Below are 144,179 nucleotides of genomic sequence, written 5' to 3'. Positions count from 1 at the left end.
AGATTCATGATCCTCTTCACTGAAAAGGAAGTTGCAGCACTTCAAAGGAGAAGTTGGTGGCTCTACTACCAACTGCCTGTTTCTTAACTGAGACTTCAACAAGCCCTACTTGTGGAAAATTTTCGCTGAAGAAAATAATGTGATGTTGCAGGCCAGAAGTTGTTGTGTAGCTCATAACCCAAGTACTTCATCATGTAATCCATATCATGGGCTGTTTCACATCTGGGTGTGGGTAACTTCAGAAGTCTACTGATAGCAATGAATTCATTCACACTAACAGTCAGTTTTCGCAGCAGCACCAGTGACCACAGTGTTTTATGCAAGCATAATGTCATCTTCTTTTCTGCTATCTTATGAAAACAACACCCAGTTGTTTTCTTCTTTCCAAAATAGTAAAAATGTGTCTATATTTTGCAGATTTAATGCAAAACCTGGAGCAATAACTCTAATTCTAAACTTTTTCTGTAAGCTGAAAGAAAACTGAATATTCAAGTGATCAACAAAGGAAATACATATTTGATACTGTGGGTGGAACAGATGGGGCAACCCGCATGTTTCTTCAATTTCTGTCTTAAAAATCTGCTGGAGTTTTGCATTTAGTATTACTTGGTTTCTGCAGACCTCTATTTCCTCTTCCTTTTTTTTTAAATATGGAAACTTAAAAGGAAAAAAAGACATGAAATATAAAATTATTCCATATTATTAATTTATTATTTCAGCCATTCTTGGTCTAGCCACCAGTCGGTAGGAGGTATTGCCTTATCTGACACATTAAGTGATGAGAATGTTGATTTACTGAGGGCACTCTAAAAAAAATACTTCTATCTATATTTTCCAGTTAGAAGACATGAACTACTCTTTGTTTAATACTGAAAAATAATTGCTACACATACAATAACTTCTTTTAACAAACATTTTTTATCCAATGCATAGACAAGATCTGTATTCATTTTAATCTGCATGCATTTTCAAATGTGCAAACCACATCTGTTCAGAAAATCTGTAAAGCAGGTTTTTAAAGATGCCTTTGTTTTTCCTTTTTGTAAAGATTTGTTTTAATTGTATAGGTTGGTGCACCATGAAAAAGTGACAGCTTTTTAATTTGCAAACAACTGTGATTTTTATTAATGATGTGTAGGTCATATTGACTTTTTTTTCACACCTTCCATTTTCTGTTCAGGGGACTGAAGAAACCCACCCACTGCACCAAAGCCACAGCCTACATATTTTTCACAGCCATTTAAAAAGGAACATAGCATACTGGAACTGCGTTTTTGCTTAACAGGCAGCAGCATGCCAATTTAGAGCTCACTTAGTAAAATATAGTAGAAGATATATCTAAGAATACACCTCTCAAAACTATCGAATTCAGGGATGCTAGAGAACAAAAACCCACCCAAGAAATACGTAATTAGAGAAGTATATAATGGATACTGTACTGGCCATTGACTTTTACTGGTGGGTTTTCCCCATCTATTTTCTTCTAAATGGTATTCCCCATCTATTTCCTTCTGAATGGTATTCCCCTATAGTCACAAGCAGAATTGATGACCCAAAGCTTTCTAATCGTACTCCTGAAATCTCTGGAGCAATTTTTGAGTAGTGCACTGTAATTAGTTTGGCAAAAAAGACAACTGCTGGCAAGCACCAAAATGCATTAAATAAGGTAAGAGCATTCAAAATTCTTTTTCACAGTGTTTGTGGTGGTGGTTTTTTTTTTTGTATCAAAGTCTGAGTTGCTACCATCTTTTACCAGAAAGTACCAAGTACAAAAAATGTTTGAGATCTACAAAATACGAGCTTTTGTACTACACTGAATGTCTGTTATTTTCATGAACTTTTAAAAGGATGCTAATGCTACTTTAGGTAAAATGAATAAAAAACCTAATCCAAATGAAACCGTAAGTAAGAAAAACTTCTTACTTGTAAACTTAAAGACTGAACATTCCACTTTGTCCTCATAAACAGCAATAATAGAGCAAACAGTAATAATAAAATAAAACAAAGTCTTGAAGCGAATAATGTGTATGTCAGTCAGGAACCAAGGTCTAGCTTCCTATATAACACTGTGAAATGAACATTGATGCATTTTATCACTCTGTATGCATGTAACTCGTTCAGAGTCTTCCAGGTTAAAAGGTTTTGCTTTGCAAAGATACTTAACTCAGTCCTAAGTTGAAGAAGTCAGAATCCCAAAGTACCATATGCTGCTGCTCTTTCACTCTGTGCTTTGTCACCTCTTCACAGTATCAGCCCAGAGAAAATAGTTACAGAATTCTAAATGCTCGGGTCAAAATTATATTAAACGGCAATATTTTCTTCAGTTTGGGTATCTACTAATGCACTTTTTGCTGTTTGTATGATTTTTTTAAAATCTAGACTGGGATACATGCTCTTATTGTAATGATAAAGTTGAACAGTTGTACCTTAAACTTACAGAAGGATATGGGGAGTTTACAGTAATAAGTAAACCCCACTGAATTCATTCCAGTTTGAATCAGCATCCCAGATATATGTTCTTGCAAATCTGTGAATTATAACACAGAATTGCATTACAATAAATTGCTCACTGATCTTCATTCACATATGGTTTTGCAGGCTTAAGCTTGGCACCTTGGGGTTGAGAACTGAAAATCTCAATTTCGTTTTCAGATAGGAGGCTAAATCTTTTCTCTCCCACAGCTACTGGAACTATACAGCCTTCCCATGGGACATCATGGCAACAGGAGAGCTAGATTTCTAAGTGCAATAATCTGAACTATTAATAGATCAGTTGCAGGACAAAGGGCCTGACTTTGGTCTTTGGCTGTAGGCTTCAGTGATATTTAGCTTTCTACTGACTTTGCAGATGGAAGTTTGAAAATACAAGTTTTAGGTGCTTTGGGAAAAATACAAATATCTTGGGTTTGCATGTCTAAATTCTGCTTAAGCCCCATTCTCAAAAAAACCCACAAAGAGTAAAGTGATTATTTTGATATCTTCAACAAGAGTCAAAACCTGCTGCATTTTTTATTCTGCATAAATACATCTATCTTGCTTGATCTCAATACACAATGACTTTTTTCTGAATGTCAACATTTTTCTTTCAAACTAACTTCAGAAATTCAACAGAATCCTCTTCTTAGCATCTGTAATTTCAGTATTTTTGTAATTTGTGCACATATATTTATTATTTGCCAATACTGAAAAGCAAGACAGTACCTCTGCCCTGAAGACTTTGCAAAGGGAAACTGTCCACTGTTGGAAAATACAGCATTGTCTGTCAGTGGATACAGGTGATCACGCACAGCCCAAGCTCTAAATGAAAGTAATTATGATTAACATTATTCTCAAACATCAGTGCAAAATATTGGAAGCAGGTGTGTGCAAAAAAAAGTAAACACTGCATTGCTGTTTCATCTAATGCACTTAGTTTATGTAAGTCTGTTGCTCAGAAATGTTACCTACTTTGAGCAAAGAAGACTAATTTGTTTTGTTACACATAGAACATGGAAATGAACAGACAAATCATAAAGCAGTCTCTCTGGTTTGAGAAATCTGTTTAAAAATGGATCATCATTGAAAAAAACACCCAGTTCATCATTGCCACAGTCTTTAGAAAGTAAACTTCAGGACTTCGTGCTCAAGTCCTTTTGGTTTTTTTTTAACTTGGTAGTACTTGTAAAAAAACCCTACAGCATTCAGTTCCTAAGACACTGTTTTATATTTGCAAGCTAAAACTATTCTTTGAATTTCTGCAGCCTGGGAGGCAATGACTAATACATTATTCTTTTGCCACACTTGATCTTGTGAAATGTGTCATGGAACTTTCAATTATTTCCAGTTAGTATATATCTGGTATATCTACTACATATCAACACCAAAATACCCCCCTGCTAAGAAAATAAACTTCATATGTGATTCCAATGTGTTGTTTACAAGAGGCAGAGAGAAACACAATTTTTAGAAGTAATTTACACAAAGGCTGGACTGACACGTTCCTTTGAATCACCTTGAATCATTTCAAGTATGGAATATATCCAGTTTGAAGATTATGCACTTTTCTCCTTGTTCTTGTGTGGGGAGCATTGGGCAGAGACTTTTCTGTCAGATTTATTTATTCAGCTAATGATATCTGGGATATTTTTCAGGTAATGCAAACACAAACTTTTATCAGGAAAATCACTCACTTGGGTACTTAGTTTTGGTCTTTTTGTGATGAAGAAAAAATGTTTTAGTCATGTGACTGACATAAGCCATGAGGGTTATGTCAATCTATAAGCAGACAAATGCCAAATGAAAAAGACTGCACCTATTTTTTTCCTTTTTTTTTCCTTTTCTTTAAGTTCATACGGCAAGCATTACTGTAATGCAGTCTGAAATCATAGAGCCATAGACTGATTTGAGTTGGGAGGGACCTTAAAGATCATCTGGCTTCAACCCTCTGTCATGGACAGGGACGTCTTCCACTAGAACAGGTTGCTCAAAGACTCATCCAGCCTGGCCTTGAACACTGCATGGGGCAGCCACAGCTTCTCTGGGCAACCTGTGCCAGTGCCTCCCCACCCTCACAGTAAAGAACTTCTTCCTAGTATCTAATCTAATCTATTTTAAGTTATTGTACTCAGAAGATTCACTTAACTAAGGTGCTCAAGCCTAGCAAAGCACATACCCCTCATGTAATTTAAGCTGACATTCCCTTGCTTTACAGCATGATGAAGCCTCAGGCTTCCTTAACTTGCTTCAGTGCCTATCTGACATCATAGCATGGTTTTCATCTAGTAATTCTTGAGAAAGGAAATACAAATTGCTATTTAGGAGCTTTCTGTTACAAGGAATCAGTTCTAAAGAGAGCAAGCATAGAATTTGCAAATTTAATTTGTAATTCGGGTACAGTTCACATATTTTGCAGTGTCATTTTGTTGCACACTACTTTGCTCCTCAAGAAGGATTAGGTCTAGGTTGCAAGTTTAAAGCTTTAAATTTTTAACCATTCTGCTCTGTAGTTCTCTGAAGGGTTGTGAAATGGCTACCCAGTCCATAAAGTTGCTGAGAAAGGCAAATGTGGGTAACAAAGAAAGAACCTAATCTTAAAAATTTTGCAACTGTAATGATTATTAAATGCTACTCATACTGAATTATTTTAATTAGAGGAACATGGGAAATAGTTTGTTATATTTCAAGTGGACTAGCTGTTCAACCACCAATAATTCTTTAACGGCCAGTGTGAAACAAGAATGCATTCTGAGACAAACCCATCCATCAGGCAGTTGTTCAAACAATGAGATTTTACAAAGCTGTCCATCAGTTTTATGTGACTTCAAAATTTCAGGATGTTGCAAATTACTTATCACTGTTAATTCAAATTCCTTTGGGATGAGCATATTTGTAGTTATTTCCCCCCAGTCTTAGCATCACTGGTGTTGCTCAGAGACAACATATTCTTACGAGTGAAATGCCAGAAAGACAAACACTTTTCCATTTTCTGGCTAATTTTCAAGGTAAACACCCTCCAAAATGCTCAGACTTCAGTGGTCTTTTTTCTACCACAGCACATCTTTCCTACTTTTTGCTGTTCTCAGTATTTCGTTTTTAATAGCATTGGGTATGCTTAATTCTGCATAGTACTTAATTTCAAAAGGTTTAGCATTTATTCTCTCACTAGGTTTCCAGCCTGCCCAGAGCCCCTCGCTAAGCCGTACATCGGCTGCGGTGCCCACAGGGAAGCAGGGTCGCTTCTGCCCAGCTCAGCGGCGAGGTTTCGCTCCCACAGGCGTATACCCGCTCCAACACCGCCCCTCCCAGGCGGCCACTGCGGCAGGTCCGAGGGTAGCGGGCTCAGCGCTAACCAAAGTCACATGCCTCTTCAACATCCCCCCCCCCCGCCGTCCAGCATTGGTCTCACCCGCCCGCCCCACGCCAGACCAGCACGCCCATAGCCGTAGACACGGGAGCAGCATTCGCTCCTCCTGCCACTGACGCGCATGCGCTAGAGGCTGAGCCCCGCCGCGCCTCGGCATAACAGCTGCTGAGCAGAGGGGAGGAAGGAAGCGCGGGCATGTAGAAACGTTATTTCCGGCGTGATGACGCACATGCCGAGGGTGCTCGGCGGCTGGCGACGCGGAAGCAGGCGCGAAGCTGCCGCGGCTCCGAGCGGGCTCGCCGCTCCGTCCTCCAGCGCTGTGTTGGCGATGAGCGTGCCGTGCGCGCCCGCAGCCGCTGCAACCGGGGAGGTGCTCCCTGAGCGGGGGCCTCTTCCTCAGCAAGCCCCGGCATGAGCGGCGAGCGGCGGGCGGGTGGTGGCGCGCTGTCTGCCCCACACGGCCCCGGCGACCGGTGTCGGGGCGGACGGAGGGTAGCGGAAAGGTGAGCGAGGCTTCAGCTGCCCTGCTCGATGTGGCGGTGCGGTTTGTGGTTTGCTGTGCAAGGTCTGGCTTGTCCTTCTCGAGGGAGCGGGGCCGGGAGTGAAGAGGAAGGACTACAAATCTCTTTCGAGCTTTTCTCTGTGGGACAGCTTGGTACCTAGCAGGGCTCTAGCAAGAAAGGACAGTGAGGAATGGGAAGGAGAGGTTTGTGGCAGGTCGGAGGCTTTTAACGGTACCATGTTCTAGGGTTTTAAGGTGTATATAGTGGGTATTAAGAGTATCAGTGCTGAGGTGACCATATTTATATAGTGGCTTGCCAAAGAGATGAGTTTGGAAATAGCCTGGGTGCTGTGTTATTTTACCAGACTAGTCTGGATTTTTGTTCCCGGTTTTGAATAATTTAAGTATTCTCTGAGTTCTCAGGATATATAATATTCTGAAAGCATGTACCCTTGTTCTTTATCAGAGGTACTCTTCATATATTTCTTCAATCTTCAAAGCCAGGATAATTTTCAAGGGTGGATGACAGAACCAACCGGCCTTCCTGTGGATGCAGAACAAACACTGAAAAGAGTGAGTGTTGCCACACAGCTGATGAAGTGTGAAAGGGAAGTGAGTGTTCCTGTTCCTTCTGATGAGCTTGATTCAACAAAAGCAGCTGCTTACCATGAAGAGCAATCTCCATCGGAGTTGAGAAAGGGCTATGTATACAGAAACACTGAGAGACCTGAGAAGACAGAAATCATTAAATCCCTTGTGACAGATCATGATGCATTTAGAAACTGTGAACTGTATCTACCTATGTCTAGTAATTGCTCAGCAGTGGAGTCATCTGAGGACAGGTGAGGGTTATTTTTAATGTATGTATATCAGCAGCTTTTCTGTAGAAAGGAAGGGGTGCTTTCAGTTCATGAAAGTGAATTTCTTGGCAAAATTTCATGTATGTTAGAGGGTTAGTGAAACAGGTCTGAATATAAGATCTTGAACTATGAAGGCCACCTTATTTTTATAGTTTATTAATTTTCTTTTGCCAGTTAAGGGTATTTAGGGCAAATATGTAAAACTGTGTTTTGCCCATAGACCTTTTCCTTCTGTCTAGCTTAGTTGTGCTTGCTGTCATCTCAGACTATTAGGTAGGTGTTTGTGGTTTTTTTTGGTGGTGCAATGGTTTTTATTTTTTTAATTTTGTGCATGTATGTTTTCCTTTAATTACTCTTTTCTGTCTGCTTTATTTTCACTCTATTGTTAAATATTAATGTAAAGATTAAAGGAAAAGGCTTAAGTTTCCACGTTCTTGCTTCCACAGTTTTACCTAACTGTATTCTTTGCTAGAACAATATTAAGATGCACTTTCAATTCTGAAATGAGAGTGTCTGGGCAGGTGGATTGTACCTTGATTTCAAAACTTAGTTAAATTACAGTACTTTGTCACGCTGGATGTTGATCTGTCAGGTTCTGGATCTACAGGTTCTCTTTTGTAAGCTCCCAGAAAGAAGATGAGGTAATACTGCGGAGGAGCATGCCACTGCTTGCTCTACACCAAGCTTATTTCTCAAGTAACCTCATTAGTTTATTGAGTTGAGCACTTTTTCTCTTTGTGCCTTATAACCTAATGTATTTGAGGATGTATCCTTAAGTAAGGCTTCCCCCTGCCCTGCCACCTCCTGTGAGATCTCTTGTAGAAGCAGGTTTGTTCATGGTCGGAGAGGACCTTGTTGCTTTATATTTTAAATACTTAGCTTATAGATAAACTAGGCTAGAGATTGCTGCTGTCAAATACTGAGGAGTTTGGGTTTATTTCAGTGTTTTCAAAGTTATTAATCATTCCTGAAATTCTTCACAAACTTTAATCAGCCTTAATCTCTGCTGAGAAATGAGATTACACATGCAAATTAGGGTTTGTCCAGTGGCACACTGTAACAAGGATAAGGACTTGGGATAAGTAGTGCTATGATTTTACTTCTCAGCATGTAGTACTCTTTTTATGAAGTCCTGTGCTTAATATCTACTGCATCTGTTGTTTCTCATTTGATTAAATATTATGCAGTATTGTTATGAGTCAGATTTCAAGCAGCTACTTGAGCATCCAGGAAGCCTGGTTTGACAGGTAAAGGTTTGAAACTTGAGTAAAAACTAGTCTCATATGACTGCACAGTACATTAAATTTTCCTGATATTAATCTATATTTGTCTTCATACTTCTCAAGGGAAATGTATGCAAATGGGTTAGAAATGTTATCTTTTTTTTTTAAGTAAGCTGGTTTGGATGAGAAGAAATACAGAGCCATGATTTACTGATGTAGTCTTTGAAGTTTAATGGGAGTAATTAATTACCAGCTGGCTGCATTAAAGCCTTTCTTGCACTCATAACTGCTTATCCTGTCTTAGTTATTTGGTAGAGGTGATTGTATGACATGCCACTCAGAATCATGTTTAAAGGAATCTGCAGTTTATTATTTGTTTTTTAACATTCCATGAACCTCCATTCTCAACAGTAATGTTCACATCCTGTCTTTGAGATCATTTTCTTGATAATGCTAGGCTTTGCATAGAAATGATATCCTTTTATGCCATCGTTTCCTCTCTCATGGTCATAACTTGACTTAAGAATCTCTGTGTATAGGCTTAGATGGAGACATTTGACTCTTAAGACAGCAAAAAAGCACATCTTATTCAAGGAGGAAATATTTGTCTGGATTTCAGTAAGCCTATAGGCTGCAGTTTGGATTGTGAGAATTTTTGATGTCTGTGAGTTTGTAATGTTCAAACCATCTGCAGATAACTGGCTACTTTTCACTGTGATATTCTGTCATGTATTGTGCTTGTTACTAGGGAGGTTGCTCAGCGTCGGTGGAGCATAGCTACAAAGCTCTGGTAATTAATGTGTTTAGTTGTGCACGTAGGTTGTAGTATTTGTATACTCAGCAAATAGGATCTTGACTTGTGTCTTTCGTGAATTTATCTGTAAGATTTACAGATACAAAGGGACTTCAGTACTCTGTCGCCTCATTACACTCAGCAAGAAATTCAGGCAGTGATTTGTTACCAATGTAGTTGTCATATATGAGGGAGGTGAATAAATGGAAACTAAACCGAGTTGAAAAAAATGGAGAAAGAAGTATTTTGCTGGTGGTTGAAAATGGGGGGAAAGGTAGGTGGCTAAGATTTGTGCTATTACATGAAGCATGTGTTGATGCTTTTGCAGTGAGGAGGACATGTATCGTGATGCAAAAGAAATAGAGAGAGAGAGAGAATTACTTTGTGGGACAAGCTCTTCAGGTATGTTCAAACTTCTTGTTTCAAATACAGTATTACAATTCTGTATGCTAATTTATAGCACTAATTTGTGATGATTTGACACCCCTGTTCCCAAGGACTTTTGTGTACAGATGTCTCTGTGTGCACTAGAAGTTACTTATCATGACTGAATACATTGTGCAGTTTATTTCATGAAAGGTTTTATGTAAAACTAGTTGCTCTTAGTATATTTTCCCCATAATTATTTTACAAGAGTATGTAAATCTTTTGGAAAGCAGTAATATAGCCTACGTTAAGAGTGTTGTGTTTGAAAATTACTGATTTATAGTCGTTATAGCAGCATCTGTTGGTGGGATCCCTTGATAAACCTTAGTGCTGTATGTTTTGGAATGAAAGCTGAAGGGATTCCAAGAGAAAACTGTTACTTCCTCTTTCTACCGTTGTTTCTGGCTTCTTCAGAAAGATCTGTTACCTTTCTGCCTTGACAAATATTTTTCTGATTGCTAAGAAAATGATGAGTACTTAACTAATTTCTACTATTTGCCAATTAATATTTTGTTAAGAGAGGAAGATAGGAACAAAATTATTTTTCTTCACTTGTCATTTTCAGAGCAAGCTTTTTTATTTTTTCCCCCCTCTCGGCTACTATTAATTACTTAGTGCTACCAGTCTCCTGTGGCACCAATGTTAAAGTGAGAGTGCATTTAGAAATTAAGTTGTTCTGTTTCATAGTTCTCTTCCTAATGTTACTTACTCTATTTCGACAGAATATAAACTAAGTGTTGCACCTGAAATGGACATCATGGAGTATTGCAGACAAGAATGGAGAGGAAATACACCAGTAGCAAAAAGGATGAGAAAGGTATCAGTTTGCTTTTTGTTGAATTTTCCTGGGGCCTTTTGCTTTCGTTTGTGTGTTTAGTAGCTGATTTCCTATAGGAGCAACCTTTAAAACAGGCAATGCAATAGCAATGTTTTCCAGTGTCTGTTCTTACAAATGGCTGACAACTGGAAGATGGTTTTGTTCATATTGGTTCAAAATGTGTTTTTTAATAAGGCCACTTGTTGATAGCATAGGGTTTTGACTAATACTCTTTTTCATTACTGGTTTCAATTGAAATTCTAGATTTGGTTTATTACCATAAAATGATAATTTTGTGGGCTGTTGAAATGGCAGAGCAGATCACCGAACTTTTTGTCAGAAGGCAAGTAACTGCAGTTGGTGGATTCATGATTTTTAATATGGGGAACTTTAATGAATAGGCTCAGTTTTTCTTCATTTTTTCTTGGATTCTTTCTTTTTTTGTAGGCTTTGTGCTAGTTTTCTTAAATTAGTCTTGAACTAGAATGGTAAAAAAATAAAGCATAGGGTTGGTTGGCTTCTTTGGTTTGGTTTGTTTTTTTAACACAGTTTTAAAGTTTAATGGTATGCAAGTAAACCTAAAAGTACTTTCCATAAATTGAAATATCCCTGTGTCACCTTCAAGAAATTAGTAAGAGAAATACAAATGCATAGCTGAATTTCACAAGTTACATTTCAGCACTAATGCTTCTGCTGAAAGTGTACGTAATAGGAAAAGCAGGGAGGGGACAAGTGTGCTGAGTCATGTGTTAAGATATTTCAGAGTAAACAAAAATTTTCCCTGAGGCAGAAACAAACTACATGTGACATATATTGAGTAAGTAGAGACCCCACTTGGGAGTATTGTGTGCAGTTCTGGTGTCCTCAACATAAAAAAGGACATGGAACTGTTGGAACAAATCCAGACGAGGGCCACGAGGATGATCAGGGGACTGGAGCACCTCACATACGAAGATAGGCTGAGAAAGTTGGGGCTGTTCAGCCTGGAGAAGAGAAGGCTGCGTGGAGACCTCATAGCAGCCTTCCAGTATCTGAAGGGGGTCTATAAGGATGCTGGGGAGAGACTCTTTATTAGGGACTGTAGTGAAAGGACAAGCGGTAATGGGTTCAAACTTAAACAGGGGAAGTTTGGATATAAGGAGGAAGTTCTTTCCTGTGAGGGTGATGAGGCACTGGAATGGGTTGCCCAGGGAAGCTCTGAATGCTCCATCCCTGGCGCTGTTCAAGGCCAGGCTGGGCAGAGCCTTGGGTGACATGGTTAAGTGTGAAGTGTCCCTGCCCATGGCAGGGGGGTTGGAACTTGATGATCTTAAGGTCCTTTCCAACCCTAACTATTCTATGATTACAGAATCTACTAGGTTGGAGAAAACATTTAAGATCATCAAATCCAACCATTACCCCAGGACTGCCAAGACCACCACAAAAGCATATCAGTGGGAGCCTCATCTACACTGTTTTTGAGCACTTCAAGGGATGGTGATTCCACCACTTCCCTGGGCAGACTGTTCCAATGCCTGATAAACTATGCAGTAATTTTTCTTAATATCCAATCTAAACTCCCATGGCACAGCTTGAGGCCATTACCACTTGGCCTAGCACTTGTTGTTGGGAGAAGAGACAGACCCCCACCTCACTACAACCTCCTTTCAGGTAGTTGTAGAGAGTGATAGGTCTTTCCTGAGCCTTGTCCTCTCCAGACTAAAAGAGCCCCAGTTCCCACAGCTGTTCCTCACAGGACTTGTGCTCCAGATCCTTCACCACCTTTGCTGTCTTTTTCTGGACCCTCTCCAGCACCTCAATGTCTCTCTTGTAGTGAGGTGCCCAGAACTGGACACAGTATTTGAGGTGCAGCCTCGCTAGTGCTGAGTACAGAGGGATGATTGCTTCACTTTTGAATTTTCAAAATGGGTAGTGGGTCAAACTATTTTTTTCCCTAATAGCATTAGCATTTGGATACTAATATTACTGTATCTTTTATGATACCAGTGCAAGACTCTAAATGTTTTATTAATGCTTTTATGTTATTTGGATTTTGGTTTTTTTTTTTTTTTTTTTCCCTAGGGATATGAAGCAGTTGCTCAGAAGTTTGCATCTATAAGGAGAGTACGAGGTGATAACTACTGTGCTTTCAGAGCAACTCTTTTCCAGGCACTAAGCCAAGCTACCCAGTTACCAAGGTGGCTGCAGAGTGAGAATTTTGCTATGGTACGTGTCAAGCTCTGATCTCTGACAGTAAAGGAATGTTGGTTCTAACCTGTTCTGTGATTTTGTGATCTTGTTTCTTTGTTATGCTGTATATGCTCACTTCATAATAACCTGTAAACTGCAAAGTGGTAATGTTGAATTTTATTTGTTTACAGTGATTTTTCCAACTTGGAATTGAGTCTAGGTCCAGTTTGTAGCGTATAAATGTAACTATAGTGCTGACTGTAATGTAACTTCTTTGCCTTCCTCTTGCTGCCTTGTTCTTCTTACTGCATGTAATATGGCGGTAAGGTATTTTCCACAATACAGCTGGCAGTAACAAAAGTACAGACAACTTATTCCAACCATGTTTGGAAAAACAACAAGTTTTCAAATTTATTGCATGTGGGCCATATTGGGTGCCAAATTTACTTGGGTGCCATATATGGTTTCTCTAGGAAGTAGATTAACAAATTGGATGTTGTAGGCTTTCCAGAATCTGTGTATTACCTGTTTCTTAAATGTTACTTAAAATAAGTGGAAGAACAGCTCCAACCTGATTTGAGGAACAGATCTTACAGAGCACTGATGGATAAGCAAAGTGAGGTGTCTTCCTAAAAGTAGAAGAATATTCCAGAAATTGTCTTGTGGCAACAAAGTCTATTTGATGATATTGCTGAACATGGAAACATATAAGAAGCTTCCTATACAAAAGTGGCCCCCTTCAGGGGAGTAAGGTTCCAGTTGTCCAGACTGCTGCTGGAAGCGTAAATGATGAATGTCTGATGCAGACTCTGTGTAGGCTAGCTGTCCAGGGTTAATAAATGAGGATAAACTGGGCATGTAGCTGCCAGGATGTCCTTCAAGATAAGTGTAAAAACTTTTAATTGAGCAGGTGTAGCATGTGAGCGTAAAGGAGGCAGTTCAAAGGCTAAAGTATGATCTGTCAATCAACTAATGCCCAGGTTGTATTCTTCTTTACAATAAGACCTGTCCCATAGTGTTTTAATTATGTTCCCTGAAAAGAAAACACAGTTTGTGTGTTCTGGGCAAAGCAGTTTACACTCCACTGAGAGTTCTAGATTATCTGGTGGATATCATCACATCTTTAACCTTCTCTTCTCCTGGTTTAGGGACACTTTCAAACATGGTCAGTGTCATCTGCTGCTGGAGTTTTGTTTTAATTAAAAATAAAGCAATAGACCAGTATTTGGCTGTTATCCAGAAAGTGTTATATAGAGCCAGCTGTGTTTAAATTATGGCCGTCTTATTGTGACATGTGTTTAGAAGAACAGATGGTTTAGGGATCTTTTTAAGGTGCAAAATGTAAAAAAAATAGAATCAATAAAAGTATGCAATTGGTGGCTTTTACTTTCAAGACTCTAGACTTATGCTGCCTTCTCTCGACTTCCAGCTTCCTGAAAATCTGATGAGCAAGTATGACTGGATCAAGCAATGGCAGCTAAAGCAGAAACTGAGCAGGAGGATGGGAGAAATAAGCGATGAAATTAAAGACTATTTAATACTTCTAAGGAAAAAGGTTGGGAATTTTTTTGTTTATTATTGGTCACTTGTAAATAGGAAAAATTACTAAGTTTTTTGAATGTCGTGAATTTAGCATAATAGAGCTTTCAGTAGTGAAAGTCACTTCATGTATACTGCAAAAAAAAAAAAAGATACTTTATCATTTCCTTAAGGAAAGAATATATAGATCTGTGTGAGTTTTCTGGTCTTTCACTGCTTGCATTAGGCTGCTGCTGGAATTAATCTGTAAGCAGCTGTGCATAAAGCTTTTAGTTAAACAGGTTTCAATGAAGGCATAAATGTAATAGAGTACCATTTTTTTGCCTCAGTTTCTTGTATTTATTTGAAGGAACAATGTATACTATGGGTAATGCTGTTGCTGCCTTGAACAGACTGTGAACAAAACCAACAGCATAATGTTGAAGTAGTTTCAAAGGAGTAGGTTTTGTTCTATGTTCATGTGGTTTTTGTTCTCGGGTAATGGAAAATGATTGTGCCCTTTCAGTGTTCATGCTGTATTACCTAGCCACCTCTTTCAAACCCTTCAAACTTGAACCTATGTAAAAACTCTTCAGTTGTTCCTATCTTAATATGTATGCATATTCTCTTTTGTGAAAGGCTTTTAAGAATGTTTAAAGGCAGTTTGAGGGCTGCTATGAAATACTGCGTTCTGAGTAAATGGAATGTAAAGAATATGATGGATGTAGAATTTATGATACAGGAAGTAAAAAAGGTTATTAACTTAGTGGTTATTGTCCCATGACAGTGTTGGTTTTTCTGCCTTGCAACAATTTCCAGCATCCTCTTCTTTTGTTTTGCTTAGGCTGGCTTTGCTTGAATTAATCTTTATCTCAACTTGACCATGATAGGACTACAACTGTGGCAGTATTCTTGGTGGTATTTAAAAACGCACAAAGTCTTTTATGAGTTAAATTCAGAGTGCCTGCTCTGAACATCTGACAATTCACAAGCAGCTTTTTGCAGTTCTTGCACAGTGATTGCTGTTGATAGATGTTGTGTATTATTTTTGTATAGTGGAAGAATATCAGTGAAATCAAGGGTCCTATTGAGAAACAAGAAGCTTGTGATAAATTGTTTAAAAATGAAGAGGAGGAATACAGTCTTTATGAAGCACTGAAATTTTTGATGCTCAACACTGCCATTGAATTATACAATGATGATAAAAATGGAAGGAGAGTTCCTGTCTTCTCATGGTTACTGTTTGCACGGGATACATCTAGCAACCCTTGTCAGTTAATGCATAATCACTTGAATCATATCGGTCACAGTGGAGGCCTCGAACAAGTAAGGAAAAATTGCTCTTACACTATTATTTTCCTGCTTTGGAGATTTTAGTTTCAAGTAGATTAATAAATCACTAAACTTTCATTGGTCTGGCAAAACTTAATATTGTACTGTGTGGTCTTTTATTGGAAAAACATAGTACATGCCACAGTATGTAAAGGCCTTCCTTTTAAACACTGATTTTTGTCTCGCAACTGACACTTAGGTAGCATCCTTTGGACGTACGCTATTCTATTAATAGTAACATAGTCTCAATCATTAGCTTTTTAAAAAATATTATGATAAAAGCTAATACTCAAATTATGAAGAGAAGATGGTGTGTAGTACATGAACTTGGTGAATTCTGATAAATTAATCGCAGTTACTGCCTTATAGATTGCAGAAATGGTATGCATGTTACAAAAAAAGCCCCAAACCAAAATGTTGTGGTTAATGAGCTGAATAGCCAGAAAGATTTTAGAAACATCTGTTTTAAAAAGATCCTATTGAGGATGTTTCAAGTGTGGTACTGAAGTTAAATCCACTACTTAATTGCAGACACTAGAAATGTGGAAGTACTATGTTTTGTTTCTGTTTACTGGCTTAAAAGTCTGATGACTGTAGTATAGATGACACAGGCTACTGTTACTGTTAAATAAGTAACCAATTCTTGGTTGACTTTTTTGCTGCCACGTTTAATCAATAAGTAATGTTGTCTGTGTGTTTGTGCTGACTAGATTTATTTCAGCACTACTCTTTTTAAAGTATTTGTAATGGGATACAGTTGCCACTATAGTAAACAAGATAGACTGTTTTCCAGCTTCTTTTTCTGAATTCCTTCTAATATCAACAGGCTTTATAAGGACTTTCCATCTGCTCTTTATTTGGCTGGAGAATTCAGAGTAGCCTATAAGAGGGAAAGGATCATTGCCTGAAACTTGTTCTTGTTTGGTTTAGTGAATTAACAGGATGAATAGTGATGTGAGAGAATGTCTTTCCGCCTCTTTGGGGCAGTAGGGAAGTGGGATTCTCTGTGTGAAGCAGCTTTTCTTTAGGACTAATATCCTACTACGCCATTGGGTCTGAAGAGCTTCGTATTAAAGGTATGGTGTCTTACAGGTATATGATCAAGATACTGAACTAGAGCTACACTCTTCATTTTTTTTTTTCCTGATGGATGTTGGATGGATAGATCTGATGGGTATTAGTTTACTATTTCTATGAGAAAAATCTTCTAAAGGATATGTGCAATTTTACACATCGTATTTCTGCTTTTTTCCAATGTAGGTGGAAATGTTTCTCCTTGCTTATGCTCTGCAGTATACCATCCAAGTGTATCGGCTGTATAAATATAGTACTGATGAATTCATCACACTTTATCCCAATGACCCAGAGAAGGACTGGCCTGTGGTGACTCTCATAACTGAAGATGATAGACATTATAATATTCCGGTCAGAATGTGCCAAGAGACTATGCTATAAACACGTGATTTCTGGCAGATGCTGCTTGCTGAGTTTTCCAGTTCCATTTTGAAACGGGATGATGGTGAAATCTACATTATTAAATCCACAACAACTTTAAATCTGTGTTTTGAAAGTTGACATCTAAAAGAAAATATCTAATAGATACTAGCTTAGAGTAAAAATTTTGCAGGTATGGCTTTTGTTGCCCATAAAAATAGGATATTCTGCAACCCTTTTTTTGAAGGGCTTGCTCTGAATAGGAATGCAAACGCCATAGATTACCTTGATTTAAAAAGCTAGGTGAGGCTCTATGGTCAGGCATAAGCTGACTGCCTGCTCCCGGACTAATGAGATAATGATGAATTGAAATTTCTGGAAAAGAAAGCTGGCAGTGTCCTGATTGTAATGCTGCTTAGAAGCAATCTGTACAGATCTTGGGTCATGGGAAGCAATGTAATTCTTTTGCAGTTGGAATTTAATGCCTGCCATAGTTTATGCTATAAGAGAGATGTTACTGAAAGTTTCCTAATGCTTTGGGGTTTTTCCTGCCATGGGTATCTCTTACTTAGGAGCCAGTTGTCTGGTACACTGAAAATTCAGAGCTCTTCCCTTTCAACCCATTGAGAGGATCATAGCAAACAGAGGTGATGATAAGGGAGTATAAAAGTTGCTTGTTAGCAGGTCACAGATTCAAACACTACACAGAATTCCCTCTTCAGGTACAATAGCTGGTAGGAGATAAGCAAGTGCCTGCTAACTTCTATGTCTCTTCATATTACTGTTCATGTAATGTTAGTCCTCACTGGTAGCTGCTGTGGGGGAATTAGAATCCTTGTTTATCTGGAGAGTGTAGCAGAAGGAAGTCAACTTCTGGTGCACTTTCTCCACTCTTGGGAGGAGTATATGGGAGGTTCTGTTTCTGCTTAGAATTGTTATCTTCTGAATTGAATAGTGAATATATCAGATTCTGGGAGTGCCAACATACCTAAAAAACACAGCAAAAACCTGTCACCTTTTAGCTTAAAGTGATTTTTAGCTTAATCACTCTGCAGGTGATTCCTGCAATAAGAGAGTGGAAGTTGATTTATATGAAAGGCTGCTCTTAGAAGGCCTTATTTAAAAGGGATAAGATGATAAAAACTACATATCATTTATGTATTTTGGAGGAAATGACATGCAAACTTCCTGGCATGTAAACCTTCAAATTCTCCCATTTTGTTTTACTTAAAATTAATTTAACTTTTGTTCTGAAAGATAGTTACACAATGGAAATGTGTATTCATTATGTTCTAAAGTGTGTTTTAGACTCGCCTTACTGTGAGGTCTGTTGTGTGTTTGGCGTTATATTTACCATATTGTCTTTGCCTTGCAGAACAGTTAGTTTGATCTGTTACTGAAAATTTCTGGGAGCTACAAGGGAATAAAAGTAAACCAATTTACGTGGCAGTGTTTTGTTTCTCAGTTTATGGCTGTTTTCTCTCTAGCTTTGTATTTTTTAGTTTTAACTTTGAAATCGTTGTGCAAGTCAGTTATTTCTTAAAAGCTGCAAAACATAGTAACCTGTGCAAAACAATAAATTGCTGTTTATGGGTTCTTGCAAGGCTGGGAGGAGAGCAACAAAGTTGTGTGGTAATATGTAGAAACAGTTGGCTGAGGGTGGGGTGGTATGCTGAGCTGGTGACACAGCAGGCATAGTAGCAGAGCGTAGACAGGAGTGTTGGGTTCAGAACTGTAACTTCCTTCAGACAGCCGAGTCCAAGCTTGACCAGATCTTGGCCAAATTTACTTTTGTGTGGCTGTGGCAACTCCCTTGTCACAAACTCGTCAAGGAGGATGAAGAGCAAGGTGGAAACTTGTATCTTGCCAGAATGGCAGATATGGGTATATATCCTGTTTTAGGTTTGAGAGGGAGCTCTTGCACTGTGGATTGAGTACAGGGCTCAATTCTTGTGTTGCTAATATCTAATATCAGTTGTTGCATAGCCCCTGCATCTTCTTCTCTTCTGGATGTACTTGCCATTTGTACATTCAAGTCAGGATGTACCTAGCAGGCAGGATAGCCTCTATTCATGACTTCTATTTAAGTTGATGGAACGGCAAAAAAGCACCCCGAGATGTACTAACCAGCTGCTGTCTCCAGGGGATTGTTTGTGCAATTTGCCCGTTTTTGGAATTGTGTGGTTTGGGGTTCTTCACCAGGTATGTGATGGGATCTGTTTCATTTGGGCTCTTGCCGTAGCCAGCAGCTGCAAGAGGCTGTGGTAGGCAGGCAGCCTCTGCACACACTCACTCACCAGGGTCAAGCTTTCAGTCTGATGAAAACCCAGTAATTTTTTTTGATTGCCGAAACCTCAACCCCCTTATTTGAGAGAAATTATATTATTATGCAGACTGAATGTGGTCGGTCTGTCCGTGTGTCCCTGGCGCTTGCCTTTCTAGACTGAGAGAATTCTGCAAGTGTTGGGAGCTTGCGTGGACACTGCCCGTGTTAGACCTGTGTGCCCCCGGCCATCTTTAATTGGTGGGGGGAGAAAAGGTAGAAAAGGGGGAGAGAGAGAAAAAGTAGGGGGAGGAAAACAGGCACCCTTCTCGGGAGCGGTGCCGCATCCCCGCACCGCTCCGTTCCACCGGCGGCCCGTCCCGGACGCGGGCCGGCAGGTGTCGCTGCAGGCGAAGGGAGGGCCCGGCCGCTGCCCGGCTGCCCCGTCGGGTACGGCACGGCCGGGGCAGCGCAGCCCCCGCACCTCACCGCCGTGTGGTGGCGCTGGTGAGGCGCCTGCGAGTCTTCACAGGCCCTGCAAGTGGAAGTGCAGCTGAGGCCTGTGAGTGAAGCCAGCAGTGTTTCTGGGAGCGCTTACTGCCTGACACAAACGCGAGGCTGTGGTGTGTCAAGGGTAGTGTGTGCGCTGAGAAACAGCGGGGTTAGGCCCTCAGGTTCTCCAGGAGCAAACAGAGTAACTTAAAATCATGGAATTATAGACTGGTTTGGGTTGGGAGGGACCTTAAAGCTCATCCAGTTGCAGCACCCTTGCCATGGGCAGGGACACCTTCCACTAGACCAGGTTGCTCAAAGCCCCATCTGACCTGGCCTTAAACACTGCCAGGGATGTGAAAGCCACAGCTTCTTTGAGCAACCTGTGCCAGTGCCTCATCACCCTCACAGTAAAGAACTTCTTCCTAATATCTAATACTAAATCTCCCATCTGTCAGTTTAAAGCCAATCCCCCTTTTCCTGCCACTAACTGTCCTTGTAAAAGGTCACTCTCCAGATTTCTTGTAGGCCCTAAAGTACTGGAAGCTGCCCTAAGATCTCACCTGAGCTGCCTTCTCTCCAGGCTGAACAAGCCCAACTTTTTCAGCCTGTCTCTATAGCAGTGATGCTCCAGCCCTCTGATCATCCTCATGGCCCTCCTCTGGACTTGCAGCACGAATGCACTTGCATTTTGGAGGATTGTGTTCCTTTTTTCAGCATGCCGGCAAGCAGGAGTTAACAGCAGTTTCTGTTCTCTCACCTGAACGTGTCTTGAATTTACGTTGTTGAGAAGGGGAGAAGAATCAGTACTAATATTTCTCCTCTGGGATCATCATTTATCCACTTGGTTAATAGGGTTGAAACGAAAGAGGGAAGGAGACCCCCAAACTTGTGGAAATTAGCAGTTTATTTCCCTTGTATTAAATAGCACAGTGGCAGCCTGTGATGTGTCATGCTGTGTGCCTCAGAATCTCATCTGTTATTCAGGCCCCCTAAGGTCATCCCCAGAAAACACCCAGCTGGGATGCCACCGGCCTCCTGCCCCTCCTGCAGGTATTACCACAGGGGGCTGGCATATACTGCTTATATACTAGCTTTTAGTATCTAATATTAATGTTACTTTTAGACTATGGAGTGGTTTCATCGTGTTCATTTACTGATGAGTCCTCTGTAGAGCTCTCTTCTTTCAGATGTGCTGGGTTCTATTCTGCCAAACCATGCTAGAAAAAAAAAAAACCTCTTTTAAATAAACAAAATGATTGTTTTAAAGGTTCTAGGTGATTGGGAAAAAAATATTTAAGAAGTTAATTTGGAGCAATACTAAGGGCTGTTTAAAGTGAATCTGTGAAGGCTTCCACAGTCACCTAGTTTGTAAGATATCCAGATGAAAGGTCCAGGTGTTACTACATCCCTTCATCACCTCATCCCATGAATGCTTCAATCCGGTGTGTCTGCCTTCCCGGTTAGAAGATGGAAAACAGCAACATGGAAAAATCAAATAAAGTGATGGTGTGAAATTTCCTTTGAAGTACTAGTATAAAAAGCGTAAGAGCTGCGGTTGTGACAGTGATCCTGTTGCTCTACAGAGGCTACCTTGTCACTGTGGGGCTTGCCACTGACACAGCTGGCTCTTCAAAGAATGTTGCACTGAATGATGTGTGAATTAGCTACCAGCTTGTGGTAGGTAGGCTTGGCATGAACAGCCTATTTTGGCGGTAGGTTTGGAAGCACTGGCTCCAGATGCTCCTCTGCTCATGAGACACAGGAAGATGTGTACCTTTTAAGTCACCTAGACAAAGGAGACTTGCTTTTCAGAGCTGCAGAACAGCCGCATTAATTACTGCTTGACTTACCTCTGGGTAGTATCTTCCTCCACAACCACTCATAGACATTGGTTTTCCTCCCAGTGGGTCTCTGTGCCATGTCTCAGGGACTGGGAGCGTGTTCACGGTTGTCTGACACCTCGCTTAGCAGTGCCATTACAGACAAGCCCTGCCAAAGGATGACGGCAGTGCTTCTGCTCTCTTTGAGCCATACCTTTGTTAGTTGCAGGATTTTTTCGCCTGTCTGTGGTAAAGGAGCTGTTTTCTGGTCCTTGGAACAGAGCAGATAGGCCCCTAGCAGCAGTCATGTTCTCCCACACCTTTTTCCCACCTTCTGTCATTGATTATTAGGCACAAAAGCAAATGCTGTGCAATACTGCCTGTGAGTGGGAGGGTCTCTGTGGTTGAGCACTCTCTTGTCTGAGGTCTATGTGTGCCCTTTGGGGAAATAAACTGGTTTATATTTCAGTATACCTCATTGAAGGAAGAGCTAATTGTCCTCTTTACTGATGGAGGAATAGTCAGAAGAGGGTCTGCTCATTGGAGGGAGGGAAAAAGGGAGGAAGGAAAGGAGACTTTCAAGACTACAAGCAAAGAATGTGAATAATGTGATTTGCCATCATAGTGCATGTCTTGCATTTAACTGCTTGCAGTCTGACCCTTTATTGTTTAGGGAGAGAGAAACAAAGCCTTTGCGGCCCCTGAAAGAGAAGGCTTAGTTTGAGAAAGTCAGACTCTCCTCATGCGACTCTGGCCGTTCTCAGTTTCCTCAAATGAAACACCATGGCAGTAATCCTCATGCAGGCCCTGGCCTTCCAACCTGTTGGCCCACTTGCCCTCATGGCAGGCACCCAAGAACAGCAGGCACAGAGTCAGATCTTTTCCTGAGCCCTATCTGACACCCCCCAGTTCTTTTTCCCTGTTTTCCACAGCATGGCCTCCCACCAGGCCAGCGACCTGGGCAGAGGGAGCCAGACAAGGTCAGGCCACACTCTGTGCAAGTGGCCATGGGGAGGCAGCGGTGAGTGCCACCAGCGAACGAGTGTGCGCCTGCGAGCAGCTAAGGGAGTTACTGTTTGCTGACATCCTAATAATATTCTCGGCCTTCTCGGCATTCCTGGTCTCCAGCAGGAATGTGATGAGACACGAGCGGATATTTTCTCCAGCTGTGCCTGGAGAGCGCTTACGGGGAGCTGGACATGGCAACAGTCACAGCCAGTTCAGGGGTCTCTGAAGGCCCTGTCCAAGTGGACAGCCCCACAGAGGGCCAGGAGAAACAGATCTGCTGTTCCCAGCCCCATCACGGGGTACACCCTGTGGAGGCCAGGGGACTACCAGCCCTGTGCTGCATGGGGCATGTAGGCACAGATGGCAGGGGAATGAGAGGGTACACAGGGAGCCCCAAGAAGAGGAAACAAGGTGAGGTGGGTAGGACTTAAAGGGCTCACAAGGTACATGGGACCTTAGGGCAGGCCAAGCTTTAGGGGTACATGATGCTGGAGATTGCAGGCTACTTAAAAATACAAAATAGTCTGTGAGACAGTCATTTTATGGGCTGGAGAAGCTGTACTCTCTGAGGCCATCAACTGGATCTCTGCAGTGGTCCAGCGTGAGGAGAGGTGAGGCAGCAGAGTCTGGGGGATGTCAGTCACAGGTATGAGCAAAGCCCTACCATCATACCTTTCTAGGTCCTTTTTAAAAGCAGTGGCTGCTCAAGTGTTTCAGGAGAGATGTGTAAGGCTGTGGTCCCATATTCAGCCTTCTTGCTGAGTCTGAGTGGTTCATATTCAGTCATGAGTGAGTACCCAGGTTAAAGAATGTTCTCAGCTTCATAAGAACAGCTTTGGTGGCTTGCCAGATGGATGGATGAAGCATCTTCTCATGACATTTGAGTTTGCCCTGGCCTGATGAAAATAACAATCTCCTTTTAAATACCAAGTGTCTATTTAACAGGAATGCTAAAACTTTTAGAGTTGGTGTGGAAAAAGTATTCTGACCATGGTATTCTGATATCAACAACACTTGGAGGCATTGTAGAAATAGCGCACTTGTCTTGCATCATTTTATGGATACCCTTGGATTTCATTAACTTCAAGTTATGACGGTTGGCAGCATCATGCTCATAATTCAAACCCAATTTGCCTATTGGATTGATTTCTCACCAGGAGGTATATTTTGCTTGTCCTAAATGAGGACTTTAGATCACGTCAGATTATCAGAATTAATAAAACAGAAACAATCAGAATCGTTAATCATATGCAAATTGTTAGAACTTTACTTAAAGTAATTAGAGTATGAAAGCTATTGGACAATATTGGAGCACAGATCCCCACCAAAGAAAGCATAGATCATTCTTTTTAACAATGCAAAAACATACATCCCTGTAAATACATAAACAGCACTCAATTTTAATGCAACATGTACTTTTATACTTTTGACCTTACCAGTAATTTTAAAAATGTACAAAGTTTTAACCTTCATTGTTTTTTTTAGAGTTTAAAGAAAACACATGTTAAAAGCAAAGCAAAATGGCCTTTAAAAAACAAACCAGTAGCTTTAGCATGTGTACAAATTACAGAAAGCAACATTTATTTTGAAAGAAATCAATTGGAATTCTACAAGTATGACAGAAAATGATGCATGAGGTAACATTTCATTTAAAATCTAGGATCCCTGTACTGTAGTCCCAAATGGTGCTCTGGCTTGACACCTACAGTCCTTGCAAAATTGACTTGTTTAAGTAGTTGAGGATAGCTATTAGGCACACTGCTTTGCATAAGGATAGCTTTATCCTGAAAGAAAGAAACTGAATCTGACACTGAAAGATATTCTGAAAGAAATGAAAACCAAATGATACCTCTCAGGTGAAATATGCATTTGCCTGGTTTTCAGATTTGCCTTCAAATTACAGAAATTAATTGGAAAAAAGTGGGCCTTTTTCTCTCCAGAAAGGTATTTAGGGAATTTACTTTAATCCCAATGCAACTGCAGCATGCCTTAAAGTGTAGCCAGCTACTGCTCTTGCTTCTTTCAGTGTTGTAAGCCTGCTGAGAACATGACAAGATATTGTCCTGCAGAATATGCCATGGTCAGAGGACCAGGTCAGGAAAAGACAAGCCCCGCCCCAATGTCCCTTCCACGCTTTCCCAAGCAAGAGTTATCAGACTTTGGGCTGCCCTTTTTTAGGATGCTGCATCCAGACACTAGTCCCTGCTCTCAATTTTAAAAGTATTTTCATGAAACTAAAAGCAAGTCAATTTTAGAGAACCCAAAGGCACAATTAGAACATGCAAATATTAATTCTGTATTTTTAGGCATTACTGTGGTGCTGTTCCCTGTAGTATCCAAGCGTCTCACCACCATTAGCAAATTCTATTTTAGCACCTCTTGCTAAAAGAACAGAATTCACTAATATACATTGTAGTATAACTCTACAAATGTTGCTATCTGACCTCACATGACGTGGTCAAAGCTAACTTGAACCTTGGTTCAGAAACTCTATCTCCTTTGAGATGACTGAGACTTTCTGGAGGTTGCCTCTATGCAATTTAGTTCTCCTCCATGATGATTTCCTCCTGTGAAGACAAACAATCCAAATAGTCCTCATTTTCTACTCTGCCCTTCAGTTTTTGCTCAATCTTTGTGGTTTCTAGAGTGACCTTGTGGCTGGCCCTGCTTAAGTATGCAAAGGTGGAAAGAGCAGGGTATGTGAAGCTTGCTTCTCCATTGCAAAAGGCATGACAAAGTTTGCCGTCTTTTGTGCTTCTAGCACTATAAAGTTCGTCTTTACCTAGTAACTAGTATCTAGTAACACTGCCCAATAACCTTTAAAGGCCAGTGAACCTTTCAGTGAAGATGATCAATATAGGGGTTACAGTTCTCTCTAAGCACTGGTATGGTTCCAGCAGGGTAATGCAGTGTGGGGGAATTGCAAAAGACACTTCAACTCCTTCATTTGTGCCTCTCTTTCTCTCTCTACATATACATACTCACTGCTCCACGCTCACTTTCTCACATGTGCTCCTCCTCAGGGACTCCCAAAAACTTTCTGTCCAATACAGATGAAGCAAGGCTTGAGGCTGTGCTGCCCAAGCATCATTAAACACATTTCAGCCATTCCACTATGCAGAATTGAGTTCTTGGCCTCCAGTTTGGATTTCTGTGGCCTGTGGTAGCAACATACTCTGCCAGCATTGCAGAACAAATAACAAAAGCAGCACAGAGGGCTCCAAACACTGCCTGTAATCCCAACTTCAAGTCCACCAGCAATGGGCAACATCTATTTCCCCCCCTCCTACCAACAGCCAGCTCTGAGAAGGATCACTGCCACTAGCTCATGCCCAGAGGAGGAATGACAAGCCATCACACCACACATTTCTAAAGGAGCTCTGTGCTTTCTGCCTCAAACCACTCTCTCTTTCAGCAGATGAACTCTGGGGTTGTCCAGCTATGCCTGTCTCTTACCACAAACGCTCCACAGGTTCCTGGCTTCCAGAAACAAAGGTGGAGGCAGCAACACCGACAGCTTATTTAAAATAACAAAGCAGTGACAGCAGTGTTCTGAAACATCAAAACCTGAGATGATCTAAGCTTGACTGCCTTTGTGATGGTGGTAGGGTTTCTGCCCAGTTTAACAACACAGGTTAAATTTTGCATCTTGTGCGTTTCCTTTTGAAAAATATACAAGATATTGCAGGTAGATTTTTATTAAACCTAAAGTAAGTGAAGTGCACTTTGAACTATGTTAGAGAGTGATTAGATTCATTTTTAAAAGCTTACTGATGGTCATAAGTAAGGGTATGTCATGAACAAAAATGCATATGTACCTTCAGCTTCTTTGGAGGTTTTGTTTTTGCAATTTTGTGGTGCTTGCAAATTCTGCAGAGAGAATAACGTGATCTAAGTAGCCATAAACTTATAGCCTGTAGCCTTGCAACTGTTTCATTATAGCTCAGGAAGGATTTTTTGTTTATAGTAATAGGACAAATAAAAGCAAAGTTACATTAGTGCTGCTTCACAGAGCAAAATACAAAGTTGAGCAATGCATGTCAGTTCCAGGCTCTGCTGTTTTCTGCATGTGTATATGTACTTTACTTTCCAGTAGGCATTATTCTCATTAAAAGTTAATGCAATTGAAATGATTTTTTTTTTACAGTTTGCTTTTTTTTTTTTTTTCCTTTGCTCTTTGTTGCGTGTTTGTGGAAATATGGATAAAACTGTTGTTCCAATTTTAAAATACATCCTTTCCTAAGAGGGGAATTATATGCTCTCATTTGTAGATAGGCCAAGCTGTTTTATTACATAAATGCAAGTCTTTACTTTGCATTACATTGATTATAAAGGGAGCTATCAGAAAGGGTAGATCTTTTTTTAATGCTGAATGATGCACATGGAGATGGGAGGAAGCAGGTAATAGATGCAATTGCTTGCTAGTTCCAGGTGGTTTTGCTTAGAGAGTTAATTGGAAAAGTGCAGTAGTACAGTGTTCACATATTTCATCTGCAGATACTATAGCTTATTTTTGCTTTGCCCTCCTTGTGGGTTCCCAGAGGGTGGGAGGGTACTCTACAGCTGGCTCTGCAATAAGAAAGGTTTGTCATCAGCAAAAGAATCTGCGCAGCTCAGATTTTTGCTCAGATATCTGCATTGTTGAGCCCTAGTAGGCACTGTCTCTCAACCCTAACTGCAAGCCTAAAAAAGGCAAGCATACTTTAAGGCCCTTAAGAGGAAGGGACCTCTCTAGGTTCTTGATTGAATCAGAGAACAATTTAGGTCACAAGGGGACTGCAGGCAGTCATCTATACCCAAAGCAGGGCCACCTTAGACAATGGATCAGGCTGCTCATGCCCAGCTGAATCTGAAACTTAATGGATTGTCCCTGTTAATCAGGCTCTCCAGCTCATTAAGCTATACATTTAGTTGTGAAATACATGAAGTCTTGTGTTGCTCAGTGCTTCAAACTGTTCTGTGCTGCTCTGGGGATGCAGTACTAACTTTGCTGGAAAAGCCTGCGTTGTGGTCTTATGGATCCTTGGAAAGTCACAAAGTGGCTGGAGTTAAGTAATGAACTTTAACTATTTTCATTCTTATTTTTAAATAGCCTCCCAGCAATTCCTGCTACTTCGCGACTCTCCTTTTCACCTTAGCAAAAAGATGAGCAAAAACCAGTCCATCAAATAAGAGTTTTGTTGTAAGCTACTTTTTAATCACAGCACTACTCGACATTCAGTCAGCATGACAATTATGTTTTCCTTTTCAAAATGCCAATAGACAAAGTAAGCCTAGCAGGAGCCTTCTGAAGAAAATAAGGAAACATCTGAAGATGCTGAACTAGGAATGACAGAAGATAAGGATGAGGTAAGACTAATAAATTGATCTGAGCACTGACAGGCTTGGTAATACTAAGGAAAACTATCTCCTCAGGGATACAAAGACAAAAGAACACCTAAAATTATAAACCAGTTCTCCTGTTTTACTGAGATAGAGTGGGTATCTTGATGATGAAATGCTGACTGAAGCTCACTATCTAAAAGTACAATTAACTTGCATAAGCTGCAGCCAAATGCCCTTCTGTGCAAGTATGCACTCCAAGCCAAGCTTAAAGCTTGATTTCTCTGTCCCCAAATTTTGTCTTTGGCTTTTTTGTTAAGAAGGTGCCAATTACTGAGGAGTCTGGCAATGGTTTTGCTGAGGAGTGCATCTATGCACTGACAACTGAACTTGGCTCTCCAAAGCATACCTATGCAAGCTGTCCAAACTGAAGCAGGGAGCCAGGGCTCCCCTGCACCCCCCGGCTGCTCTGCACTGCTGCTACAGGTCAGGGCCATGCTGGAACCAAGTTTCCTGCTAAGCTGACAGTTCTGCCTCCTTTCAGGACACTGTCAGGCTGCAGCTAAACATAGTGTGTTGCAGGGTGCAGAATAAATGTGGAGCTCCTCTTCCCACTGGGGATCTTCCACAAGCCCTCCCCAGGCTGCTCTGCACTGCACCCCCTCTCCACAGGAGCTTACTCCCTTAAAAAAATACAGTATTCTGCACTTGAATTCTAGTAAAAAGCAAACATGAACAAGGGAAGGGAATCTTAACATTTTATGGTTAAGCTGGTATTTGGGAAATGACAGTTTCATACCAAAACTGAGATAATTTTGTCTTGCGTTTAAGTGATATTTATGTGACATTTTTCCAATGCAGCTCTGCCAGTTACTCAGAAACACAAGCTACGTAGTGCCTCTTTTCTGCATGTTATAAAACCTGCATGCCAATTTATTTCTGCTTGAATAATCTTCTAAGATGTTTCATACTCTTCTCTCTGATGGCTCCTCCACTCAGAAACCAAAATACTTAGAGGTGGTATCTCATGGATGCACAGCTCTTCACCCTTCAGTCCCTCTCCAGGGCAGCTGAAAGGTGAGGAACACCTCTGCCCTCTGGTTCACACCTCTCCACGCCATGCTCTGTGATATACAACACCCATAAGCTCTGCAACATGTCCTTTTTCTCTCCCATTCCAGCTTACTGATATAAACCATGCTTTAGCTACTGGTATAAAGGTCTTCTGAAAGGGTGTTTTATTTAGGCCTTTATGTAGCTTTAAATTGCAAATTTTCTTAGAAATGGCTTAGTATTAGTCCCACATTAAGAGAATGTTTAGATCTGAATCCTTGAGCCAATGAACCATATAAATGCTGTAATTAAAATGCCCATGTAACACCCTCATATACACCTCCCTATACACATGAATGGCTTTCCAATACACTAATGGCTATTGAAACTATACCCAGGTAACACCCATCTGTACTCAAATCTGTGCTGATCACAGCACAACCACAAAACCTCAGTGAGAGACGGAGCTGGTACTGCCACCTTGCCATCCCCTTCACTGTCTTGCATTTCACCAGTGATGCTGGCAGTGGGGCTGGGATGCTGGAGCCACAGGATGCCCTGTTCCTGTTGCCACTTTGCAGTCCAACACCAAACTATGCCCAGCAACTCTGGCGCCTGGACCTGAAAGCATTTTTTCTCCCTTCTGTTTAAGCACAAGGCACCATCCCACAAAAGAAGGCACTCTGGCCTTCAGAAGGTTTCTGTTCATGGCCTGCCCTGAATCAGCTGCATTCATCAGCTTGCCCTCTGTCTTGAGCTGCTCCCTCTCTGGCTGCAGATTCGGCAGAACACCGAGCAAGAGCCAGAAATAAATCTCTCCTGCTCAAAGGAAATATTTAGTAGCAAAATGAGTAGAAGACAAGAAACTTCTCTATTACTCACCCGATCCTCTCACTCAGGGTGGCTCTATCTAACAAGCAGGCAACTGAGTGCTCCTGCCTGGAATGGCTGTGGCAGGGGATGCCTGGGAACCTGCTGGTGTGCCCAAATGGCCTCAAACACTGGCTGGGAAATGCAGAGCTTTTTCTATCAAGTCCACTGCTTGGTAAGCATGAGAGGTCTGCTTAGGGAAGTGAGGGGGGAATAAACCCCAGTGTTTCCTCTTAATTCTGCAAAAGGAAAACTCAAGACAAGTTAACACAATTTTATGTACATATTAAAAGCCAAGGAACATTAATCCACAGTTTATGAGCGTTCTTAAGAGAGTTCTGCTCTTATTTCCAGCTGTGTGAGCTGTTCTGAAATTTAAGGTGTAGGATGCAGATCAGCTTTGTTCCTCTTTTTATTGTACCTTCAATTGTGCAATTCAGTAATTCTCAAGAAAGTCTGGAAAGGCCGAGTCTTCATGTGAGTTCACTGAGATGACTGAGCTCTGACTCTTCAACACAGAAACTTAATAGGTTTCTATTGTAAAATATTTATCATAGAGATAGCCATTTCATAAGCAGTAACACAAGAGAGTCATTTTATTAGAACTCAGAAGAGTCCTTTTGGGAAAGAAGAGGTACAGGACAGCGCGCACACCAGCAGCTGCCTGACGGAGTTCCTAGAACCAGTGACAGCCTGACTGGAGCTTCTAGCCGAGTTATCAGCTGCCCTTTCCCAGCCAGTAACTCATCAGAGTGGCTGTTTAACCAGCCAAGCTGAATTTGCCACAGACTGAGAGCTGGAGCACTGAGGTTTCAGGTGGTCACTGCAGCTCCTGGCAACAGTACCCCAAAGCAGAGCCAGGGGCAGCAGGGGACACGATCACCCTGCCTGCCCATGCAGTGGGCATCCAGCCCAGCCTAGCACAAGGGGCTGCTTTGGACTTGCTCATCATGGAAATGTCAGCATGTTCTGTTAATCCAGCAGAGCAATGTAAAGAAATAAATGACCTGCAGGAAGCAGAAAAAGATGCAATGCACGCATGCTTATGTCACTGCTGGAGTTCTTGCCCAAATCCTACCACTCCTGTGCTCATTCAGTATCTTGCAAAATAAAAGACTATTAAGGGTTAACCATACAACTGAAAATGTATCTTTTGCAATACCATTAGTTTAGCCCTGTATGACCAATACTTCAGTTTGTTGTATTTGTTCATCTTCTATCTAAAGCAAAAATTTCACGTAATTTGCTTTCTGAAGTTTTACTTTTTGGTGTAATTATTACCTTGAAACTACATCAGTAATGCTCAAAATTCTTCAAAAATACTGCCATTTGAATTTTAGTCAAGAAATATTACACAAAAATAGTTTCTTGCTTTATCTCTACAGCTCCTGAAAAAAACTGCATCTTGTGGACTTGGGTACAAACATACCGGAGAAATCAAAACCACTTGAATAGAGAAGACTCAAATGGCCACTGTGTCTGTAACAGTCTATATACACATTATATACATAGGACTGTTTGAGAGAGCCTGTGTTCATGAATGTGTATAGTATACATACTGCACAAAGTTAATTTGTCTGAGTCATATTTTTTAATCTTTTTTTTTTTAAATCATTGTCAGAAACAAGAACAAACTTGTGGTGGCACAGAAAACATGTGGCTACTGGATTTACTCTTACCCTCCTAGTGTCACTGCTCATTAACTGTGAACTGATTTTGCAAATCTGTCATTCAACATACTAATTTCTACTTGTTTTCCTTATTGCATTTGTACATGTAACAAACCGGTACAAATGTTTACAATAAAATGTAAAGTTCATTGTTACAATGCCTGTCATGATGGCTGTAACTGGATGGCCGTTAAGTAGCCAACTCTGTGGCTTTTTTAGAGATGTTTTTAGCTGAACTTCGAAAAATAGGAAATGTATTGTAGCTTAAAATAAATGTACATAATATACAATATATATATTTATACACATGTGTATGTCCACATACACATATATTGATATAACATTTAAAGTAATGTTTAGTTTTGATCCGTTCTCTGAGTTCTGGGACTACCTGGCAAATAAATCTAGAAATGGAATTTGTCCACAATTAAATAATAATTTTCACAACTTAGAAAAATATATTTTTACTAAATAAGGTTTAAATTAACTGATTTATGGATATAGCCTGGAGGATAACAATTTCCAGACTGTGGCATGATTAAATCTGAAAGAACCCGAGCTACTACAAACCAGAAACGAGCGCTGCCCCGCAGCCAAACGCAGAAGTACACAGAAATATAAGCTGCTGCTGCAGCCATTATCCGTGGCACCCAAACCCTCTCTGGTCTGGTCACATTTTATATACGTTTCACTTCTACCTGATACAAGTCACCCACCCAACTTCATGCTCTGTGATTTAAGGCCCACTTCAACCACAACCGCACAGCGCCTGCCGTCTTCCCCAAGTACAGCACTTGCTGACTGATATGAGCAGCTTCCCACTTTCACAACTCTTGCCTTGAGAACTAACATGATCACAGTCCCTAATTAATGACCTGTAGGACCATCAGTACTTGAGCTTCACCATACAGATTCTGATCTACTGCATAGTTAAACAGATAATAGCAAAGCATACATAGATGTGTGTGTGTAAAGTAGATGTACATAAACACAGTGTGAGTACGTGTACATCTCTATATAAAAATTTTCATGGAGCTATGTGTAGTCACGTGACATACCATGGTATCCTGCAAACGCTATCTGATCTTTCTTTTTAAATATATAGGCACCAGAAATAAGTAGAGCAAATCAACCTTTCAACATTAAAGTTAAATCAGTGGACAAGAACTTTGGTAAAGCTTGTCAACATTTATTTCTTTTTAATTCAAATACAGTCAAAGTCTATCAGTTGCCATCACCCTCTTCACAAGAGGAAAGTGCATGTCTTTTTTTCTAAAGAAAATTATATGTAAAGGGGGGCTTAATGATTCAAGAAAATTCTGAATTAAATGTCTACCTTTGTCAAAAGACTACTACCTTTCTGATGGAACGAAAGCTAAATAGAGTTATTGTCCTGTGTGCATTTTATTTATTGTATGCATATACATATATATAAATATATATATATGTATGTCTCTGTTTATGTACCTGTGTGTGTATATACACATCCACACACTTTTAACATGAGAAAAGAAACCCGGTTTTCTCCACTTTGTATGTGGAGACTTACATGTTCCTCCCTGTCTTGTACCCTGTGCAGTATAAGCTCTAGTGATGAAGCCAAACAAAAAGATATAGTTTACCATAGTATATTAGTTTATGTAGCAAAGTCATTTTCAAGCAAGTAAAATAAAGCTCTGTATTCCAAACTTCTTTTCCTTTGCATTTCTCATAAAGAAAAGGAAGGAAAAGCAAAGAGGGGAGGGAGCAGGATTCTGGCAGTAGCACTGAGCCAGTGGCATGTGTGTGTGTGCGAGCGTGCAAGCGCATGCACGCACACGCACACATGCATAGAAAGCAGGGCTTTGGTTGACAAATGCAGATTGTCCAGAGAAGATGGGTGCATAAGGAAGACTCTACAGTGATGCAATTGTATCTTTTATGGTTGCATGGAGTGAGAAAAGAGATTCAATTGGAAAAAAAGAGAAAAAGCAAAGACCTCTTTTTAGGTCCCTCATCAGTGACAGCATACTCAGTATGCTAGAGAATTTATCTGAAACCTTTTAAATCAAGGCCTCTTTATTACAAAAATAAAAACAAACAAACAAAAAGTATGAGAGACGACAAGATGCTGAAGTGTCACTCCAATCGTCCCTGCAGAGAACAATTGCATCCCATTTATTATTCATTCTCTTCTCTCATTTCTACGATGTCTGTCATTTCCTCTGTGTGAGGCATGTCGGTCATTGCAGAGTCTTCACCTTCTGTAGCTGTTTCATTCTCATTCCGCTTCTTTTTCTGGATTGAAACAAGCATTCAGAAACCTATCAGTAAGTTGTGCATGAACACAGTCCTATGGACTTTAGGCACTGGGAGAAGTGAGGTGGTAATAATGATTTTTTTTTTTATAGTATGTTATTAAAAGCTAGAATATTTGTGTCATAGTTGTGGCTTGTCACTAATAACTTGGCTAACTTAGAAGGTTTCCATAAACTTTTGGGGCTCAGCTTTCTCCTTTCTAACATAAATGCAGTAACAGAGGCATTTCTTATGCTAAATGACAGCCAAAACAGGCTTCAGCCTGACTAGAGGGAAGACAGCATCTGGAATCTTTTACATCACAGACTTTTTATTAAAATTAAAATAAAACAAAATAAAACAAAATAAAAACATGAGAGAAGATAAGCTGCGCTAGGGGGGAGACAGAGGTGCCAACCTGTTTTCTCAAATGTCGAAACTTCAGGAATTTTACAAGATGTGAGCACTCTGGCTTTTCTTGGTATTGCTGATCCACTGTGATCCCCACCCTACCAAGGCCAAGGAATATTAGAGTATTTTTGGCTAGCAGGAGCAGGAGGGCATTCAAAAGTCCTATGATTCATCCAGGATGTCCTGGATTAGTCAAGCTAAGAAGCATTCAGCTCCACTACAAAACAAGTTGAAGCATCTGTTCCTTATTACCCGTTTCTCAGCAGGCTGACTAGTTTTACAGAAAACACTTGTATAGCTGACAAAAATTCCCCCCCAGGTATAATTGATTCAGCTGAGTTGGGCATATCAGAGATTCAAAATTTCAGAGCTGTCTACACAGCACTTGATTTGCAGCTCTGAAACACTGCCCACTTATTACCACTGCAGGTGAAAACAAGTTGTATACAGGTACCAGTTTGCTCTGCCACTGTCATGCTGGTTGTTGAGACAATACTGTCAACTACATACTAATTCTGTTAAGGGATTAAATCAGGTTGGTACAGTTATTATTACTACTACCTGCACTCATCACCGCAAAAAATTAAGCATCATGTCCCTGGCCAGAAATACACTATGAGCTACTACCGAATCAAGAGACGAGGAGGTTGTTGTGCAACCATAGGCCAAGAACAGCCATTTCAGTGTCTACAGGTTTTACTTTTTGGTTCTCAGGAAGAGCACGACAGACTAATCATGACAGAGATCAACTACTTCTATTTTCTTATGAACTGTGTACACTTTGTACACATTAACAGGGTGCAGGCCCACTCTTAATGGCCTGCACACTGTTAATGCATATCAAAACTGGGTTTAGTTTGTTCCAACACAAAGCTTTTAGATATTCCATCTTCTGTACATTTTTGCTAAGAACAGAACCAATGGGCATCTTAACTTAGCCCTTAGTATGAAGTCTAATTAAAAAAAGAAAAAAAGTAAATGCATAGGTTATATTTTCTGCTCCCAGCCACGGAGTCCTTCTGCACTATGGAATGCTGTATACACCATGCCATTTCTGCTTGGAGCTGGACCTGGTACCCTACTGGGCTTAACCATGACAGTTCTTTTTGGCGCCCAACGTGGGGCACGAAGGGTTGAGATAACAATAGATCTGACCAGAGTGTGTCTAATCATATTTGTGATAAGCATTTATTGGTTTGGATTAATAGTCACTCATCACAATGCTGATTTATTGGCTCTCCAAGTTGTTGCTCTTGATCTTGGAGTTTCAGCATGTCGTACCTTACTTACATCCAGTATTTGCTGTTCTAGTGTTTATCTGTTGGGGGACTTGGGCTAAGGTTCTTGTTTCACTGTACTTTATGGTAATGACATAATACAATAGACTCATTGATCATGAAACTGATCTGACTTGCATTCCCAGTGTGGTTGCCACCTCTACACTTTGGGAGGTATATAATAGAAGTGTTTAGCAATTACACATCTTTTTTCCCCTCCTCGGGTGGTCAGCCTATGAGGGAGACATTCTCACACACCCTAGTGAAAAGTACAGCAGCTACTCAAACTCTGACTACAACAGATAATGCAGCTATGCCAACTCTAAGCACAGCAGCTACAACAACCCCAGCTCCAAGCACAGCAGCTACACCAACCCCAGTGACAAGTACAGCAGCGCCATTTGAGAGTTCTGAAGGTTTTGAATGGCCTTTGGGTACCCTTGGGACCTGCCTGCTGATTGTGATGGGGATCAGCATGTTGGCACACACACAGAGTGTGTTTTACCCATGACCATTTTGTCTGATCTCGAAAGTTAAGCAGAGTTGGGTTTGAGTCTTGTCTAGGATTAGACGACGATATAGGAGGACCAGGAGATTTTCCCAAAGGCTGAACACTCCTGAGTGGCAGGGTGTGTGGGACAGTATGGGCAAGTATCTAGTCCACTGGGCCCCTCCAGTGCTTTAGAATCATCGGAGATGGAAGGCAGCTGTATGGAGTCCCCAGCAAGTTGCAGAAACTGCTGAAGGGAAGGGTGAATTTTTTTGAGCCTGGTGGTCCCATGACACTTCAGGCCATCAGGGCAGAGATGCAACATACAGATGGACTCATGATTGAGGGGTGGACTTAGCAATGGACACTATTGCCCATGTTATTAACGAGTGTGAAACTTGTTCTGCAATTAAGCAAGCCAAACAGTTAAAGCCTCTTTGGTATGGAGGACAATGGCTGAAGTACAAATATGGGGAGGCCTGGCAGATTGACTACATCACATTCTCTCTTCTGCTCTGAAAGACTGTTACAAGAGATGGAGCCCAACATCATGGATGGGATGGACTCAGCAGCTTTACAGGGATTGGTCCGTGCACTGCGGAATGATCTCTCTCTCTCTCTCTTTCTCTGTGTGGATGTATATATATGTAATATATATAAGATTGATGGTATATTGAAAATGTGGGATCTGAGCATGACATGAATGGCATGGAATAAGGGGTGGATACTTTCCTGGGTTTAGCAGTAGCAGTCATTTTTCTCCTTCTTAGTAGCTGGTGCAGTGCTGTGTTTTTGACTTTCAGCCTGGGAGCAGCGCTGACAACACCATTGTTTTAGTTGCTGCTCAGTAATGTTTATTCTGACCAAGGACTTTCTGAGTCTCATGCTCTGCCAGGGAGGAGAGGAAGCCGGGAGCAAGCAGAGACAGGACACCTGACCCAAACTAACCAAAGAGGTATTCCATACCACAGCACGTCATGCCCAATATATAAACTGGGGGCAGTTACCCGGAAGGGTTAGATCACTGCTCGGTTGGGCTGGGTATCGGTCAGCGGGTGGTGAGCAGTTGTATTCTCTTCCCTCGTTACTTCCCTTATCATCATTATTATTGGTGGTAGCAGTCTCTCCTCTCCGGGGAGGAGAGTAAGAGAGCGGCTGTGTGGTTCTGAGTTATGGCTGGGCTTAAACCACGACACCTACACAGTGCCTTGAACACATAACTGGAAAGACAGAACATGCAGGTAGTGTGATATACCCCGTCACCCATCTGACATTTATCCTGTGTTTTCCTTCATTTAATGAAATATTCCTTGAAACCCATGTACCACTACTGCTTTGTACATACAGAATCATAGTGTGTGAAATAAGTAAAAGTATGCCTATGAGAAAATCCCACTTATTTCAGTATTTGTAAGCTCCTACCCTCTACTGCTGAAGGAGTGTATCTGGTTTTAAGCCACCTGTTTAGATGGCAAAAAAACCCTAAGCAACTGTACTTTTTGTCCATTTCCAGCAGTGCTGGTTTTATAAAGAAATAAAAGTATACATATAGATATATATACACACACATAGAATCATGGAATCAACTAGATTGAAGAAGACCTTTAAGATCATCAAGCCCAATCCTTACCCCAGGACTACCAAGTCCACCACTAAACCATACATGCATATACAGATACCTATGATAAGCTTGGATGAGTAGTTCCTACATCTACATAAAAATGCTATGTTGTATTGCAGTAGCTGATCTACAGCACAAAATAAGTGGTGGTAAGGACATATTGTCCATGATACCCACTAGGAGCAGGAGGTTAACTTCAGGACAGCATGTGCCATGGCCTCATCCTATGGCCTAAATGACCACTAGCAGCTGGAGGAAACCTTTCAGTTTCATTTCAACCCAAAGAGTTCCTAAGTTGCACATTCTTGAGAAAGCACCAGGAAGCAAACCAAGTTCAGTAAGTGGGGATGGTGGGGAGCTACATTTCAAAAGTGAACTCTTAATCTGAACTAAAATCCACTATATTCATCAACTGCTTTCACTCTATCCTGCAGAGTCTTATTCTTACCTGTTTCCGATAGACGTAACAGGCTGCTATTGCAACCATGGTCGATTCTCCGACAAAACCAGCTAGAAGGGATCCTACTCCAAGAGTGGCTCCATGAACTCTGTGGGTGCCATAAAAAGAAAGTAGGCATGGTTATGTGAGAATGCATGATTTGTCATTATATTTTCCCATATAGAACCAATTTGTTGTTAGAAATATTTCTTTCATAGACATAACAAACAGGCAAAGAGAATAAATGGTATTTTAAAGTTCTTTTTTGTTTCTTAATGGCTTCACTGTTAGTAAAGGAGCCATATTCTGAATCAAATTATGGACTAAGAATTTGACGTCTTGTACAGAGTGCTGTAGAACAGATTATTTAACTTATAAACAAGATATTCTTCCATTAGCTTTATTAACAGTGCACTTAATAGCTAGGAAATAAATTCCCCTTAGGACACGATTCTGCCTCTTTGACATCTGTGTATTTTTTCAAAAGGGACATCACTATTGTGCCTGCCTAGAGCAGTCACACTTGTGAATTTGTAAATGTTTCTTTTCCAGATATTGACATTATTTAGGCTTTATATTATAGTTAGTATTGGGGGAAAATGTTCTGAGCTATGCAAATTCAGTTATCAAGTGACAGGGAACAGGAATGAAGAGGAAAGCAAGCCTATCAGCTCTGTGTAAAATAATGATTTACCCCAAGTAAGGCAGCACAATGAGACTAGCGATGAGGACGATAATCCGCAGCACTGAGCTGGGTGCCAGCACAAATGTCTTCTTCAGAGTCATCAGCCAACCCGTCAAGTGTGCTCTGACAGTCACTGTTTGTAAACAGGGGAAGGAGAAGGAATGGGAAGAAAGGAAGCAGAAGTAGTAAAAAGTCAGTCATTTCACATGAAGCTTTTTCATGCAAAGAGCACTGTTCAGAAATAACCATGGTGAAACTTGTCTGGTAACTTTGCACGCTGGGAAACCCTACTAGAAATGAAGATCTTGTATCCAAATTGCTTCAGGATCCTGAGTTTTGAAAATGAAAAAAAAAAAAAAAAAAAGGAGTTACAGACAGCAATCGTTCCTAAGAGCTGCTCTCTTCAACCAATGTATTAGATGGTCTATTCTGTTTTCTTCACTAAAAAAATCTATCCCCTTTCCTAAAGAGAAATCATACCAAGGAAAATTTTCTATCTAATTCCTATGTGGTACAGGGTATAACAGCTAGGCACACAAAAAAGGTATCTATCTGTAGTCTATGGGGCAGAGTCTAGTTGGAGGCCTGTATCTAGTGGAGTGCCTCAAGGGTCGGTACTGGGACCAGTATTATTTAATATATTCATCAACGATTTAGATGAGGGAATTGAGTGTACTATCAGCAAGTCTGCTGATGACACTAAGCTGGGAGGGGTGGCCGACACGCCAGAAGGCTGTGCTGCCATCCAGAGAGACCTGGACAGGCTGGAGAGTTGGGCGGGGAATAACTTGATGAGATATAACAAGGGAAAGTGTAGAGTCCTGCATCTGGGCAGGAACAACCCCAGGTTCCAGTATAGATTGGGGAACGACCTGTTAGAGAGCAGTGTAGGGGAGAGGGACCTGGGGGTCCTAGTGGACGACAGGGTGACCATGAGCCGACACTGTGCCCTTGTGGCCAAGAAGGCCAATGGCATCCTGGGTTGTATTAGAAGGGGGGTGGTTAGTAGGTCGAGAGAGGTCCTCCTTCCCCTCTACTCAGCCCTGGTGAGACCTCATCTGGAATATTGTGTCCAGTTCTGGGCCCCTCAGTTTAAGAAGGACAGGGACCTGCTGGAGAGAGTCCAGCGCAGGGCAACTAAGATGATTAAGGGAGTGGAGCATCTCCCTTATGAGGAAAGACTGAGGGAGCTGGGTCTCTATAGTTTGGAGAAGAGGAGACTGAGGGGTGACCTTATTAGTGTATATAAATATATAAAGGGGGAGTGTCACGAGGATGGAGCCAGGCTCTTCTCAGTGGCAAACAATGATAGGACAAGGGGAAATGGGTACAAACTGGAACACAAGAGGTTCCACTTAAACTTGAGAAGAAACTTCTTCTCAGTGAGGGTGACGGAACACTGGAACAGGCTGGCCAGGGAGGTTGTGGAGTCTCCTTCTCTGGAGACATTCAAAACCCGCCTGGACACGTTCCTGTGTAACCTTATCTAGGTGTTCCAGCTCCGGCAGGGGGATTGGACTAGATGATCTTTTGAGGTCCCTTCCAATCTCTAACATACTGTGACACATGTACTTATGTTTGTAGTTGACCTTATTACAAAAATGTCTTGTCATATAAGCAGAAAATACTACATGATTTAGCATTTAATTATGGAAGTTAGAATTTCTGAGGAGGAAAATTTTGATTACTGCTGTCAGGCTTGCCTCTCTCTTGACTTCGGGCATTAACTTTTATTCTATGTTGTTTATGCTCTGATGATATCTGAAAAAGTCACTGAGTCTGGCAGCTGACGGGAGACTAATGGAGGTGATGATACTGGGGAGGTGGTCCTAGATGCTATTCCAAATAGTTAATTTCAGTCTTGGCATACGTGTCGCTACTGCCATTCATGTGTGTGTTCTTGGTCAGCTACAACAGACAGAATTTAGACTTCACTTTGACAGTCAGAAATCTGCCTAATGACAGAATGCTCTTAGTGCAACATTTATCTGGACTATGAATGTAAAAGGTCTTGGTCTCCTGGTTTCAATAAAAATGGTGTTACTTATGCTAGGTATGCATTTAGCCACTCTTGTTAAGTACAGCCATGCCAGAATCTATGACCATGCCTCGCATCTGGTTTGATTTTGAGGTTACAGAGTTCTTATTTTCTTGTATTTTACCTGGAATTGGAAAGAAGGAGAAGATGCGCAAAGGAACAACACACAGCTCTGCAAAAGCGAAGTCAACTCCGATTATGTCAACTAAAATCTTCTCTGACACGTTTGGTGTCCAAAACATCACAAAACAGAGCTAGGAAGAACAAAACGAAGCAATGTTTATATTTCAGAAGGGAAGCACAAAAAAGATAGGCCTTCCTGGTTTAAAACATTTGTTTACTGGTGTTTAGATAAATGATGATAAATACACATATTTATAATTAGCTTGCATTCAAATACACAGTATACAAGTGTACGTAAGATGGCACGTTAAATTTCAGAAGCAATTCCTACTCTTCATGTTCTCACATACCAAGACTGATGCATATAGAAAGAGTTTTTATGGTGCATGCAAACGGTTGTACTTGAATGGTCTGACTGTTACAAAAACAGTAAGAAACTTGATTTTTATAGTACTTGCCCTGGTTAAGACATCCGTATTCCAAAACAGACTAGCAAATGTAACTAAAGATTTGAAGTACCCCAAGACTGAGAGATCCATCCTAAATCTAAGACTAGGGGTTTAAATGCACTGCTGATACTAGTATTGTTGGCATGTTACATACCTGATTAGCAAGGCAAAGGTGTCCTGCAGACACAGTGTGCTCAGGCCACAAATCCACTAAGTGTTGTTATTTTTATTAAAGAGTGTGCTGTTCAGTCCATATATGAAAGGAAAACATCCATAACAACCCCACAATAAATGGTACAGCAGTAGAATATGTTAATATTTGGTCAGTTCTGACACAGGGCTCCAGTCAGAACTGAGGGGGGGCTCCTGGCAGCTGGCAGGTCCAGCTCCACTTCAAGGCACTCACTGAAGAACAGTGCTGACAGCCCCTGCAAGGTTTTTCCTGTCAGAAGGGGTACCTGACCTCCTTTCAAGTATAACTTTTGTTATTTAACATGGTTTTGAAGTTAAAAAGGTATTTTTTCCCTGTTATGCTCCCAGTAGAGCAGATGTTAGGGAAGTGCGCTGACTGAATAGGGCAAAACTAGGAACCTTAAATGTTCTGGCACTCCTCTTGCCAGGTTACAAACTGATGTAATAGGTGAAGTACGTGCAATGGCTGTAAAATATTAAGACTCTATAACCACTCTCTTATAATTTAGCTTACAAGCTAGTATTGTAGTATCTAGCTTTTCTCTTTTTATCTAGTTGTCACATTCCTGCATGTTCAGACAACTTTTAAAGCTAGCCTTTGAAGTCCTACCACCTCCAAGACAGCTGGGATTGCTCTCTCATTCTTTGTGCACCAGATAGTCCTTTCTGTTTAGCCTACAAGCACCCAGATGCACAAGTTTCCCAAGGCTTGTGACCAAGTGGCCCATGGAAGGTCTCATGTCCTGACCACCTGTGCAGTCAGAACAAGACATGTCACCTTCCCACAAAAAGATTCATCTTCAGTTTCCTTCTCTGCTTCTTACAATAGAAGACTTTTTTTTTTTTTTTCACAACTGAATGTTTCACTTGACTAATTTGATGCTGTCTTGCAGTATATCTCCATCACCTATACAGGGAATAGTAAGTGGAAGAAGGTAAGAGCAGAAGACAAATGAACTGTGCATGGATTCTTTTCTGCTTTAGCCAACACTTCTCTCTCCCTACCAAATTACTTGTACAGGGTACAATGGAAGCAGAGGGGACAATCTAGAACAGGGGTTGTCCAGTTCAGAATCCAGTTACTAAAAAGTAACCGTACAGCAACAAAGCAGGGCATATTTTGTCAAATCACTCTTTTAAGTCCAATAAAGAAAATAAGACACAAAGACGTCCACTCTTCAATTACAATTTGCTGCTTTCATAAAAGCAAAGACCTTTATGCTGCTTACCCTGCACAGCGCCATTAGCATCCTACTGGGCAGTACAGTTAGGGCTGCTGCGAGAGTCCATGTATCTATGCTAACAGTGGAGTCTGCCCACTACTAGCAAAGGCAAACAGAGCAGTCTTTTCCTTCTGGCAGAGTATTCTAATATGGTTAGACAGACAAGCAAGCAAATAAATGACCAAAAGCATTGTTCTCAACCTTGTTCTCTTTGAAGTTAGTTTGTGGCCTTAATAAGAACAGAGTCAATCTCCATCCAGCTGCTATGGGAGGAAAGTCTATTTGCAAATCAGGGGTAATGACTTATACCCAGGTGGTATGCAGTCATTCCTCCTCAGCTGCTGCAAATTTCAGTCTTCCCCACTCCCCACCCCCCTGATCAGTAGAGTCAGTGCTGATAAATGGCTTCAAGAAGCACTTCTTATACAGTAGCTGGTGGGGAATGATAACTAAATACTAAGCTGAAGAGTCAGCAGTTTGAGGAGGTGAGGTATGGCAGCCGAAGAACCTTCTATTTCTGTCTCAGCATGTTTCCATCTTTTTTTGGTTGCAGTGTTGATAATCAGTTTCATTTTGCGAAGAGATTCCTCTCTGTCATCTTATGAGCAGATGATATTCTCATTGTCCGCAGGGAGCAAAGCTTCCAGAAAAGAAATGAATGCTTTGCATCATGCAAGCCCTATGCAGTTTAATTTTTAGAGCATTTACAACTTGGGACATTTCTCTATTATTTCAAAGACAAATTCAAACTGTAGTGTGTGTGGGAAAAATAAGTTCTACTTCAGGAAAACAGTGCCACTAATGATGCAGAGGAGGGAAAGATATTTTGGCTGCTGACTTTATTATAGATAAAGCATACTGGAAATAGGATGAAGTCTTAGCTTTTTTTTGTTGCTGAGTGGTCTCTATAGTGTTTGTGAAGGTGAAAACTGGTAAGAAAGGAGACCAGAGCAGATGATATCAGATGAAATGATACAAGTAGTATGGTGAAACAGAGAGTGTGGCATGCAGAATTAGAGATGCAATCTACTGGATCTTACTTGGAGTATGTGGTGCTAATTTCAAGATTTTTAGGAAACATTTCCCCACAGTATGTCTCCTATCTCTAGTTAAACACTGTTTCCCCCTCCCCCTTACATCTTTCTGCATGTCTGCATGATTAAAAATAGAATAAATAGGCTTGGGTAAGGTTACAGTTCTACCCTCATTTAATCTAATCAAGAGGTGAAGATTAAACAGTAAAAGCTTCCATACAGACTAGCAACACGTGTGCATAATGGTACTGCAGCTTCAGGTTGCTATTGCAGATGGCTGCAATGGCTTTGCACACTAATGAAGATTGTACTTGGCAGCTCTGCTGAGACGTTTTAATGCTTTGGGGGTAAGCATCTTGCTTGTGAAACTGTAGCAAGAGTTGATTTGATTTTCTGCTGTCTTAGGGTAGAAGTGCAGCACGATATTGAAGGATAAATTTGCTAAAGCCTTTGATCATTTAACCAGAATTTTAAGTGAACAATGTTGACTGCTTTAAAAATACAGGAAAAAGTTAAGATCTAAACACGACAGTGGAATGATACAGAGAATATACAGGCCTGAGTAAAGACAGTAATATTATGGTGGTGTTATCTCTGTGTAAATAACAGTATACTAAAGCATTTCTGGAAGTGTTTTAGTTATTTGAACTGATCTGAAGGGCTGTGCTATTTGGTAGTATGTCTCCATATGATCTATGTAGTACAATTTGAAAGACTTCAAAGAATCATAGAAAGGACCTTGAAGACCATCCAGTTCCAACCCTTCTGTCACAGGCAGGGACACCTTCGACTAGGCCAGGTTGCTTCAATCTGGCCTTGAACACTGCCAGGGATGGGGCAGCCACAGCTTCTCTGGGTGACCTGTGCCAGTGTCTCACCACCCTCACAGTGAAGAACCTCCTCCTAATGTCTAATACAAATGTCCCTCTGTCAGCTTACAGCCGTTCCCCCTTGTCCTGTCACTACTTGACTAAATATGTCAGTAATTTAGGGCACCATAAGACAATCAGCACAGCTGTGCCAGAGCAGATCAAAGCCCCTGTCTCCCTGATAAAGCTTGCTGTGCGTTGCCTCAGGGAAGGGTACAAGGAGCAGGGAAAATGCAGAGTAAGAGATTCCCTTCCTGGGCTGTATGGTCTGAGCTGCTGGCAGTTACAGCTTCAGGAGTTCAGTAACTGTGGTGCGCCTTCATCTGATGCAGCATTACACTGTGCATGCAACAGGTATTATAGGGCTTTTTAAATGCAGTTCTGCACTAAAAAAAAGTCAAAGAGCATAGATGCTCTCTATAAGTAGATGTGCTTACTTTCATGTGGGACCTTGCTATTCTTACTAGCAAATCCAGTGTCTAGGCATATTAAAAGGTTACATATCAAGAACTTCTACTATCGACAAGCCTGAGAGAATGCACAAATCTTTGTTTCAGTAGGGAAAGCACACTTCAGGCATTTGCCTTTCACAAATGATTGCAATTAAAGACTGTTCATAAGTTTTTGTTTCAGTTGCTGCATGTGTGAGTTTGAATGCTAGTAGTTCTTGAAAACTAACAGTCTTTTCATAGGCTCCTAGAAACTATTTCCATTTATTCTGGTTGCTGACAGGGATTACTAAACCTCAGAGACCCACTACATAATGCACTACAATACATTATGCTAACAAAGGCTATCGTCATGTGTATAGTAATCTGCAGGGTGCTAGACTGATTTTTCAGCATTTGTGGAAAGCTGCCTGTCTTTTGGGACATTCATTGATAAATATAAGGCACAAAAGAGTATTCCAGTGAGCTATGAATAGCAGTACAGCATTTCTAGACTTCAGTGCAGTCTCTGGTTAGAAGCAGCAATGCCCGATGACAAATGACAAAGATGTGATATGGCTCTATGTTCCTCAGAAAGAAGCTACAGAATCCAAAATAGATTACACATACACCAGCCTGGAATGAGACTGAAATAACAATATTTTACCATGGGGAAGCATCGTGTTAACCTGTTAAACCTGTTCCTGTGATGAAATGCAGTTTATATTTCTTTTCCTGCAAAACAACTCTCAGCGGATGTTTTCTACTATTTGTTGAGCTTGCGACGTTTGCAGAAATATGGCTGTCCAAGAGAGATGTTCTACTTGCAGGATATTCTTCTGTGTATCTGTTAAGGATTCCATCTTAACTAATTTAACATATGCTGTATTCGTCATCTCTCTATTCCTACTTATGCTACATAATGCCCAGTGAGGGCAGAGAAAATCTACAGCTTCTTACCCATCTTAGCTTTGAACTACACCATAGATCTTTGTGATAGTATCAGCTAAGCATATCACTTCTATGGAAGAATACTAGCCATATGATTTTGCCCTTTGATGTGTGCAATAAACAATTCCAGTTTTCAGGAGTTCTTGATATACAGCTTTTAAGAAAAAAAATACAAATCTGCCCAAATGGAGGTGTTGAAGATTCCCACAGGCTGATGCTCTGTTGGGATATATCACAATGACTGTGCTCACATGCCCTGTAATTCTGAAGTGGGCAGAAGGTGGGTCCTTTCCTTGTGTGGGTAATACAAGGTTTTCAAGACTAGACTGGCCGAAGCCCCAGGGGACCTGCCCTGACCTCACAGCTGACTTTGCTCAGAACCAGAGGCTGGACCTCATGAACAAACAAGGCCCTTCTAGCCTGACAATCCTGTGATCTTATGAAGCAAAAAGCCCTGGATCTGTGTGCAGAAAAAATGTTAGATGGCAGTTGCATTTGAAAGTGGTTTATCATAATGCTGATGACTTGAATCGCCAGGACATTCTCTTATAGCAGTTATCCCTCAGGCACACACAAGTCAGTATAGATTTCTGTGAACTTTGTGTACTGCAAAGGTGCTGTAAAGCTAGAAACAGCAGTCATAAAATCTGTCAAGCAGCAGGGGGAGCAAAAGAAACCAGAGCCTGCCTGTGGGGAAAACTCCAAACTTCTCATCTCCCGAAATAACTGGTTTCTACAGACCCAAGTCTCCTACGACCTCCCCCAGCTTTCCTTACAGTTCAGTGATGGAACTTAAGATTCTTCAGAAATAAAGCTAGGTCCACCACTTGCACAATAATATGCTCACTCTCTGCTAGCATTAACATGATGCCACATCTGCTTTCCTCTGAGCTGACAATACTTAGGTAGTATTTTCCGGGCTGGGTTTGGTCACTAAATTAAGGTAGTCCTTATATCTCCTCATTGAATTATGTTGCTTTATTTTTTACAGAAAGCAGGATATTTTACTAGGTGCAGCTTCACATTTAAAAAGCTCAAATAAGCCCATGCTGGCAGATTTCTAGGCTCTCTCTGAAAACTGCAGACTTCACAACTTAGTCATTTTCTTCTGTCCTGAGTTTTCTCCATCTCTTGCTGCTTCCTACTGTGATTAGGGTTTGAGCAGAAACATGTTGCAGTGAGAGTTTTTGACCCTTCCTTTTCTGCTTCCTCCAGCCACTAAGGCAGAATAGACTCTTTGTGTAAAACCTGAACAATCACGAAGGAGACATTAGTCTCCACCTCACTGGAGCAAACAGAAAAGCTTTGTTCTGGGACAAAGGCTCAGTGCAGTACCATGGATGGGACAAGGCCCTCGTGAGGATTTTATAAAGTTCTAAGGCCCAGAATCTTCCTGTGCAGGCAGCAATGCTTCCACTCGCATCTGAAGTAATTCTTACTGAAGCAAGAGCTAAACTTGATCGTGAAATGGTAAAAAGCTTTCTGAGTGACTGTCTGCCAGTATGTCATTTTCCAATTGTTATTCGTGTGCCGGCAGCCTGAAGATAAAAAAAAACAATCTGGGAGTTCAGAGACAGGCAAAATCAAAGCAGTGAAAACAAATTCATTCACTGGATGAGTGGTATTACTCTAAGAGCATCTTGGCATCTATATAGGGTATGACAGTGAAGTCAAAAGAAAGTGGATTTAGTCCCGAAAGTTTATGCTGTATTTAAAATGTGAATATCCTAGATAGGACTTATGCAATCTCCTAAATACAGTGACACTGTAAGAAGTAATTGATGAAATAAGAGTGGGGGGTATGGGGGAAGTCTGTCCCTCTTTATTTATTGCCTTTTTTTTGTATGCTCATGAGAGATAATGACACTGAACTCAGTCATCCAGGGAATTCTGGATACTGGCACTGCTGGCAGCTGGGCTTGTATCCTCTGAAAGGGATCAGCTTCTTGTTGTGACATTCCTCCTGTGGATTTTGCTGCCTCTCAGTCCTATTGTCCCATGACTCTAATGAAGCCCAGCTGTAACCTTTGATAATAAAGCCATGCAGAAATGTAAAATAAAGACAGCCAACAGAAGACAAAAAAAAAAAAAAGAAAAAATGAACCTTGAACACAGATCCAGTGGCCTTTGCAATGGTTTAAAATTTTGGCTGCTTTTTGATCTGTGACAGGTCACAGGCATATATAGTGGCAGCAAAACATTGTTCCTACGCCCATTTCCCTTCATTTACCTTTTAACTTGTGAGGAAAAGCTACATGAAAGGCTAAATAATGTTATATAGTACTTCAGTTCCGAAGAAAATGTAGTTTGTATTGTTTCTTAAACCCAACTGGTAGCCATGTCTATGCTCTTTGTTATAAAGAGATATTCCTGAGAGCAAACAACAAATACCCAGAATGGAGATATATGATGCAGTAGCTACTCCGAGTCTGAGGCTCTTCAGCACTACACAGGGGCAATTTGTTACTCTCACAAGCAGAAAAGGAGATATCTGGGGAAAATCTCCTGTTGAGGACAGCTGTAAACATGACCTTGGATAGGGAAGGATGAACTGCAAAAGATACTATAAAGTACAACTGCTTTAAATTTGGTGGAAGGGGAGGCGAGGATAGGCAGTATTAATTTACAATCTAATATGGTGTGATGCATTGAAAAATATCAGTTATTATTCAAACTCTAAAGTCACAGTCCATAGTCAAGAGTTCCTACAAAAACCCAAACAAAACACAAAAATCATATAACCTTGGTCAGCTTTAGAAAATAACAGAGGCTTGCCCTGGTTAATGTAACACAAACCACTTTAAGAAAGCTGGCTCTTAAGTAATCTTCGATTTCTAAATTCTAGTGCAGTGGCTGGTTAACTGATGTGCTAGAACTGCAGACCTGCAAAACTCTAGCTTATGTCCTTGGCTGTGTTTGTTAAAACACAAGCATCTCAGAACCCAAAAAGCATTACTGCTGTCAGAAGTCACGTCACCTTTCTGACCCAGAACTGAAATTCTTGATTTCTACAGAGTAACTTAGCCTGTGCAGTGTTAAACTGTGAGCACACGAGCACTGATAGACTCACAGATTTCATTGTTTACATGAAAGAAATCATCATGATGAATCCTGTTTTCCTTGGTATGGCTAAGCTATTTCTTCTAGTAAGGTAGAAATGCTATAGTAGCCAAATCCTCCAGATAGAAGAGATTAATGAGGTTTATAACTGGGTGTCGTACAGCATTCTCCTTTTGCAGGAAATACGTAGAGTATCTGAAAGGCCAAGGCAGTTGAAGTACAGCTCGTCCTTTTCAGACCCTGATGCTATGCCCTTGACCATCAGTCACAAATTTAAGGACAAAATGAGGCTTTGTTAACTTCAGTCCATTTGGAACTACTTGTTCAGCTGCTGGACTCTCCTGCACTGTCACTGCACAAAGATTACATCTTTGGCTCTCTCTTCAGTATTAAATAATTCTGTATTTCACCCCACCACCTCCAATACCGAACTTGAACTTGATGGGCCATCCTCTGAATGTCTGCTGTCAGTCATCTATATAAAAGTTGAGATGGGCAAGTGGGAAACTTTCAGTATTGCATAGTTAGGTGTAAAGCAGAGGTACAAATGCCTAAATTAAGGACCTCAAAAATCACCACTTTGTTCTGAAAATGCTTTCTTTAGCTTGTGAACTAAGAATTAGCTCATGATTAGCATTAGCAGCCTGAAATGTATATAGCTATCATTGATATATACGTGGTAATAACTGGGTAGCAACTGTCTCTCAATGCAGAATAAAACTGTGGCATCAGTCACAAGGAAATAGAAACAGTATTTTTTCTTGCTCTCCTTTCCAGCACCTGAATCACTTGAAATCATGGGGATGAGGTGACATATACTTGGCTAAAGGCCTTTTAAGTGAGAGTGAAGGAGGAAGAGCAGATTAAAAGCCTTGATAAGTCTCTTGCCTCGGTCAGAACTTGCACATCACTTTGCTGTACTCCAGGTTGATCTTTACCAAACTTACGTTTGTACACAGAAACATTCTCATTCTGTTTGCTCGAGTTTATGAAGGTGAGGGCATAAATACCTGTATTCCTGTGTTTCCTTGGTACCTGACATCTGATATTGATTAACAGTTGTAGTGGTAACTGACCTTATTTTCTTTAGGAAAGGGTTAAAAAAAGAATGACAGTTTTTCTGAAAGTATGTTCATGTGTACTGCTTGTGGCAAATTCTATTTTAAAACACTTCTTTGCACACCCTCTGGCTACAGTGAAGCTGCCTAAATTATCTAAAAATAAAAGCTCATGTCCTGTCAGGCCCTGAATGCAATTTACTGTCTCTCAGGCTTGAAATAAGACCCTTCAGGTGTTTTTGTCTCCAATGATGGAAACGAAAGCGAAGCGCATGATGCTTCTGTAGGTATCACAACTCATTAAGTGCATTCACAGCAGCTGAATGTCAGCCTGCATGGGACTCCAGACACCAACCAAGCTGACACCACCACAGTGAGAGCTGCACACTGCAGGGAATTGCTGTGCAGTTATTTCATGGACACTAGTACCTATGGGCACTACTCTTCTGCCTTCAGAAGGTTTCACCAGTAAAACAAGAACATGTTCCGTGGCATTATTCAATATGCAAGCCTAATTGATACTACCCTGACACAAGTGCAGGATACTTAGAAGTCACTCTTACTGCAGAGGTGCAAAGAATTCTTTAACTTCTCTTCTTTACCAGCAGTTAATGTCTTACTGTTTAGCAGGACAGCATAGCTGAAAATTCAAATACATCAGTGGCTTATGTATGCATGAGCTTTACTCAGGTTATCACAGTATCACAGTAGGTTAGAGATTGGAAGGGACCTCAAAAGATCATCTAGTCCAATCCCCCTGCCGGAGCAGGAACACCTAGATAAGGTTACACAGGTTGGGGGTTGTGTTGGGGTTTTGGGGTGTTGTGTTGGGGTTTTTTGGTTTGTGTTTGTGTTTTGTTTTTGTTTTTGTTTGTGGGGTGGTTTGGTTTTTTTTTTTTTGGTTTTTTTTGGGTTGTTTTTTGGGGTGTTTTTTTTGTTGTGGTGTTTGGGTTGTTTTTTTGGGGGTGGTTTGTGGGTTGGGGTGGGGGGGGGTTTTTTTGGTGTTGGCCTTCTTGGCCACAAGGGCACAGTGTCGGCTCATGGTCACCCTGTCGTCCACCAGGACCCCCAGGTCCCTCTCCCCTACACTGCTCTCTAACAGGTCGTTCCCCAGCCTATACTGGAACCTGGGGTTGTTCCTGCCCAGATGCAGGACTCTACACTTTCCCTTGTTATATTTCATCAAGTTATTCCCCGCCCAGCTCTCCAGCCTGTCCAGGTCCTCTGGATGGCAGCACAGCCTTCTGGCGTGTCGGCCACCCCTCCCAGCTTAGTGTCATCAGCAAACTTGCTGATAGTACACTCAATTCCCTCATCTAAATCGTTAATGAATATATTAAATAATACTGGTCCCAGTACCGACCCTTGAGGCACTCCACTAGATACAGGCCTCCAACTAGACTCCGCCCCATAGACTACAACTCTCTGGCTTCTCTCCTTCAGCCAGTTCACAGTCCACCTCACTACCCGACATCCAGCCACACTTCCTCAATTTAGCCGCAAGGATGCTGTGGGAGACCGTGTCAAACGCTTTGCTGAAGTCGAGGTAGACCACATCCACCGCTCTACCATCATCCATCCACCGCGTTATTTCCTCATAAAAGGCTACAAGATTGGTCAAGCACGACTTCCCCTTGGTGAAGCCATGTTGACTGCCCCTCATAACCCTCTTATCCTTGATATGCCTTAAGATGGCACCAAGGATAAGTGTTCCATCACTTTCCCAGGAACGGAGGTGAGGCTAACCGGTCTATAGTTACCCGGGTCCTCCTTCTTGCCCTTTTTGAAGACAGGAGTGACATTTGCTTTCCTCCAGTCCTCAGGCACCTCTCCCGTTTCCCAAGACTTGGTAAAGATGATGGAGAGCGGTCTAGCAATGACCTCAGCCAGTTCCCTCAGCATGTTACTTTATCATCTGGAAAATGAACTTACTGGTAAATGCAGAAAGTGATATGAAATGCCATATTTATTAAACTAGAGACTGAAAATTTGAGAGCAAATGGGCCTATTGAAAACCGGATAGTCTTTGGTGCTCCTCATGGGAAAAATCAGCTGCCAGCCTGATGGCTGGAAAATAAGATTTGCTGAGAGCTCAGCTGGAAATTAAACAACCATTGAGAATAAAATATTTGCATAGCATCAGGGAATATGTCAATACAGCAATGCTACTGCAATAATATACTGAGTTAGTATGAATATTCTGTCTTCATTCATGCAGGCTTCAATTTTATCTGCCAATGCCTATGTTTCACTGGCTGAAGCCTTGCTGATCAAGAGGGCAGAAGTCACCTCGTGGTATCCACTTGGCAGTTCCTAGCTTGGCATAACTAAATCCAAAGCAGAGTACAAAACCTTAGGTCTCTGGAATTGCTTTTTAAATAGACAAGGCTTCTCAGCCTGAATAACACACAGCTGCTTCTCTTCCACAGCAACTGGCTCTAGCTCTCACAGAATTAAGGAATAAGTAGAAAGTAGCAACTACTGAGTCCTGAATTCTGTACTTCAATTCTTTCATATAGGGATTTTTCCCTGTTACACTGGCTCCCTTGTTCTTGATCAGTGTTTTCTTCTTATCTCCTATGTGCTTGATGATTAATTATAGAATACAACCAAGCAGATGACTGGAGATCAGGTAAGTGACGGGATGGCTTGCAGCAAATTGTCATCAGATGGAACCAAGAGTTTTCTCTTCTTCAGGCTGAAACTGAATTATTGCATTACAAGGACCCAGCAAAAGAAACTCTGCAACTGCCGTTTTAAGACTGTGATGGGGTCCCTCTACTGAATCTTGCAAATTCAGTAAAATAGCTTGTGGTACCCAGCAGTCTGTCCCATTTTTTTGCCAATGGTTGAGGGAAAATAAGATGCACAGGCAAATGTTAAATGCTGAAGCTTAAAACTTTTGACTGTTACAATAAAAAAATCCCACTTATCTATAATTACACTCTGCATATCACTATATACTTATCAGATACATATCCATAGATACACAGACTACACATTAATATGTAAGATGGATATAACTATCAACTGATGGTAGCTTATGCTGCTGTGCTACAAGAGATGAGCACTAGAGCTGATGCAATGCGTGCATGCTGCTCTTCCGAAGGGGCTGTTAACTTCCATCAAATAAAAGAAACAAGACAGTTTGCCAATAGTTATTCCTTAAACTACAGATGCTCACCAGCAGGAGCCTGAAATCAGTACATGTTTTTTCCCCTGACCCAAGAATAAGTAGAGATACAAATCTAAGTATTGCATTCTGTTTACAAAAAAATGTAATGTTTTCTTACAGAATATAAAAAATGGCCTAACATACAACACAGAAAGTAATGTTTTAAGTATTAGAAACATTTTAAAGCTATCATTAGATTCCTCAATTATTGACAAACCTGACTGTAAAGCAGGTGACATTTTGACATGTATTGACACTCACGTATTCAACAGTGGAGCCCAAACACATGACCCAGTAAACTGACCAGCTGTTTGCTCCTGAGTACACTAAATGTAAGCTTTCACTGAGATTTAAGTCTCATGTAGGTTACCTGGCATTTGAATTTGGTTACCACAACACAGCTGATGCATATGGATTTGTTCAGCTTAAATTCCTAAGCCTTCACTTTAGTTGTAACTTCATGGCATTTTTTTTTCTTAAAAAATCCCAAAACAATGAACGTACTGGTTTGTCTGTGGTTTGTAACAAGTAACTCTGAAACCTGTAAGCTTTGCATAAACTACACACACATACTGGTGTAAACATGAAAAGCTTTTTCTCCGCTCTTTCAGTCTCCTTTTGGAATAGAATGGAATGAAAAATTACAGGGCAAACTCAAACATCTGGGTTTAGTTTCTTAAGCAGAGCCCGCTAATTAAATGTAAGATAGTATTCTACACAATTAGCTTCTCCCCTGATCAGTTTGCTTATTCATGAAAACTGATACTTTCCCTGTTCGTCTGTAACTATGTGTCCTTTTAAAAAAAACCCAAAAAGCAGCACTGAAATTCCTTTTATGATAGCACTGATGCTACAATACTTAATGCTGGAAAGAGCTTTGAGCTGTTTCTAATAAACAGATGTTAAAATGGAGGAGTACTGTGCAGCTCTCCTGTTGCACATTAACTTGGTGACAGACGGATGAACATGGCATGGTGTGCACAGCATGTCACCCTTGGCACCTTGAGCCTGTATAATTGGTAAGGGAAAGCCTGTTGCGATGCATGAGCACTCAAGAATATGAAGATATAAAAGACCATGTGTCTTGACATGTGACCTGTTAACTTCAGTTAACAGGAACGATGCAGCTAATGAGAGCTGGCGTTTGGAAATGTATCGCTAAAAGCACCTTGGTCTGTCCCAGCCCAGGCAGCTTGAAGAGGAAGCTGAACCAAATAGCGTAACTACTGCTGCAAGCGCTGATTGCTCCTTTCCTGATATAAACCAATAAGTAAGTACAGACTATTCAGGGTAATTTTTCATGATGGTGAGCTAGGGAGCTTCCACAGTGGTGTCTGAGGAATTGCTTTGTCTGATCAGCACCTTGTATGCTCATGCAACGATCCTGCTTCAGCCACACAGAGCTGGCCATGCTTTTACCCCAAATAACAGCAACTTAAACAAGGGTGCTTGCAGCTCTTGCTAAGTAAGACATCACCTGCCTTCCAAGCTGACTCCAAGACATGAACAGATGCCGCCACTGCCAGTCTCCTCAGAGAATAAAATGTCCCACATCCCCTAGTGCTGCTTTCAACTCAGGGCACACAACCTCATCAGCTTGTGCAGGGTTTGCACACAGATGTGTTCATGAGGGCACTGGCTGTGACCTGCACATGGAGCGTGCAGCAGCAGCTGTAAGTGAAGGAGCTTGCGCCCTCCCAAGGGAGCCCCCTCTGTCCAGCACTTTCATAGAGCAGGCACCAGCATAAAATCAGTCTGGAAAACCTTGCAGCTAAGAGGGAGATGACCAAACACAAATCACGTGGCTACCAGCAGCTGGCATTAGCCAGGGAAAAGCATTCTAACTGACTGCAACTTCTGTGTCATCACACAAGACTTAAGGAAGAGCTCAACTGGGAAGTGGAGACAATTAGAAAAAAGAGGAAAGCAAGCAAGAGACAGGTAATTTGGCAACTGCTGTGCTCTGCAGGCTGCCTTGCAAAACCCCGGAAGCCTGCACTGTGGTGTGTCTGAGCTCAGAGACACTACCCACTATTCTAAGAAAAACCCTCACTGAAGCACAGCCTATTTGCTGTTACTCCTGCTGAACAAGGCAAGGTTCCCTTGAGCAGCTCACTCCTCACACACCCTGCCCCTCTACACGCTGTTCACAAATGAGGGAATGCTCACCCCTGACAGAGCAAACCTTTGCTGCAATGGATAAATGCAATAATTTAGCACCCAGACAAATTATTTTGGGATTTCTGCACTGTATGGAGGCTGACACATCCCACAGACAAAGGGATGTGTGCTATAAATGCACCAGTTTTCTGTCTCGGGAGTCTGTGTCTTCACTTAGTGCAGTGATCTCAGGGTTGAACTGTAGGGTCATCCAAAGAGATCTACCACTGAACCAAAATGTTTAGTTCTTGACAGCCTTAGTTGGCAATGGCAGCAAGACTGGTGTCTGGAGCAGTATCTCTACTTATATATAGGAAGGAGCATTTTTTCCTCAACTGCCTAATGGCAATGAACTAACAATGGCAAGCAGCATTACGCACACTTCTTCAGCTGACAGTAAATAACCAAGCATGCCCAATTTTCTAAACTCAGGACCAGTTCCTTAGTTGTTTGGGTAAAATTCTTCAGCTGAGTCCCTCCTCTCTGCTATACAAATTTTACATTCAGTTACATAGCCACAAAACAGGGCTGTTGGAAGGAGTCACCACTTACAATGAAAACCACATCAATATGACTAATCACATCAGCTCTCTTACATATTGGGAGTCTAATGGCTTCCTTTTATAGCCTTTAAATAAACCAGCTTCTCTACATGTCTTTCACTAAGGAATAGAACTTATTCCCATTTTTTGAAGAAGCAGCTTTAATACCCACCTGATGCTTCAAAGCCATGAGGCAGAACTTACAATCACAGTTAGCAGAACACATTTGCATGCTGCCCAGTTAGTCTGGGAAAGCTCAAGTGCAGTTTTTCAGATCCCATAAAGACTAAAAAAAAACCTCCAAAGTTATATTTCTTAATAGAACTATGCCTTTTTTTTTTTTGTGTACTCTGACCCACTATCAACAAGGGTGAAAAAGTGCTTCTGCTGTAATAGGTTTATTGTACTTGTACAGGCATGACTGGTCTGTGGAAGGAGGTAGGACATTTCTTTTTACAACTCTATGAAACAGCATGTCTTCAATGACTGGGAGGTTTTTTCCCAGGGGTTTATACTGTGAGGGTACTTTCCTGCATGGTTGCTGCTCATACTAAATGTGCCACTCATTCCAGTGGTTAATAGACTATCTTTCCATCTTCTGGAATCCTTCTACAGATCATCTACTGGAGGATGGATTCACATGACTAAGTATCTGACTTGTTTTGATCTCTTGGTCAGCCTGAGAACCTGTTTCACACTTTCCCATTGATCCCAAAGAGCAAGATGTTACCACATGTGATGCCACTAGTCCAACTGCCACTCACTGCAGTAGAACCCCTCAAGAAAACCTCAGCAATCACCAATGGCCATGGGAGCTCAGCTACAGTAGCTATCTGACCTGGCTGTGACACGCAAATTGGAAGTCCAGTTCCTTAGAGCTGGTGGTACACGGTAATTTGAGTCATAGCGATGTCTACTGAGCTTGTGCACTGAAGCAGTTCCAGGCTCAGGCCCTTGAACCAACCTGAATCTTTAGAGCTCGTGTATTTTCCTGCTCTGTCTGTTGACAAGCAATCCTAAGAATCTGCCACTAGTAGGCAAAAATAGAAACAGGACAGGAAAAGCTATGGACCTCAAAAGTGTTTCTGGAATTTCAGTGCGGACAAATCTCTCATGATGAGCTTATGAAAGAGCTACCCTTGAAAGTACCATGGAGAGCTTCTGGGAAAAAAATCCTGCAGTCACAAAGCCCACTGCAGTAATTAAAAATTACTGTGTAGAGCACGGTGATGGTAATGTGAGAAGCTCATGATCTATCAGAACTGGAGTAAGCTGGTAAATGCCCAAAACAGTGAAGAAAAGAGTCAGTTCAGAGAAGGCTTTGAGATTGGAGTACTATTCTCAGCACAATTTATAAAGCAGAAAGCTTTCCCCTTCATGGGTCTGTAACAACACTGACAGATTTCGAGAGGCTCCAGCTGTAGAGAACATAACCTTGGCCTGGCACAGCACACAAGAGAAAACCTCAGGGCATGTGATGGTAGATTACATGAGAGCTGTGTCTCTCCAGTCAATGGCCAATTCAGTGGAGGCATATGTCTCCCTTCGTTACATGCTGTAGGAAATACAAATTAGCGCCAGAGCTGCTGGTCTCTGAGCCACATGAAAAGAGCTCAAGCTTAAGTCTAGGAAATTAATAGCCAGAAGAGATGCCACACTGGGTCATGCAGTTCTGCCTTTGATGGTGGCCAGTTGTAGCTGTTTAAGGAAAAAGAATAGGAAATAAAGACCGGAAGAAATATCCTAATTTAGATATGAATAGACCGAGTTGCTTCATTTTCACTGTGAAATAAGACAGAGTACAGCATCCCAGGTTGTGACACGGGGGTGGGGATGGTTAAAAATACTTCAGGCTGGTGAACTGTAAGGTTTCCTTTGATGTAAATTAGTTTCCCTCTATGCACAGGCCATATGCAACTCAGTCCAGAAGACTCTATGCAAAAATGGAGGGTAGAGAGAAATTCTGTCAGCCCTTCATTACTCCACAGTAAATTTGTGAATGTGGGGAGGAGAGAGTTACAAAGCATCAAGCATCCCTATACTCTGTGGATGTACACAGCACTGGGGATAAACAGAAAACCTGTGTGGGGTATGAATTTTTTTTTTCATTTTTATTATATATTTATTCTCTTTATTTATGTTAGATTCAATTTTAGGACTCTCAGCAGTTGTATCCTAAAACAATTGCAGCATTTCCCACTTTTCTACCCTGAGGAAGGACTTTTTCTCCAAGAAACTTATTTTCTAGGTTCTCCTTGGCTTTTGTCCTGCTAGTGCAGGTACTGAGGGGATAAGCTGGGATAGCCCTGAGTGCACTGCCAGCCCTGACTGTCCTGCCTGCCCTCTGGAGCTCCCCCCACCTTGCCCAAGTCAGCCCTCTGAGGCCGTAAGTCCTGCCCAGCAGTGATATCAAGGCATGCCAAGCGAGGCAGCAGGGAACCACTATTCTCAGTGGATGAAGGATGCCCAGGGACAGGCTGCCATCCCACCACACATGTGACAAACGCAGTTTTTCATTTTCCTGATGCACTGGTTATCAGATTTTTTGATCATTTTAAAAAAAGAAAGAGAAGAAAAGCAGGTCTCCAATATCACCTTGTGTGGAGGCTGACTTGAAATGAAAAGTAATAAGAATCAAATAAAGTAACTCTAGCCCTTATGATATCCATCCTGAGCTAATGATAGCTTATTTTCTTGATACTCCAGTACTGTGACCACACTCCCTCCTCCAGATAAGATCAACAGAGTTTCATAAGAAATGACAACTCACCTTTCTTGAACTGCTATTGCTGTTAGCATTAGGGAGAGGAGATAATTTTCTGTTTGAGATGAAAGGCAGAGAGTTGAACGAAGGTTTCTTACCGTTAAGGACAATGCCATGCAAACAAAAGTGAACTTCTTGATATGTGTTGCTGTGACAGTACTGTTGGTGTTCACCAATTTATTGCTGGGGTTATTCTAGGGTAAGAGAAAGAGATAATGAGCATTAGCTTGGCTCCAGACTGCTGTGAGGCTGATGGCACCAGGGCCATGTGCTGGACCTGTCTGTGCCTGTGCATGCCTGCCTTTGTTTGCTTTTTAACCTAGAGCTTTCTGAGTACTTTGTACCACTAAGGCATATTTTCTGCTTAAGCTGACAGCAACTGCTCCTATAGTCACAGAGGGCTGAGTAATGTCCCTACTTTTCTAAGGAATAAGTCCTATTTAACAAATTCAGCTTTGAAAAAGGGTAGTAGCTCTTTCTGAGGAAACTCCACATGATTTTCTTTTTTACCTTAAAGTTTGTAACATGCTTTCCCAGGAAAAATAGGATTTCATTCCCTTTTACCAGAGAGCAGTATCAAACCCATACACCAATGAAAGCACCCTTACTGATTCAATTAGGCAAGCAGGTAATACAAACAAAGCTCCTGGAACAGCTGGCTCCATTAATGCCATTTAATGAACAGAACATAGCTAGGACTATTAGGTGTTCCACCTTGAACATGGGCTCTGTACTCACATGGCAGTGTTTTATTTAAAACAACAAAAGCCGTCTTCCAAATGCCTAATATTGCAAATGAAGCTGAAGATTTAAAATTGCCCTCAGGGAACACACATAAAAACAAACTAAATGGTCTGTGAAAGGAGAGGATGGGGTATCAAAAGCAGGGCACCATTAGGATCCCTGTAGTAATAATCTGCATTCTCCCTGGAGCTGTTTGAGATACACAAGTATGTGCCCAAGCTGATAAAACCTGTACCATGAGATGCAGTACAACATTTATTCATCCTTGACGCAGCTCAGGTAGAACAGCAGTATCTGTCACATGATCAGCCTCCTTTACTGAAATTACTTGTAAGAGAAAGAGGAGCTCATGCCAACACATCTTGGGAGTGGACAAACCAAACGTGAGCTCTGTGAAGGGTATGCCATTTCACGCACATTCTAGAAGCTGATGGAATTGTGCAATTTAAAGCTTTTGTGGTGACCACAATCCTGTCACCCAAAGGGGTTGCGAAGAAAAGGGGGTCTTGTTCATTCCTAACCTGCTGCTGCTAACTCTGCTCTTGCTCTGATCCACCCATTGCTCCAACTCTTGACCACATACTCTTTGTTCCTCTCTCTTGCACACTGTTTAGCACTTGGATCAAAACACTATGCAGATTATGGCGCAAAAAGAGTATCCATTCCCATCTATTAAATGTTTGTAAGTCCTCTCTCAGCAAGTGGTGTTGCTCTGAATCAGACAGCATGGTCTATTAAGAGTAATGGCATTATCACCATGTAAAACAGCAATCAGAGCACAGAAATAGGATATTCCTGTTTTCTTTTAGAAAATCAATATTAAGCCTTAACGTGAGTGTACCTGCTAAGCCATGAGGTTGCTCTGGATACAGAGTCTCACAAAAGGCTGAAACAGGACCCTGAAACTCTCTTATGAATGTGAACAGAGGTAACGATTTTCCTGTGAAGATTAAGAATCTGACTTCGCCAGTAGAGCCACTGAAGAGGGGCATGCTATCAGTCTGTTGAGGCAATGCAGTGTGCTTCCAATGGCCATCAGCCTTGCCAGCTTTCTGAGTAACTGACGAAAGAAAATGGGAGTTTGATGCATGCAAACTGTTTCAACACCTGAAAGTCACAGTAAAGAAGGCTTTACAGAGCCTGGAAATAAAAAGTGCTTCTACCTGGACTCTTCTGAGAAAGCCTCAGCTTAAGGAAATAAAGGTTTTGAAAGGCATGGTGACATGAGAATGACGTGTGACCGAGGGTAAAGCAATTCTCACAGCGATCTAAAAAACCCACTGTGGTTTCTGGTTTGGTATTTATTGTCTGAAAGGTACGGTGGAGGCATTTGCACACATGGCTGCCAGAATGAGATACCCTTTATACTGCTGCTACCTCACTTAGCACATTTTTATGCCAATTTGCTCTTAAAACATATAATCCCCATCGTGTATTTTTTTGGCAGTTAGATAAACGGTATCTACTTGTGCCTCACTCCAGCTTTTCCTTCCTCACGTTTGTTCCACAAGAGCACGATGAGAAGCCTTTTAACTGAAATAAACAGACAAATCACGGTCTAGTCCTGACACCACTAAAGCTGTCAGCACATCTTCCACCAGCTAAATGAAACCTGAATTTAGGAGTCTTAATTGCTGTTAATTTTACTTGGGAATAGTGCATTTGATTGTGGCTCATAACGGATGAGGTTAGCAGCCCCTGTGTTTCCTGTCACAAACCACTTTTATCTTGCAATTCATTGGTTTTGAATCTGCAGTTCCTTTTCAGCAACATGACCTGGCTGCATGTTGTATTTTATCTCATAGGTCAATTTAGCTGTACACAAGCAGACTAAGAAGCAATGACTGATTTGATTTTCCTTTGGTTTACTTTTAAATTCTTGGAAATATGGTGGATGATTTCAAACAGGGCTTGTTTCAGCTAAGTACATCTGGAGCACCCAAACGTTTTCTTCATCAGTATTTGGAGCTAGAAAGTTCAGTTACTAATTGGTAAATAAAGGGAAGGAGAGGATTTGGCATTTGAATTAAGTGTCACGGGACATGACTGCTCCTTGCACAACATACGGGCTTGTGAATGCCAGTTCTAAAGCAGAGCAAAAAAAGACCCTAAACAAAATTCATTTTGATTATGTATTTACTTTGTGCTCAGTTCCAGGAGCAATCCCTGTATCCTCACATAATTACATGATCAGTACTACTAAAATAATGCTTGTTACCTGTGTTACTGTCAAGTCTATGAAACAACCTTTGCTAAATGTTAACATAACCGAATTAACCTAAACCCACTTGAGAGATACCACAGAATCGGGAGCAGAGATGAGAGCTTGCTTACTTACTGATGGGCACTTTGTGATAAGTCACTTCATTAGCTAATCAGCTACATCATAGTATGCAAGTGAGGACTTTTTTTAATCCTTAAAAACACAGCACCTATGTAGTCAAAAGATAGTTTCAATACCTTCTAACACAGAGCTAAGGTTAAAATCATACGTCAGACAAGAGCTTGAAGCCACCTAAACCAATATTTTAACTAGGCTTTTTAAACCTTATCAGTGGGACAAGGAACAATAGGTATCAAAAGCAAAAGTAAAGAGAAACCAGACAAGACAATAGATGTCCATTAACACAGCCCTGGTTAATCTTTGGTTGGTTTATTTTTTGAATAATCTGTTACACTTTGCTATGGAGCCATGAACTAACTTTCTTAATATTTGTTTGGCAGAAATCCCTCTGACATCACTGAAGACACCCTTAGATAAAAATGTTGTAACATGGAAAGAGGAGGACCACGCATGCAAAACCACACAAGAGGTATTTATTACACCCCTAGCATAGGCACTCACCTTGTCAAAAGCAGGGTATACTGCTCTGATCTCTGTCAGCCAGCCGTAAGGCATGTGTCCCACAGGATACGTAGCTGTTAGGATTGCCACCGCCTTTGAAAAGAGACAGGGCAACATGAACACCCAGTCTTTGACAGAACAATTAAACTAACACAGGTTGCCACTTCCTACCAAGATCATCACCAAATTGACCTTGATACAGTGAGAAACCATGCAGATGACTGGAAGCTCTTTGTTTCAGGAAGACTGTCCCAGTGGCCACATTTGGCCTGGTATTTGAAGCTTATGAACACTTTTGTGCCATGAAGCTACGGTACTCAGCTTTGTCGTTTCACCATCACTCTGATACTTTGGGATTACAGGTAAGTTGAATTGGTATGTGCCCCTCAGCCGGCTAAATACACCTCTCTCACTGCACCCGAGTTATTTTACCTACAGATGTCAGAGTAGCAGAATGCCTTACATTGCTTCGGAAGCTTCGGAGGCTTTGGATCAAACGTCTTAATTTTAATTTATATATATTCAACTTGGCTATTTATAAGTAAAACCAGGTTTAAGACAGACAGACTACAGAACAGTAGGCCTCGGTGACTGTCTCTGGACATCAAACTGCTCTAGGGCAAGAGACAAAAAAAACTACCCTCTCCTCATTTTGGTGCTCATCAACAAGAACAAAACAAAAATCATTCCAGATGTCCATTTTTATCATGAGAAACATTGTCTGCAATTTCAAACAAGTCCCTTTTTTGCTTTCACAGCTACAGACCAAGAGGTACATCAAAGACACACCCCACACCAATCCCCATATTAGGTGTTTAGGGAGCTCTTCCTGCATATGTTTTTACACATGTAAAAAGCATTACACTTTATAGAATCACAGAATCATAGAATAGTTAGGGTTGGAAAGGACCTTAAGATCATCAAGTTCCAACCCCTCTGCCATGGGCAGGGACACCTCACTCTAAACCATATCACCCAAGGCTTCATCTAACATGGCCTTGAACACTGCCAGGGACGGAGCATTCACAACCTCCCTGGGCAGCCCATTCCAGTGCCTCACCACCCTAACAGTAAAGAACTGCTTCCTTATATCCAATCTAAACTTTCTCTATTTAAGTTTTAACCCATTACCCCTTGTCCTATCACTACAGCCCCTAGTGAAGAGTCCCTCTCCAGTATCCTTGTAGGCCCCCTTTGAATACTGGAAGGATTCCTAAATTCTGTCTCCACAGCTGTTTATTTGCAGGTGCTGGCAACTTCTGAGCGAGTGAAACACACAGTATCAGGTATGACAAGTTAGCAGTGCTGACAGAATGTTTGTTAGGCATCAGCTGTTTGAATTTTCCTTTCCATTTAGTATCTTACAGCTTTGTCTTTCCTGTAGAAAACCTGACAGCAAAGGTCCTCCCACTTCTTACGAGAATAGGTCAGCTCACGGTGATCATTGGTGAAGGCTCTGCACTACAGTCAGAAGCCTGGCTCCCATCATCTGCAGGAGACTATTGGAGTGATCTGAAATTCCTCAAGAGAAGCAGGGTGCATTTCATATCCCAGCCAGGAGAGGTATTTTTTTCAGTGTGCTTCAAGACTGTTTCAAGCTTCAAGGATAGAGAGCACTAAAAAGAAATGTACTTAAGACAATTTTTTGCTTGCCGGCATGGCTGGGAAGAGAAATGCCAAGGTAACTCCATGTAACTGATCGTTTGCAGTAACGGAGAGCACTTTTCTTACCTCTGTGGCTGCAGAACTGCCACCTAGGTCCCGGGAAACAAAAAGGTTGACAATGGGCCTACTTATTCGCTGAGTTGCCAAAATTAATGCCAAAGGCCACCAGAAACTCAGCATCTTCCTTATTGTAGCCTCTCCCTGCAACACATAGGAAAAAATAAATAAGCAGAAGTGGGTTTGAAAAAAATCATGCAGAACTGAACCAAAAGCACAGAGAAAGGATTTTTGCTTTCACTACCCATTGTCAGTTTGGTACATTCATTTCAACAGTTTTCATGATGAGCCTAAAATATTTTCACTCATGTTAGTAATACTGATTCAAAAGAAGCTGTGCCATGGATCTGAATAAATAATGCATAAGGTCCCTATCTGCATAATTTGTTCTGGCTACCAGAGAAAGATGTGAAAACCAATATGACATTTGAGGAAAAAGAGGAATTTTGAGACTTTCTTCCCTCTGAAATAAGGGAAGTTCATGCTGTACTGTTAATGCTGTACTGGCTTACAGCTCAGTATAGAGATGTTCAGCAGGCAGCATGTCCATACCATGGGAAGCATTGCCTCATGTGCACTGTCTGGGACAGTTTTCACCATGTCTCTCTAAGTGAAAATGTTTTTACTATGCAGGATGGAGAGAGGAGGCCCTTCAGGCACAGTGGTTTTAATACAGTATTATAACACAAAGCACAAGTTTTAGATTATTCAAAAAAGTGCAAAGTACTGAGACATACCCCCATTTCAGGCCCACTTCTGTCAGGAATGACGTTATGTATGTTCCTGTAGTATCCGAGGCATAACGTGGTACATCGGACAAGTGCTCCCATGTATAAGGACAAGATGGGGATCAAGAGAGGCTCCCTGCACTCCAAGTGACTGTGAAGCAAAATGGCTACAAAAACAACCTGCAGGGCAAACAAATAAATGATTAGTAATCTGTCTGTGTGTTTCTCTAGGGCCAGCATTACCTCTTGTCTGACTCCCAGATACTCCAGTATCTATCTGGCTTTGAGCTTATGGCATTTGAAACTTTAGTCAGGACCCCCCTGCATTTGGTCATACAATTAGAAGAACAATAGTTAACATCATACGGAAGCTCTATTAAACCCTACTTGAAGGTATGGGTAGGTGTCAGACTAGGAGCCATAAATAGGTTAGCATGAAAGTCTGGCAAGGTCTATCAGGAACCATGTGGCTGTCACGCTTCCCAGGAGAATGTGCTATTCTGAAATACACTGAGGCTGGAGACATGCTTCTAGTGTCAGCTTGTAAGCATTACTGGTTTTTTTTGCAGGGTGTGGGGCAGTGGAAATTAAAAAGTTGGCTATTTTAAAGTATTCATTACAGCATTTAGAAGAAAGAAGTCTTACGTCACACTACGTTTCTACTTTTTTGAGTGAGATTTCAGTATTTCATCATTCTCTTTGCAGCTACCTGAGCACACTGATGTAAATGAAATGGAAACTTTTGATCTAATGAACAGCTCATAATTCAGTCTCCTAAGATTAAATTTCCAGTCCAAAAAACGTAAAGGAATTAATATGACATTATTCTCTTCATTAAGTACAGAGCTGATGGTGTGCCTGTTGAATTCCAGATGTCTCTGGATTGGGGGCACAACTGGAAAGCCAACTGTGTTTGGTGAACAGCAGAATCAAGGACAACCCTGCTGTGACATGCTGGCATGCCAGTGAGTTACAAGTACAAAACATTCTTCAGAAGCAGGTTCTCTCTCCTTCATTGCTAAAGCTCAAGAAATACTTAAGAAAAATCACACCGTGCAAGTGTTTATTATTTCAGCAGCAAAGGCAGCCACAAAAAGTGTGCATGTAGTGAGCCAAAGAGAACTAGCTACTGCCTGCGCATCTATTGCTTGTGTAAGGACAGCATGTAGGTGTAGGGAGTTCTGGGGTATGGAGAGTCGCAACTTCTTGTCTTCTGGATTTGCTCTTGCTCTGTGCAACATTTCGTTAAGCAAAGATGACAGGTGTCTTATTCTGCACAGTCCTGGCACCCCACTCACCAGCCACTGTTGAAAGGGCATGTATGCCATGGCTAAAGTAAGAATTGGTTTCTGTTTTTAGCTGTATATGACCTGACATGCATCTAGGGTCAGCAAACTTTGCATGGTCACATCAGAACAAGAGCATATCCTGAGGGCTAAGGTCATGTGCAGTAATTAGTATTGTCTTCACGGATTTAGTCCAGTATTGTAGAGGGGCAGACATGCAAAACATGGAACAGCAGCTGACTGAATGGTTCAACCTGGTTTATGGTTTGCTCATATTTAGTGGGAGGAAAATGCTATGGAAAATTGAACTAAGTGCTGTTGACTTCGTGTTTCCTTTGATGCTGTACTGTTATTAGCCTCTTTCTTACCCAGTCATTACACCATTAAGCTGGTAATGGGATAGTACAGCAACTGTTTTACAGGTGCTGGGACTCTCCATTTAGTAATATTTTTATATATGCTTTAAAAAGAGGGTGGTGTATTGGTTCTCAACTGCTTCAACACTGCCCAGCAGCAATGTGTATGAATGTTGTTTTTAAGTGTATCTAGTACAAAGCAACAAGATAATTAATACCTCTCCTACAAATAAAAGCTAAAGCAACATTTGGTGTTCTCTGCATCACCCAGGATCTATCAGCACAGTCTCTTCTGCTGCAGTTCTGAGCCTTCACCTTTTGGACCATTAGCAAGAACAGGGCCATAGTGGCACTTGGAAGATGGCTTACACTACTGTATTTCACTGGATCAGACAGCATGGGCAAAACTGACAAGCAAACTGGAGAATCAAGCCTTCATTCACCTCCCTATCTACAAGCCCCACTCAGGACTTCAGTGCAACTGTGTGATGCATGTCACACATGAGAATGCATAACATGTTTCTGCCATTCTGAAACATGGTTGTGGAGGTGCTGTAAGACATAGCCCTAGCCCAAAGGATCCTGGTTCCCATCTCCTGACATCGGATTGGGACTGAGCTGATCCAGTCAAGTGAGACCAGCCTAAACCACAGCTGTCAGTAAACAGCCTCCACATGATGAGCAAGCAGTCAGAGAACAAACCACAAGATTACTTCCTCTGGCTTGTTGTTCACGATAGAGAAAGAAGGCAGTCTCTGTGCAAGGGAGTCTGTAGTCGGTAATGCAACAGAAACAGTGACTGCTAAGTGGAGTCATTACCTGAGCTATGACATCTGAGATGGAGGCACATCCCACCAGGAAACTGTACTTGTGTTTCAGCAGAATCCCAGCATGGGTCCATGCCTAAAAAAACACAGAGGAGAGTTTGGGAAATGATATGATATTTGTGAATGATTTCAGGTCCCAGAATACTGTTTTCTGGTTGTTACATTGTACACAAAGGAGTTATATATTTTCTACCAGCGGTATTTGCTGTGAACCTGGGCAAATGTTAGGCTAGTAATACAGAGAAAGCACTGCTGCATTCACTTCCTTATAGCCAGGGCTGACAGGGAGAACAGGAGTAACTTTATAGACTTCATAGAGATTTCTCAGCAGATCTAATAAGAAACTGCTCCTTATTCATAAAACGGGTGCTGCCCAGGATGGCTTATCATAATAAATAACTGAAGGGAAAAAATATTATCATTCACCAGCTGGATGCACCTCTGAAGTGTAATCCTCATTGGCCCACTGAGTTATACTGAGTCCTGTGTGTCTGTATATATATATATATATATATATATATATATATGAAGAAAAAACTTAATGATCCAACTTCTTATGGTCAGAGACTGTTTCAAGCAGACAAAATGGTCGAGGTGTGCTGTGAGAAGGCTGTCCTTTACCAGTTTTACACAGAAGTAGAGGCATTAAAGACACTTGCTGTATTTCTATGTTGTGCAGGCCACAAGTAGTAAGCCTGGTGATCTAGAAAGCAGCGGCCCACCCCACATGTGGGTGCTCTTTCTCAAGCATTCAAGATAGACCGGACTTAGCTGTGCTTGTAAATATGATGATAAGAAATACATTTCCAACAAGTGCGCTTTGAGAAAATACTGAGCTTATTCCCTGTGAGCTCTGCAAGTGCTTTCCAGCATGCACATACAGTAACTCTAACAGGACAACTGAGGTTTTTACTTTTGTTATGAGCTCTGTATGCCCAACCAGATGCTTCTTCCAGGTAGCAGGGGACAATGTGTCCGGGTATATCCAGAGCTACTGCTTGCAAAGGGCACACCTTCCTTCTGCCCACCTGCAGCTTCCCACCAGGTAACAGACTTCATGAACCAAGGTCACCAAAGGAAAAATAACCTGAATATTAAAATTCAGCTCTGTATCAGGCACTTACCATGGCATCCATAAAAGGGAAGGCAGCAAGATAAAGGAAGGCTCTCCGAGTTTTACTTCCCACCGATTCATCCACATGGTGCAGCTTATTAATAATGTAATACCCCAAATCACTATATGCTGTAGAGACACAAGAAGAGAAATGAATAATAAAGGTTACATATGGGCTCTGGGTGAGCTACTCAGAAGTACCTGAAAGGCTGTGATGCCTAGGACATGCATCTACTCAGTAAACAGCTGCAGGGGCTTCAGGGTGTTACAGTCTCACCAGCTGCTGTTTATGACTAAGGAGTACTCTCATGGTTCTTTTTCAAGTAACCTTTGGCAGAAGAGTGGTAACAAATGGCTGTGTTGGGACCCGGGCATATTAAGTGCCACATCTGTTTGCTAAAGGAACACACTGGTACTCCAGAAAATCTACTGGCCTTTCATTAACTCAAGGCTCTTTGTTAGAAAAGCTGTTTTCACTAGACATTGTGTATTTCATGGGATGTAGTAACTTATAAATACCAACATTATCTATTGGCACTGCATTCATATGACGTTACCTGTAAACCTGCCCAAAGCTGTAAAAGAATACTATGAATTGTAAAAGGACGCAAAAATCACACTCATTAAGCCTCTCTCTTACTCTGCCTAATGACCACCTCTGCTGGGACCTGTCAGGGCACTGCACCCTTCACTGTACAGTCTCTGGGCAGCCCTGACCAGCCTTAGTTTCCTTCCTTATCTACAGCCCACATCTCAGAAGCCACAGTCAGAAGAGGGAACCACTGGAAGTCAGGGGGTTGCCACTTCCGACTGCCAGTATGTTATTTCAGTGTTCTGTTTCAACCCAAGACAAGAATTTTTACTGTTGGGCAACACATCTCTTGCCAGGTCTCTCTTCCCAAGGCATTGGGTTAGACAGTGCAGATGCAAGGATTCACCACACAGCTCTCTGAAGAACTCCTCATACCTCTATTGGTACCCATGTTATCCAGCTGTTTTATTGACCCCGGAGTCCTCACAGTGACCAGGAATAATGAAGAGCTAGCTATGACTGCAGTCTCTGAACTATGGGAACTTATATGCACAGTTAAAAATAATCCAAATAAGTTTTTAATCTTTTATAAACTATATTCTAGATCTGCATATGGTTACCTAATTTCCTCTATACACTTGCAACAGCTATTGAAAGAGTGATTAGTTTTATAAAGTCAACATTCCAACACAAGTAATGCCAGAATTACCTGTGAATAGGGAACCTTATTTCAATTCTCTCCCACTAGTGTCTTTTCTAATGATTTCAAATATTGACATCTATCTGATTTTACATCTATAACAATTCTATTATCATTGTGCAGACCTTCATACATGGTATTTCAGGAAAGTTATCATTTTCATGCATGCAGGTCACATGATCAGATTGACAAATACTAACATTAGTTGCCCAATTCAATATTTTTAGCCTAGAACTCTCTCTTGTAACTCACAAACAGGTGTTTGGAAGCAATTAAAGAGGAGTTTAAATCCTCATTGTTTTGTGATGGCGTGTGATTGTGATTAGCAATATGGCAGGTAAATGGTTAACAGGACTGAAAAGAGTTTTTCATTCCAAACAAGACAGTGTAAACAAGGTAGTAAAATAGAAGGAGGTGGTTTGACAGCATTTGGAACAGGCATGAGCCTCATTCCAGATATCCAGGACCGCCCAAAAGATGCTAAAATGTTAAAAAATCCACCTTTCCCTATGCTGGTCCCTATCTACATGTCTTTTATCCGAACTATGACTGCTAGACTCGCAGTCTCCCAATCACCCAGAAATCTCCAAGTTGCTTAGCCATACTCCTGAAGCACTCCAAGCCTTGTTTCCTTCCAAATGGGGTTGGGGAAGAACTCTAAACCAGGACTCCAACCTTTCCTCAGTTCAAGGAGGCCAGTTTAGTTCTCAAAGTGTTGATGTGCTTGTTACAGTCCAGCCACACATCAAGAACAGCCCCTTTTTATTTTTTGCATGGATAACCATACACTGATTTTTGCTCAGTATTTTGAAAACTCTCATTATTGTGTGGTAACTCCCTGTGTAAAGCTGCTTTTCTGGCACGGCAGTACATGAATGTTTCAGAATTGACTTATTTGAATGAAGACGTTTGGAAGGCTGCTGTGAGGGTCAGACTCATCCATCTAATTCTCAGGTTCTATTGAAGTTGCTTCATACTTCTCCTGCACAAAAGCTTAAAAACTGCTGCAGGAAACAGAATCAGAAGGGTCAGAGGCTGAACTACTCTCACTTCTAGGAACAGGCAGTTCACCAGAGGGTTGTAGTTTATTGGCAGAGCGCTCTCAAGGGACTTGTACCACCACAGCCCACAGCACCACAAGAGATATCAGCACTGTGCTCTGTAAGAATCATAGAATCCTAAATGGTTTTGGTTGGAAGGCACCTTAAAGACCATCCAGTTCCAACCCCCTGCTACAGGCAGGGACACCTTCCACTAGACCAGGTTCCTCAAGGCCCCGTCTAACCTGGCCTTGAACATTGCCAGGGATGGAGAATTCACAACTTCCTTGGACAGCCTGTTCCAGTGCCTCACCTGCTTTAAGATTCTTTTTTCGCTCTCCCATCCAGAGAAGAAAACCCAAACAACTCCCCCCAAAACTCTTAACTGTACTTTTTAATGTGATTTGGTTTTAAAATTGTATTGGGAAAGCTTAATAGCTAGTTTTAAAATGGCCAGCTGTTCCACATGGCAGTGAAAGCACATGATCACTTTTGCTGATGTCCAGAAATATTTCTATCCTCAGAAAGAAGGACTCAGCAAATGAGATTTACTGACAAATATACAGGCATGCATCTCAGAGCTGTGAATAAAGCAATTGTTGATGCAATTAGAATTTAACCTTGGCCAACCTCACAAACTTATTATGAAGTACAAAATTAATAACACAGACAACAGAGCTGAAGAGTATTGCATGAATCTAAAGCAGATGGCTCTTCCCATTCCTTGCATAATTTCAACCAAAATAGAGTAGTCCAACCCCAAGACAAGCTGCCTGTTTGCAGTTTTCTAATACCTTATGTATTTTGATGTGTCTATGGCTTAGTTTTGCTACAGAATCTAAGCAGGAATTCCTGGTTTTGACTTTTCCAGTTGAGTTTTAAGACAAAGAAGCTTAAGAAAAGACACTGAGAACTGCACAGCTAATTGGATCACCTCTTCTCTACACTGATTTCTCTAACAAGGCAATTACTACCATAAATGTCAGACATTCTCAAAACAACTGAACATACTCTTAATGATGCCAGCAGTCTCAACAAATAGCTGTACCATGGTCATTTTGGAGTTGTCTACTACCCAGCATGTTACACTTACATCATAAAGAAAACAAAAAGAAACCTTCATAGGAAGTGATACCATTTACTTCCAGACAGTTACATATGTCAATATTAGCTTTGCTGGAGGGAAAAAAACAAATCCAAAAATGTTTTGGGGTTAAAGTGTGTTCTCTTTAGATGCATTCCATTTCATATTGCACTGCCAGTTAAAAAATGAACTGGGAGACTTGATATATGAAATCTATTCTGCTGTTGGTAAGAAGGATGGCTCACATGGCCAAAACTGGTGCTGGTCAGGGGTTTGTTCAGCTGAGTGATCTGGACAGACAGATACATGCTATTTATAAAAATATACAAAAAAAAAAATTGAATGGCAAATCTTCATTTGGAGATAGCAGAGGGTACAAAAGATTCCTTTGTCTTTGATTAGCATTGTGATTTATTTTTTTGCTTACAGTAATAAATAAACTAAAAAAAACCCCCAACAAACCAAACCAGATTAGGAGCATCTTAGGGCAGTCTGATTACTGCAACCATCTTTTCCTGTGCTCAGCTCTAGTTCCAAAATGGCATTGTTGATTTTCACAAATCTATCTATAACTGTTGGTCTCTGAAATAGCTTTAGGAAGGCTAACATCCCATAAGTCTCAAAATTAGCCTGTTATAACTCAAACTCAATTACTGCTATCCTAAAATCCACAAATGCTTTGATCATAGGTCTTTCTTCCTTTTTCCTCTGCCCTGAATACCTTGCTGATATGAAACTACCTCTGCTGTGGCAGAAGGGGTAGGGACAGCTGGGGAAGCACATTGCTGCTTTAGCAATGGCCATCTGAAGATGCTGAAATAGGACACATTTTCAATTAATGACATTTTATCATCTTTTAGAACAAAGAAAAAATGCAAGCTTGAATTATATTCTGCTTTGTGTTCCTGTGCTATCATCCTTTTCAGAGCAAAATGTTTAGTACAGGCCATTGCAGTGGGCATACCAGAACAAGACTGACTGGAAAAAAAACCCTCAGGTTATCATAAACCACTCTGTTATTACAGTAGTGTCACTCTGAAAGTGGTGGGATTACACCTATAACTTGTTATGCAGATCTTTCATGTAATGCAGTGACCATGCACGTAGGAAGTTCAATCAGCTGATTTGCTAGCAGTTGCTCAAGATTTCTCCTGTGCAGCCTGTTCAGACAGTGGCCCATGCCCACTAGTCTGTCAGTAATAAACTTGGCACAAAACAAATCACTCACATGTCTCAACCATCCATCCTGCTATAGGTTTGCCTGGTTACTAAAGTTTTTAATCAGTAGTAGTAGGCTCCAGTTAAGGATGTTTATTTAAGCAAAGAGGATTTTTCCTCAAAGTCACTTCTGCCTTGTCATTTCCAGAACCTCAGAGAGCTGTGGAAAGTAATATTAATATGCAAAAGGAAAGAATGTTTTTCAGTATACTATTTCTCAGTAAACTAGTGAAAGGCTGAACAACGCTGTTTTATTGCCAAAAAATGTGCATGTCTTTCATGACACTAGTGTTAGAAGGACACAGTATGGGGGGCTTACCAGCAACACCATGAATTGTATCATGTTAAGGTCCTTTCCAACCCTAACTATTCTATGATTCTATGATTCTATGTTAGCATAATGGTACATAAATGATTTCTTTCCTCTGTCAAGCTGGCAATTTAGTAAGATGTCACAAATATTCACAGACAGGCTTAGAGTCTTGAATCCCTTCTCTTACAGCCAAATATTCCCACCAAAAGCCAATCTCTGAAATAACAAGATGATTTAGATCCTGGCTACATAGCGAAGTTCCCACCAGGAAACCCTCACTGGTGGTGGTAGCTGCCCTCAAAGTAGCACAAGGGAAGGCAGGCAGCATACTATCTTCTACTTCCAGATCACAACTGAAACAGCAGATTCAGAAGTACTGTCTTGACAAAGTTCTGCAACAGCATTTTAAGTGGGATGAGAATATGGTTTCAAAACCCTTTGGTCAAGGTCAACTTGTTTCTTGGTTCTTCCTGCCACCTGTACAGAGGAGTGACAGGAACTGTTGGTGAGGACTTTGTGGATATTCATGGGAATGTGGTGTGGTGATGACTGAGGGACCCAGAGCTGTGAGTTGGAGTGGTTTGGCTCAGGCAGTCACTCCCACAGGGGACTGTGTTAGCTGCGGTGGGGAAGCAGTAGTGGGGAGCTGGTGCTGAAGCAATTAAGCATGAGTCAAGTGGGAGAAATGGTCTGTTTTGATATTGTAACTATGCAGAGGCTGCTGTTTGTGAGGAGTTGTGTGCGCAGACTGCAAATAGTCTCTATCACAGTTGGAAATGTGGTGATTCATTGTGGTCACTGTGTTTCTACCACGACTTGTTTTCTTCCTTCCAAATTTCAGTACTCCTTATTTCATTGGGCTTTTTGTTCTGTGTTTCTTCCTGGGCTTCAGCAGTCCATAGCAGACAGTCATGTCATCTTCCTTAGCCCCATAGACATGGCATGTGGAAGAAATTCAGTCCCCTGAGCATTATTTGTTTCTCTTTTTTATCTGCTGAGCATCAGTAACCTGTATTTGGGTCTTCTATAGACAGCCTGTGATAGGCTTGCATGTCCTAGGAGGCTGCTTGTCTGTCACTGCACTCCTCTTCCTCCTGCTAGGCAGATTGTGTATCTGTGGGTCAGAGAAGAATAATCAGGACTTGAAACAGGTTCAGAGAAAACTTGGAACATAAAACTTGGCAACATCACCCAGGCAATTGGTGCTGGAATCTGACTAACTCCATTCTCTCGGGCGCTCTGCCAGTCTCTGCTGTGGCCTTTGCATATTTTCAGGCATAGACAAGTTAAAATACTAAAAAAAGTTTTGCAGTCTGCCACCATAAGCAGCTGAAAGACTGCGAAGCCCTTTATTCAGGACCTTGAAGCATGGTAAGCACAGCCTTCTTTTTTCTATCTTTCCCCAGTATGTGCAGAGAGGGCATTTCAGAGGTTCTGAACTCAGCAGAGCTCTACTTCCCAGAAAAGGCAAGAAACTTATCTGGCATGCTTTCCAATGGTTGCCCCAAACACCTCCCTTCAGTAAGAAATCTCACACAGAAAATCCAGCTATGTCTTTCCCCTGGAAACTGAATAGCTGTTCTTTAAATTTTCTTAACATCTATCATAGCTTAAAATAAAATATTGGATGACTACAAACTACTTCTTTATCCAGCTGGCAAAGCCAAAATCTTTGACCAGCACTGACAGGAAAACAAGTGAGCAACTAGAAGAGCAGCTCTGGGGGCTGAAGAAACATTCTAAGCAAAGAAATATGAAAGCCAAATGTACAAATGGCCCAAAGTTTGTATTACTGCCTCAGTAATGCTGCCTCAGCTGTAAACATACTGAGGAATTGACCGATTGATACCAGTGAATTAAATTAATTCAAATGCATGAATTCAACTTATAAAATTAGCAACAGCTTATCCCTGGCCATGGGTAGTGAGCAGTTACTGTAAGCTTTTATTATGACTGTAACATAAAGATTAACAGCACAGGGCTGCTGTAGCACTGGTGGAATAGAAGACATGATGGTCAAACAAACTGGAGTGCTTGGGAGGCATATAAAGCTGGTGAATATAACTGGCAGCCTTTTAAAGGGTAAGAGCAGGAGGCATTTGTATTTACCAGATAGGTCTTGTACCTACTTGGGCAGGAACTGAAATAGTCTATCCTGCTCTTGAGATATTAACAGACTGTGTAATAAATGTGTCTCACTTACAAACCACTCTGTAATTTCACAGCAACTCCAGCTATCACCATCATACTCGCATTTCCCAACTATCTGCAATGGAATGACCCCCTACTGCTAGTCAACAAACTCAACTCTCCTGCCTGTCAACCAACACATGCTTCCATAGGCTGTTGCATTACCTCCTTCCTCCCTTCCCTTAGAGCTCCCAGCTTTTAGTATTTTACCTGTTGAATGCAATACACTCTTTGCTTCTTTCTCCAGTTTCCTGTTCCTCCTTGTTGAGGTCCAGAGGTTTTGGCTCTGTAGAATGAGCCAGAAGGTGCAGAGAATCTGGTGCAGTTCTTGGAGAGAATGAAGTCTTCCAAGTCACATAGCTTTGTATTGCTGTGATTGATGCTTGGTTGATATCTCATTTCTCCAGGCTCTCAGAAACTGGCAAATCCTGTGGCCATCTTACTTTTTATGTTCAGTTTGTATCTGCTTGTGTATTTTCTTTCTTCCAGAGTACACTCAGGGAGCTGGTCTCAGTTTCGTGTAAAGTGCTTTTAGTAATGATTCCTCTTACAGATCAACTATTCAACAGAAGTGGGTGAGGACTAGCACTAGTACTGGGTTATACTGATATTTTAATGAGGATGCTGGCACCTACTTGCTTAGAGTTTTGTACTGTGAGATATATAGTAAAGGGATAGGTACAGAGGCAGTACACAAACAATACCAATGAGTTCTGACAAACAGACCTACCAACACAACCTAAACCCATTCAGGATGATACTGGTAGAGTAAGACTAAGCTATCAGCTTCATGCAACCTGTCAACCTTGCCAAAGTTTTGCTCACACTCCTGACTGAAAGAGAGCAGCAGCATGCTTTGCTGCCAGGCAGGAGAGCCCTGGAGGTGGAATCTGCCACTTAACCTGTTTAAAAGTAATAAAAATTGTGTGGATGGGTGTGATACCAGCCCAAGAGATTTAATCTCTTTTGCATCTCCTGTTGCCCTTACAAATGAAATCTTAAACCTACAGATTAATCAGTTTGAAAAACAGGCAAAAGAAGCAAATTAAGACATTAATTAGATGTGAAGTGACCTTACCTATTAAGGTATGAAATACAGCAGCTACAGCGCCAGCCACAACCATGCACAAAACTGCTTTGATCCTGTCTCTCTTGCTGTTCACAAACACCAGACCTACATTTTTGAAGTCACTCATCGGACCCGTGAAGAACTTCATCAGGGAGTATGCCAGCCCATAGCTGGCCAGCATCTCCACAGCATCTTCCTTGACAGCAGCGATGCCCCGATTCAAGGCCTGTTGAAACACAGAAAGAGCAAATAATGTAGCACATGTGGAAGTGAACCCAAACCAATCTTCAGCAGCTGATTTCTGAAGGACCAAGCAAGTTTAGCTCTCATCATTTTCATCCTGAGTTGGACCTTAGTTCTCTGGGTTCAGCAGCAGTAGCTTGTGACTTGTGACACAGGCAACTTCATAGAATCATAGAATAGTTAGGGTTGGAAACAGTAAATTCAAGTCAAGTAGACTTGAAGATAAGGTAAATATCTATTTGTGAAGTATATGATGGAACTCCTGCTATACCAGAAGTCAGTGTCTTTCCTTTTTACAGTAATTTTATGACCTGCTAATAATCATGGATAGTACAAGACCATTTAAATTCCATTTTGAGGCCTCAGCCCTAAAGCAAACAAAGCACAGTTCCTTGCAGGCCATCCTTACAGGTAAAAACTCTGACAGTATTATATGCTAAAATTTCAGCTCAATTCATTTTTTTCAGTGTAATGACCTTTTCATTATATCCCATGTAATTTTGGATTGCTGGTATTATCCTGTGACGTTTATTATGAAACTAGGCCAAATATGTATGTGCCTAATTGTTCTCCTTTCATGAATTTCACAATGTTCTGATCCTATATTCATTTATACCTCCTTGTACCATATTTGAAAAGAAATACAGCCAGCACATATATTTCAAGACATTCAGGTTCAACTAACCTACTAATTCATTCTAGGTCTGTATGTAGGAAATGTCTGCCAATGAATCATTGAGAATTAGATGGATTATTTTTATAACTAAACTGAACCATAGAAAAAAATGTGTAACATTGCTTTAAATTCCAGCTTGCACCAAAACGATTCTAAAATACAGAGTAAAAATGACAGAATGATAAATTTTATCTTCAGTGTGACAGCATCAATCATCTGGTACACCCAGCAAACTGTTAAAACAAGACTAGGTTCAAAAAGCATGAAGGATGAAATACGACTTGTTGGATTTAGTTCCTATGGGTTATAGCTGATGCATGCTGACAGGGCCATGGCACTGAGGCCAACCTGGAACATCTCACCAACCCACCCTCCAAACTTCAGTCAATCCACTTACACAGCAGTTCTAATACTGCTTTTTCTGAATGAACAAACCAGGCAGAGTATCATCAGGTAATCATAATGAAGTTTTTCTCCTTCATAAGCATAGTCTTTTTGCTGCAGCCTTCTGACTTTTTTTTCCCGTTCCAAAGACCATATAGGCAAGCAACTACCACTGACTTCAAAAGAAACCTCATCCCCGTAGCAAAAATGAGCATTTTTTTCTACTGTTCTTTTCCACTTTCTGTGAGGAGTGCTTAATTTTTCCAACTAAAACTGCACTGTCGGCACAAGAAAAAGCTGTAGAAAATATCAGTTTCTCCATCCTTGGTATCTGCAAAATCTTTCTCTTGCAATGTGCTTGGACTTGAACACCTGAGGCTCCAAATGTTTTCATATGTGTCCCTCCAGCTCCCTTCCTGAAAATACTATATATTAGATATGGAATATCTGCAGTTGATACATGAACCTTTTCTGGGCTATAGATAATTCCATCTATTGCACTGATAAGAGTTAAAATTATATTTAATCTGCAGATGTGATGATCTTAAGGTCCTTTCCAACCCTAAGCATTCTATGATTCTATGCCAAAACCACTAAAGTGTGCATAAAACTGTACGCAGTTCGTGAAAAAGACTGTAGCCTTTGAAATTAATAGTCAAGTTTAGCTGTCTTTTGCCATGATGCTTGTGATGATGTTGTAATCCATATCAAGGTGTATACAGAGTTGTAATCTTTTCATTTATATTTCCTATAGATGCTGAATCTCCCTTCTGCTGTCACCAGTGATAGGCAAATAGCCTTAGATTACACCATACAGAGGGCTTCTTGATCATGGCTTTCACCTCCTCTTTTGTCAACAGTGAAGTGTTTCTGGCAGCTCCACTTTAGAGAGGAACAGCTAACCAATTTCAGGTACTCTGGTTTAAAAGCCTTCTGTCACATGTAAACAGCTGAATTATTTCCAGCACAGTTTCACAAGCACAAGCGCTTCCTTCCTGCTTCAGACAGCTACAGAATACCAAAGTATGTGGAGGATGGTAACCCAGCTTTTGACAAGGTCCCTGGGATAAACATGGCTTTAAGAAATCACATTCTGTCAAGAAGCACTGTGATCCCTTTGCAGAGAGACAAATCTTTACCAAGCACAGTACCCAGGCCAGTGAAAATAGCTCTGTGTGACTTGGGGTATCTAAGTTTTTCCTCCTCAGGAGGACAGGCAGAAAGACCTGAGCAGCTCTCCTTCTCTCCCTCTCTGGTTTTACAGGATGAACTCTGATCGCTTTTGTACGAAGAAATGACAGCCAAGTAGATACTTCTGAGTAATCTTCCCCAGAGACACACTGTGTACCAGGTAAGGCAGACTGGCAAATTCCAAAAGGGACTTTTGTAAGAGGTATGTTACCATTAATTTATACTCCTGTGGAATGGCTGACATGATGAAATACTCTAGAGGCTAGCCCTGAAAAGTAATCCTTCCAAATGCTTTTTTGGAAAGATTCTTAGGAAATGAATTGTTAGTAAGGCTGCGTACAGATGATTTAGCTTCTGCAGCTTTCTTTTTCCTTTTTTTCAGTTTAAGATGACAACACAGAAGGTTCTTCATCCTCATCTTCCAAACACTATATAAGAATTTTAGTAGCTTTTCTACTCATGTACCTTAGAATATTTTCACTACTGAAGCTGCTGATGTCATATCTGATATCCTTAAATCCACAAGAAATCCCAAATACTTCATAAAGCATCTTTGAAGTGCAGTATGGAAGACACAGGCACTTCATCTTTCATGGCATGTCAGCCGTGAAGTTGGTAATCTAATCTCCTGTTAAGTTTAATTTCCTTTTAGATTTCCAATTAAATCTCTCACAAAGTAAGAAGAATATAAACCAGGGCAAGGTCTCAATTTTTTTATCGGACACTATTTTGTACAGTTTTGGGTGAACAAAAATCAATAACAAAATTTCATCAGTAGCATCCATATTCCACGTTAGTTTCATACACAACAGAACGTATCTCTAGAAAGATTTGTATAGCTTGTCAATAAAATCACACAGAACTAGGTAGGAATAAAAACAACTATTTAATACAAGAAGTTAGCTTGATCATACGTATTTCAGATGTCATCCTGCTTTCAGATAGCTTATTCAGATCAAACTTGAAGGGAAAACTAAGAAATCCAGATGCTGAAAAAAAAAAGACTGTTTGTGATGGTGCCTTCTCCTAAGATTTTAATGAACAGCTAACCTAATAGATGAAAATGACACAGTAAATTGCTATTCATCAAACGTGATTAAAACAAAGCCACTGACATTGGTGACTCCTCTTTTAGAAATAACAAAAAAACCCACAAAGTAATTCCAAGCTCAGCACAATCCGGTAGGTACATGAAAAGGTTAGTTGAAATAAGTGTTATTCCTAAAACACTTCTCAAGAAGGCAAACACCAGGATCTACAGCAGGTATTATGCAGTGTCGTTTGTAACACATCATGTTATCACTAGAAAGATAAAATCTTTACTAGGGGACCTGGTAATAACCTCTTCAGCCTTTTTTAAAAATGAATAATTGTGTGCTGTCCCTAATGTTCACTAAAATCAGAGAGAACTAGCATTTATATAAACTCCCATCAAAAAGATTCAAGTCAGAAGAATACCAAATAATGCACCTAATGACATTTCAAGCCAGTAACCATGGCTTTACAATTGAGTACTGCAGCTGGCTTTATCCTCTTAGAAGGAACATATGAGACCTCTATCAAATTCCTAGGACATGCATAATGGATGAATCCAACAAACTCCTGTATGCAAAGGCAGTGATTCAAAAAGCAACAATTGTGAGAAAAATGTTGAGTCTAGCTTGTCCTATTTGCCTGAGCTTTCAGCACTATTCACTAATGTTGGCAGAAAAGGTTTGGTTCCAGTCTACAGCTACACACCTCTGCTGCCAAAAATTCAAAGTCTGTCCATTAAGTCAAAGCCTGTTGGTTCTACAAGTCTGACCATTTCTCACATGATCCTCTCAGAGACTACTGGATGACTGATACCATATTTTTTATCGGATTAGACATATAAAGGCATTAAAAAGAAAATCCACTGAGAAAGCCATATGTATTGTATATGTTTTCTTCTGCTTTTACAAAAGTTTTATTACCTACATACTGCATAAAATTTAAACAGTCTATATCTAACTAGAAGGGAACACTTTCTACTTCATTTGATGTATTGACTATGCAGTCAATACTTGACCAGTGCATGTGTTCCAAATAAGAGCAAGTAAAATCCAAGAACTGTAATTCTTGCCAGTCCTCAGTTTTGCTTATCATGGAAAAGCAGACTGTGACCTAGTGAAAGCTGGCCCGTTCCTATGGTTTCTTTAAAGCTGGGATTCTGCCTAAGATGTTTTCAAGTCAGTTTTAGCTAGTTACCTACCTAAGCATGACAGCAAAAACTCACTCGGTTTGGAACTATGTTTGGTTCAGTGAACATCTGTAACATGTTTTCCCTCCTTTTACCTGCCCTCTCCTAAGAAAATGGAAGAGCTGAAGTGTTCAGTTAAAAAGCAACCTGATGTAGGGGACAGTCTTCCTCCTGTGTCAAATAATCTCTCTCCCAACAACTGTTAGCTGAGTTTTCATTTACTAAATTCTGTCACAGTGAAATCTTTGGTATCGGAGGCACCGGCTGGCTTCTGCCTCCCCTGTCACTGCTGCAGGAATTGTGATGCCAGAAGGACACCTGACAGACCCGATGCTCTGTACGCATGGCATAACCAGACCACTGTGTCCATGCAACCTGGGTGATATCACATCTGCATCTCTGCTTCTGGATCCATTTCTTGTAAAGGCAAGAGCCCCTGGTAGGCAATTTAAGGGAAACAGCTAGTGCTCTGACACAGGAGCGTGTAAGACTTCCATGGCCATAGGCACAGGAGTGGGAGGAAATGGGATAAAAATAGCACACCACATTTATTCTGGCTCAAGAAGATTGCACATACATAGCATATGAGGAGATAGCCCTGAAGGGTTGGAGGGAGTCTGACCTTGTAGCTTGAAAATTACTAGTTTTTTTCCTTTTGTTTTTGGATTTTGTTTTGTTTTGCAACGCTTTTACCCTCATTCAGTATCTCTAATTTTGGTTCAGCATCTGTTGTAGATCATGTGTCAGATGACTGAAATGCCATCTGAGGTCAATTCCTGTTAGCTCACTATTAAAATACTTTACTTCCTCCCTGCTCCCATACTAAAGCTGGCAGTCAGCCTTGTCCACAGTGCTGCAAGTGCTAACACTGCTTCAACCCACTGAAATAATCTCAGTCCCCAGCAAGAGACCGTGTCCCAAAAACATGGTCTGAAGGAAGAAGAGATGCCCATCCTGAGAGAGGGAAACCTAGAGAACCCAGTGGTACATGGCCTGTCTTTGGAGAGGCCATTCTTGGAAGAGCATTAGGACTGCCCTGAAAGTAAGAGCTGAAATTCTTATGTCTCTTGCTTCCTTGCCATTCAAAAGAAACTGCAAATGCATGTGTCATGGTTTTGTCTTAAAAAAGAGTCAGTGCACCAAAATTTCAATTATATTTACCCTGCATGCTTAAGTAATGAGAATATGGCCTAGAAGAAAGTCCATATAACCTGTGAAACAAAAAACAAGGAGTGAAAACTTGAGTGCAACCAATAGCATTTCTTTTTGCCCATTCACCTTCCTGAGCAGCAGTGGAAAGCAAGAATAAACATTTTTGCAAGATTCCTACTGTTACTTGAAATACCTATTACTGTGAGCATGACCAGGATCTCGGTTTTACGAGTTGACACTATCCACTCATCATCCAATATCAAAGCTGTATGAAAGTGTGCCATGGGAGAAGTATAAATAAAGACTCTAAACTCAAAATAACATCATTTCAGAGCACTCGCAGCTTTCACTTGACCTGGGTTATATCAGGGAACAGCACTTTTTAACAGGCACAGCCAGGAGGCACAGGAATAACTAGGGCAGCAGTTACAACAGTGAAAATCAGTGAAAACGTAAATCTTTCCCATTGCAAGAACTAAGGCAGAGGAGAATGTGTTGGGGTGCTGGAAGAGTACCTGTTGCATGCTACCCTAGGGCACCTACTGCCTTTGTGTAGAGTCATGAACGACTGGCACAACAAGGCAGAGAATAATATAAAAAACACACGAGACTGCAGAAGATAATGGTGCAGGACCATGGGAGAGAAAACAGCTGCAGTAAAGCCAAAACGTGCCTCATTTAAAACTACACTTAACAAAGTGCCAGAATATTTATGACAGGGAGAGATCGTGGAGGGGTGAATCAGTTGCTGCAGATGGTTGCCTCCCCAAAGGACGTGGAAAACACTGATCCTGAAGCCAATAGAGCTATGAGCCATGACGGCGGGAAGCCCTTCAGGACAAATTCCCTGGGTAGTGCTTATTGAACAGGATGTCTGATACCTGTATGAAAGAGGCCAAAACCACTGCCATTTCCACTGATGGCTGTGGAGAAATCCATCCCCTAAGGCAAGAACATAACCACTAATTTTTCTGGGCCTTTTTTAGGCAAGCAGTGCTTGTAGGGGCACAGAACAGAAGCAAAATGAGCATGTCAGAGATACTGCCCTGCAGTATGACTTTCTCGCTATCCTCTAGCTGATGCTGATCAATCATCCAAAATATACTGAAGTGAAACTCACAGGGGCATACTTTGGTCTCAAAGCAGCATGCAAGTGTTACATTCAGGTTTTCCCAAAACTCACCCACAAAGGTGAAAAGCATTTGTGATTACATTACATAAGTACGATAAACTCCAGGCTGAGGTTATTTGTCTTCAGATCTTCCTCACGTGGAGGTCAGTGATTCATTTGCTCTCAAAAGCTATTTCTGTTTCTAAGTCTATGAGTATAGACAAATAAAATTGAGACATAAATTGAGACACATAAAACTAGGGGAAGGTCAACTCCCTGTCTCTTCAAAATGCTCGGTGGAATAGCTATCATTTCTTCACCAAATTCCATTTTGATTACTTTTGACTGCTAGAAAACACTGGGGAGGACACAAATTCATATCATATGTAGCTACACACAAAGAATATTTGCCTTAATCAGAAGTGATAGAGTATCTGCATCAACGCTCCTTATTTTCTCACAGAGAAAGGCTCTGTTCTCTTCCTCAGATTATCTCCCCAAAGTAAAAAGTAAACTGATTTACTACCAGCTGCATATTTCATAAAAATCCCATTTTCTCATGTTTATAAATTAAATCTCGGTAAGGACTGTTCTAAGACTTGTTTGCATGCACACAGCAAATTTAATCTACACAGGTCCCATACCTGTCAAGTCTCTCACAATTCTGGCATATTGCCTTTTTATTAGCATTATCTCAGTTTTTGGTGAAATACTCCATGTGGCTCTCTCCTCCTGAAATGGAGATTGCCACTTTCTCCATGATCACACCTTCTCACTAGGCTCCAAACACACAGATAGGTTTGGGTTGGAAGGGGCCCTTGGAAGCCAGTTTAGAGCTGCTGCCCCAGGTTGAACATCTGGGAGACATTCTGCAGGAGACCCCATATCTTCCCAGGGCAACCACTCTGAAGGCCACCCTCATGCTGAACCTTAACATGTAACCAGAAATGGCATCTGAAGATCCACGGCTGTCTCCTTTGCATATCAAAACACATTCACAGGCCAGCAAAGTTAATGCCACTAGCATTTGCCTGAATCTCCATGTCCCATGTTTGTTTCTCCTTTCCTGAAGGATCTTTTGCCTCACTGCTTTGTACCACTTCCCCTTGCTGCTCTGAAGACTTGCTCTGTACCTCTTCTTCCCACTCTCATCAAGGATCTTGTCCTCTACAATAACTGAACTATATTTTCACTTCATGGCAAGAAATGATTTAGCTATGCTTGCCTTTCAATTTTCACCCATCCTGTTCTGCTGTTTTGGGCTTTCATATATATATCTTACAGCACTTTTCAGTAATGTAGATGTTCTATTTGTTTCTTGTGCACATGAAACTAGGCTTTTGCTTTCTCATTTTTTTCATGTATTATTAAGCAGTATTTTTTCACATAAGGTCACCTGACATTCCCAATTACAATACCCTGTATTTAGTGTAAGTCCCTTTTTAAGCCCTTAAGAAAAAATCAGCCTAGGCAAAGACCTAAATTAGCAAGAAAACAAAACCAAACACAAAACCCCACGCAAATACTGCAAAAATACTTTTGCCAAATGCAAAGATAGGGGAAACCAATGAGGTTTGTCCATGGCTTTAGATTTCATACCCACTTTCCTTAAACTTTTGATGTTAAACAAATCCTAACGCATTCAGCATTTGGTGAAAACTCCTAAAATTTGGCAGAGGCTGCTGAACATGTCTTTAAAAATGGACCAAAATTTGGCCAGCCATCTGCAAAATATGATTTGCTGGGATTCAGTAGAACTAGTTAAAGCTACTTTGCCTGCATAGAAATCTTGTCTATATTTCAGCTGTAACAAGTCTACTCCTGAGCATTAAAATTAGTGAAGGTCAAGCACCACACAACAGAGACGGTCAAGTCCTTCAGGTACCAGGAGACAAGGAAACACTACTTACATTATTTGCTCAAAGCAAAAGGGAAAGTACTTCCCTTTCCATGGACTGAAGTTGCTGTACCCTACGAAGACTTCCTTCTCTCAGGAATTATGAAGTGGGTTATTCTCCTATCTTGGCTTTTGTAGAAAAGATCTGTAAAATTTACTTTCATCGCAGCTCTCTCACTTCTATACACTTTCAGCTCTTACTTAGTGATTAAGATCCCATGTCCTCCCACTCGGAAGACAAATAATTGTCATTTCCTCTCTATTTCCTTTTCATGTGGTATTTAAATGATGCAATAATTACACCCTGCAAACTCTGTCAGAGCCAGCAATCAAATTTAAGGCTGTCAATACTGCAGCAAAATATTTTAGTATCATCACAGGTAGTATTGTATGTACCCCTTCATGGTTGCTCTAGAGAATACCCTCCTGCTGCTATCATTTAGGGTTACTAATTCTGCCACAGCCAGAACTGGTAGTCAGATAGGAGAGGTGTGTTACTTCAATGGAGTATGGCCATGCAAATAGGTATTGGGGTTTGGAAGCCTCCCAGTATGGATGTCCTGTGAGGGGAAGCTTCTGTTAGATCAGCAGCTGACCCCTTTGGGAAATAAACCCTTGAGACACCTAGTTCAGTGGTAGATGTCCATGCTGTTTGATTGCAGAAAATCATGAAGTTCAGCCTCAGTGACAATGTGCAGGATGGGACAAAAATGGTTTCATAAAATGGGGCTGTAAGGGAAGTAGTGAAAATGTCAGAATGGTGGGGGGGGGGCTATATTTTGTGGTCTGCCTCTTGCTTCCTCCCTCTGTCCCCCAGTGTAGTTCAGACTCATAGGTAGCCAGCAGCAGACACAAGTAAGAGTAGCTGGCAAACTGCAACCCCTCTCTTATAAGTGGGGCTCCTCTGAGTCATTCAGAGAAATCTGGAAGTGTCATCACATGTCTGCTAGGCAAAATATATAAAGTGACTGAGACTCTGTCACTTAATGAACATCACTTGTACATGATGGAAAGTTAAAGCAAACTGAAGCTAGTGTCTGCAGGTTCCGTTCATTAAGCTTGGGTAAATGTTCTCTCTCACTGCAGACAAGAGAGATAAAAAGCCTGCTGGGCAAATGCACAAAATTCTTGACTTGCCATATGGCTGGGCTTAGGAAGAAGAAAGGCAAATAACTGCAGGTTGGTCTTTCATCTTCCTCACTACTGCACTGTGTCAAAAATAAAAGAACAACTTATAAAGTGCATGCCAAAGCTACCATTACAAAAATACACAGAACCATGAAATAAGGTTTCTGTACCTGACTTAAGTGGGAACTTGCCCAGCTGTCCCTGAACATGTAGTACCGCCCTACCTTTATGTGTACTTACTGCACTATGCAATTATCTGCTGTCCATTACCTTACTCGTAAAGCATTTACCTCCCCATGTGGCCCAGCACTGACTTCTTATTTATGTTGTAGGGCTTTGCCCAATGCCAGCAGAGCACAACATATTTGAGGTCTGTGATTTTCATCAGCTGTTGTGTCAGGAGCAGGGAGCATGGATGGTTATGGTCTGTCATTAAGCAGCTGTTTCCTCCAGCATGCTGCCGGCTAGGCAAAGCACAGTTTGGGCTACACAAAGCAGAGTTTGTTAGGTATGAGTGCCTGAGACTGCAAGTGTAGAGCTGCCAGATTAGCTCATGTCCTAATTGCTTAGAAGCAACAAATAGAGGGCACCCAGATCACCAGCCTAAATACAAACTTAGTGTTTCCGCTGCTGGAAACACCCATCATAAACAAGCCCATAACATCGGTAATATGGTTTAGAGTGAGGTGTCCCTGCCCATGGCAGGGGGGTTGGAACTTGATGATCTTAAGGTCCTTTCCAACCCTAACTATTCTATGATTCTTGCCTTCTATCCTTATTCTGTGTGCCAATTTTATTAGGACGAGGTTAAAGTTATTCAGTTGAATTGGAAGCAAACTGTGGATAGTGATAGTGATTTCCTTTCTCTAGGGCTGGTGAATTTATTGCAAAACACACTTTGAAGCACCTCCAGTTACTACAGCACTTTCCACTACTCCCGTACCTGCAGAAAGCAATGGTCTCAAAATTACTAAACCAGTAATTTTTGTCTCTGGAATTTAGCTGTTTAAAATAAATGGGAAATGGGTGATAAAGACAAGGGAGTGGAGGAAGACAGAAAAAAATAAGTAGACTTGCTCCAAAGTGATTTTTTTTCTCTCGAAAATCTAACCTTCTATGCCCCCAGCTTGAGTTTTGAGAAACCTGAACTTCTCTCCTGGTTCTTGCAGGTGGTGTGATAAGATTGGCTAAAGTTTCTTGTTAAAAATAGCTCGACCAGCTCTCTCAGTATCCAATGACATGAAGTCAGCAAGTGAACTCACAGTGAAATTATTGCCCATGTTTTTTTCCAGGTGGTGGGTGTATGAGGCACAGCAACTGAAAAGTTTCTCTTGAAATCACACACTCTTTTTGAAACAAGGGGAAGCACAGTTATATTTCTACACAAGCAAGGCTGAAAATACCCCCCTCTGACCTAGAAGAGCACGAGGCCATGGGAGAACCTGATTACTGTTGCTTATGTGATCTCATGGCAGCTGGCAGCTGTTGCTGTTATAATAAATGGCTTTCCTTGATAATGGAAATACAGATAAAATACAAATTAATCTGAAATGCAATCAAGATAGATATGCTCTATTCTTACTAGCTTCAACAAAAAGGGGAGAACTGGAACAGAACTGGAAAATGTACCAATGCTTCAAGCTTTTCTTCTGTACCTGTTGGCAACACATAAGTTACAGAGAGAGACAAAAAGGCATTATTTCTGAATATACTGGGACATACAAACTCTTGAGCCAGGGGTTCACTGGAGCAGTTTTCTGGAACTTCTAAATACCTGGCAACAGTCAAGCCTGGTGTAACTTCAGCAAGTCCTTGGCTAATGCTTCTACTCAGAATTCCTTAAGCAGTACCCAGGCAGCTGTCTCCTCAGAGAAGAAGAGACTTAGAATCACCAGTGGAGTTGTAGCAAGCCTTGTAACTTATTTCTATGCATCTGGCAGGAATGAGTCTTAATCAGAAGTGCAGTCACAAGTGATTTTGTGAGCCAATTATGTGGAATAATTTGATGCCTAATCTAGTTTCAGAGATGTCTACCCTTAGGTTCACAAAATTCAAATTCAAAAGATATATATATATATATATATATTTAAATCTTTTCTAGCTGAAGAGGTGATCAGACACACAGTGTCTGATCCTCTACTGAGGAACTGTAAAAGGTGTCACAGTAATCCTTAAATGTCTTCAGCGGGTTAACAGCATCTCTAAAGACACCTTCAGCAACAGAGCACTCATCATCATAAGACACTTAATTTGTAAGCTCAATGCTCTCATCCTTATGCCTATATCAAATTTAACTCCAAGCTTAAAATTATCTTTACTGACATCCTTTCTCATTCATGCACTCCTTATGACCTGATGCAATGATCCCTTCTTATCAAAAGTGATTATTTCAATAACAATGGACATTTTTTACTAACCTTCTCCCTCTAACTCCTCAACTTGAATTGCATGGTTGAAGCATATCAACTGTCTCATGACGGTCTTTTTTTCTTGTCTTTTTCAGCCTTGTACCTTGTATTGTATTTTGTTCTCTGGCATTGAAGATTTCAGCAACGGATAAATTGTAATCTGTTGTTCTTTTAGAGGGACAAGTGTGGTGAAGAATTCACTGGGTAAGACAAGCTTAGAGCTCATACAACAGTATCAAAGCAAGCTAGCTCAATTTTTCAATCCCCTTACTTGAAACCTATTAGCTCATTTTCATTTATTTTATAAAAGCAGAAGACCCTGATTTGTTAAGTTCAGTAAAAACACCAAGGGGTTCTCAGAAGCTTAACTGAAACAGATGAAACATCACAGTGCAACAGGTAATTCTGCCTAGTAGGTTCTCTGAGTCACTGATTTTAAATAATGGATTTCCTTACTCCTGGATTTCAAAAGTGGCAAGAAATGCAGTGTGATAGACTTATCTACCATTCTTTCACAGTGGTACTCTACCTTGTGCAGAGGTTTCACTGTGAGAACAGCCTCCTGTCACAGTTCCTCTACCTCCAGATCAGTCTTGTTCTGTTTTCTGAATCATTAATACCCCGTTTCCACTGAGGAGATGCAATCTCTTTTCTGTCTTCCCCATAGATGGGTTGTTTTTTTTTGGTTCCCTGGCTGACAGGCAGGGGAACACACAGGATTTAAAACATTAATTCAGCACAGCTAAAATTTATCTCTGAGCTGCTTTAATGTGAAATACAAAATTGGCTCCAGATGGGCATCCTGCCAAGATTCTTACCAAGGAGGAGAGAGTCAAGTGTCACACTACTGCCAGTGTTGAGCTGACTTGCTTTGATAGCATATTATGGCCTATAAGCTTGTCTTACCTGTGAATTCTTTATTACACTTCTCTATCGAAAAGAACAACAGATTACAGTTTATCCTTTGCTGAAATCTTCAATGCCAGAGACAAAATACCACACAAGGTATGAGACTGAGAAAGGCAGGAGAAAAAAAGACTCATTTGCAGAGCCCTGGATGCACATATAACAAAAGGATCTGTGGACAAGTGCTGCTATGTGGACAAGTAACCATAGCAGCCTTCCAGTATCTAAAGGGGGCCTATAAGGATACTGGAGAGGGACTCTTCATTAGGGACTGTAGCGATAGGACAAGGGGTAACAGGCTAAAACTTAAACAGGGAAAGTTTAGATTGAATGCAAGGAGGAATTTCTTTACTGTAAGGATGGTGAGGCACTGGAATGGGTTGCTCAAAGAAGCTGTGAATGCTCCATCCCTTGTGGTGTTCAAGGCCGGGCTGGACAGAGCCTTGGGTAACATGGTTTAGTGTGAGGTGTCCCTGCCCATGGCACGGCGGTTGAAACTTGATGATCTTACGGTCCTTTCCAACCCTAACTATTCTATGATTCTATGATTCTAAGGTGATGGACTCTGTAACTAGCTGTATTTTCCCTTAACAAAACTTGCTGGGGGTCCAAAACCACAAACATGGTATTTTTCTATCATAATCTACCCAAACTGCTTGCCTTCTGTCTGACCATACTGACGACTCTGGTATGGTGCAGCAATAAAGCAGGAAACAAAGGACACAATTCAGCTCAGCTTTGGTTTCTGAAACTGTGGGTGTAAATAGCTTATGCTGTATTTGGAGTCCTCAGAAAAAGTGTAGCACAAGCAACTCTAATGGCTTCATCCTTAGGGTTTAGCAACAGGGTTTAAAACCTTTTTTGTGAACATATCCTATCCTCATTCATCTGTTTATTTAGAAACACTGGTTTTCTACTGAAAATAATATCCTCTGCTCATCATCACATTTCCATGGACTCCAGTATTGGTAAAACCCCAGCCCTTAGAGGCTGGTGGGCTTTCTTTGTTCAGGTTTCCAGGGCAGTCAGAGAAAAACATTAAGTGCTCCCAAACCAGACCACCAGCTTGAAATGCAATGTGCATACCATCTTGGGGTAAATATAGTGCTGAAGCTCATGTAGCGATGGCACGTAATATTAGAATACAAAATCTCAGATGCATGCATGAAGCCAACAGCACACAGTGATCCTGACAGAACTCTCCTTTTTTACTTGCATGGTAGAAAATCTGAAGTGAGGATATCCACAGCAACTGTCGAATACTTCTGGGAAGTATGTGCCAGAAAGGCACAAAGACTACTGAGTCTCCAGGTGCAGGTCAGGAAAAAGTTAGTCTATGCTGGTCTTGATGAATAAATTCTTTCCAACATCAGGAAAATGAGGTCCTGGGACATGCCTTGTAGAGCACAGCGAAAGTCTGAAGTATTCTGAGGCGGCCAACACTGGTTGATGTCTTAAAACAAAAGCTGGAAGATATGCTTGCAAAGAAACTGAACATTTCTTTGAGATAACGCTGTGTGATAGTTTTAATTGCTACTCCCTCTGGCCATGTTCCCGCTGATAATCTGTTTGTTCTGAGGAAGGTACATTAAGAACATTGCTTATACTAGTCACAGGTCTCAAAGGAAAATGTATAACTGGAGCTAAAACTAGGCTGTATTCTGTTGGAATGCAAGAAGTGCTCTAGCTCAGGAACTGTGATCTAAGAGCTGTAGGGGTATTGTGGGATGGTCCTCCAATGCATTGTCATATGGCAATGGTGATTCTAAAGAGACAGCTTACTAGAACTGTACTAGAACTGTAAAAGCATAGGTCTCTATTCCAGGTACTTAAGACATTAATGATGCTGCACAGCATGTACCTTTTTTAAGCTACCTATTTGAAACTCTTTGTCTCGAAGAGTCAAAACTATGGCTGTGATAAGAGTAAAGTCAAAGCAGGTGTCATGACAACTCTCTTGAATAGTATAACCTGAAGGTTAAATGATCTGAAAAGGTCCCCCAAATTTACTGCAGGCAGAAAATTCCCCAAATTGGTTACTCTACCCTGATGACAGCGTACAGCAGGACTCAACCCGCAGAGCTCTGGAGCCAATCACAAGGGAAATACACCTCTATACCTATTGCTAATGGGTAAAATACAAGACCAAATGAATTTGTCCCTTGAGGGTTGATCTAACAGCAACAGATTCAGCTTTCTTTATGTCATCATGCACTTGACCACAGAGCGGTAGATGGTGTTATAGAAAACAGCTTCTCACTGCACTGCTGCCCACTCTCAGATGCTTTAGACCTTTTCCATGCTTTCCTCCTCTCACCCTCTCCATCCTTGGCTGCACCTCTGGCAGCTCAGGCACGGGACAGGGATGTACCCTCTCTCTTGCTTGCTGGCCGAACCAGACCATGGTGGGCTCCCACTGCTCTTAGGTCTCATCACAGATAGCTGAACTAGCTTTAAAAGAGCTGCAAATTGCCTCTTGCCCTGGCATACAGTATGATCAGACTGCCTTAAACATAGGAGAAGGGCTGTATTTTCATAAACTTCAAAACAGAGGAAATCTATCTCTTTATGCATATTCCATCGTCTGTAAGGCAACTTACTATTCTTCTTGTGTTTTTGGAAGTCCTGACTTTATGCTTCAACTTCATTTTAGTGTTTGATATTGGAGAAAATCCTTTGTTGAGTCTACAGTGGAGGAGGACTATTGCTGTCATTGCTGTCTGCAGATTTAAGCTACCAGGGGTGACTGATTTGTCAAGTCCAGGCAAGAGTGCCAAAATCTTATAGTAAGAACTGAGCTGAAATAATTCTGTAACTCAATTAACAATTTCTTAAACAAATACAGCTAAAATCTGGGTGAAGGATTTAATTTCTTTTATTAGCTATATGACTTATTTCACTCTGAACAAAAGAGAACCACTCAATTACACATTCAAATGCTGTAAATTCCTTTTTGCAGCCAGTAACAAAGCTGCTGTTGTTGATCAGAAAGGCTTAACGAAAATAAGGTATTTATTTTTATTACAGTGCTGTTGTGATGTCTTCTCCCAGCAGACTATCTTGATTCCTTTTAATAAAGATGCCTTCGAGGAAGCAGATGCTTGTCACAATGGTATCTAACGGACTAAGCCTTTTTACCCTGAAACTGGGTGGGGATTTATGACCAAAGAGCCTTGAATTAAAGGCATTGTAAAATTAAAAGGCAATTCTACTCTGAAGCTCTGTTGCATGCTTATCTTGAAACCCACATAGCATATGACAAAGAGTAATATTTGAACCTCCTTCAGTCATGGTATTTATCTGAGCTCCAATTTGGGGATCAACTCCTGAGTCTCCCGTTTGGGCTAGCACAACTGTGTTCCCCACCACTCTCAGGCTTCTTGAGAAAGATCTACAGCACCAATGGATGTGCAGTAGAGGTAAACCCCAAATTTTTCTGCTAAATACCAAATGGACTGGTACACTCTTCATGTTTGTGCAATGAGATTGGCAATGCAAACACAGACGAGACTATGTGGAATGAGATGGGGCTCCCACCAGTAGTATGATAATAACCTGAAGCATAAGCTTCTTTTTTCAAACTCATGTTTCATCAATGGCAAGTAAATGTACTTAAAATGCTAATTTACGTAAGGTGTAGGACCTGGTCCAGTAGTCTCTGAACTCGGTGCTACTCAAAAACTATATTTTTGCCTTGAGAAGTAACTTTCCTTGAGTATTTTTGCTCTCCCAGATGTCTTCCCAGAAGACATGGAAGGATGTAATGACTGTTGAGACCTCCCCCTCTCATCTTGTCCGGCCTCACAAACTTAAGCAGATGAAAGTATATCAGCAATGGAATAAGGAACACTACAGCTCTACATGAAGTGGTGATGCTAAGTTTGGCTTTGTTGAATTTAATACTGCTTTTAACGTTCCAAAGGTAATATATTTTAAAGATTGATATTGACCATGCTACCTGTGATCACGACAAAAGTGACATCTTCTTTTGCATGATTTGGACATGTTTCTTTTATAGCTGTTATATGAAACAGTCTTGAAGTTTCAGTTACATAGTAGCCTTTGCTTTCTGTCCTAAATTACTATGTTGGATGTTTAAGGGCTGTTCATGAAGTCTTCCAGACATGTTTACATTTCAGAGCAATGTTTATCTGGCGTACTTCACAGTTTACTGTGTACTATGATAAAATAATTGTATAAATGCCATTTATTTATTTCAATTTTAAAATGCTGGTTCAGATTGGGGTTACCATTCTTCTGCGGAGATCGGAAGAACCACAGTGTCTTAAAGCACCCACGAACTCAAGAAGGCTTTGTACCACGTCTGTACGCTGTGAAGCAAGCCATGGTGCCACAGCTACAGCACGGGGCTGTGCAGTGGCTGGTGACCGAGCCAGTGTCCGTATGGCTCTGGAAGCCTTCCACAAGGGGCTTTCCAACTTTCTGATTCCACGCTGGTTTGTCTGCCTACAGCAGATTTATAAGCTGCAAAGCAAGCCTACACTAGACCTAGACAAAAACACCTTCATCATATTGGCACTAAAGGGCATTTCAATAATTTGTCTTTAACTAGAAGACATTTTTCTCCTTCCTGCTCCTAAAGAGCTTGATGTTAACATCATACATTTGTTTGTTACTTATTTCAGTGCCAGCATTATGTCATGCCACAGAAGATTATGATTTCCCATCAGGACAAATTAGTTTGGAATAAATAGATGTTAAAAGAGGAAAGTGAAATCTAGGTCAGTGCAAGAATGGATATTCTGTTCTGAAGCCATACATACAATCTACATCCTTATGCTTCATGACTTAACATTTTTGCATATTTGGACTAAGATTTACTGATTCGGTAACAAGTCAGCAAGTTCTCTGGGATGCTCAGCTATGTGAATTCATCACGCTTACCAAGCTCACCTGCTCACCAGGAAACCTGTGACACGAAAACGATTTGTTAGCAGGGAGCCAGCAAACCCTATGGAAACATGCAGACAGTTATGCCTGTGCTGGTAAATGTGAAACAGAGGGAAAGGACAGGCTTGGAAGATGCAGTGAGAAAAGATTTATTAAGTTTAGAGAAAGAGGCTTGAAGACTTCAGGCCATAAAACACTTGCAAGTATGGCTCTGGCAGACACTCAGTATCTTTCCATTTTCCATTGCAGCAGACATATCTACCTCTGCATCTCCATCAACAGCAGTAACTACAAGGGAGACCGTGAAGTCAACTGAGGGAAGCAACGCTGCATGCCTATCGCAAATGCTCTTTTGACAAGCCTGTTTGGCTGTACACACACATTTATTTTGGAGGCAACAGCGGATCTCATGGTGGAACAGTACCAAGTCAGTGGGAAGCAGGACTGCTGGTTTCAGCTCACAGAAAATCCCACTCCACTGTGGATGCCTTTGCACAGGTCTGTGGGAGTACTGCTGGCGCTGGTACTCCAGTGCATTCTGAGCATGTTACATACTTTGCCCACATCAAGTAAACAACCAAGCTTGCATATTGCAGCAGTGAAAACAAAAAAAAAGGGAGGAAACCTGCCAGCAGTGCTTACATGGGAGAAAAAGTAGTGATGAAAACTTCAGAAAATGCCAACAAAGTAGAACATTCTCCTCCTCTTATCATCACTTGAAATGGTTCATGTTATAATAAATTCAAAAATCAAAAGAATATCTCACCACTGTATTTTCTGGCAAATACAGCGATGTTGAACACAGGCAAAGCTGAGGACTGAAGCTGTACTCCATGAGATTCCTGCAGGGTCCAGACAACAACAGCTAGACAGGCTACGCTTCAAACCTTCGAAAGAACCAGTGCATGAAATTGCAGGGGATTTAATTAATTTGTCATGCTGGCGTTTGTACAATCTGATTAGGTAACAGCATCAGATATAGTATCACATAGGAGAGGATTCATCAGACTGAATAATTACATGGATTAGAAGAGGACCTCTGAAATGCTTACAGGGCTGGCTCAAAGAGAAATGCAATCAGCAGTGCTGAAAGGAGAAGCAACTGCCTCAAAGGAATTCACTGGTGGGGCTCCTAAAGATGAAGCTGATATTCTTTAGCACTTTCATTAATTTTTATTCATCACACGGCAAAGAGTATCAATATGCAGATTACATATGCTAAGGATGCAAATCTAGTAAGCACCACCAGCACAAGATGACTTTGAAACTTGTGTAATAAAAACGGGATGAAAAAAGTATAAAAGGCTAAGCCAAATACTGGGGACTAATAACAAGAATTTCCACTGTGAGCCAGGAACCCAACAGCTAGACTGAGTGTACACACATGCTGCCAAATGGCTGACCGGCAGGGCGATGCAGCCATGGAAAAGGCAAATGCAACTGGAGAATGGGTCTGGTGAGGCATTTCTGGTAGAGACTGAGGATTATTTTTGCTGGTTTAAGGCCTTGTTAAGATACCAGCAGGAATAGCTCTGCTCCGGATCAAGGAGGCTTTCAGAGCGTTCCCAGTTCAGTGCGAGGTAACTAAGCTGATCCGAGGGTACAGGGAAACCTGATCAAGTGAGAGGAAACCAGAAGAGCTTATTTTCCATAGCAAAGGGAAGGCTAAGAGGCTGCTCTGTTTCAACATAACCATGACGGAAAAAACAGGGAAGAAGAGCCATTTGATTCAGAAGACGATGCTGGCATTAGAACAAATGGGTATAAACAGGACTCGGATACATTTTAGCTGTAGTTTAGAAGGTGTCTCTCTAACTACTGAAAACAGAAAACTCTTTTTCCTTTAGGGGTGACTAGGGCAAAAAGATATGTGGCACAATCCCTTTTGGCAATATATAACTTGTGCACTTAAAGGCAAGGAAACAGGACCTGGAAAACCAAAGGAGTGGGTGCCTGTGTCTTGTTTTTCAATTATTTCTACAGGCACTATTGTTGTTTCAATCTCTCATCCCATTTCACCTCTTCTTTCAGTAGAACATGCAGCATGAGCACAAGAAAGCATCCCCAAAAGCCCGCTTTCAAGCAAGGGGGCTTTGAGTCCTTTTACAGAGGATGCTCCCAAGGACAACTTCAGCAGAAGGCTCAGGCTTAGATGTTCCAAGTCCCATCCCAGTGGTGTTTTCCCCTCCTTCTCCAGCTGTTTTCTAGCACAAAACAGCTGGGCCAGTCTCTGAGGCAGCATGTTTCAGTGCTACTAAGAGCCCAGTATGTGTGTGCAACAGCTCTACTACATAGGGGGAGGCTGTTGGCTTCTGTTTTATTTTGAAAGTCCTGCCTTGTGCTGTGCGTTACCCTGCACTATGGTTACAGCTTCCTCTTTGTCTCCCTGTTTCCTCTTTCTTTCCAGCCACTAACGGGGAAAATTTATAGCCTTTCAAAAAAAAGCCTGTAAGAGAGGGATGGGTCACAATCACATTGCCCCTACCTCCCTGTGCTCCTGACCACCACTGCCCCAGCTCCTCTTTCCCTGCACACTGCATTCACGTTGCACCAACTTGCCAGCACTGTTCAACACCATTACACTTGCAGGTATCACCTCTTTTTCTTTTCTTTAATCATTCTGGCTTCAGCATTTATTAGCCTTGCCTCAAGTTATCTCCTTTAGCATCAGGTAAACCAATATTTTATCAGCATTGCTTTTTACTTGACTACATGTACAAACAGAATAGATGAATATATATTAAAAGATATAAAAGAGATAACTGCATGTGCACTGCAAGCTAAGATAATGAGAAATTTGATTAAGGATTTTTGTTGTACTTTTTAGAAGTAAACATCATGAGGACTCTCTATTCAATAAGGTGTTCAGGCTTGGAAGGGTGTATGCAGGCTGTGAAGCTTATTTTAGTAAAAGTGGGACAGGTTCTGTGTCCTTATTCCCCTTCCAATACATTCACCTGCTCTAAAGTATTACTTTTAGAAAATGTATATACTGGCACAAACTTAGTCAAAATGCCTAGCAATAAAAGTGGCTGCATTTGTTTTCTGGAGCAGCTGCAGAAGCTTCAGAGGTGAATCCCAAGCATCCTCTCTTGACTTCAGAAATCCTTTCCAACAAGCTTCTATATGAAGAATGCAACAGGGGAAAGCTTCAGGGAGGATTCTTCACTGCCTTCTACTTTCTATAGGTATTTACATCTGGATAAACTGAAAAGAAGAAAGCTTTCCTCCTGAGGTTATAAGATGGAGGAGAACTGAAATGGAAAAGGAAATAAATCTTTCTGTTTTGACTTGTGAGTAATAACTGCTGAAGCCAACCTTTCCGCACAAAATGCTCCGTCGGTTTATGTGGCCAGGATGTTTTGCCACCAAAATCTAGGTGGAGTCAATTGAAATCTGCCCTGTGGGTTTTGTGGTACGTTAATATGTTTTCTAAATTTAATATACTCCAAGGCAGAAGGCCTTCAGAATTCCTGAAGATAGCAACTCCTGTATTTTTTCCTTTTTCTTTCTTGCCAAATAGACCCAGATGGAAAGGTTTCTTACAGTTTTCTCTTTCTTTCTACCACAGGCCAGTCAATGAACCAAAGTTTATTCACTTTGTCCCTCTGGGAGTGGCATTCATCTGCATGTCCAAGAGAGCAAATGACTGCTAAAGTGAGGATAAACATCCTGTAAATGTCTGGAGGAAGAAGGAGCAAACTTGGACATTTTTTGAGTAATTAAAAACTGAATCTATCTCCTCCATTTTTTCAATGCTTTGAAGAAATACGATGAGCGGTGAGCAGTTCACTGGGGAATCATGAACTTTATTCCTCTGCATTCATTGCTGAAAAACTAATCAGCAGATGAATAGTTCAAAGAATGGCACTAAAAAGTGACAACAGGAAAGGCAGAGCTATGATTTGTCTGGCAGTGTGCTTCCTGATGACTAAGTACTCACAGCACACGAGTGGAAAAATCTGATACTACACATGAAGGCCAGAGGCCATAGTCCAAAAAAACAATCTTCTATAACAAGTAAAAGGTCATCAAGACTAAGATTTCATTTAGCCTATGAAGAGTGTCTTCAGTTTTTCAAGGGCACGAGGGCAGGCATGACTTCAAATGCCAGACCTGAAATTCTGATACAGCCAATTTGGCGGAGGATGAATGAAAACCTACCATTCTACTCCCTAAAGCCTAAATAGCTTTAAAAGGTATCTGATAGAAAGAAGAGAGCATTCACTTCTAAGTGAAGACAATACACTGATCTAAGCAGTCACATGGGTTCTGCAGAAAGAAAATGCTTCCCCCTCTGGCTAAAAAAGTTGAGTGCTGCTTGTCTTCTGTTCAGAGGTGGCACTGTAACGCCAAGAGACAAAGGGTTAACGAAAAGAGATTAAATAAAACAATCCACCTGCATTTAAGTAAAAGCTCACAACAGAATTACATTATGGATTTTAACAACACTTCCAAAGGCCTAATATGGGAGCCAAACCAAACAGTGGGCCTTAAACCACTGCTATGAAGTTTTGTTTAGCTAAGGCTGAAACTCAATTGAACAATTTGAACAGATATGAAATGGAAAAGAAGGCGGTTTGCTCCCTTCCCTAGTGACTAGTCATACCTTTACAGGCCTTTCTTAGAGGTTAACCTCTCAAACCTCTCTCCCTTATTTGCCAAAGAAGAGTCAGGATACAAGCTATTCCCTAGAAAGCTAGCAACATTTTTTCAGGATGGTCAACAGAAAATAATGCACATACACCATGTAACTCTAAGGAACTGGAAGCCAGACCACAGCCTTACTTACAGATGCCACAGTGTTTTCTTCTCATCTCCTTGCTCCTCAAGGACCAGACCTATGAGGGTAGGGAGTGCCTCCTCTGTATTTGAACAGTGCTTAGCATCACTGCACGTATTTGTTTTTAAATGAGGACAAAATGATAATTGAAAATACTGTTCCTAGTCTTTTCTGATGATGGAAAGGAGACAAAATAAACAAAGATCTGAAATGTACTGACTGCAATTTGGACCTGTGGCAGTGATAATCCTATAATCAGAGATGTATCTGAATATTTTCATGTGTATGGGAAGTCCTTTTCAAATTGGTAGGTCCAGTCCCAGTCATGACTTTTTCAGCATTTACTATTTCTCTCACCTTGAAATAGGAACAGAAAGCCCTCAGATTAAAAAAAATCAATCAAACAAACAAACTGGGGTGCTACAGCTTTGAAAGGTATCTCCACCTGCTGTTTCAAAAAAGCCTATCATCTGTCACTTGTGTACTGTCCTATGCTATGGTGAAGTATAACAGATAACCTGATGCTCCCTGAAGGCAGCAATGAACAATTGAGCTCCTTTTATTTCTCCAACACTGAATGGCCAAAACAAAGCACAAATAGTTGCTATGTTTGAAGTTTCAAACTATCCTTTTATGCACTCATCACCGTTCTTCTGCGCAGCTCTGGTAAGAAAGCTGGAGGCAGAGAAAGGGGAAATACAGTGTTTGGTGTTTTTACTGACAAGCTCAGCCATGCATGGAAGAAATGGTTTTGCCAAGTTTTCTTACACTCACTCTTTCAAATCCAGTAAATTCTTTCAACCAGCATTACCTATACACTTGCCATATCTGAGTTAAAAGTAAAAAAACAAAACATACCAGTTCTAGTGCTTTAGAAGCACTGAAGCAAGAAGAAAAAAAATCAGTGTCTGATACAAAAATATCTGTTGATTAGCTTAAAAATATTGAAGTTTGTATTTTTTTAATCCTTTGAAATGCATGCTTTCAATTTTTAATTCTGGAATGCTGTCAACTTTGGAAAGATGAACTGTTGGTAAAATCTCAAAATTTAAGAATTAGCACTTTAGGAAATTCCAAATATAATAAAGTTTGATTACAGTGAATGCCCAAGCAATTTTTTTACTGTTTACTTTGTTGTCAACAAGCCTAAGTATGACATATCCCTGTAGTTATTAATCAAATTATTTCACCATATTACTCCCCTGAAGGGCTGAATTCCAGTGCTAGAATACTTTCTTATTGTCCAGAGGCATTTCACTTCTGTATTTGCATTTAACTGAACTGGCTTACTTGTCCTAAGACAAGTCCTCTCCTTCAATCTACACATCAAATGAAAAAGAGGCATGTGCTCCAATGCTGTTATTAACTCCATTAACTTGATGGTGTCTGGATGGAAATCTGGCTTAGTGTGTCCTAAGCTGACTCTTTCGATGTGTTTCTTAGCAATGTGCTCAGCTGGGATTTCCTAGTAAGAAAAGACTTACTTATTTGTTTCCTGCTTATAACTTAGACGCTTGTTAGAGGCTGATCATTAATAACTAATTTGGCAGTATCATTACTTTCTGCTGCTGGCTCACTATGTGATTCAGCTACCTTACCAGCAGAAGCCAAACCCAAGCATGTGATGTTAGTTCTCTTCAGTGAGACAGGTAAAATGCAGAGGTTGAAGGGGAGCAGCTTTGGGAAGTGGCAGCTATCCAAACAGCTACCACTGCTGCCTATTTCAGACTTCTTTAAAACTAGTGCCTTGGCAGAAGGTAATGCCCTGAGCAATCCCTCCAAAGCTATTGTACTGTGCTCCATGAGGTATTGTGCAGCCTACATCTGTATGGTAGATATAAATTTCCCTCCTGAAAGGAATAAATCTTTCACAAGTAAGGGAATGAGGAGATACAGTTTCTAAATGAATGATTCAGTGTTGGAGGGTGCCGTCTTGATTTGCTGGAGTTGCTACGATACCACAGCAGCAATGCCAACTTATCATAGCCCTTAACGTTCTCCAGAGCAAGCCGAAAAGGCTCTGATGGGAGAAATTATGTATTTTTAAACAAGACGTGTATTTACCACAAAACAACTTTCAATCTCTCACCTTTCCCTATAGGCTTGAAATTAGCCTTTTTTTTTTTTTCCACTGCAGGTTCTGGGGGAGTGAAGGGCATAAACAGGAAGGCAGCTTACACTGAGAAAGATGGCAGGATGCCCCAAAATGGTAATTTAAAAAACTCTCTCGCTGCGCCTGCCAAAGCTTGGGTTTGGGCCCTTTTTTTTTTTTTTGGACAAAAAAAGAAAAATATTGTCAACAACTTTCTGCTGCATTGAAAGCATATGTGGCTTTGCTGATTCATGTTTCGCTAGGAAAAGTAAGAAAGCGTACCGCACATTATCCTTTGTGGGAAAGCACAGCAAAGCTATATAAAAATGAAGTCGGACTTTCTTCTGGGAATCCTTGTGCTTAGAAGTTTAACTGCAGTAATACCAAATCTGTCTTTCAGGAGCATAAAAACGAAGAATTATACAAGCTGACACCTTGAAGTCCTGCAGAAAGGGCTTCTGCAGAAAACTAACAGTACAAAACAGGGATGGGCACTAACTGAATACCAGACCACTGAACTAACAAAAATGGCTAGCGAGGCTGTGAGTGAGGTTATAGGCAGGGAGAATGAAATTAAGTACCAGCATGTAAATGTGGATGCAGCAAACTGGAGGAAATATGGAACTGAACTGCTATTGTTGCTGAAGGAAATTTGTTTCCTATTGCAGAAGAGCCTGTGACTTTCCGGGGAAGATGAAAGCTCTGGAAGAGGAAAGCCTTATGTCACATCCTTCCCATGGGCTGGAGTCTTTCAGAGAAAGTGAAACAACAAAATTAATTTAATGAATAAACAATGCCAGCAAATTATTTCATAAAGATCATAGTGACAGAAAGATGACAGCCTCTAGGTAAAGCACACATCTCTGTTGCAAAACCAACTCGGGTTTCGGCAAAGAGCTATACTGCAAGCTGCTCCTCCTTTCTTTTGAAGTTCCCCTTAGTCCTCTTGCATTCAGAAAATAGAGAGTACTACAAAAGTGGGAGGTCAGAAAGGACTGCTATTAAAAAGTCTTCTGCTCCTACACCATGTCCCTACCAAGTCACAAAGTACAAATAAAGCAAGTGGGATGAAAAACAAATAGGAAAATTGCTTGTACAGAAGAGACTTCATCAGGGAATGGACACCCAGCCTCTACTACCAAAAGGAACTGACATTATCTTGAGCTTAGCTTTTGTTTTACTTTATTTTTAAAGAAAAGAAAGTTTTCTTTCTGAATTCATGACTGAAGTGGCATAAGAACCGTCTCTGGGTGGCTCTTCACCAAACTTGAGTACCTTCTTGCTTAGGTGCTCCCTTTTCCCTGCTGAAGACCGGTAAGTGGTGTCCGCTTTTAAAGAGGTTGTGCTCCTTGACTCACAGGTCCATCATATTTTGCTTTCAGTACATATCGAGAACTGGCTCAGGTTGCTTTTGTGGGAGGATAATGCTTTACTGTATGCTTTTTTCCTTAAATAAAATATATTCTGAAATTGCCATTAAATCTCTCTTTTTCACATCACAATTAAAAAGTCTCACTAAGTTACAGTAGTGGTCTCAGAAGGACATATATGAGCTTATTTATATAGATGACTTCTCAAAAAGTAATTAATGGTACCTGCTGCTTTCTGGTTGTTCTGTAAGACCATCTATGCTGATTTCCATTAAGAGATATTCACTATGCTGACCAATACTGACTAATTACATAAAAATACCTATGAAGTTAATACTATTACTATTAATGTCCACATAGGATTAGTTTCTTTAATACTATGTGACCTTCCTGAGCCCTAATCTTACTGTATTTTCTTCAAAATAAGAGACTTTTACCATTTTATTGCTGTTTCCTACAGGTGACTGACTGATCAAAAATACCCAGTTAAAGTCTACAAAATGACCCAACTATAACATACCACTGCCAGTACACTGAACACATATACTTCAAAAGATACAGCTTTAATCTAAATAAATGGAATCTGCCAGTGACTTGTCATTTTGGAGTTTGCTTTTAAAGCTGAATAGGCAGGTGTTTCATCCTTGGGCTGAACGAGGATATTCTCTGTAAGTCCTGTTACTTCTCAGTCTTTCCCCCTTGGTATCGTAACTTCTAAAGAAACTGCTGAGACTTCCTATTCTTTTGCTGCTTGATAGTAGCAGGAAAATAGGGAGGTTAAAAGAGCCATAATACTTGAAAGGGGAATCAAAGGACACTTAACAGGACTTGAAAGGAAGTACCAGCAGTGTCAGGAGGAAAGCACACTCTCTGAACGAGCACACTGCTTCCCTATGGCATCTCCAGCCTTTGATTAGGCTTAACCCCGTGGAGCCTCCTGGAAGGAGCCTAAGGGATAATTAGAAAAATGGCATGAAAGAATGAGAGTCTTCCCAGCTGGTCTTTATCCTTTGCTTTCCTTCTGAGGGGAACAGAAAATAGCAAAAGGAAGGAACACCAGTCAGGTAGTAATGGAACTACATTTGTTATGGTGGTTATTCTGTTGGATTTGTGTCACAGTCCCAAGTACTGAGCTCCATGAAAGAAGGCCACAGTATTAAATAAGGGTCGTTCCCCTAAGAAGCCGTCCATTGGAGTATGTGTGAAAGGCTGCAGGAAGAAAGCAACTCTCAGGCAAGGCTGTGCTGTTGCTACACGTTTTCAAACACAGTTCAGGGGGAAACAGCATGAATAATTCACTCAGGAGATTTGCTGGACTGAAGTGGGAGAAAAGATGGATTTCCTTCCCTTGCTGCAAGTATTCACAAACTGTACCTTGCTTTAGTTTCCCTTGTTGATAATTCTCACTGCTCTCCTCTGACACTGGATTAATTATGAGCTTGGCACGATGTCTGAGAAGCAGACAGTGCAGTGACACAGCAAAAATAAACAAATAAAACAAAATAAAATAAAATAATAAAATCAGGAACAAAAATTGATCTGCTTGCACCAGCAGCTGAAATAGTAATGATAACAGAAGAAAACAACAGCACCTTCCATATAAGCCACACAGACTGTGGAGTATATACTTAAAGGTAGCTCTACCTACAAATAGTTACTGCTGCAATTTATTACATTACACCTTGCTCAACAGGAACATCCTTGGACAACAGCAGAGGGAAGAATCAATCTTCCTTGGTCTGGCATTTCAGCTGCATAACTAAGCCTTGTTACTGGGTACATGACAAAGAAGGAGAGAAAATAAGTGACAACAGCTGTCCTAGAGGAAAGAGCTGCACCTTTCAGCCAAGCATTTTAAACCACTTCTGTACTCAATGCTGTATGAAAGGCACAGAATAAGATGCTAGTGGTGGTTGTCACAAATAAAAGCTTTAGCATGATGTGGCCCCATGTCCCTCATCTGAATCCTGAATATCCCAAGGGTAAGGATGATATAACCAAAATGGGCCCCATGTGCAAAAGAAGACCTCTGTGTATAAGGAATGTTCCCACCAGAAAGTGACATCTGCTTCTCTTAAATTTAATTTAAATGCTATTTTAATAGGAAGACATTGTAGCTTTTTCACTGCTGAGAAGAACACAAGTCTCAAATACAGGACCTCAGATAATACAGATGTAATAGACGAGAGATGTGCCTATTTGTAGGGATGTGCACATTCAGTTGGCAGTGGGAAGAAGCAGGCTACTAAACCCAAAAATCTGCAAGTGACAATATCTTGCTGAAGGATGAGCTGTTTAACAATGATAAAACATGTCCCAGAGTTTTTAAAGACGTTGGCTGAAATGCTGAAAGTGGGTCCTGTTTCTTGTACAGCCCTGGACTTGTGTGACCTTGTCATATGACCTTGTATGGCAGTGTCTTTGCAATGTGCATTGAGAATTAGAATATGCAGAAACCACATAGTGGAAAACGCAGCAATAGCATAGAAATAAAGAACACCTCGTGATGATCTTTACTGTGTGGATCTGGATATCTGATTTCTGTGTGCAAAAGCTGCGATTTTCAGAGAATGATGGGAGGGAGGCTTTGCACTGTGGCAGGAAGAATAAGGCGCCTTCACGAGGAAAGACAACTGAGTGCAGTTTACAAAAAAAAAAGGTATGTGCAAGCCTCTGCATAATACAAGTGTAATGAAATTGGAGTTCATAAAATCTGAATCATAAATTATTTACATATATTACAGAATAAAAGCAAATGAATGCTAAGCAGTATGAGAGATTTTACACAAATAGGATGATCCTCCTTATGTCAATATGTGAGCCCGAATGTCCAGTCCAGTATCATTGCCAAAGACATACACAAACTCCCCACTGGACAAGCTAGTCCACAATCATCCCTCAGCATCAGCTTCTAATAAATGTTAGCAACTGTGAGAAGGAGCTGCTAGACTAGTGGACAACTGAGTGGGCACAACTAGAGGGACACTGGCTGCTCTGGTGTTAATAACACACATTTACTCCTCATTCATACCATTTGAAATACTACTAACATACCTCAGAGGATATTTATCAGTATCTGAGGTGTGCTTTGAGATAAGAGTCCTATGCACAAAATGTGTACCTAAGTTTAAGGAAAGTAATCTGTCTTCTGTGAAGGCATTTAAAAGAAGAAAATCTATGTATGTAATGCTGGTCAAAACAATTGTGACAAGAAAAATCACAAGCCCAGATCATTCAGCATTTACAGGGTTAAGTTTTTTGGTAAAAATTACATTAAGTCACACTCACATCTGAAACCTTCAGATATTTTCTGAGGTGCTAAATCAAGTCATTTCTATTATACACATATAGGAATGAATAAACTGACATCAAACAAATTGCACTAATTGATCTTGGTTTTTAATGTATACTTGAGTTGACGCTCCAGTTGGTGGTTTTCCTCAGTGCAATTAGGAGACAGAGGCTTTTTGCCAAAAACCCTCCAGAGAATGCAGCACCAAGCTGCTATGGGCTCACAGCATCAGGCACCCTAAATCCCTCAGCTGATTCTATGCTGGAGCATTTATTACCTTCCCAACCTTTTCTTTACTGCTGTGCTGTGGAACCCAGGTATGGTGGGTTGTTCTCCTTCCGCAGGCAGGAGCACCACGCTCATTTTGGTCTCTCCTGAGAAGCTGGCTACTCACTTCATGGGTGTTTCATTGCAGAACAGCAATAACCATCCCACCAAGTTGTCCACCATTACTTTTGCTCATCTCCCCCTTTAGCTCCCAGTGTAAACCTTAAACCATTTCCCATGGGAAGAGCAGAGGACACACATGCTAAAAACACTGCATGCGTAAGTAGTCCAGAAAGTTCAAGACAAGGAACTACCTGATCAGAAAACACTTAAAAATAAGCCAGGTCCCAAAGGAAGAAGAGACACACAATCCACTACATTGGAAAAGACCTTTAAGATCATCAAGCCCATCTCACAATCTCTGTGTCCCCAAAGCAAGGTTTTTACCAATGGATTATGTATTTCTGTGTATCCTACAGGGACAGCATGTGACAAGAAATCTCACAGTGAATTAAGTGTCATGTCTTGCTCAGCAGCTTCTCTGGCAAACCACAATACTGTATATGAACAACCACCGCTCTTTTACCTAAAATACAGGTTATATCCCTCAGCACCAGTTATGGAGATGCTGGACGCTGCCAGGCCATGTGGCCACAGACAGAGCCTCTACCATGTCAGCCTCCCTGTCACTCTTCCTCCTCTAACCCAGCCTTAAGTCAACACTTAAACACTTCTTTGTCTTCAATCAGTATTGGACCAGGTCCTCCATCAGCAAGTGAACTTGTTTGTTTTCTTTTGGAGAGGCTTTGCATTTGCAGAAAAACTGACTGCAATAAAACTAAATTTAGGTGGAAAAAATAACCATCTCATGGTCCATCAGGCTGCGGGCTACAGGGAGATGCCTCCTCCACCACAGAAGAGGGAAGAGAGGTTGGCCTTCTGCACCTTTCAGCCCACGTGAGAGGTGGCCAAGCACAACAAATCAGGCTGTGCGGAGGAGGAAAAGAAGGGCCAGAGATGAACCACCATAACGGGGACGCTGTAATCAGTTTTGGTCCAAATCAAGTCATGGAGGGGGGTGATGGTGCTGTTAAAGAGCAAGACTGGAAAAACATGTTGGAGAGCTATGCTCTGAAGAATTTGAACTAATTTTCTCCTAAACTGAGTGGACATGTAGTTTACCTATTCACATTGCCTCATGCTCCTATGATGATACTTCATTAAAACTTTTTTTTTAATCTTTTTGAAGTATTTTCATTAATAGAGATGTCAGAATGTTTCAGGCTCTCCAAGGGAAGTTTATGACTTATTATGCAACTTTAATAGTTTAAATGCCAACGTAACAATCCAGGAATGGAAGAAGTATGTTCCAGGAATGCTGCAGTGAGTTAGCAATCATGTTCTGCTTGTAATTGCTGATTATCGCCATGAATTCTACCCAGACTAGGAGAGCAAATGTTTTTTAACTGAGGAAAAGAAACTTGGGAATAGTATTAACTTAACAAAAGTCAAATCAACAGTGGCCTTACCCTACTTCCAACAAGGTTTTGACTCTCTTTATCAATTATATAAATAATTTCAGAGGTTCAGCATGTGGAGCAGGAGAGCCAGGCCAGGGCAAGAGCCACGTACCACTGTACACGTAAATAGGGGATCCCGTTACCAGGCACTTCCATTGCAATGTCAACACAAATACTGTCGTTAGGGGAAGGAGAACAGCCAGCAAGGCTGGAGAGGCAAGGCAGCTGGACAGAAGACAAGGTAGCAGAGCCATGTGTGACCTGAGCAGTTTGTGCATATGCCAGAAAATATTTGAATGATGCATGGGACATGCTGCAAAACAGCATATGTTCATTTGGATGTGATTTTCCTACTGACTGCCCCATTCACTCTCATTTCTCCTTTGACAACATTTGTTTTGAGAAAAGAATTTGTGGTTTGGAGGGATAATAAATACAGCATTGGCATAGACTTGAATGAGCAGATGCTGGGTTTCTTGCATAGCAGGCTGAGAGGTCAGATGCACAGTCATCAGGCAGTACCAATAAGAAAGCCTGAGAAAACAGGTACAAATAGAAAAGAAAATGTTAAGAGGAGTCCAAGATAACAGATGGTTACAATAAACAGAAATACCAAAAGTTATTTCTAAAACAGAATAAACAAAAGAAGGAGACTAACAAGAGAGAGGGTATGCAGTAAAGAGCAGTCAACTGCAATATAGACGAAAAGAAAGAAAATAGGAAGAAGAAAGCAAAGGTTTAAAGTTTTGCCAGGGAGTAGTCACTGTAGATGATGAAATTAATTTCACTGAAATGGAACAGATTCAATAGTGAATTCAAGAGATTACTAATGATCTGAAGACATCAAACAAGTCAACTTTTGCAGACGAGCAGTTCACAGCACTGGCACGCCAGCAGCTTGTTGATACCCAGGGGCCATCAGGAAAATGGAAGGGAGGTAGGTGAAGGTGCTAAGGGAAGGTGACCAGAAGCCCCAGTGAGTAGGAAGTACAGTAGGAAAAGCTGCATGGAAACAGGAAAGATGACTTTAGTAAAACTCATTCCGGAGCATGTTGGACAAAATATGCAATTTGGGATCCCGGGTTGTGACATAAGAATGCGCTCACCTGATACTGCATCCATAAACTACAGTTGGTGCCTTTTGCTATCCTACCTCTGAGCCTCATTCAACCACACTTGATTGGTACCAAGTGCCTTCAAGCCTGACCATGAAATAATCTGTTGAGGCATGCACAAAGCTGCTTTGAAGTCAGTGGAGCACCACAAGCATATGCTCATATGCATCGTGCCAGCACCAGACTGACACTGACCAGTACAGTTTTACTTGCAGACTGCTTGTGAGACACTGCTCAAGTACATGGTGCATTTTATCTTTCAATTTTTAAATTCCTATATGGCAAACCTAAATCATTTGTGAAGATTATGGTTATTACATTCTATGAAGAAAGTTGTGGACTTGATTCTCCTTTTAGAAGTATTTATAATGCTTGAGAGTTAAAGTGAGAAATGTCATGGAATTTATCATAATTATGGCAATAGTAGGAGGTTCTAGCTGAATATTGTTCTATGATTGCGAGTGATTCTCCTCACTTGAATGGAGATGCCCAGTGGTATTAAATCTGTGGTGGCTTTGAGGCAGGAATAAAAACACCTCACAAATGAGAAAGCTTCCAGATTCTTGGAGCTCAAATGCTTATGTTTGTGCTGAATGACCAAGTTTTCAGAGCCCAATATGTAAAATTGCATAACCTTGCCTGACCGACACTAATTCAGCTGTAGGCTGTCCAAAGAGACAAAAGACGAACCACAATCTTATGAAAATCAGCTTAAGCCAAGATGGAATAGGAATTAAGGTAAAATAGAGTAAATAGTACAGGTAACATCTTTATCTCCTGAAAGAAAGTTTCATACAAGAGAGATCGTCCTTAAGTGATGTTAACACTGCCTAAGTCATGACATGCTAATAATTTGTTAATTGTTGAGAATGTCTTGTTATTTGAACATGTAGGTTTACCTGTTAACAAATACTAACTTAAAATCTGACTCTGAAGTATCAGCCATCACTGATAACAGCACGTGAAAGAGAGAACAAATGAACAAGCTTTCAAGTTTGGATCTGCTTGCTGCTACCTCAGAGCTCCTCTGTGTCCAGTCAACTTTAGTGTCTCAACATTTTTTACTAGATGGTGATCAGACTCATGAGGTGTCCAGAGTTTTATGCTCACTAGATAACAGAGTTTGGATGTGGACCTGTATATCTTTCCTTTGGTCTGGGGTAACTTTAAGGGAGAGCCTTCTTCCCTCTCCCCAGTAGCCCTGAGACGTACTTCTTTCACACGAATCCTGACTGTTAACATAGAATAAAGTAGAAATTTATGGTCCAAATGTCCAGTCAGAGCTATCCCTACTCCATACGTCTGCCTCTACATGCACACACATGCACAACCATCCTTATTTGCTGAAGCACTAGACTTTCCATTTTCTACATATTTGCCAGTTTGTGGTTTGTAAGTGCGGGAGCAGATGTGGCTGAGATATAGCACAAAGATTTTGCAATTTATGGTTGCATAAGAAATAAACAGAATTAGACAAAAGAAAACTGCTGTTTGCATTTCCCAGCTTTGGAAATTTTTCCTTTTGATCATTGTTTGCCAGGGGATTTGGGGGCATTTGAAGTATTTGGGAACCTTCACTGACATAGCTCTGCCTTCTGCATCATTTCTTCTCTTGAAAATAGCTGGAAAGATAAGTTCTTCCTGATAACCAAGGGTCAGGTTTAGTGACCTTCTGTGGACACCCTTGCGACATCACTGCTTGCAACTGCAGCCAGATGTGGACTGAGGAGATCATTAAGATAGCAGAAGGAGAGACTGGGCTTACAAACAAATGGAGCCTGCTGTACGAAAAAGGTGCTTACATAGAGCTCATAATCTCTGAAATGCAGCTCACCAGTTGCACTGTCCCCAGACAGCCTCAAGTGAGAAATCCTTTCTCCAGTACACAGGGGCCAGCACTCCTGCTTGCCCTCAGGAAAGCACAGCAACAGCAATGCTGCAATGCCGTGTTTATCTGTCACAGTTGGCCTCAGCAACCTTTCTTATCGGTGTAGTGGGTAAAGGGGGAAGGGAGGTATTTTGACTTCAAATATTACTTTATGCTGTATCTCTTTAGTCTGAATGAACCCCTCAGCAGTACCACCAGGTGCTGCATGATGTCTTCAGAGCTACCTCACTGTACCCGATTTGGTATGCCAGGTCTGTAGTGACCTCCACATTGGGATGCACAGCTCCCAGGCTCCACGGGAGGCTCCGTGACCCCTGCCACCAGAGGACAGTCAGGACCAAGTGCCTGCTACTGAGCTGCTGCATCCACAGCAGGAGATCTGTTTTCAAGGTGGTACATCTTCTCAGTTCCCTTTGTTTCTTTGGCTCAAAAACATCGACTTGAATTTTGGCAAAGGGCAATTCTTACTGTTTCAGTGAAGAGCAGGAGGCTGGTGGTCACAAGCCGTTAAATGAAACTTGAAGACAAAAAGGAGGAAGCAAGATTCAACTCCTTGGACACATTCCAAATATGTTATTTATATTTTGCCTTTTAAAGTCCACTTCTGCTGTTAGATACAGCTCATTTTGCATGCAGCAGCCAGAAATACAAAATGGCCTGGAGTTCAAAGCATGAAAAAATCAATGCACAGTTTTCATTTCATCACACATACATGATTGGCTGTATTTGCTTCCTCTTAACAGTATGCAGCCTAAGGATCTTATTTACAAACTAATCCACATTTATTTTTAGGTTAGCTAAGTATTCATTGAACAGGAAGGAGGAAATTGAGCAAAGTAGCAAGTGATTTGCATCACACAACTCCAGGTATTAGACAGGACAGGTGAAATGGTGACAGTCAGTAACAGAGAAGGAAAATCTGGAAGCAGACTTCTTAATTGCGACAGATGTTCAGCAGTGAACTGTACTTGTCATGGTATTTGTTTACAGCACTCCTGTCCCTAACTCTTATTTCCACAGATGATGACCTAACAAATAGTCCAATTAAAAATAGTTTTAACCTGAGTTCTGAATTGGTTAGCTGCACACTTACACTGAAGTTGCCAGAGATAGCTTTGGGACCCAGGTGAGAGCGTCAGTAATGTAAACACCCCTCGGTGATGGTTGGGAAAGTGAAGGGAAGAAGCTTAGGTGCCATTTGAGTAAGAAGTCCTGAGATATGGTGAGGGGGGGGGGTGGTGGTGGTTTTTGTGGGGGGAAGGGAATTTCCTTTAGGATTGTGAGGTTCTCTGAGGCAGGTATTTTATGCATTTTTCATCTTCAAAGATACTGGCTGCAGAGCTATGAATTACCCCAGTGCTGACATCTAAGCTGAGACTCCAACAGCATCACTGAGACCAGCAGTACCCCAGAGTAAAGGAAGCAGTGAACAGGTAGCTATCAGGTACCAGTGTAACATTAGGTCAGCTTGATAATAGGGAATTCATTACATCTTTCCAGAGAAGCATGACTCAGATACATGTGATCAAGAGCATCTGCATAGAAATTGGAGGCAGATGTTTGCTAGCAGGCAAAGTGTGAACTTTAGAAGCAATGAGCTACATTCAAAAGGTGGGTCTTTAGGTTTCTGGAGGAAACAATCTTTTTTTGACTACTGCTGCAAGAGCAAATGAGGAATTACAGTTACAGTGCCATACGAACTAGAAGGGGAAGTTTTTCCTTTTTTCCTTTTTTTTTTTTTTTGCTGACTATGCCTGTACAGATGTGCAGGTTATATCATCTCATCACCTGCAACTTTATTTTTCTGATTTTTTTTTAGGAAACACAATACAGCAAATGATGCTGCTTGCTCCCCACGGCTGTTGTATAGCTTTCCCAATTTTAAGCTGCTTGTTTGCTACCTGTTACGGAACTGGGCTAGCCTAATGCTGTTTTCTGCTCCTGCTATTAGTTTTATAAATATAATTGAGACAATACAATACTGAAAAATTGGTTCTTTACCCATCTTCCAAAAAGGAATGAAATGTAGCTTCAGAGCAGCCTGTTTCATGGTCCAAACTAGCCTTCCTCCTTTGTTTAACTATGTTAAGAACGGGTATAGTCAGCTGTATGTTTTTTTGATTTTCTCTAGGTAACATAAACATCTATCTGCATAGAAAATTGTGGAAAATAGAACTATTCACATAGGGTAGTTCTCAATTTGGAGTTTCAAACAGAAACAATGCACCTGCGTGAATCGCTGCCTTGAATTTAATCTTCATGGAATTAATGTTATGAGGGATCAGCTTTATTCCCAGAAAACATCTTACACTTACGTATAGTGAGAATCAGTTTTTGGCTTGTTCAGGTCTGAGCTTGTTATTCCCAGCAAATGCTGTCCAGATCCTCCAGTAGGCAAAAATTACTTCCAATGGAGGCACTGCAGACCACACTCCTTCAGTACCCACTGAAGGCAGAGGCAGTGGTTTCTTCATCTCTTCAGGGATCTCTTGTGCATCTTACTATAATGATACTAATGATTTCTTCACAGAAGTACCTTTCAGTTACAAATAAAGACCAGGCTATTGGAGAAGTAAAAGAAAGGAACATGCTTTGCCTCATTTTGTTAGTTTCATTAAAATCTGTGAGCTTCGGTTACTGCCTTCTACAATGGACATCCTTCAGCATCCTTAGGATTATCTGGTAATAATTCTTAAGTAAAGATGCTTTTTCACTCAGTGCTGCTGTGTCTTTTTCTGTCAGTGATGACTGCCAGCTACCTTCATTGCTGGCTTCTTGGTCTATGGCAAACAAGCCCTAGTGATACAGCTGGTACAAAACAAAGGCAATAACACAGTAACAGGTGTTTCAAATACTAACTTCTCTATTCTTTTCTCTCCTTCCCTTCTGAAATACCTAATATGCAATAAGCACTCCATAGTGATTTCAGCTCTACATTACTGGAAGCAGAAGATGAATCAGGTTATATGAATCTGCAGATACCGCTCACTTTTATAACTGCACTAACTTCTGACAGAAGCTGTGGAACTGTTAGAGGCTTTGATGTTACAAGAGAAATTGCAAAGGCACAGGTGGTGTTTTTCTGTGTAGGTGAAAAACTAGTGAACCTTCGTCCTAAATGCACATTGGTCTGATGGGTTAACAGACTGCTGTTTGGAGCCTTGCATTTGCTCCTCTCTCCTGATCTTTTCTCATTGTCTGAATAAAGGGAGATTTGCTTATTGGCATATCCCAGGCTCTTGAGTTTTATTCTTTTTACATAATAAGTTCTTTGTCTGAAAAGCAAAGCAGTGTGATGACTATAGCTTTTGTTCCAAGGTCTGGGCTGACTTTTGGGCCGTTAAGACTCCTTCCAATTGTAAGATCTTGTTCCCTCAGGCTTTTTGTGTACTGGGTGATAAAAGAGTTGGAAAGCAAATTTATTGCCTCTTTTTCTTAAAGGCTTTCCTTTTCATCCTAGACAGTGGTAATGGGACCTTTACTGCTGATGCTATTGGGTTTCTCCTGAGTGTTGTGTTCTTCGGTGTCATTAGCAAGATAAGTTATCCTTTCCTAAATCTCCTCCTCCTGCTCACTTTCAAGGGTCATATTTTTGCATGGCTTCAATGTTAATGTGGAGAAAGTTCCCACTGATCACATGGAAACTCTACAGGCTGTCTTGGATTAGAAGTGCACTTACTGGTCATGGATCTTCAGTTATCTTTTCTGTGGGTATCAGATACTACAGACAGCCAAAAACTTCCAGTGAGCCAAAAAGAACTGGAGACGCTTTTATGTCGTGTGATAGTCCTTTCTTTTTCCTCAACTTCTGTCTCTCCATTTTCAGTTTGGAAACCCACCACAGTGCCTGATACTCACATCCCAGTGACGAAAATTTCTGGTGACTTCACAGTTTCATAATGACACTGAGCAACGGCTGACATCTCCCAGCACAGGCTGCAGCAATTTCTACTTCCAGACTGCATTTATTCTACTTGGTTAACAATGATACAGCAAATTTCAAATTCACTACCAACAGTGAATAAAACAGATCAGTATTTTAAAAAGACGGTGGAAAGAAAAAAACCCACCAGTTCTCCACTTTCTAAGGACATCACTACCTTGCTATGAATACGGGAGGCACAATGACTATTCAAGGAGTGAACATATTCAGGGAAATGCGAAATTTCCCTACGCAATGAATAGAAATGAAGAGTGATCATTAGAGATGAAAAGGGAATAGTTACGTTGCAGAAAGATTTCAACCTTTCTGAGTCTAGGATGCAAGTATAAAGCAAACAGATCTGCCACTTTATTTGTTCAAGAACGAACTCTGCTCTGACTGAAAAAAAATATAAAGGTCAACAGCCTTTACAGAAGCCAGAGAATTCACCTCTCTGCATGTACAGCAGTGGCAGAGTGAGACAAACTTTTTGCCTCCCCCTGTCACTGGCTGCCCCTCCTCAGCATGGCTGAACAAGGAGTAAGGCCAGGTGGAGGCTGCAGGTCAAAGCAGGTACACACACCTCATGGTCTGGCCATTTGCTTCTGTCTGCTCTCAGCAGAGTAATTCGACCATGCTCTCTATCAGTACTTGGACACCCACATGTACATGGTGTAACTAAAATGAATGCAGAAGCCCCCAAGTCAAAAAAATCTCCCTTTTCCCTCAACCCCAACTCAGTCAGATGAAAATGCTTTATCTCTCAGACACAGAAGCAAGCCTCTCATATTTCAGCATTTGCTCTCCTTACAGGATGCATTGTTCTAGTCGCACCATGAAAACATTTCAAAATCACATTTTTAATTAACTAGAGCAACACTAGTAGGGCTTCTTATTTGCCACATTTATGCAGAGGCTAACAAATGTAATGCCTGCACTTCTAAAATGACACCTTTCTGCAGGTACTGCATGCATTTTACAAAACTTGTGATACAGGTTTTCTTTCAGTATCTCATTGCTGTATTAATTGTTGCTTTGTTTTCAGAAAGATCAAAGCAACACAATTCAAATGGACTGAATATACAGACTGGGACTTCTGAACCGGCCAGTGGGAGTTAAGCATTTCTCTCCTGTACACTCTTCTGGTACGCTTAGCACAGTCTGGATGCTTCCTTCCCTGGCACACTTTTGGCACTTATTTTCTACAAAAAATACACTACAGCAGCAATGTTTAAAAAGATCTTCAAATCACAATGCCATCCTTTTATTTGAAATGCTGGGAGAAGCCATAAGCAATGAGAAATCAAACAGGTATTTCATATTTTGAGATCGTCCTAAATCAGGGTCAATGACAACCACAAAACAAACACTGACACTCAGCTTTGATTTATCATTAGCATGTGAAACAGCAAAAATGAACAGATAAGCTGTCCTGTGATCAGCGATAAAAGGCATTGCCAAACCCTTCCAAATTTTGTTTAATGTGTTATCATTGAAAGCACTTCTTTCTGAACCTGAATATACACTGTCTTCTCTCATTATATTTTTCCCCATTGGATTAAGCAACCTCTACCCCCAACCTCATCCTTCTCCTGTCTCATCCCCCACCCCCTACTCATTCTGCTGGAGCTGAAAATGAACAGAGCTTCATTTGTCTGCTGGCGCCAGCAGCAGCAGCAGTGTCAGCCCCACAGAATCAGCCATCCTGCCTCTATGGCCCCGGGTGAGGGCACGCATCGTGGCTTTAGGACTTGTGCACCCCAATGAACTGCCATTCTTCTGAGAGAACAGGGTTTGTGGGGGCCTCAAGTAAGCAATGATTTATTTATTCATTTAATCTAAGAAAGAGATTAAAAAACAAGTATTAAGTGTCTAAGGCCAGGTTGGATGGGGCCTGGTCTAGTGGAAGGTATCCCTGCCCACGGCAGGTGGGATGGAACTGTATGATCTTCAAGGTCCCTTCCAACCCAAACCACACTATGATTCTATGATTCCTTTCTAGAACAACAGCATATTTAGAGAGATTTTAAAAATTGCTATGATAAGAGTAAGCATTCAAAGTTAGAGCTTAAGCAGCAATAGCAGGTTCTCTTAGGTAGTAACAGGACAGTAGCACCTTCACTCAGGGTCCCCTGTTCCTTTTTGTGTATATAGGGATCATATATTGGAGATACATATACATATATGCACAATGTATACACATATATACAAAATAATATTTGTTTGTACCAAGTTCTGCATTCTCTATTTCTTCCCATCATACAGGGAACGGAAACAACTTCCAAGGTTGTAAGCTTCAGTCCTTTGCTCCAGGCACGCATGCAATAGCACATCATTCATTAACACAATCTTTAAAACAAGTAGCTCAGCTTCTCTGCTCTTGCTCTTTCCAGAGCGTCATTATTCTGGTAGTCTGAAGACTTTCTCATTTCCAGATTAAAAGTACACACTGCCTGTTTACAGTCAGGTGTTGCTACCCAATGTGCTCATTTACAGTACACTAACATCTTCCCTTACCTACTCACAGGGAACAACTTTATTAATGTTCTTCCCATCTTTGCTTGGATACAGGCAACTGGATACAGTTTCTCCTTCTCAGACAGGATGATTTAAAAAAAAAAAAAAAAGAGGATGAAGAAAAACTAATACCCGGGGTTTCTTTTGCCTAATCCTTAGAACAAGTTTGAATTGACCTTATACATGTAGGGCCAGAACTGTGAGAAGTATTCCAGGTGAAAATTTCACTTGGGGCATATATTATCTCTCCTGGGAGGGAAGTCATCAGATAATCCTGCAAGATCTCCTATCATCTCATCTTGATGTCATTCTCATGTATTCCGTATTCTTCTTTCCCCTCTCCCAAAGAAAACGCGAGCCCTTTGTGGTAATATTTCAGGCAGTCTGCAGTGCCTAGGTAGGGAAATACTCATTTATATTCGTTAGGAGATCCTGCTTTAGTAAATTTACAAGATTTGCAGTCTGAACTCTTGAGAGTGTTAGGCAAGCTAAAAGCTAGCTACTACTGAAGCTGTTATTTCACTACTTGTTTATTCAGAATACTTTGTCCAAGTTGCATGTTTTGACTCTTTTCAATGTTGGCTTCCTTAATCTCCTCCATGCGTCTGCTTTATTTTTTGTTACCAACCTCTGTAGAAATGCTATCAGAAATTTCTGTAAGATGGGGAGATTTTTACAGAGTCTGAAGATCAGTGTTGGCTCAGCAGAAGTTTAATGCAAAACATGTGATGGGTCTGACTCACAGAGTCCTATTCATCCCTGATTTGAAAAAAGCCTAGTAGTTTAGTTATGACCTGGAAATGTCTGAAGCCAAATCATTTATAGCTTTTTAAAAAGTGTTTATAATGTGAAGTATGGTTCTAAACACCTCCACAGTCCCTTGAGTGATGCACAGGTTCAAAATGAACATGTTACTGTTTGAAACCTACACTGAACACCTACTTCACAACAGCCAGACCTCTCTGCTCAATGCATTCACGCCTGTGTATGAATGACTGAGCTCAGCATGCTTCTCCCAGGTGTCCTCAAAGGATTGAAAGAATACACCAAAGAGCAGAACTGCCCTCTGATCCAAAAGAAGTTTTGCTGAGATTAGATTCCCTTAGCACTCCAACATCTTTATCTCTGGCCCTGCAGGTAAGAAAACATCACTGGTCATTGCTACAGCAATGAGACCTATATGGCAGGATGAGCAGGCATGCAAGGAATGCAGGCAATGTTATTCTCTTCTGTGATCCAGAAATTAGCTTTAAGACTTAGCAAGAGAATAATCACCCTGACCTTCGTATGCAACATCTTAAAAAACCCCACCAGTGAGGACAGCAGGCATTTACCAAGTGCCAGCAGACACCAGCATGCAGGGAGAAAAGCTTTACTGCTTCTCTGACACAGCATCGTGCTGAGCAGGAATTCAAAAGAAGCCACCGGAGTGAGGATGAGCGGGAGCCTCAGGTCACCGTCAGTGGCAAAGCAGCCAGCACTGAGAGAAAGGACCGGAACCAGACTGACCCGGATCTGGTCCTGACATGGCAGGACATGAAAGGAGAATTATGGATAGCTGGGTAGCACATTCCCTGGTACTGCAACTGCATGGCTGGAGGAAGAAGTGGAGAGCATGGACCCTTTGCTAGATAAAGCCTTGCAGCTTTACGCAGCTCACATTATTCACTCGAAGCCTGGTTGCCTCACATGAGATAAACACCTGCACATAAGCTTAACTCAGGACTAAATTCAAAGCCCACAAACATCAAAAAGATTTCGAGTTAAGCATTTCTCTTGCTGAACTTGGTCTCTTGTTTGCAAGGAAAGAGTCTGTCAGAGGCAGGCAGTGGGTGCCTTGCTGTCATGATTACAGGAGGCTGCTTGCCTCCAAACAGCAATGGGACATGCTCTGGAGGCAGCCCCTGGAAAGACAGAAAAGAAAAAGTAGACAGGACAGACGGGAAGTAGATATTTGAAAATTACAGACTTCTCTGGAAAGAAAAAGGGTAGCAAATGAGTGCCAGGGTGAGAAGGAAGAGGCAGGGAAGAGGTTTAGGAGCTGTCCAGGGCCACGAACCACAGAGCAGGGCACAGGTGGCCCCAACTCAGGGCTGAACCCAGAAAATCCTGTTTCGAACAAATATGTATAAAGATGCAAAAAAAAAAAAAAAAAAAAAAAAAAAAAAAAAAAAAAGAAAAAACAGGTTAAAAGATGAGATTGATGATGCTCGATCCTGTTGGGTTCAGCTTGGCAGGCTGCAGACAGCAGACGGTTGGTTATCGTGCTGCACCAGTGCACTGCCATGCACAGATTCAGTACAAGGGAAAAAAAAGGACTGAATTTTTATATCCTAATAGGATGTTTTCTTCCTTTCACAAAGGAATCAGAAAACAAAGGGGTATACACAAAAGATTTGAGGTTATAGAATATTATCTGGCCAAAACAGAAAGAAGAGAAACGTAGAAGTATTTGATGTTAAATGTCATGAGGCTGTAGAGGCACTACTCTTTATGGAGAGCAAAAGGGCTACTCATGCTTGTAGTGGCCTTTGAAACCAACTCCCAATAATAAACTCTTGCAAAATAGTTACTAATCTTTTTCTTTTGTAACCATGCCAAGCTGTCTGTCCATCCCTCACCCCTACACTGTGTCAACAGCAAAGTGAAACAGTGCTCAGGGTCCCCAGCGCTGTAAGTATGTCAAGAGTAAAAAAAAATACTCAAATATCCTTTGTTATTCTGGCTGCAGACATAAGCACTTCCCTGTCCAGCCCATTTGCTTATTTCTGGCCATAGCACTCCGTACTCAGAGTTCTCAAGAGATAAGGCAAACTCATCCAGAAATCACCGTATTCATATCTAATGGTTTCAGGTGCTGTTACTATTCTTATCTGCTCTTGAAAAAAGGTCAAGGATATTAGTGACTCATATTTTTTCCTCCATTTATTTCTATAGCTCAGAGCAGGTTATCCTTTATCGCTATCTGCACAAGTATTGTTTTAACATTCTTCTTGATGCTGGTCACAGAGTACCTGATGGCCTCCTCATTAAGTTAAATTTACACTGGCATGACTCCTTTGTCTACCTTAGACTTCCAGCGGGAGGAGGAAGGAAAAAAATATCTAGTTCCTTATTCAGCAGATAAGAGTAATGAAACTGTGGCCCTGAAACCACTTTGTAAGCATCTCAGCCCTTTTAGTGTGGTGAAAAGCTTTCATGACCCGAGACAGGCATTTGCTGGACACTGGGACTTCTGGGGTGTGCTTGTACTTCTGAAGCCAAGTTGTCAGGCTTTTCCCTTTCAGGCAGCTTCCCTCTTGATCTAAACCCCTCTCTCTTACTACTCACCTCCCCTTTCCAATCAGTGGATGCACACTGAATACAAGAGACTCCACATTCTGCAGATTGCTGCAAGCATGACCCAACCCTTGGAGCTCAAGTCACAAATATGTAATTTAACATGAGGTTTTCTTGACAAAGTCCCGAGGCAATGACTGTGCCTTTGCTAGATATTTTCTCCTTAGTGATGCAACCACCCACAATGTGGTAGGAGCTTGCAGCTGACAAGAAAGGCATGCTGTGATTTGGAAAAGCTAGCCCACAACTATACCGGCCTTTTCCTGACAGAGATTCAAAGCTCACCAACAGGTCAAGCCTACAACATGAAAATGTCAAACAAGCTACCTGCTGTGATTTCTCATAAATCCATTAAAGACAGAAACATTGGCCTCCACACAGTATCAGCAGAAAAAAGCACACTACTTATATATTAGATCCAGAAGGCACTGCTGACGAAAGCTCTTCCCAAGACTACGACAATGCTGGAGCGTGTCCTAACCAGTAGACCGTTGACTGCATCTCAGAAAGCTCATATGAGAACAAGACTGTGAATGTTGAAAGGTCGTCATGCTTTCATGCTTTGAAATAAAACACTCTGAAGCAAAATGACTGCCCACAAGTATATAAAGAACAGTGGTGCAGGGATCAAGAGTACTCTCAAGGTCACATTTTGAAAAGAAAAAATCCATCTACAAAACCATTGATTCAAAAAAACAGCATTTGTACATCCAACCACTATAATGCAATGTAACCTGAGGTGGCTCAAAATATAAGCAGTATCAGGTGCATGTGCAATTACCTAAGTAGCTCCATGCACAACTCTTGAGCTAATTTCCTTAACCATTTGGCCTTGCATATAAGCCAGTAAGTAATCAAGAGAGTACTTCAGCACCACATGATGTATAATACTCCTACCAAGGTAGTCTCCGGTTCACAACACAGCACATACATGTGCAGTGTATGTGTGTATTTGAGAAGTACCTGGAAGAAGCATTTACCTGTAGCAAACAGAAAGCTTTTTGTGGGTGACTACCTTCGGTGTCTTAAGCAGCTGAAACATATTTTGTGGCTTGTACTTTCTTTCTCTTTTAAAGCAAATGCTTAAGATTGCAAAATCATTACGCCCCAACATAACCACAGGGGAAGCTGACAGAGCTGTCAAACTAAATTTGGAGCCCCACATTACCAGTTGCTTTGTACTACCAAAGTGCAGAGGAAGATGACCAGAGATGACCCCACGACTGTACAAAACCAAGGACAACTGGGGTTATTTTGACAGGCTTCAAAAAAATATGAGCAAGAGAGGGCAAAAAATTAGAATTTAATGAGCAGGATGATCCTAATACTCAGATCAGGAGATTTATTTCCCACCACCATGGGCCATACAAATGGGGAAAACCTGCTACCCTTCCAAGTACATAACCCACTATGTTCCCTTCTGCTGGGTGGAGTTGGTAGCTGGTTCGAACTCATCTTCTTAGCTGGCCTCTTGGCCTCAGTGGGTTGCAAATAATTCTAACATTCAAAGTCATCTGGAAACCTTTTCAAGTCTAAATTGTGTTTAACCAACCCCAATCTCACTCATTCCTCCTGGACACATTCTCCTCCACAGCACTGACCTAGCTAGATTCCGTTTTTTGTCCAGACTATAAATGCTTCACTTCTATAATCTTTCCTCTTACATAAACGACATTTTTTCCCCTCTCACCAGAACTGAAAATGTGAGGTTGTCTTCTTGCCCTGTAATGCCACTATTAGTCTTCTTTTCAAATAGCCTAAATGCTCTTTTAATTGGGAGGATGCTGACAGAGGAAATGGTAACGATGGACTTGTGCAAGAGTCTGTCTTTCATCTGCACAATGGTGGATCTGAGATCTAAGGCTGCCAAGTTCTTGAAGCATGTTGGTATGTTACAGTAGGGAAAGCCTTTGCAATGAGGAAGGAGCTGCTGTAGGTGGATCAGAGCTACCTCACCTTAGCTGGCTATGGCTGCAGGAACAAGAGCTGTTGCTTGCTAACAGAGAGGTTATGAAAATAAGATACTGGTCACCAATTTGCAGCAGAATGAAGGAGGGGGTAACATGGCGTGAGTAGTAAGTGAACAGGAGAAACAGATCACCAAAATCTAAACATAAATCCTGTATTTTCAGGGAAGTAGGTATCAAACACCACCATTAAAAAAAACTGGAAGAACAGTGGGTGCCATGAGGTTGCACCCCTTATACCTACACACGATGCCCACCTGATCCCACTAAGAAAAAACATCAGTCTTGGCTGGCATCTGCCAACGCTTTCTTTGGCCAGAGCAGGTGAAAGCCATGCAGCCACACAGACCAAAGGCCAGCACCTGAAAGCTCAAGCATGGCCTGCACCTGACACTAACTGAAATACAAAACACGGCTAAGGCGGCCAGAAGACAGACCATCTGCCTGCCAAAAGCCTTTCAAATGTTATTTGTCAGCAAGAATACTAACATGTGCTTTGTTGCCATCAGCTTTCAGCCCCACAGAACCCTGTTCCTTAGGGAATATTTTCAAGGGTTGCAAACAGGTGACTGAAAAAAATGTAAAAACAAATATGCTATGTATGGATGTGATGTTCTCTGCACCTCCAGGGGAACGTTTGCTGGGCTCTGAAAACTGAAGAAGATTGGGAACAATTGCCTCGTCCACCCAGCAGCAATGCAGAAAAGCTTCGTGAAGCAAATCATTTGAAAATAACTTGCATCTTGTAGTTCATTCACCTCCCACGCTAAAAGCTGAACTCTTGCTGAACCACCGCATCAGTAAAGCAAACTGGTCATGCTGGGCAGCAGCAGCCACCCTTTCTCCAGCAGCAGCGCTCCTGCCCAGTCAGAAATAGTGAATTTTTTACATCATTTTGGGGAAAATAATTTAATTGGCACTTGAGATTTCATGCCACTGTAGCACATACTTTTTAACAATCTGCTCTTAACTCTCCAGTATTTTTCCTTTGTCCTTTTCCAGAATGCTCTTGAAAAAGCTACGGAAGTCAACTGTGGTTTTGCAAATAACAATGACGCGCTTCAGTCCTCTTTGGAGCCGAAAGCGTGTTTATACCTGAAATTATTCTTAGCTTCATGCAGGCAATTTTATCCTGCACTACATCAGAAGGGGAACTAATCAAGAAAAACTGTATAAGCAGACAAAATCTAAAGCAAAGCAGCAAAGTCCCGTGGAAAATCTGAAAGAGAAGTGATACAACAGAGGAGACAGAAGATGGAAGAAATGCAGAGCTTTGCTGTTTCAGACACTGAAGTTCATGGGTCATTTAAGTCTCTTGTTCTTATGGCAGCTCTTTTCTAATTCTCCAGCTAATGGTTATCAGAAAAGGCAGCAACGGTGTCTAAAACTGTAGCTATAGCAATATAATGTCAGTAAGAAATCAAGCAAGCGGAAGGAAGCATAACCTGATGACCTAATTGCATATTAACACTCCTGTTTCCCTCTCCCCAAAATACACAGGTTTCCAAGTATAAATAGGATGAGGTACCAATAGCTGGTTAGATTAGCATCATTATAAATTTTCCATTTCTTCTTTTAAGAAACACATGTTCTGATATAACATTTACACTGGAATTGAGCTCTGCAGTAATACATGTTATTTAAAAACATCACAGATTTCTGAAAGTAGCTACAAAGCAAAATCTGTTTGCAATTGCTCAGTTTTATGCACGGAGGTTTCTGCATGAGCTGGCAGATATATTTAAATTTGCTATTTATACAGCAACTTACATCCATGTTTTACAAACATGAAGGAATAAACTCTGTAACTGCCTTGTGAAACACACCACTATTTTAGAACTGACAACATTCACACAAAGAGAGAGATAAATGTCGAAGTTCAAGATAGGAATACAGAGAATGCGCACTTTCAGAGCTGGAGCCTTGTGTTTATGCCTTCTTTGCATATAAAAAGTCACTTATCTTCAAACAGTCATAAGATTGGTCATGTCATATAAGCCATTGTATACAACTCAGATCTTCATGCAGCAGCAAAGTGAGCAAAGATTAAAAAGAAACCAGTCCAGACCCAATCAATCGCAAAGAGAAATAAGCTTTCTTGGTTTTGTGAACATGCAACAAAAAGAAACCACAGAAGCAATCAGGTTGGAAAAGGCCTTCAAGATCATTAAGTCCAACTGTTACCCCAGGACTGCCAATTAACAAGAAAACCCCTGAAACAAATCAAACAGTCACTTCAACCCAAAAGTTTTATGTAGAGGATTTCTCTCCATGACACAGAATATGGTGGTTCAAACCCCTTTCATAATTTCAGTTCTGAACCCACTTTTTCAAATTAGGCTGGCGTATTTTCATCTATCCTTCCCAATGCTGCCTTAAGTCTACTAGATTTTCACTGGCATAGGGAGGAAGACCCAATTCCCTTACATCTGCAATATGCACCAGAAGTATCTGGCTGTCCCCAACACTTTTTTTAGTGAATATCTACTGACAGTGTGACTGCAGTATCTCCAGAGAAGGCCCTCCACACTGGAGACTGGGACTCGGACTGCTCAGCAAAGTGGTAAATGCAATACATACCTGACTCTTCTGATACAGAGAATTGCTCCCACCCCACAGACGTCAAAATATTATTTTCCAGCAACCAGATCTGGGCAAACAGAATGTGAACTCACAGTTTTGAGATGAATTAAGCTACTTCAGAAATAAGTAAGCATTTGGTTGGTGCTACAAAGGGCTGTTTATCCCTCCCTCCTTCCATTCTTTCCTGGAATAGGCTATCTCTGCAGCTATATAGATAGTCAACTACTTCAGACATGCTTAATGAGTATCACCAAATACAAAACCTGCCAGTTTTTAACAGTAAAAGTCTGGAAAAGTCCCTAGAGAGAGACACAGTCATGGGAGGTTGGAGGCAATGGGAGTGGGAAGCAGGGAACTGGGGGGGGTTGTGAAGGAAAGAAAGGGTGGGATGAAAAAAGAGAAGGTACTAACAAGTAAGGCATAACACAGATCCTAGCTCTAAATTATATATCTTATACTGCAGCAACATGGAGCACTGCAGGGGAGAGACACTTCATTTGTAGGTTCATTCTCATCATCTCTAGTATCATCTGGAATCTTCAGCAGTGATTGCCCTGCTGCTCTTCATAACCTGTTTATTTTGTACCGGATGTGCTATAAAATGCAAACATATATTGGTTTAGTCACCGGGACTACGTGTCTGTGTTACCTTTGAGAACATCAGAGATTTGTTGAGATCTGGCTTTTGTCTGCAAATGTTTTATGAGATCTTTGATTTCTTCCCAGATCTCAGCGTGCATCACTTGCTGTGAATCTCCAACAAATGCTCTGCATGACTGGGGAATGCAATGCTGGTGTCTAACACCCACTACAACTAACACTGACATACAAGTCTAATTAATTACTTGAATAGTCTCAAGAATTGTCCATGTGGCCTACAGGCCACTTAGCACTGGCTTCAAACCCCCCAGTGCCTGGCAGGTGACTGTTAAGGAATTAAGTCCATAGGGCTCAGGCTGGCATGTAAAAGGAAGTAAAGCTGCACTGCTTAGAAGAAAGTCTCTGGAGTCAATACGGAGGGACAAATTCTGAGAGTTGCTACTTCTTCAATGCAATTTCATCTTAAATTAATTTAAAAATCCAGTGTCGTTCCCATTTATGTAAAACAAATAGGGCATTTCCAACAGCACACCCTACTAATAATGTGGTTAATAACACATCAGTTGCGAGACCTTGTTAGGTTTCTTGTTTATACAGCACTAAAGTCCTGCATGATTTAAGCAAGTCTCTGACCTCTCACAACATCAATAACAGGCGCACTTTGCACTCATACACCACCTTTCATCTTGGAGCGCTTCTGACACGTGAATTTTAATTTCATCCCTGTGACACACAGGTAGGTGTGTAGGCACACTTCAAAGGCAGGTGAACTGTGCCACAGGAAGGTTACACAACTTGGCCCAAATCCCTGGTGAACAGCTGGGAATGTGAACTCTACCATTGCTTGTTCTGAATGTCCAGATAATAACACTTACCCCAAAAAATGAGCTTCATGAAGCATTAATAAAAATGTTCAACCCCCTGCTAGGTTTGCAAACAGCATGAGCAGATGATAAGCTCACTAATACTTTTTGATACATTATTCATGACTTGTTCCCCTTTTCTGGCAACACTTAAAAAACAAAACACAAACAGAACCTATTCAACTACATGAAAAAAAAAAATCAACAGTTTGCTTTTCAAGCAATTATTGCAAAATAATTTGGAAACCAAAACGTTTAGCCTTTACAGCTCGCCTGTTTGATCCCAACCACTACCCTTTGCACAATGTATGGCAACTTCTGTGCAGGACCAGAGCACCCGAGTGACCTCAGGAGAAAGCAGCAGGAGGACTTTGCTTGGTTTTAGTTTCCAAGGACCTGCAAGCTGATGAACATGATGCCTGCATACGTAACAGTTATGCTGGCAAAAAACCTGCTCAACCAACAGCTACTGACAGCAATTGAAACTAATGATCTAGAGCTGGCTATATGATAGCTAGAAAGGAAAAAACCCCTCCTACTGTTCCCGTTGATAATTAAGGGACTACTGCAGACAGGGACCGAGTTCAAAATACTGCTCTTGGCCTGGCCTTTGCCACCCTGTGAGCAGCAGAGAGTTATCAACCGCATTTGCAAATTGTACTTAACACTGCCTAGGTCAGATTCTGTGCTTCTGAGAAAGTTAGTGTACTAAATGCACACCTCAGCTTGCCCCTCTTATAGCAATGTCAATGGAAATGTACACATACACTGAATCAGCCCACCACAATATGTGAGTGGCTCTGAAACTGTGTTAAAAGGAAAACTGATGTGGGTGGTGACAGATTTTTAACGCACGGGGTAACAGTGGTATTATTTGCTAGCAAGTTGTTTGAGGTTGTGTCGCATGCTCCCATCAATTGCATGGGTGCAGTTTATTTATTGATTTCCAACCAAATATATCCAACAACATTTTCCACGGGAGCTGGGATTTTTAATGCCAACTCTGCTCTCCAGCAGCTGAGCTCTAAATAGAACACTTATTACTGTGAATCTCAGGTAACATGTTGAGAGTCAAATGCTCCCATCCAGCAGAATGAAAGGGAGATTCTCTCTTCTGGCAGAAGAAGTGTTAAGCTCTTGGGATGAAAATGACACTGTTGTGCATATTTGTGTGTGCATGCATATACCAGGGGATGAGTAAATAAATAATGTACAAACACACACATACAGACATATACTGATGTGGAGAAGGACCATTCAGCCAAAATATTTGGGACTATTTTCCTGAAGGCCTTATTTTAACAAGAAAGTTTCGTAGTATTTTGTTTCATAAAAGCTATGTAGTACTGTAAATAAGTTGTAAGGGAAATGGACTGCAGAAGGAAATCATGGAAATAGATTAGAAATTGTTTATACCCCTAATCTTTTGGTAATTCACCTGGTCATGTATCAGGACTACCTTTTGTGGGGGAAGAATCATAATTGTCTAAGAAGATTTTAAGAGGTGAACAGATGAGGTTAGCTCACTAGATTGGAGTAACTCTGTAATATAGCTTTGTCCTAAAGCATTATTGGATTAGGGTCCAAGGGTCAACAGGAGGCTCTTCACTGGCTATAAGGGTTCTGGAAGTGGCTGCAGGAGCTGAGTTTGTTAGTTACAAGGAGCACTGCTTGAACATTTTTCACTTCCTACAAACTAAACAGAATTGCTATAGCAAGCATCTCATCTGGGGCAATGGTGACAGTCACAAACCATGCTCTACAAATATTCTCTAGCGTTACTGTAAATTTTCCTTGAAGTATCAATAAATCTAGAGACAGTACCATACCAAGGATCTGGCAATTTCCTAATCATGTTTGCTGCTGAATAAAACTGTTCAACACCTAAAGGAGCCTCTCAAGGCAAAAAAAAGGTAAAAAAAAAAAAAAAGTGAGGTTCTCTTTGTTTCTCGCTTTTCAGTCTCAGATACCTCATAGCATTAGGTTTTGTTGAAAAGGTTCTGCTTTGACCACTCTGCTTCCAAATACTATCTCAACTTGAGATACGACAAACCACAAGGGTTTATGACTTACAGCATTTCTTAAACGCTTCTTCCCTGGTCAAGCAAGCTCCATTCTCTCACTGATTTTTTTACAGCCATCTCTTACTTCTGACCTGTAGTCCTCTTGTTTCTTTTACAGTATAGTCCAAAGCGGGTAATACTGATTCGTGCAAAGTTTACTTATCATTCTTAGAAATATTTTTTATCTGCAGCATATGTTCACAGGAGGAGGTATGGCAGCGTTTTCAAAGTTATCTGTTGGCACACCCCTTCTCCTATGTCACTTCCATTCAGCCCTGCCATTAAAATTATTACAATCTTGTAGAGCAGAAAGGTGACTGGTTCATAAAGTCAGTATATTTTCAGCCACACAAGTCCAACTGTAATGCCCTACAAGTGTAAACAACTATTCCATTCCATTATGCACAGAAAAATACAATCCATGTCCTTTTGCCTGTAAGAGGATCTCTTCAGACCTGGAGTAATTTTGTCCATGCCTTGGTTTCCTGATTTCCACGTATTTAAGTCTCCCACTAGGCTGGTACAAAAAGCATCTTTTCAGGTCCCACTCCTGAGATGGGGTTCTCTGCAGGAGTCATGCTGCTTGCCAGATTTTTCCCTTTTCAATTAAGCACCTCCCTAGGCTGCCATCTGAGACAGGGAATAACACCAGCTCTCCCAGAGGATCAATCCTGACTCGGCTATCAGATAAAATACATTTTCTGAGATATTTTGTCCCTAATGTCATCAAAGTTGCTTAGGAAAGTGCTTTCATTCATCATCCACATGTTAACATCCCTCCGTGTCACTGGTACCCAGCCAGCTACAAGGCCCCTCACTTACAAAACTGGAACCTCTTGCTTGCTCATTTTTTAAATCCTGGTCCAGAGCACACTGAATCCAGGAGGATGTTTTTCATGGGCTGACACGGATTTTTGCCTCAAGCTGACCTTGTATGAAGCAAATGGCATACATACACCTGTCATATTCAGTTTGCTGAGTGAAGTGCTTTCAATTTAACTTCTGCTACATGTTATTAAGATGGCACAGTTATTAGCATTTAAATCACCTTCTCCCTTGTCATTTCTATCTTTAGTTTTACCTCCCCCTCACTTCTGAATATGATTTATAGAAGACTGACTTAGTAGGAAAGTACACAGTTGCTAGACAAGGATGGAATTGCATTTTTTAGTATCATGGCTTATTTAAATTTAAAGGACTAAGAGGCAAAATGAGATTAACACAGCCCTGACAAACATGTGATTAATATTAGCTATTTTTTCCCACTGTAATATTTTTCCTTTCACTTTCTCCTTTAAAAATGGGAGAAAGTACTACTAATTTTCTAGTATGTTTGCTCAAGGAGCATAGGAGCAAGTGTCTAGTCTGCTTAGAAAACAATCTCAGCAAAACCAAGTGACTTAGGACAAGGATAAAAGCTATTTGGGATACGATACTTACTGTGGGTGCCCAGCTTAACACTCATAAGTATTATACTGTCCTACTAAAACTGTAATGACAGGCTTTCTCCAGTGCAGCTGGGACCTTACCTGTCATAAATACTGAAACAAGAGAGCAGAGATTTCCCCGTACCACAGTGCTGTGGCAAACAAGCACCCTGCCTGTAGAGCTTAGGGAAAGGAGGAACGGGTATGTCAAGAACAAAGCATGTTTTCTGTGCAAACGCACCAAAAGGGGATGAAGAGGCTGAAGCAGGAGGGCTGCACGTAAGGGGGTCTGATGTTAAGGCAGGGTAAGTCAGGATATTTCCTTGCTCCCTTGGCAGGTGACAGCCTCAGGTCACCAACGCCGCTAGAGAATTTCAGCAGGGCTGAAGTACGGGGACAGCAGCTCCCTTTGCTGTGCCCCAACCCTTCCAGGCTTCTGCCCTGCGCCCATCACCGCGGACTCCCGACTCACAGCACACCGGCGGAGGAAGGCTCTCAGCTAGAGCCTCACCTGTCCTGAGCCCCGCCGGGAAGCCGCTCCCTGACCGAAGGGGATAGGGAGCGGCTGCCGCCCTCCTCCCGGGATGCCGCGGCGGGGGCTGCCGGCGGCGGGGTGGGGAGGGACGAGCCGCTGCGGCACCGGCACCGGCAGCGCGGGGCTGGGCGGGGGGAACGCGGAGCCCCTCGGTTTCCCCCCATTCTCCTCTAGCAACGCCGGTTCCCGGGCTGCGCGGCGCTGCGCTAGGGGCTGCTGCACCTGAGCTGCAGTGTGAGCGCGGGGCACAGACCAGAACCAGACCCGGCGAACGCATGATGTAATTTCAGATTATATAATCCTGAAATACAAGGGGGAGAAAAAAAAGAAACAAACTAAAAGAGCATCCAACCACCCAGACCCGCCGTCTCTCCCGTGCACCGGGCGGGGATGCGGGAAGCCCGTGAGATCAGCCGCGATGCGCCGGGTTAGGACGGCGGGGCCCGGCCCGGCACAGCCCTGCTCTCCTTCCCTTCCCTCCCCGGCGGAGGCGCCGAGCCCGGCCGGCTCGGCCCTTGCGGAAGGGCAGGCGGGTGAGTGAGGGTGTCCTTACCTGCTCCCCGAAGTCGATGGCGATGTTGGTGATGCCGAGAGGGACGAGGAACCGGATCAGGGGCCAGTAGTTAGTGAGCGCTGGAAATTTCACCATAGTCCCAGCTGCGCGGTGACCCCCAGCGCATCTGCCACGGCAGGAGACGGCGCGGGAGGACGGCGGTGCGGGGGGGGGAAGGATGAAAGGGCAAAGGAGGAGGGTGCGTGCGTGTCCCTGTGCGTGTGTGCGAGCGGGGGAGCGCTGGGGGAAATAAGGGCGAGGGAGAGGAGCAGCAGAGCCCCCCAAAATAAAGCCGCCGGGGTAGCGGGCGGGGGCCAGTCCCTCCCTGCCCAGCGAGGCTCGGCTCGGCCCTGGCGGATGCTGTCTGGGCGGCGGGGTGCGTTGTGCGGCCGCCTTAGCAGGAGACCCGAGAGATCAAGTCCATCCCCGCCGCCCTCCTCCCACACAACAATGATCCGCCGCCGCTGCCGCCGCCGCCGCTGCCGGAAAAAAAAGGAGGAGGGACCCCGCCGCCAGCCACTCGTGCGGGCAGCGCTGCCATCCTCGGGGCGCGGGGGCCAGGGGAAGGGCCGGGCCGGCCCGGAGCCTCCCCCCCGCCTGACGCTCGCCGGCGGCGGGGCGACGGCAGCGGCGCCGCGCAGGAAAACGCCGCCCTCCTCCCGGCTGCCGCCGCGGTGCTGCTGCAGGCCGCGGTGCCGCGGTGCGGGTCGGGCCGCCGCCGGTGCAGGTCCCTGTGCCTGTCGACGATGCGCGGTGCGGGGCCCAGGCGCCGGTCGCCGCTCCCCGGCGCGGGCTGCCGGAGCACGTGGGTTTGACACACGCTCAGCACACGGACCGGCTGCCGCCGGCCGCCGCGGAGGGGGAAAGAGCGGCACCGAGCGGCTCCTCCTGGCGCCTGAGCGGCCGCGCTGCGCCCCCCGCTCGCAGCGCCGGCGGCCGGGCTGGGCCGGGCACCTGCCGAGACGCACAGCCCGCAGCGGTGGGTCCCGGTGGGCGCAGGAAGGATCCCCGTCTGAGTGACCCTCGCCGCCGGCGGCAGGGCACGGCCTTTTCTAAGGTGGGCATGGGGCCTCTTGGGCAGTAAGGCACTTGAGTAGCTATAGGAGAGGTGGGGATCCTTGGCAAGGCATTAAGCAGGATGTCCGACCCACGGCTCTTCTTCTAGAATCACAGAACCGTAGATCGGTTTGGGTTGAAAGGGACCTTAAAGCTTACATAGTTCCAACGCCTTGTCATGGGCAGGGACACCCTCCACTAGACCAGGTTGCTCAAAGCCCCATCCAACCTGGCCTTGAACACTGCCAGGGATGGGGCAGCCACAACTTTTCTGGGCAACCTGTGCCAGTGCCTCACCACCCTCACTGTAAAGAATTTCTTCCTAATATCTAATATAAATCTACCCTGGGTTGGTTTGGTTTTTTTCCTTCTTCTTAATATTTGTCCTAATAATGGTTCCTAATAATTTATTCTGATCAAACACCTGAAATAAACAAGTGATGAATGCAGCATCCTTGTTTTTCTAAGTCTCTGCCTGAGTTGTGGACAAAGGACTGCATATGTGGCTGCAAGGCAGCTTCCATGAGGGTCCTGCCTGACTGGGCACTCAGGTTATGTTCTGACCCACAACCTTGACCACACCATGAGGCCCTTGTCAGCTTACAGAGTGGGGAAGAGAAACCAATCATCCCCCTTCTGAACACACTGTGTAAGTTTCTCAGCTTTTTCAGACTCACTCAGGGGATCTCAAGGGTTTCATTGTAGTTGAGTTTCTCTGGGGCATTTAGGTTTGTGGTGTCCCTTTGCCACCTTCAGAGAAGGTTGCCAAGTATTTCAGGAAGGTGGAAGACCCATGGGGAGTTAGATACCTGTATCTGATCCTCAGAAAGGCAGTGGCCAGCAGAGGAGTGGTAGAAAGCCTCCCTTATCCAAACACTCCTGTACTGAAATATTCCTGTGACCAAGAGCCATTCCATATGGTTTGGAGAGTTAACAGGAGATGAGCTCTAAAAAACCCTGATGGGCAGATGACAGGCTGTGGGGTGGGAGTGTGAGAGCCCCTGGCTCCCAAAGTGACTGAACAAAGTCAGCCCCAGCTGTTGCTGGAGGTTTTCTTCCCCTCTGCAGCTAGAGTTTGTCTTACTTAGCAGCCCTTAAGCTGACACAACCTTCTTTGTGGGTGCACAAAAGCAAACTCAGTTATGACAGTGCAGACTTGCCTTCATCCTGTCGATTACTTAAAACGCCATGGGCATGGTGTCCTGGAGACAGTGGAACAGGGCAGTGCAAGCAGGAGAGGACAATAAACTGGGAGGAGGGACGCAGGATTTGTTTGTGATTGCCTAAGTACATCTTTGATTTAACAGCACCAAATCTTCATCACCCTAAGTAAGTTCTAATCATCTCCAGATGGACCAGTGGTTGGTCCATCAGACAACTTCAAGCCACATCTGTGGTGGGGAACATTCGGTCTCCAACTAACCACACTAAAGTTGGACAAAAGCAGAAACTCTCCTGTAGGTTCAGGGGCCTTATGTCAGCACCTTGTTTTACTTGTTTGCTTTCAGTGAGTTGAATTACCAGCTTATTTAAACATCGCTTACATGTAAATTGTAGAAATATGTAGAAAACCTGTGTAGTACATCCCTTTCTTTGGAGCAAGTCTCATGGCTTTTGAAGATAAGGCTGGCTATATTTCAAAGACATTTAATTCAATATTAAATTCTGTGTTCTGGAGACTGTATTTGGCTTTAGATAACATTACTGCCAGTAACTTTTCTTTCCAATAGGACTAGATTTCACTGCGAGTGAGGTCATTCCACGTTGCCATGGGTCTAAGAACAACTTGTAACTGGAATTATGGAAGAATATTGTTTATAACTCCATGTTTTTGCATATTTTCCTGGTAAGGTGTCCCTGTTTTGTTTCAGTTCAGAGGGATTTTTTTTTTTTTTTTTTTTTTTTTAGGGAAAGAAACCTTTAGTGCTGTTCATGAGTCAGAGAAAAGTAAAAGGGAATCCTCAGAGCCACTTGTAAATACATGATTTTCACTTGCCATTTGAAATTCTCAGGTGAGTTGATGTTTGAGACTACCCTTCCTGGCAAAAACAAACCACCACAAAATTAAATTTCCTGAATCAAAACATTTGGACACTGAGTATGTGGCTCACAGTGCTAACTATAAAGCGTACATAGTGATTAATTACTTTGTCCCAAAGTTATGTTCAGTCCTGGAAATACTGATACACCCAAGTAGTTTAATGGAGTGTGAGGCGTATCCAGTGTGGGGTTTGTTATGTGTCCATAAGGTAGTTGATACTTTTCAACTCCAGTAGATAATGAATCAGGCCCCTGACATCTGTAATTAATTTCCATGGGATGGGTCACTTGAGAGCTCTGGTGAACTTTCTATCTTCCTGCTGCCTGAAGCACTAGAACAGTTCATTTTAAGAGTAGTTTACATTTTACCTCCTAACATTTACTGGAATGTCCTCGGCACATGTTAACCTAACTGATGTATAATAAAATCATTAAACTTATTTAATAAACTCTTAGGCTATGGTTTAGTTTTGTCTGTTTGATTCCCATTCGTGTCTTCTGTTTATGGGATGAATGTGGTTCTTGTGTGCTTCTCTTCCAGCCAGGTCATGTTTGCTCCTCGAGTTCATTACAAAAACAAAATTGTGTTTGGAATCAGAGAACAAGGATGGTTTCTCACATCTTGAAGTCAGTAGTTTGCTCAGCTGATGAGCTGAGGAAACAGGTCATTTTAGCTGTCTTAGGCAAAAAGCTGCGATTAGTAATCATTTCCTTTCTAGCATATTTTCTGTTACACTACATTTCTTACTCATATACCAAACACTGTCTGTTTGTTGAGAGGAATAAAAAAGACACAGAATGGGCAGCAGGAAATAATTATCCATAATCTCTCTGCTTTTGAAAAAAATCATCTGGTCCAGGAGTATCTCGAATGGACGCTTCTCACTGGAGAGGTCCATATGAATCAAGTACAGTGCAGTATTATGTTACAGTATAAATGGCGAAACATGTCAGAAAACTCCCTTGTGCCTGGTAACAAGATGTGTCTGTGACTGCTGCTTAAGCAACAGAGTCAAAAGTCCAAAGGTGTTCCCAGTAGCAGATCATTATCAGGGCAGTGCATCTTAGCTTTACTCATGCAGTCAGAAATCCAACACGTGGATCAGCACATGAGCTTTAAGACTTTAACACGTGTTAGGGTCACAGTCCTTTCCTGAACTTAAAGGAGGTCCCTCACCACAACTACATGATGAGACTTGAGAGGACCCTGCTGTGCTATTGCTTTGCTTCAGAAAGATGCCTCTGTTTTCCTGTTGAGGCTACTGCTAATCAGCTACTAGAGAAAAACAGGTCTTGGTTGGTTGCAGTTGGGCTTTTTGTTGTTTGGGTTTTGTTGTTGTTTTTTTCCTTAAATCACTGTGCTTGGTCTTTCCATCCCCGGTTGGCAATTCAGCTGTCACCCCTGCTTTCTGGAGCTACTGGCTCTCTTCCAAACTTATTTTCTACCTAGGATTTCATTTTTTATTTACTTTTTTTCCTTGTAGTCTAGTGAATGGGAAGCACTCTTTGTGTAAGAAATTCAGTTTCATGGGTAACATGGATAACAAAATCTGTGAACAAGTCATTCCAAAAGAGGACAGATTTTAATGGCTCTCCCAGCCTACAAGAGAATGGCCAGGGATTCTGGTCTCTGAATGGTACTGGGCTGGGAGGGAGCAGATGATGACTGTCTTTCCCTGTCTGTTGCCTGACAAAATGGAAAGACATCTCCACAGGCATATTCAGCTTCTGTAGCAGCCTTCTAGTACCTAGATGGGGGTTAGAGAACAGCCGGAGAGGGGCTTTTTACAAGGGCATATAGTGATAGGACAAGGGGGAATGGCTTTACACTGACAGAGGGTAGGTTTAGATTTGATGTTAGGAAGAAGTTCTTTACTGTGAGGGTGGTGAGGCACTGGCACAGGTTGCCCAGAGAAGCTGTGGCTGCCCCATCCCTGGCAGTGTTCAAGGCCAGGTCAGATGGGGCTTTGAGCAACCTGGTCTAGTGGAAGGTGTCCCTGCCCGTGGCAGGGGGGCTGGAACTGGATGAGCCTTAAGGTCCCTTCCAATCCTAACCATTCTTTGATTGTACGACTCTATCTTGACTTATTCCTCCCCCTGCAACAGCTGCCTCTTGCAGACATAATTTTTAATTTGCAAGTGAGTCTGATGCATATCTCCACCTCTTTATACGACAATTAAAACAGTAAGATTGTAATTTTAAAATGCTGTCAAACTATGACTGAGTGTTGTTGCAGAAATGCTCAGAATGTGGGTTTTGTGTACTTAGAGGAAAAATAACTGATTCTGATTTAGTACTGAGAAATAAAAAGCAAAAATCACCTACCCACTATTTGTTTTTAGAGGACTGGCCAGGCACAAAGCTCAGTTTTAAGGAATCGTTGTGACCCAGCTGAAGGTCCCCTTCTTGAACTGGCTCCCCAGTTCTGCAGAAAGCCTGTTCCTAGGAAAATGTACGCCTGGCCTCTTCTTTTCCTGTAGGGCAAAGGTGAGCTGTATGCACCACATTTTGTCTTCCTAGGTGAAAACTCAGCCTATGCCACTGTAATCACTGTGAGCTATTCAGAAAGCCTTCATCTCAAAGGTTTTGTGGAACTCCTCTTGTCTTACTCCTCATGCATCATCCTTAGGATGAAGAGGCACTGTCCTAGGGCTGTGTACCTGGCCATGAATTCTAGGCTGTGGCCATTTGTAACTGGAAAGAGTACAGAAATGCTGCAGGAAAAGTCTATATAAGATTTTATTCTGTGAATGGCTAGAGTTGAACTGAAAGATCAGACAACAGCCAAAGGATTGTCAGTCAGACAAGTACCCAGCTAATCCGATTCCAGTTTAGCTGCAGCTCAGTGAGAAGAATAAAAATGGTCTTTATATTCATCTATGTCCCTCCCTAAGGCCAGTCTGCTTCAGCTGCAGCTGGCTTGTCAAGTTAGATGATAAAAATGATGCCCCTGCAGGAAGCTCATGTCTTTCTTTTTTGGCTGGCAGAAGTCCACTGGCAACTTCAGGCAAAACTGTTTCCTGGTTGATGAAGAAAGGGAAGCTTGCTATTACTGCTTAATAGACCAAGAGCAAACGAAGGTCACGTTTCAGTGGCACAAGGAGACCTGGGTCACCAGAAGTGCCTGACTCATTTTTCAGGTGAGAATCAAAGCACTGTCTCTGGTGACCTGCATCAGGGCACCAGCCCAGAAGATGCCTCCTGTCAAAGGGCATCTGGAGCATTGGCTCTTTCCCCTGTGTTTGTACCACAGTGTCTGCTCCACTGCTCACTCAAGTTCACGAGCTGGAGTAATCCCAGCTGTATGTATGGCTTGTGGTCCTGAACATACTTGTCTTCGGGGCTTGTGTTCCTAGTCTGTATCTTCTTCTTCCAAGGCAACCTGAGGCATGAAACTCCAGGATGAGGAAGCTGATGGGAGCAGCTGGTCTCAAGCTGCAGGCTGCTGGCAGGGAGACATGGTGATGCTCAACTGCAGCTCCACTCACTAAGGCAACACTGTGAAGATTAATACCAACAGATCCTGCATCGGTGTTGGAGTTGCATCAGTGTGGATACTGCATTGCAGGAGGCTGACTGGATAAGGCTCTGCCCAAGTAAAAGATTTCTCTCCCAAGTGCTTGTAGTGTGGCATCTGGGGTCCTGAGGGACTTCAGTGCTTGTGAACCTTCTATGCTACAGAGGAGCTCTCATTGTCCTCACAGAAGGCCTGAGGCTCTGGCATTGTTTCGTGATCGGAGGGATGGGAATTTTCTCATCATCAAAGCAAACATACACAAATGTTATGTTACCTCAGCATGAGAAAAATTAAGTCTTTAGACATTGAAGTTTTTTGTCCTGTCTGTAGGGTTTGCCCCTGTAATTTCTAAATTATAGATTATTTAATGATTATAACATATGTGTTCAAACGTTTTGATAGAAATGTAGTAATTTAAAATGTTTTCCAGAACTTACTTGTAGTTAATGAACTAAAATTTATTTATATCCTCAATAAGCTTTGGTTTGCCTGGAATTTAGAATCCATTTTTTTATGTGCATTGGCATCTTTACTATTTTACTATTACCAAGCATTAGGACATACTAGGACTTTCTGCAGCCTGGTTGCTTCTCACTAAAACATTTGCGTGTAATATAACTTGCTGTGCTACATACGAAAAGTAACAAGCACACAACCTTACCAGTAATGCAAACTTGAAAAGGTCAATTTTCATGGCTTTGGGTATCATTAAAACAGCAATTAATATGGGACTCTAGCTGTCTGTGGATATTATTGGTGTAGTTGAACACCATATAACTAAAACTTGTAGGAGGTGTTGGTGAATTTGTGTTCCAAAATCCCCTATGCTATGTCCTTTTATGATGTTGAGTTTAGTAACTGGATTGTCAAGTATATGCTTAACTGATACAACTGATACAGAAATATTCATTTATGAGCTACGTTACCCCCTCCAGTTTTCTTTAGAATGGCATCAGTCTATCTATATGTGTCTTGGCAAGTATGACTTTTGTGTTACTGTAACCATCACAAGAACAGCCTCTGTACAGAACCCATGGTAATCAGTAATCAACGTATTTGTGAAAATATAGTAACGTACAAATGCATAAGCATTATTTATTAGTGCTTGTATGACTGAAAATGCCATAGCATATGCATACTAAAGCCAGTATATCCAGTACTGGTATAAAGTTTTATCTTTAAAATGTACAGTGCTGCTCTTTGACATCTTAAGATACCTCTATTGTCTGATCATCTAACTATAATATTTTATAAAATTCACTTATTTTAGAGAAATGAGATTTTATTCCTAACTTCTTTTTACCCACTGTGAGCTTTTATGAAATATTTGCTTTTTGGAATGAGCATTCTGTACTTTTATGATACGGATGTTATTCAGGAGCATACAAGGCAACCAATTTGTGAAACCATACAAAATCACTTTTCAACAATTTCATTGCCCTTAATGCCTGTCAGACCTTAAAGTGCTTTAGAAATCTGAAGGGTTCTTGTGATAGATGCTGCAATATCAGAAGAACCAAGGGCAAGAAATGTCCCTATTTTACAGATGTGCAAAACTGAGGGAAGCGAATGGCCTGTGCAGGTTAGTCAGAGGGACATGTAACCCAGACCTATAACTGACCCCTTTGCATCTTCTGATTCATTCAAGTTTTTCCGCTGAACCTGAATGAAAACGACAAAAAAAAGCAAACAAAAAAGAATTGGTTCACAGGCAGGGAGTATAATCTGTTGAGTTAGTTGATAAATATTTAGAAAACAAACAGAAATTTATAGCCAAGTATAGTCTGTTATTTGTGTGTGGATAATGTCGTTATCCAAGGTCTCAGACATCTATTGGTCTTCAATAGATGAAGTTGTATCATTGTCTTCTCTTATAAATAATTAAAACAAGAAAAAAAGAATCATCTTCATCTGAAAGTTGAAAATATTTCTTCCAAGTCCTGGATATTTTGGATTCTTTGAAAAAAAAAAACAAACCAACAAACCACCACCAACAAAAAAACCTAGAAAAAACGAAAAAAGAAAAAGCAGCCCATATAGTTGATAGATGAACATAAGGGCACTCACAAGCTAATTAATATCTTACACAGCTTTTCAAATGCTTACTCCTGAGAAATGGATTGGCTCTTAATCATATCTCCTTGTCCCTGCAAGATGTTCATCTCTTCTAATAATGGAAGGATAGGCTCTGGATAACTACAGGAAGTCTCTTCAATTTTCATTCCATGATTAGAGAGACAAAGTCAATATTGGCCTATCCGAATGAAGGCAGTTGGTGGGTTGATGAAAAATAAATGGTAAAAATCTAAAAGCAATTTAACTCCATCAATACAAATTTTTCTCTATTTATACTATTTATAACTACTCAAAAAGGCAGGATGGTCAAGTTCTCTGAAAAAAGGAATGAGAAAGGTGATGAAAGAGAATTCGATTTGCATGAACCTTTAATATTGGAATTGCATAGTAGCTGATAAATTTCAGCAGAATCTCTCTTGGTGATAAATTTTGTTATTTTGGTCAAATGCATTTCCACATATAGAGATGAGTTTGATATTTAAAAACACCTCAAGTATTTCCTTGCACTTACATTATTAAACCTGTTAAAGGAGTGTAGAAGTCTTTTATTTCAGAGGATGCTGAATGATGCAACTATTGGCATTTTTCCCCAAATTTTTCCTATTATTTTTTTCTCTACTTTAAAAGCAGCGTTAGGAAGGGACAGAAGAGACTAGCACAGTACTGTCTGTCATTTGCATGGGGCAATGGATGATCTTAGGTGAGTGTCATAACTGCAGCTGACAACTAGGTACCGTGCAGCTGCTCAATCACTTGCTCCCCTGGCCCAGTGGGGTGGGGAGAAGATTTGGAAAAAATCGAGATAAGAACAGTTTAGTAGTTGAAAGAAAGTAAAATAGAATAACAACTATAGCAGGAAATAGAGAGAGACGAACAAAACACAGATGCTGCCTCTACCCCCAACTGAGGCGCAATACAATTGCTCACCACCCACTGACGGATACCCAGCCTGACCTAAGCAGTGATAGGTCCCCTGCAGGTAACTCCCCCAGCTTATATAGTGGGTGTGATGTGCTGTGGTATTGAAGACCCCTTTGGCTACTTTGGGGCAGGTGTCCTGTCTCTGCTTCCTCCCAGCTTCTTGTGCCCCTCCTCACTGAAAAGCATGAGACTGAAAAGTCTTTGATCAGGGTAAGTAAGTGCTACTGAGCAACAACTAAAATATAGGTGTTATCAGCATTGTTCTCAGACTAAAGCCAAAACAGCACTGCACCAGCTGCTAGGAAGAAAAATAACTATCCCAGCTGAAAGCAGAACCATGGGATTCTCTCAGAATCTCTCTTCTGGAGATTTCATTAACAAGATTAACATTCTTCCTAGGACATGGAAAACTAGATGTTTTCACTTAGGTTTTCAAACTTCTCAAATGTTTGCTTATTCTTTGGGTGCAGTGCAGTCAGTTTACTAATCCACTCAGAGTCCAACTTACTGCCTAAACCAGGTTGTATTTATATCTGGATATAGTCAGACAATTGTTTCTTGCATGATGGTGGAATGAGACTCTTATTAGCTGAACCACATTGTGCTAAAATAAGCCTAAAAAAAGAACACTATGTCATAGTCTTTTCTGTCTATGGGAATTTGGATTAACCTGTTGCTATCTTAAACTGCAAGAGAGATCTGTCATATCCAATGGAATAAAATGGGATTGATCTACTCAGTTACTAATGAAAGTAAAAATTGTGTGCTGAATGGATTTCTTACCAAAACTGTCTAACAAGTGTGTGGTCTCAGTTGGTGATGAACCACAAGAAATTTGGTGTAGACAAGCTCCAGACCCACCAATATATTTAAGTAATCGATCACCACATTTCCGTTTCCTTTCTAGAAAAGAGCCTTCCAGCAGTAAAAGTACTTTGAGAGAACCGCATTAGACCTGGGGCTGACTCTGAACAAAGACCGATTTGATGAATAAAATCCCATAGCAGTAATCAATCTCCCTCACATCCGAAACACATCACAGTCGTTGTTTGAAGTACAACAGTATGACATAAACTCTCTGAAGCAGAGCTCCTCCAAACAGAATTAACAAGTTTGAGCTGCCAAGGCCTGGTCTAGAAGAGGGTAGTTCAAGTTGCCCTAGTCCTGCAGGTATGAGGGAGGAAGAAAGAGGTGGAGACCCGTCGTCCCATTTTGGTTATGCGCTGTTCTTTCTGACATCGCAGCATCTTTTAGCAGACTGGACAGGGCTTTCACCTGTGAAAGTGAAGCACAGATTTTTTTCCATCCTCCATCCAGCAGCCACGCCATGGATTGGTGGGAAAAGTGGGTGAAAGGAACAGAGAAACCACATATTTAAGGGTGGGCTTGGTGTGTTTGGGAAACCTGTGTTATTATGGAAGGGGCCTCGGGGTAGCTGGATCAAGCTGATCAGATGGATCCCACCCTCTAGGTGCAGAAGCAGCAGGGGGGAGCACAAGGGAGTCAAACAAAGCAAGCCTTGCACATGGAGCAGAGCTTCTTGGGTCAGTGGCAATGATAGCAGAGGGCTCACTTCCTGTTTTGCCTGTGCATGTGGAGCTCAGTTTGTGAAAGCAGCCTATGCTGTGCTTCCTTGCTTCTGCTTTAAGGGGTATTTATTGGTCTAGTGGACTGTGAATTTACAGCATGACACCACAGTAAATCTTTGATTTTCCCTAAGGCTCTGTCCTTTACTGGATGTAATGGCATTGCCTCTCAGGGTCTGGGAGCTGAACCTGAGTAAGTGATGAAGCTTAAGGTCTGCAACCTGGCAGGGGAGGGAAGCAGAAGCATCTCACAGGGATGCAGGGAAAGGCAGTAATTTGTGGGCATCTGTCCAAGAACATGTGAAATCATCTGCAGTGGGTCAGACTTGCCTTGGTGGTGGGTAATGATCCTGTTTAAGATCAGCCCTGTTAAGAAAAATAGATGTAAATTTGCTGAAGGAAGTTGTGCGGGCAGTAGTCTGCAGTTCGAAATGGTGGAGTTTTGTTGGTTACGGGAAGGGGGTATTTTTCCTTGTTAAAGTACAGGAAAAGATTCCATGTAAAAGGTTATCTGTCTTGAAATACAGATTTTGTGAGGATATCAGCCCTCAGGCTCTTGCTGAAAGAGCTGTACTGCACTGCAGTGGTTGCTGTAACAAACAGCCAGCAGTGGAATGCAGTTAGCAAGGGCAGATGTTGATCTGTACAGGTATCAGATATTCCAGGCACCATGGTTTAGTGCCTGAATGGTCGGGAAGCTTCTCTTCCCAGGTTGATTAGATGGTGCAGTCCTGAAAACCAAATATCCATGAAAGGTAACAGAATCACCTCCCCTTCACTGTAGATCAGCATGGTCCCATTGGACAAGGGGAACAGCTTTCTAGCTACTCAACATGGATGGTGGCAGAGTAGGTCAGGACTTCTGCCAGTGTGCTCTGTAGGATGTTGGTCTCATCTGCTGTTATTTTTTTATTTTTTTCCCAAGTTTTGTTTTCCCAATAAAGCCTGGCTTTCTAGCAAGTAGGAAGCTATTTTTTATTTTCTAATGAAATGTGCTTTATCAAATGCTCTTATGATCCCCAGGTGCCTAACTGCTAATCCTTGGAGAACTTGGAAGATTTTCCAAGACTTTTTCTCCTCTGGCAAAATTTAATTAAAGGCAGTCAGATGGTTAAAGAGTGTCAGGCAAGGACAAATAGATGCACTGGCAAACAGCAGAGTAGCAGACTGCCTCATGCTTAGGAAACACTTGTTCATGCTAAATATGACCAGTGACAACTATGCCTTGAGCCTGAAAGTTTTTTGGTCAATCAAATAGAAATACATAAGTAAATGTCTATTGTTTTTATTTTTTCTCAGAGATTCTATGTGTACCTATTAACTTCTGCAAATGCCATTGGAAAATTTAAGTTAGGCTTTTGCAAAGGGGTAATGGATCTTTGTGACTTATTAGTGCTGATAAGAAGTGCATAGGAAAAAAAATCCGTGAACATTGGTTGACATGAAGGCATGGGAATATAAAGTTAGAATCAGTGCTACTTGATAAAGATTAATCTCCCTGTTAAGCTTAAGCATTCTTTGGTTCACAGCATGCCAACTGCACAAACAATGTCTTTTAATTCAGGCCTCTGCTAGTGGAAGATGTTACAAATACCGAGATGTAATTT

General features: G+C 41.5%; 2 protein-coding genes and 1 long non-coding RNA gene across 7 annotated transcripts; 2 read left to right on the top strand and 1 right to left on the bottom strand.

Moving 5' to 3' along the window:
• The first annotated feature begins 6,145 nt into the window (after window positions 1-6,145).
• On the top strand, window positions 6,146-18,367 carry OTULIN (OTU deubiquitinase with linear linkage specificity). Of its 3 annotated transcripts, none has more exons than XM_061346717.1 (8): window positions 6,146-6,345; window positions 6,845-7,186; window positions 9,549-9,622; window positions 10,369-10,463; window positions 12,525-12,668; window positions 14,062-14,187; window positions 15,207-15,476; window positions 16,743-18,367. In XM_061346717.1, exons 1-8 carry the CDS (start codon window positions 6,254-6,256, stop codon window positions 16,935-16,937), a joined length of 1,338 nt encoding a protein of 445 aa, XP_061202701.1. In that variant the 5' UTR covers window positions 6,146-6,253; the 3' UTR covers window positions 16,938-18,367. The 3 variants fall into 3 exon arrangements, with proteins under 3 accessions (XP_061202701.1, XP_061202702.1, XP_061202703.1); XM_061346718.1 differs by having other exon boundaries at window positions 6,211-6,345; window positions 6,849-7,186; XM_061346719.1 differs by lacking the exon at window positions 6,146-6,345 and adding an exon at window positions 7,651-7,845 and having other exon boundaries at window positions 7,081-7,186.
• A 9,310-nt stretch (window positions 18,368-27,677) lies between these two features.
• ANKH (ANKH inorganic pyrophosphate transport regulator) lies at window positions 27,678-131,926 on the bottom strand. 2 transcript variants are annotated; one of them, XM_061346715.1, is made up of 12 exons: window positions 131,376-131,926; window positions 76,461-76,677; window positions 68,316-68,434; window positions 67,184-67,267; window positions 64,732-64,902; window positions 64,004-64,138; window positions 62,273-62,365; window positions 58,782-58,877; window positions 40,780-40,909; window positions 38,627-38,750; window positions 37,942-38,041; window positions 27,678-33,694 (listed from the first exon to the last, which is right to left on the bottom strand). In XM_061346715.1, exons 1-12 carry the CDS (start codon window positions 131,469-131,471, stop codon window positions 33,578-33,580), a joined length of 1,482 nt encoding a protein of 493 aa, XP_061202699.1. In that variant the 5' UTR covers window positions 131,472-131,926; the 3' UTR covers window positions 27,678-33,577. The 2 variants fall into 2 exon arrangements, with proteins under 2 accessions (XP_061202699.1, XP_061202700.1); XM_061346716.1 differs by lacking the exons at window positions 76,461-76,677; window positions 131,376-131,926 and adding exons at window positions 74,202-74,306; window positions 75,593-76,139.
• Window positions 51,948-65,775, top strand: LOC133208665 (uncharacterized). Of its 2 annotated transcripts, none has more exons than XR_009724471.1 (3): window positions 51,948-54,487; window positions 62,152-62,240; window positions 65,595-65,775. It is a non-coding gene; the product is annotated as an uncharacterized LOC133208665 (long non-coding RNA). The 2 variants fall into 2 exon arrangements; XR_009724470.1 differs by lacking the exon at window positions 65,595-65,775 and adding an exon at window positions 63,657-63,988.
• Window positions 131,927-144,179: the final 12,253 nt, after the last annotated feature.

The sequence above is a fragment of the Neopsephotus bourkii genome, unplaced genomic scaffold (assembly GCF_033783945.1).
Source record: "Neopsephotus bourkii isolate Nb327-2 ecotype Australia unplaced genomic scaffold, CSIRO-AGI_Nbou_v1 NB_272, whole genome shotgun sequence".
Taxonomy (NCBI): domain Eukaryota; kingdom Metazoa; phylum Chordata; class Aves; order Psittaciformes; family Psittacidae; genus Neopsephotus; species Neopsephotus bourkii.
This window is presented reverse-complemented; position numbering and strand designations above follow the sequence as displayed.

Bases quoted from the DNA above. Each gene is read 5' to 3' on its own strand.
- OTULIN (XM_061346717.1), top strand. From the start codon at position 6,254: ATGAGCGGCGAGCGGCGGGCGGGTGGTGGCGCGCTGTCTGCCCCACAC. The intron at 6,346-6,844 runs GTGAGCGAGGCT...CAATCTTCAAAG, and splicing joins GGACGGAGGGTAGCGGAAAG to CCAGGATAATTTTCAAGGGT. The intron at 9,623-10,368 runs GTATGTTCAAAC...CTATTTCGACAG, and splicing joins TTGTGGGACAAGCTCTTCAG to AATATAAACTAAGTGTTGCA.
- ANKH (XM_061346715.1), bottom strand. From the start codon at position 131,471: ATGGTGAAATTTCCAGCGCTCACTAACTACTGGCCCCTGATCCGGTTC. The intron at 64,903-67,183 runs GTAATGACTCCA...TTTGCCCTGCAG, and splicing joins TCTCAGATGTCATAGCTCAG to GTTGTTTTTGTAGCCATTTT. The intron at 58,878-62,272 runs GTGAGTGCCTAT...CTCTTACCCTAG, and splicing joins TATACCCTGCTTTTGACAAG to AATAACCCCAGCAATAAATT.